We start from the raw sequence: 126,168 nt of genomic DNA, 5'->3' as shown, positions 1-126,168 counted from the left end.
GAGGAAGAAATAAGTTCAATGGGTTTTAGTGCTCACCCAGCCTGACTGCTGTGGTGGAGTTTGTATACCAGACCAGTTTGGCTGCTGGCTGAATTCAGCCATCTTAAATAGCTTGGAGGGTTGACTAAGGGGAAGATGGCTTCTTTGCTCTGTGAAATACCACATTTCCAGTGCCAACCCTGATGAAGGGAACACACAAACTCCCTCCTGGCTGGGTGTCCTTTTCAGTCTTCTTGCCATAGTCTGGTTTACTACCTTTGGGGCTCTCACTTTCTCCCTCAGTGTAGGGCACAGAAAGCCACCACCCCTTTGGCATGGAAGCATCCCTTCTGTTTTTTTGTTTTATTTTTTAGTAATTGGGCAGCTTTTCAGTTCTAATAGGTTGTTTATGACTTTTATTTTAGAATTAAAAACCCAATGCATGTTCTCTTCCCACCGCTCATCCAACTCCCCCAGGCAAGAAGTTTCTTTTCATGGAAACTCCTTTTATATGAATTACTACTTTCAGTTTGCAGGTCTGGAAAGGGACAAGTAAAATCGCATCACTTAGAGCCCGGATCACAGAAAAAGTTTGTGTCTGCATTTCTTTTCAGTATACTTTTTGGGATCCTTTTCTTACCAAGGGCAAAGTGTATTTTTATGTGCTGTATTGGGTTTGGGTAAATCCCGTGCTGCTTCTGCGATGCCATTCTCAATTAAAAACTTTTGACTTTCATTTGTGCTTGCCTCCTTTCACATGGATCAAAGCTGTGTGAGTGTAAGATACATTTCATCTTCAGATGCTATAGTGGGTGGTGGTGGCATAACACAAAGTTAGTCGCCCCTGCCAATCTGTTTATCATGGGTAGTTAGCAAAGTTCTGCTCTTCCGATTGTGGCGATCACACATTAATTTCACTCACACTGATGTTGCTGCTGTCTATCAGAGTGCTTCTCGGGACCAAGAAAAGTTTACAAGGTGGTAACACCAAACTCATTTCACAGAAATCTATTTGAAAGTTGCACCATAGCTTTCTAGAAGGGCTAGAGCAGGGGTAGGCAACCTAAGGCCCGGGGGCCAGATGTGGCCCAATCGCCTTCTCAATCCGGCCCACGGACGGTCCGGGAATCAGCGTGTTTTTACATGAGTAGAATGTGTCCTTTTATTTAAAATGCATCTCTGGGTTATTTGTGGGGCCTGCCTGGTGTTTTTACATGAGTAGAATGTGTGCTTTTATTTAAAATGCATCTCAGGGTTATTTGTGGGGCATAGGAATTCGTTCATATTTTTTTTCCAAAATATAGTCTGGCCCACCACATGGTCTGAGGGATGGTGGATCGGCCCATGGCAGAAAAAGGTTGCTGACCCCTGGGCTAGAGACTTACTATTTCAAAGAAATGAAAGCTCAGAATCTTTGACACCTGCCCAGGGCACCAGTAAGTCTTTGTGGGTGCCATGGGTTGGCAACCCTGGCCTTACATGCTGTTGGTGTGTGAATCTTGCCAGTTTTACGTTTGCTGATTGTTTTGAGCTGTGAACGTTGAGGTTAGTGAGGTAGTGGAATATCTTTCTGGGAGTTTTTTTTTAAGCTGCTTGGGTAAATGAAATTTGTTTAGCATGTGTGTGAAAATGTAGTTTAGGGGTGAATGTTGTTTTATTGTAGAAAAGCACACGTGTGTGTGTGAAAATGTGAGTCTCCTTTCAATGGCTAGATTTGTTATTCTGCTAGTAGTCAATGTGCTATGTAACCTCCAGGAATCATAGCCGGGAATACTGATGGTGTGTAGGTTATCTGGAGGCTTTTGGCTGACCTTGTGGGAAGCAGATTTAGGTGGATCTGGCCAGATTCTTCTTATATTCTTTACCTCAAACCTGTGCCAAGAAAAGCACCTATTAAGTTGCCCATCACATTTTGATGGGGTGGAATCGACACACATATCAAGAACGCTGTGAAAATGCTTTTTTAAAAAAAAACATTTTGAAAAATACATTGAATTTTCCATAGCTCAGTCTCGCCATCTAGTGTCACATTTGTATATTGCACTTTACAACACATGTAAAATGTTTTATTTGCATTTCTGTAGCTGAGCCCAGGATGCCTGTCGGGTGACGAGCTGTAGTACAAAACAAGAATCAGTGTAAGAAAACAGACAACATTTTGTCAAATGGTTAAATGGCGACAATTTCAAAACAAACACTCATCGAAGTTAAAAGTGGCATCATTACAAAATGTTGGTAGTGACCTCATGTTGATTTTCCTAGATGACTGTGCTTTTGAAATGTGTTAGGCAAATACGATCCCATGCAGGTTTACTTAGATTAGAAGCGAGTACCACTAAGTTCTGCAGACTTTACTCCCAAATAAGTGTGGGATTGCAACCTGGATAAATCTTTTCCTGGCACCCGTATAAAGTTCACTTCCTGATTTTCCATTTTTGTTGTTGTTACTTCGATGCTGTCCTGTCCTGTGTTCGTACTAACTAGGTAGCTATTGTCAAGTTTGCATTTTTTTGTAGTCTGATAAAGGCAAACGAAAGTTAAATAGGCATTGCTAGTTAAATGTCTTGGGAGACTTGCAATAAGTGAAACAGCATATTTTCTACACTTGACCCAGTTTACCGAAGTAGGCTCTGTATCTTTTGAGTCTGCAGCATGGATTACAATAAAAATTAATTAGAATATGTCATTTTTGTCTGAGACTGTTTGCTAGCTCAATTTAGGAACCGATGCACATTTATTAAAATGAATAATCCAGGACAAGTTGAAGATTATGAAAGATTTCTTATTCCTTTTTGCCCCAGATCAAAACCCAATGTGTTGCTAAAGAGATTATTCCAAGGACTTATGTTTAAATAACTAGTCAGCATGCTAAAATGATGAATGTGATTACAGATGTTGATGGAAGGAAACATTGCAAGCAGCAGACAATTCCTTGCTTTGTTTTATTTATTTACTTACTTAAAATAACACCCCTTCAACGAAGTTTTGCATAAAGGTGGCTATCTTAGTGTAACATTCTAATGGGGGGCATTTGCGCCATAGTAAGTGATTTTAGGATTGCAACTTCAGTTCACAACCAGGTTGATTTTCCTGGGTCAAATAAGTGGTGCACAAGATCATTATATCCTCATTGATTATCTGAATTGCTCTGTGCCCTAGGATTATGGGGTGGGAGAGAAAATAGAAGGAAAGAGGATTAGGAAATGGGGTTATAGAAGCAGCCATAAGATCAAAATTAACCCTGTGGCACTTACATCCCCAGAGATATTACGAAGAAGAATTATTGGGGCTGCTTATGCTCAGTGCTTGTTTTGGAACAAATAAGGGGGCAGGATGAACTGTCCCAGTGAAAATTGTTTTGCCTTTTAAGGCGGTGCATCTGGAACATAAAAGCCACCTTCTCCTTCGGTGTGTACTTTAAATGCAAATTTGGATTTACTTTCTTTTTGAAGGCAGCTCATTGTCTTCTCTGGTAGCTGCTCAGACTAGAGCAGGGGTAGGCCACCCAAAGCCCACGGGCAGGATACGGCCCAATCGCCTTCTCAATCTGGCCCGCGGACGGTCTGGGAATCAGCGTGTTTTTACATGAGTAGAATGTGTCCTTTTATTTAAAATGCATCTCTGGGTTGTTTGTGGGGCATAGGAGTTTGTTCATATTTCCCCCAAAAAATATAGTCTGGCCCACCACATGGTCTGAGGGACGGTGGACTGGCCTATGGCTGAAAAAGGTTGCTGACCCCTGGACTGGAGTGATCCCTGAGGTAGCAGCAAGCATGCACTTTGTAACAATAAACAGCGACAGCACTGGTTGCCTTTTTTGCAGGTTCAACCCCTGTTGTTTTACTGTACCTCCTGAAAGGTGACTGGAACTGCTAAAGCTGTCAGTGTACGACATCCGTTTAGCAAGCAATCTGAGAATAGTGTGCCATTTAGGAAAAGAGCATACATGGAAAGATCTAGTCTTCCTCTCCTGTTTCTGATCACATGAGCTGATCTATCGACGGCACATCTCTCTCTAGTTATTAAGAGGTATACAGATGTATCCGCACAATGTTCAGAAAATATACTACTGGTGTGTTTTTGCTTTCACTTCTTTTCTTTTGCAGTTGGTGACTAGGCCTTTCAAAATTTGTGCTCTTTTTTAATTAAAACAATATCGTTTAAATTGGATTTTTTTTGTGTTACATAGCAAACAGATAAATGAGGAACAGTACGTCTTGTGTCTCCGCTTTCACTTTATAGTCTATTTTTTAACAGTTTGGTGAGAGACATTTTTGTCATAGACATCTTGCAGTTGGGGAGGGGGATATTGTTATATTGCCTATTCATAGTGTCAGCATCACGGGTTAGATCCTTTGTTTATGTATTTATTTTTATTCATGAGGTTAGGGGTTCCCGAGCTTGGTTGGTTGTGTTTAGTTGACTGTGGTGTGGCTTATTTGTGTGAGGGAGGCGGGCTAGGTTGTTGGGTCAGGTGGGCTATATTGATTCATTTACTGTTGGAGGGGACAGGCCATAGTCCTGTTGTGCTGAGGATGTAATACAGGGGAACCACACTAGGGTGAAGGCATCCTCCATAGCTTGTCCCTGTGCTGCTTTGAGTTTGTTGGTTAACTTTTCTAGTAGGGAGGTTTCCCATACGTTTTGGTACCAGTGGTCTATGTACGCTCCTGATAGGTCCTTCCAGTGTCTAGTTAGTGACATATGCACTCATGTGTGTTGTTGTCCTGGAAGATACTTAATAAGGTGAGTTCTGGAGTTGCTTCTATTAGCTGTTTTGTTATCTTGGAAATTTCCTGCAGCACTGATATCCAGAAGGGTTGGACTTTCGGACATTCCCACCACATGTAGAGGTACGTGCCAATTCTGGTGCAGCCTCTCCAGCATTTAGATGAAGTTCCTGGGTGTATCTGTGCCAGTTTCCATGGTGTTAGAGTAAGTTCTTTTGGCTGAGATGGATTTGAATGGTGGTTTAGACCACTGGGTATGGTTTAATTCATGCTCTGCTCCCATTGGTTTTAATTGTGGTAAGGGGGTCTGCAGTATCTTGTAGTATTTAATATATTTACTGATTTATTTATTTTTACCCTGCCCCACTGAAATCTATTCAGCCCTTGAAAAAAATGAACAGACATGCCCCTGGGAGTGAAACTTGATGCTGCAATATTGGATGTTCAGCACTGATGAGGCAGATCTTGTTTAAAGCATATATATATTTACAGTAGTTGGAATATTGATATTTATTTTTGCAATGCCTTGGATAAAAACACTTTAAACAATGCTGAGTACAGATGTTATTCTCATAGAAACTTCTTATTTCAAAACAAGTATATTTTCAATTTCCCACAAAAGTTAAAACTGCATGCAGAGATATGGTTACTCACTTAGGATGCATGGGATAATATATCAGAAGTTTTTTGTTTGTTTTTTTGTTAAAATTAAAAACAGGTACTGAACTACATCATTTTAACAATGCAATTACACAGAACTAGAAAACTGACTTTGTAGTAAAATATAAAAATCTACAATTATAAATATAAATTTGGTCCATGGAATCCACTCTAGAAATATTTACAGTAAGTATCAGCTATTCTAAATGCCTACCAAAAGTTTTAAAATGTTGAATATTACAGAGAAGAGAATTATATTTACATTCTACCATATTAAAAGTTAGATTTCTAGCAAATGTAAGGAATTCTATAAATAACAGCAAGTAAAGGGATACTGAAACATGACATTTGTTGCTAGGAACTTTAGCATCTATAGTTATGATTTAAAAAATAATTTAAAATAAAACCAAAGAAATTAGAAACTATTACTGTAAAAGAGACCACAGTTTCATTCTTAGAAACACAGTATAGTTCAATCAAATTAGTCCAAACATAACAAAATGCATTACAATGAGTCTTTCAAAAAGGCACACATAGTTAATGATATAAGTTCAGTAATAGAGCCAGTTGTAACAACAGTTTCTTTTGAACAAGGGAAAGAAAAAGATTATCGAATAGCTGGACGTTTCTTCCAACCCCACCTCACCCTCACTGCCCCACACAATTTTTAAAAATTAAAAGCAACAGTAGTGGAATTTCCAGCTCTTGATAACCATTGCCATGTTCCGTTCATAGTCAAACTAAAGATTCCAAGCTTTCCGCTGCATTGCCGTCTGGTAAAGCTGAACCATTACTGTCTATAGATACTGAAGGGTTTTCTTCTTGCCTTGAGCTAACAAGACTGAGAATAGTTTTGTAGAGGAACTGATACTGGTCCTAAAAGGGGGTGGGGTAAAGTAGAAGGTTAGTGTGTTTGGTCCGAACAATAAGAATCACACCCCCACATCCCATTTGCAAGCTCAGATGGTGAGTGGTGGTCGTATTGTAGCCAAAGTAGGGTGAACACAATGAGAACCTGCTGGATCAGGCCAGTATTCTGCTCTCTTATTGGCCAGCCTGTGTGGGAAACCCATAAGCAGGGCCTGAGAGTACAGTCGTACCTTGGATCCTGAACGCCTTGCTAGTCGAACGTTTTGGCTCCCGAACGCCGCAAACCCGGAAGTCAGTGTTCTGGTTTGCGAACGTTCTTTGGAACCTGAATGTCCAACGCAGCTTCCATGGCTTCTGATTGGCTGCAGGAGCTTCCTGCAGCCAATTGGAAGCTGCACCTTGGTTTCCAAAGTCGAACGGACTTCCGGAACAGATTCCGTTTTACTTCCGAGGAACCACTGTACATGACAACACTCCCTCCTGAGGTTTCCAGCAACTGGCATTCAGAAACATATTGTCTGTGAGAGAGAATGGGGTGCTCAGGGAACCCCAAATATTGCAGAAACACACAACCTTTATGCAAAGCCTTTTTAGATGATGCCTCAGTTATGCAATTCCTTCTCATCTGAGATATGACTGGCAGAAACTCCTTACGTACAGTGGTGCCTCGCAAGACGAAATTAATTCGTTCCGCAAGTTTTTTCTTCTTGCGAGTTTTTTGTCTTGCGAAGCACGGTTTCCCATAGGAATGCATTGAAAATCAATTAATGCGTTCCTATGGAAACCGCTTGCCAGGCTGGTGGTGTGGAGAAGGGCTTTTCTCCCCACCGCAAGCCTTCAGGACAGGTACGGGAACAGAGGGGAAGGGGCGCAGCGCTTCTCCTCTGTTCCCGGGGCTTGCGGTGGGAGGAGGGTTTTTCCTCCCCACCGCCAACATTCAGAACAGCATTCTGAATGTTGGCGGTGGGAAGGAAAACCCTCCTCCCACCGCAAGTCTTCAGGACAGCCATCCGAAGGCTGGCGTGGGGAGAAGGGCTTTCCGCCCCACCGCCAGCCTTCGGAGCAGCCTTCCGAAGGCTGGCGCGGGGAGAAGGGCTTTTCTCCCCACCGCCAGCCTTCGGAGGAGCCTTCCGAAGGCTGGCGCGGGGAGAAGGGCTTTCCGCCCCACCGCCAGCCTTCGGAGGAGCCTTCCGAAGGCTGGCGCGGGGAGAAGGGCTTTCCGCCCCACCGCCAGCCTTCGGAGGAGGTCCGAGGACAGTGGGGAAGAAGCGCTGCGCTTCCCCGCTGTCCCGGAGATTTCCCTATGGGCTTTCGTCTTGCGAAGGAAGCCCATAGGGAAATTCGTTTTGCGAAGCGCCTCCAAAACAGAAAACCCTTTCGTCTAGCGGGTTTTCCGTCTTGCGAGGCGTTCGTCTTGCGGGGTACCACTGTATTTTGAACACACCCTTGCTAAATATTAGTCTGTGTGATGCCAGATATTTTATTCCTGCTGCTTTAGTAGACATGTTGTATTTTAACCTCTGTGTAACTGACTCTGGATTGCTATGGCAAGGAAGAGTGGTTTAAGATTGTTTCCCTGAATTAGAATGACATGGGGACCTTAAAACACCTTTCCGAGTCATTAAATGCTATAATGGGAGGCTGGCTAGCAAAGCAAAATAAGATAGTAGCTGCTTAAGTATATATCCAACCTTTATGTAATTCTTCATATTACCTGGGGAATTATGTAACACTCAATTACCATAGTTTTAACCCTATTTTTTTATAGAGCAATTATGTGGTGGTTAGAGTGTTGAACTAGGGCTTAGGAGACCAGGGTTCAAATACTAGCTTAGCTATGAAGCTTGCTGAGTTGAGTCAATCAAAATCTCTCACCCTAACCTACCTCAAGAGTTTTCATGAGGATAAAATATGGAAAAAAGAATTGTGTACCCCACACCCATGGGCTCTTTGAAGAAGAGGTGGGATATAAATGTAATATAGTGGTAAGTAAAAAGAAAAAGCATATAATGTGGTTCTTTCCTTGATGGGAATTTCATAACACATAAGAAAATTGTGCCAGATATTTATTTATTTACTTACAAGGTCTGTGAAGACTCCAGGCCTCATCAGATTTATCATCTTAGCTACGTGATAAACATCCACACAGTTTTCATTTTCCAGCTGATGCATTAGCGTCGTTAATGCACAGAAGGTACCTGCTGTCACTCCTCCATGCCTTTGAGGGCAAAAAATAAATAAATACAAAATACACATGCAGAAATAGTCACTTTCTACACTTAAATCAAGTCTCTCTTTTTCTTGCTTACTTTATCTATTTCCTAAACAATGGTGCAAATCTGACCAATAAAACATGTTAATTTATAAATAAGGGTATTTATATAGTTTCATTCTTACAACCAGTGTTTGCATCTATTTGTCACAATGTATACATTTTGCATGCCTTCCTTTTTTACCTAGAGAGGGAATGTCTTCAAATATTCCCCATAAAAGGTCTTATGACCAGCAGGGATGAAATGTGTCTATTAGAGCCCAGAAGACGTCTGGAACTGAGCCAGGAAGGCATGGTTAACATCATGCTGAGTATATAGTTTTATAAAGAATATAATATTTGGGTGATTGTCACCCAAAAATATAGGTTTGGTAAATCTGCAGTTGCTGTGTGAAACACACCCAGAGATACAGTGGTACCTCAGGTTACAAACTCGGCTAATCCAGAAGTAGTACCTCAGGTTAAGAACAGAAATCACACGGCGGTGGCAGTGGGAGGCCCCATTAGCTAAAGTGGTACCTCAGGTTAAGAACTGTTTCAGGTTAAGACCGGACCTCCAGAACGAATTAAGTTCGTAACCAGAGGTACCACTGTAATAGGATTTCAGCAACTGCAGCAGGTAGGTACTTACTCATCATGCACAATCATGGGTCCATCTCTGTTGGAAGTTTCTTCTTTGATGACATTTATGAGTTCAAATGTTTTACTAATAGGGCTGTCTGGATTTGGCCATTTCGGACACTGAAAATGCCTCACTTCAAGCACATAATCATCCTAAATAGAAAAAAGACACAGATTTTATACCTTCTACTGATTCTTGTTCTGTGTATAAAAAGGCATGTATTGAGCCAGCTGTCACACATTCATCTTTCAGCTCTCATGATCTTATGCTTTCAAAAACGTCAGTCTATGTGTCTGCTCATAAATTCGCCTCTCCCTCACCTGTGGGCCAATGGCCCATAAAAAAGAGGTGGGGGGGTTGTCATGAGCAGAATGGATTATTTTTATTTCTCGGTTTGTTTGGACTGATAATCCAAATCAAGGAATATGTATCTTCATAATAGCATCATCCTGAATAGCAAAGTGACTTAAAGTTGCTAGCAATATAATTGCTTGGGAGGGTTCAAGACTAACTGAGATGGATGGTGTCCATAGTCTTATTGTGCCTTTTGCAATTACAATAATGCAGAGATAAAAGCCAATCTGACAAGTTAGAAATACTAACTTTTTCATCATAGGATTATTTTATTAGCAGAAACCACTATAGCATGCTTTACATACATGCACCTTACTGCAAAATATTGAAGTCCCCTGTGAAAACAAAAAAAAAGGTGTTTGGGAGTGTGTGTTTTTGGTTTGTTTACTTTTTGGGGGAAAATTAACTCTGCAATTTACTCTTGGGTATGTTTTTTAGTTAGCAATTCAGATCACAGTTTTGTTGTTGTTTAGTCGTTTAGTCTCCAGCTATAAGGCATGGTATCAAGAGTACCTGTGTAGCTTCTAAAATGAAATCCTGGATTATAAGCTTCTCTTCATTTGACAAGCATTTGTGTTCTTCAGAAATCAGGCTGACTTTAAAGCTCTCACAATTTATAGGGTCTTCTTTGTTTGGCCAGTATACAAATTCATCTTCAGCCTGCTAAAAGAAAAAGAAACACTTCTAAACAGTGCTATTTTTCTAGAAAAGAGATGCTAGAATTAACGATGAACACCTCCTTGTTGGTGGGCAATGGAGCCCACCTGAGAGGTGCCAGAGCTTAGTTCTGGCTGGGGGAAAAAACATGCTTCTAAACAAACTCCAAATTAGTTATAAACTATAGCTACATCCAGTTGTTTTGTGAAGCAAAAAAATAAAATAAAATACATAGTACTAATGATGTGTATGCCTTACTTAATCTTAACTGAAATTATTAAACATGCAAGTAATGTTAAGGGATGTGGGTGGCGCTGTGGGTTAAACCACAGAGCCTAGGACTTGCCGATCAGAAGGTCGGCAGTTCAAATCCCCACGACAGGGTGAGCTCCCTAGCAGTTCGAAAGCACGTCAAAGTAGATAAATAGGTACCGCTCTGGCGGGAAGGTAAACGGCGTTTCCGTGCGCTGCTCTGGTTCACCAGAAGCGGCTTAGTCATGCTGGCTACATGACCCGGAAGCTGTACGCCGGCTCCGTCGGCCAGTAAAGCGAGATGAGCGCCGCAACCCCAGAGTCGGTCACAACTGGACCTAATGGTCAGGGGTCCCTTTACCTTTTAATGTTATGCTAAAACCATGGTCTTTCCCTTCGCAAAACTCCCCATTCCTCATTTCATATTTTTTTAAAAAATCAAGTCATCCTTACATGCGAAGGAATGACTTTCCAGTCCAAAGCTATTCCTATGGATGCCCAGAACACACACAGTTTAGGTCTAAAGTCTTCAGAATTCCTACATTTTAATACTGGTTCTTTATTAGAATTATCACTGCTTTGAGAATATTCTCACAGCACACAAATTAAATCACTAATCACCAACTACCTCTTTATTTTATTTTCATATTCTTAATGTCAGAATAATTACTTGATGAATGGTAACTATAAGAAAAGATGAAATCTCGTGTTCTATGTTTCTTGCTGTGCTATAAAGTGAAGTATTTAACTCTTTAATATAGTCTTACCATATTCTGACTATCTGGAAGCATGACAATTATCTGAGCATTGTGGTCCCATATCATTCTCCAGAAATCTTTGATAGTATGTAGTAGAGGATGCTGGGTAATAATGTATTCATTACTTTGATAATAACCCTGCAAAACAAATGCATGCAGTGAGGTTACCCTGTTCCTATCAAGAAATAATAACAATAATAACAAATCAGTCTACTTTTCACAAATACAAGATGAGGTTTAAACCCGTGCTATGTTTTTCCACATCACTTCTACACATAGAAAGTTCTGAGTTCTTCTCTTCATGGCATCATCCTAGGACATAGCTAGAATTTTAGCTTAGTTACCAACTTGTTTTTATATATTTATTTGTTTAGCTTCCTAGAAGCCCTTTCAGCTTACAGGTGACATATAAATAAATATTACTCCTCTGCAAATAGAAGGCACTCATTTTATTATGCAAGCTGGCCATAGCCTTCATTTCACTAGCTTAGATTATAAGCTGTTTAGAAGCTGTTTTTCCTATGCTAACAAATATTTTCAGGTTTCAAAATATTTTTATAATACATTTTTATATTATTCTGACTTAGCTGCACTACAGGCAAGTGGAACTGGCTAGCACAACAGAGGCCTTGTTTCTGGATTGAATGTTCCTCCTTACTTTCATTAATTTCTACACTTATAAAACCAAATGCAAAATTGAGGAGTTATAGATTAATGATGTCCCTCATATGCTCAGTCACTTTTTGGAGCGTTGGTGGCATTGATAATGGTTAGCTAGCATAGCAACGCTAAAGAATTACGTCGGAACTAGAAATTAGTGCAATTAGCAGGACATGGGTAGGCATACCGTATTTTTCGCACCATAGGGCGCACCAGACCATAGGGCGCACCTAGTTTTTAGACGGGGAAATCAATAAAAAAATCTTTCCCCCCCCAGCCCCAAAGAGCAGCGTACAGGCTGCGCACAACCTCTCCCTGCCGGAGGGGTTGCGCGCGGTTATGGCACAAGCCAAGGCAGCCAGCGGGATGGATCGTGCTGGCTGTTTTGGCTTCCTCTTTAGCTCCACGCAACCTCTCCCTGCTGGGAGCTAAAAAAGCCATAGCCCCGTGCAGCCTTTCTCTGCCAGAGGGGTTGCGCGCGGCTATGGAACAAGCCAAGGCAGCCAGCGCGATCCATCCCACTCGCTGCTTTGGCTTCCTCTTTAGCCCCACGCAATCTCTCCCTGCCGGGAGAGGCTGCATAGAGCTAAAGAAGCCATAGCCCCGTGCAGCCTCTCTCTGCCAGAGGGGTTGTGCGCGGCTATGGCACAAGCCTGCATTCGCTCCATAGGACGCACACACATTTCCCCTCAATTCTTGGAGGGGAAAAACTGCGTCCAATAGAGTGAAAAATACGGTAGTTATCAAAAACATTTGGGAGCATTTCTATGTTATCTTCTATGCCCACACTCCACACAAAAGCAGTGGCGTCGCAACGGGGGGGGGTACACACCCATCATGACGCCGCAGCTGCCTTTGGAAGATCCTCTGTTCGCAGCTGCAGTCGCGAGCAGAGGATCCCGGTGCCGGCAGCAAACCACTAAGTACAGTGCATGTGTGGTGTGTCACGGTTTGCTCCAGTGCTGTATGGATGGTGCTGGGATCTCTCTGTCGCTGCTACATCCGTGTTCGCGGCTACAGCGCTGACGGAGGGATCCCGGCACTGTCCGTATGGCACTGGAGTGGTGCCAGCGGCAACTGCTCTATGGCACATGTGCGCCGTCGCTATGTGAGGCGCATGCGTCATATGTAGCGACTCCTTCGCCCCTGTACAAAAGCCATGTGCAGAGTGCAATCACCCAAGTGTTCTCCAGGAAGCTGGCAAAAATACGCAGATGCTTTCAAATTACAGTATAATTTAGGAGGAAACTCTCTCACCATAATATAGGAAGCGTTGATGTAGTCTGTGCCTTCACCAGACAACGATGGAATACCAACTCTAGATCTCTCCACTGTAAAACAAATGCGAGAGCCATTTTACTTTCTCTAGCATACATGCAAATTCCTGCTATTTACACAGATTCTGTATTTCTTCAAATCAAGAGATCTGGGAGAACCACTGACTTAATGCCAAGGGAACGACATTACCCATTACCTAGCTGCTCTGCCATTGTGTAGGAAGGGGAAATGCCACAGGTCTTTTCCTCCCTTCTGTCTGGGCAATGATGAAAGTCAAAGGGCCCAGGTTAATTATCTTGCTCTTGTTGTAGGCTTTCACCCTTACAGCAGTGGCACAGGATGAAGCGATGGAAAAACAGCTCTTGCACCACTCCAGAAATTTATGGGACTGTTCTTTTTGGTCCATCAGGATTATGCAAAGTCCCATGCAACGCCATTCATGTGGAACTGTTCCCCAATGCAATTGTGACTATTGGAATCACACTGTCACAAACTGTGAACAAAGAGGCTTTATGATGACTTACATTACATTGTCTGAGCTGTATAGGAAGCCAAAACAACTTGCCACAACTTGCTATACCCATATCATGTCTTTTTCATCATCCACCAACACATTAGGCTGCACGCTGAATCAGGTCTAAGCGAACTTATAAAATGTGGAACCACACCATAATTAATCTGGGTCACCAAGCAGCACATATTTTAATATGTCAATCATTCAGCTACAGACATCAAAAGGTAGAAGCTGCAACAAAGCAGTATTTATTCTCTCTGAAGTTCCCAATGTCATTTATGAATGGTCACTGTGACTTATAGGATATTAGGCTTAAGTGGTTTATTGGTTTAATTTTATAGTCAAACTCAGGGTATTCTCAACAAACCTACCAGGAATTATGGATGAGGTCCTGTTCTTTTCTCTGTTACACTGTTTCAGTGCAGTAGAATAATCACACTGCTGTATATTAGATTGGCTCAGAAGCTGAAGACGAAATGAAGAAAAAGAACAGAGTTTTGGGTTGTGTGAATCACAAAAAATATACATGCAAGTGTGGTTCAGGCCAGGACTACATATATTTATTAGGCTACAGTGGCCAATGACCCCAGCTCTCATACCAGTTTAAAGGATTACTTATATTGCAAATACAGCCACTACATAATTAATTTTAGTTATTATTAGAACTTTTAGAATCACATCTTTGTTTTCAACATGCTGTAACAAAAACAAATAATTAAAATTAGTTATAAAACCCTGCCAAAACAGCGGCAGATTAGAACAACCTAATAGATTTCAATCATCAAATGCCTTGGAAAACGCAGTTACATTTTAATCTGGCATTGGAATCCCATTAAAATTAGAACACGGCATGGCTCCAGGGAAAGAGAATTGCATAGGGATGGATCCATCACTGAGAAGGTACAATCCCACATCACTAACCAGCATGCAACAGCCACTTGTGAAGTGTAATCCTGTGTCTCTAACCAGCAGAGAACAGCCACTACTTAGTGAGACACAGAGAAGGGCCTTTCCCACCAATCTTAAAACCTCAGTCAGATGATATAAGAAATACTTTGACAAATACTTGCATCCCAGGCCATGCAGAGCTCTGAATAATGGGTGTTCTATGGCATGATGCAGATGCTGAATTCTACACTAGCAGCAGTTTCTGGCCAGTCTTTCAGGGAAACACAGCACAAAAGAGCATTGCAGTATTCCAAATAGGAGGTTACCAGAGTATGCAGTACTGTGGCCAGGCTCTTCCAGTCCAGGAATGGCCATAGATGGGACACAAGTCATAGCTGGTCTGCTTGCCAAAGAAACTGCCTGGGGCTCAAGTGGCAGTGCTGAATCTAGAACAAGACTATGAACCAGCTCCTTCAAAGGTGAGTTTTAGCTTCAGGCTGTTGGCCATCGAACTCATTAAAACAGCCCTACGATTCAAATGCCATATAGACATTTTTGTGCAGCATCGGTTGTCCTGAATCCTTGAAATCAAAGGGATCTCACCTTGAATTGTTTCTCTAATCTTGTATTTCCCATTGGTCCAGGTATTAAGAGTGAATTGACATAAGCATGAATGTGGTTTTCAGGTACTTCTGTTTCTTTGCTAAGTATGGCCTCCACAAGTGCATCATGAATAAAGACATACTGTTCCTATTTTTTTTTAAAAAAAGAAAGACATTAGCGAATCATTTCAGTTTTATTATTAGTTGTTATTCCCGCCCAAAAGCCAGCTACCTTTGCCTGTGTATGGTACAGGTTAACCCCCAAAACCAGAATAGATCTTGCTAAGGATGTACAAATATTATCCAAAAGCCAGAATCTTGTCATCCCCATGATAAAAATATTATCATTTTATTTTGTATGCTGCCTTTCCAAAGTTAAAACAATGCCCAAGGTGGCTTACAACATGACAAGATTTAAATAATTACAATCATAGCAAAGTAATCATAAAAATAAATAAAACACATAAAAACTACATACTGTATTTTTCGCTCTATAGGACGCACTTTTCCCCCTTCAAAAATGAAGGGGAAATGTGTGTGCGTCCTATGGAGCAAAGACACCATAGCCCCACGACCCTCTCCCGGCTGGAGAGCCGCACGCCACCTCTCCAGCCGGGAGAGCGCGTGGGGCTAGAGAAGCCCAGCGCGGATGGACTACATGGAACTGGCAGAAATGACCGGCAGAATCCGAGATCAGGGAGAAGAAGTGGTGGAAGAAGACTGGAAGAAATTTAAAGACTATTTGCAGAAATACTGTAAAATTAATGAATGTTAAAGGGATGTTGGATTGAAAATAAGCGGTATTGGTAAAAAGATTAATAAGAATATGTAAATACGGATTGACAATGGCTGGAAATATATAGTTATAAATATAGTTATTAAGTAAAGATAAATGATAGAGGGTAAGGATTTGCTGAATTAAATATTTGAACTGGAATACAAAAAAGGAGGGTGTGAGGAGTTCAGGAAACAAGTAACTGAAATATAAGACATGGAAACATTGATTCCTTTTCCCCCCTAACTTTCTTTTTACTTTTTATGTATTTTGTCTTTGTATCTTTTTTCTCTTTTATTATTGCTATTCTGTTCTATTTTTTATCCTTAATTCTGTAACTTTTTATTGTTTGTAAAATTCTAATAAATATCTTTTTTAAAAAAATAAAGAAGCCCAGCGCGACCCTCTCCCGGCTGGAGAGGTGACACGCAGCTATCGCAGGAGCCCCTTTAGCCGCACGCCACCTCTCCAGCTGGGAAAGCGCATGCGGGACTAAAGAAGCCATAGAAGCTTTCCGCTGCTCCACACCCCTGCTCTTTGGGGCTGGTGGTGGGCTTCCCTCGCCAGCCCCAAAGAGCAGGTCGAAAGGAACCTGAAGCCTGGACAGCAAGAGGGGTCTGTGCGCACCGACCCCTCTCGCTCTCCAGGCTTCCAAGGTAGCCGCCTGAAGAAGGAGGAAAACAAGAGGGGGGAAATTCTCCCCCTCTCTGCGCAGCGCCTCCTGCCACTCCGCTGAAGGGGCGCTGGGCAGAGAGGGGGAGAATTTTTTTTCTTGTTCTCCCCCCTCTAAAACAAGGTGCGTCCTATTGTCTGGTGCGTCCTATGGTGTGAAAAGTAAGGTGACCAAACTGAACAATTTCCACATAAAAATAAAAGTACGAAGAATTAATATCAATAACAGCAGCAAAAACTCCCTGCAGAACTTCCCCCCAAAATACCTCAGTCCTTGTTGGGCTGCAGCAGCAGCATTCTTTAAGAAGCCTGTCAGGCCCCACCCTAGGCCAGGTGGAGAGAGGCAAGGAGCGGGACCCACAGGCTCTCAGCAGTTATACAGATTTCTATACTATTTGTAAAGGGTAAAGGGAACCCTGACAGTTAGGTCCGGTCGCGGATGACTCTGGGGTTGTGGTGCTCATCTCTCTTTAATGGCCGAGGGAGCCAGCGTACAGCTTCCGGGTCATGTGGCCGGCATGACTAAGCCACTTCTGGCGAACCAGAGCAGCGCACGTAAATGCTGTTTACCTTCCTGCCGGAGCAGTACCTATTTATCTACTTGCACTTTGACGTGCTTTCGTATTGCTAGGTTGGCAGGAGCTGGGACTGAGCAATGGGAGCTCACCCCGTCGCGGGGATTCGAACCGCCAACCTTCTGAATGGCAAGTCCTAGGCTCTGTGGTTTAACCCACAGCGCCACCCGCTTTGTACACAAGTATTAATAATGATGCTAATCCCTTCCATTCTATGATTCTGTGTTGAGATTCCTGCATTGCAGGCGGTTGGACTAGATGAGTGTCGGGAGTCTGTTCCAACCCTACAATTCTTTGATTCTATTTGAAAAGCATCAACTCTGAAGGTGCTGCAGTTTGATTTACCACCAGGGTGGATCCGCATGCCAACGTCTCCTATTTCTCATCTCCCAAATTACTATAAAATTCATAAGAAGTTTACCGGAAAAGAAATAATGTATGGAAGCAATACGTTGGCAGTTAGGAAGCACTTTTGCTCGAGCTAGAGAACGGTAAACAACTTTTTTTTAATTGGTCTTTTGGAAGCTGCAGTTTAAATTAGTACCAGAGAGTTCTAGTAAGTTTGTTTCTCGATTTGTTTTAAAATCTTGTAAGACGTTTTGTGAATTAAGAACACACTTTTTCTTACCTCTGTCTGCACCAAATAGTTCCTTTGCGTCCGTATGTGCTTCAGGAATCCAAATATGTTGACAGTCCCTTCGTGCTGAATCTGCTGAAGCATACTATCTAATACTATGTATGTGCCTGTCCTTCCAACACCAGCACTGTTAAACATTGGAAACAAAATGAATAAATCTGAATCTAAGAAAGAGCAAAAGTGCAGCAGCCCAGAGCCATCTGTTCATGGAAACAAAGCAAGACATGGATTAAACAAGTTTGGTATTATGTATAGGTAAAAAAGATAAAGGACCCTTGGATGTTTAAGTCCAGTCAAAGGTGACTATGGCGTTGTGGTGTTCATCTCGCTTTCAGGCCAAGGGAGCTGGTGTTTGTCCACTGACAGCTTTCTGAGTCATGTGGCCAGCATGACTAAACCACTATGGAACACCGTGATGGAAACCAGAATGCACAGAAACACCGTTTACCTTCCCACCACAGTGGTACCTATTTATCTACTTGCACTGGCATACTTTCGAACTGCTAGGTTGGCAGGAGCTGGGACAGAGCAATGGGAGCTCACTCCATCACGGGGATTTGAACCGCCAACCTTTCGATCAGCAAGCCCAAGAGGCTCAGTGGTATGCTTACAAAACTCATATTAGGAAACAATTCTGAACATTATGGTTCAAAGATTGCTTTGTTAAATGTTCTTAACTGAACTAGGAAGCCACCTTCATGGAAGATCTACATGCATCATATTTTCATAGGAAGCTCTTGATTAGAGACATTATGATAGGTCCAGAAAACATTCATTTGGTTTTTATTCTTGCAAATAATGTGAGCAGTAATTGCTTTGGTAAAAACAACAGACCTGCAATGAACCACAACTGGTCCTACAGCGTGACGTTTAGCGTACGATGCCTTTCGGACAAAGGTGAGCACGGGCAAAGTATATTCAGGAACACCCATATCAGGCCACTGAGTATAGTGATACTGAGAAACTACACGACCACAAGGCCTTCCTTTTTGGGAACCCTAAAATGACAATAATTAGCGAGCAATGCATATTTAAAAAAGAAATACAAACATTATTTTCTAATTGCCCAAACTATGAATTTTCAGATTCTATGTTGGGGAAGAGACAGAAAGCCACTGCATCTGATATGAATATATAAAATGATCTATATAGAGAGGATCAGGGCACGGATGATAGAGAGGAAATTTTATTTCTACACCACCCTTCTGCCATCGTAAAAAATACAGTGAATAGTCAAAACATCTAAAAATTAAGAAACTAGCTCATGATATAACAAAGCAGCATAATTAGAGGACTGTAATAATAATAATAATAATTATAAATAGTAATAATGACAACAATGAATTTTTTCATATGCTGCCCATCTGAGTGGGTTGCTCCAGTCAATCTGGATGGCTTCCAACAAATTAAAACACAGTAAGTCATCAAACATTAAAAACTTCCCTATAGAGGTCTGCCTTCAAATGTCTTCTAAGAGTCAGATATTGGTTTATTTCATTGACATTTGATGGGCTTTCCATAGGGCGAACACGACTACCAAGAAGGCCCTCTGCCTGGTTCCCTGTAGCCACACTTCTCACAGTAAGGGAACCGCCAGAAGCCAAATGTGCAGGCAAAGAAATTGGCTTAATATTAACATTGGGGGAACTAAGTTCAGCAACTGAGGTGCTGCCACTAAAAAAGCTCTGTAGTAAGTTGCTAATCAGGTGCGGCCCTAGAAAATAATTTCCTGTGAACATCATTATAATATAATGAACTTCTCTGCTTACTTTAAACCCAGAAGCCAATGAGAATTTTACTGGTAGGTTGACTCCCTTGCAACAATAAAAACAATCGCGTCTCACAATGGTATACAAAACATTTTTTATTTCTTCCTGTATCAAAGTTACAGGAACTATTTAGTACTGCCACCTACCTTTTTCACCTTGGTATTCCTAATAGTAAAATTCCTCACAGTGTAATAGGCAAGTACATGAATGCTCTTTTGAGTGACTAGAAAGTTTCCATATTCTTCACTACCATCAGCAGGCCAGTACTGGTCACACTTTCTCTGACAGCCAAAGGAATATACAGTGTTAAAACAATGTTTTATCATTTCATACATTAAGTGGGGTGTAATAAATAAAAAAGACTGCAATCCTAACTCCATGTACCTGGAAGTAAGCCCCACTGAATTCAGCTGGACTTGCTCCTGAGTGGACATGGTTAGGAATACATTGGAAGTATTTTTTAATCAATAATATGGCAAGGAGAAGGGGGAAACCACATTTTTTTTGCCCCCACCAGCTAATCCCAGGTCCCCAGGCTGCTCAGACTTGCTATTTATATACAAAGAATATGAATATTATTTGCATCCCTTAGTATCATTATTCATAGTATTGAATTGAATCTTGCAGTACAATACTGTGAATATTTGCTCAGAAATAAGTCCCAAATTGTTCAATGAGGATAATTCTTATGAAAGTGTATAGGTTTACAACCTCAGTGCATTAACTAGATTCAGAGAGAAATGTGCTATTTAAAAGGAAAATGTTTATAAAGAATGTTTATACCCTTCCTTTCTCCACCAGGTTAGTTATCATTACAATGACTTCCACATTATGTTCCCAGATCATTCTCCAGAAATCTTCTGCTGTTGATTTTAAAGGCCCTTGAGCTGCAATATATGCTTTTGGTCTGTTGTAGCCCTGTGGAAAAGAAAACTGTCCATTAATATATAGCAGAATAAAAGGGAAAGAACTATCAATTGATTGCAAGGAAGACATGAAACTAGTCCATGGAGACCTAGTGATACATCTCCATGCAGCAGCTCACATAAAGGTAGCTTGTCACTGGAAGAGAATAAGAGGCGTTCGACAGTGGAACAGACTCCTACAAGAGGTTGGGGGGGGCTCCTTCCTTGGAGGTTTTTAAGTAGATGTAGGGGGGCTCTCTGTCCTGTATTAGAGTTTCCTGCATTGCAGGGAGTTGAACTAGATAACCCTCAGTGTCCCTTCAAACTCTATAATTTTTTTATTCTATGGTCCTAACATTCATTTCAAGGCTGATGCCAGTGAAACAATGTTCAGGATGCTACAGGCTGCATTGCAAGGGACTCTTAATGAAATCCAGAGTTCCAGATGCACTGCATAAAGGTGAACAGGTTCAACCTGTTGTCAATCAGATGTTGGTGATTAGATAGCTCTGTTGGTAGAGCATGAGACTCTTAATCCCAGGGTGATAGGTTTGAGCCCCATGTTGGGTGAATGATTCCTGCATCCTAGGGGGTTGGATTATATGACCCTTGTGGCCCCTTCCAACTTTACAATTCTATGATTCTATGGTTGGATTCCAACACCCATAAGCCCTAGGTTGCATGGCCAGTTTCTAGAGCCAGTCTTGATCCATTCTACCTAGCCTATAACTTAACAGAACTCCATCATTCTACCTCCTCCAACCCTCCATTGCCACAATCTGTTCCAATGGTGGAAAACAAAACGTCCCTCTCATCTGCTGCTGCTACACCCAAAGTCCTGCTCTAGTGGCTTGAAAGAACAACCCTAACACAAGCTCACAGTAAAGGAGGACAGTGAAATAGGAAGATGAACTTACATCTACGTAGTTGGCATTAATGTAGTCAGTAACTTTTCCATCCTTGTCTGCAAGTTGTGCAAGTTTAACTCTGCTATGATCATCTAAATTGAGAAAGAATATTGGAATAAACAGCTTTCAGAATAGTGGTTTTCATTCTTTGAAAGTAAACATCCAAAGTTAAAAGTCAACATTGATAGCTGAAGCTACTTCAGTCCCCACATGCTGCCTTCCCACTTACATCCCTCCAGTACAGGAGTGGCACTGCATGTCAGCTTCCTCCTCATTCTCAGTGTTGTAGAACTCAACAGATATTGGGTTGGTTCTGCCTGTCATTGGCTCTGGTGCGACCCTGCCTAGCACCCTACCAGTTCCAACGGGCACCAGCCACCACCTGCAATACAGTTGTACCTTGGAAGTCGAACGGAATCCGTTCCGGAAGTCCATTTGACTTCCGAAACTTTCGACTTCCAAAGCATGGCTTCTGACTGGCTGCAGGAAGCTCCTGCAGCCAATCACAAGCCGTGGAAGCCCCGTCGGAAATTCAGCTTCCAAAAGAACGTTCAAAAACCAGAACACTCACTTCCAGTTTTCGATCGTTCGGGAGCCAAAACGTACGAGTTCTGGGGCGTTCGAGAACCAAGATACGACTGTATTTGGACAGAAATGAAATTCTGAAAGCCCATCTGGTTATGACATGTCTTGGCTGCATTGGGAAAACTGTTTTTCAATATGGTTTTATTCCATTTGTTTTGATTCCATTTTTTCACCCTTACACAGGCAGCATCTGTTATGCGAGGCGCATGTGCATGTCCAACCAGCCCGCTCATCCCAGAGCAACGCATGCAGAAGATCTTGTTTTGAGCGCAAATACTCTGAATGTTTGGCCTTTTGGAAGAGTGGAGCAACTGAATGCATGGGTGAGATTTGCACACAGGCTTTCTATAACAGGCAGGGGTGGACTTGGGTAAACTTTTGTAATATGGCGCCCGATGTGTGGCCAAAATTTGGAGCACCCAAAAAATAGTTCTTTTCAATTACAGAACTTCTCAATTTTGTTTCCCCTCGGCTCAGCACCCTAATGTGGGGGAACTGCCCACCCCAGCATTGGCTTAATCCAGCACTGCAATAGGCACTGGCTGGTTTACCAATGTCCAATCCTGGGATATAGTTCCAAACAGCAAATTTGTATCTTCATGTAAACCCTTGATTTTATTTCCTGACTTCTGGCTCTTAAAGAAGATAAGGCATCATTATGTCAAACTGAAGGGGGATTAACTTGGAAAATGAAGGTACTGTCTCTTCCCCTATCCTTTTGTTAAAAAAAAAGCATTAAAAGGCAGATGTTTCTTTGATATTTCACATTGGCCTTCTTAGGTGAAACTTAGCAATATTTTTTTTAAGCACCAAAATATTCTAGCTCATCACCCTCTGCAGCTTAAAACAACCACTGTATATTTATTTAGTTATACCTATGCCTTATAACTCACTTGTTTCATTCTAGTGATTTACTACAGATATTGAGGCTGTATGGAGGAGTGCCCATGGATCAGAAAAGGATTCTCTATATACTTCACTATAGGGGTCTGTTCTGAACATTCAAAGGGATACATGCTTATTGTCGAAATGGATGGGAAAGCTCTGTAAATGTAGGAGAGCCTTGATTACATTTTCATGGGCCCTCAATAGTATCTGAAAGAACTCAGTATACCTGGAGCACTCAAGGGGCTCTGGAACAGATCAAATATTTAAGCTCTTGACATATATGTACAAATGGAGGAGGAGGAGGAGGAGTATTTATACCCCACACACCTGGCTGGGTTGCCCCAGATGTATGCAGTTACTTACAGGCAACAATATTTATGTATCGATTCTTATTCTTGTTGTCCGGATGATTAGAGCTGTCTGAAGTGATGCCCAGATCAACTGTGCAGCTCTGGATTTCCTGAAAATAGAAAGTGAGAACATTCTGTTGAACACACAAATCTATTTGCGTGCATGCCCCCACCCCACAAAATATACAATGCATGTTGCAACTATGTCTTTTCTAAAAGAAGGTATGTTGAAAGAATTCCTTACCTGGTAAAACTCTTTCAGTGTCTAATGAAGAAATGAATGCAAAAAAAGGTAAAAATAAATTCCACAGCACACAACAAATGAGTAAATGTTTATATAGTACAAATACAATGGAAAGCAATCATGGCTATGAGATAAATATACACATATATACACATTCATAATAGGACACAGCTGAGTAGATCTAATTTACAGCATGCAAGTAAAAGAAATTAAAATAGAAATATAATTTCAGTGACTAGAGAGATAGTTTACCTGCCACTGAGGTAAATAGCAAGCCACCCACTGATTGTAATGAATCAGAATGGCTGATTCAATACACAGGCTGCCAATAATTAACCATAGATCGTCGTAGTATTATAATCCACAAAAAGTGGTTTGTGGACACAACCAACTTATTTGTTTTACAAATAAAACTATTAATAATGATAACTTCCCCCATTAGAAACATGCAAATATTCAATCATGCACAAAAGAGCTAAAATATATGAATTGCAAATGAAGTTAAGTTCGGTTTTAGTGATGCAAGGCACAGAAATTAGGCGTTAAATGAAATTACTTTTAACACTTTCTTATAGCACTATATCCATCATGTATTAATCACAGAGTTATCACATTCAATTATCTTTGGGTCAGTGGCACTGTCAAACAAACAAACAAACAAACTGAAAACATGATTAAAGTCCCACAATCGGCGTTGAACAGTTTTCCCGATATCTTTCTGAATTTGCCAAATTGGTGAAAAACTTAAACATTCCATTTTGATCAAGGGCCTGTTCAGAAGGTGTATTCCATCTATATTTAGAACACGTTCAAATTTTATACACAAGTGTGAAAAGAAAATGGCTTGCATTTTCTGCTTTTGTAATTATTGTATAATGTGTGAAGTGGGAGCTCAGTATCTCCTGACGTGAGATTCATATGTTGAGTTGCAGATTATAGAGCCTTAGAATTTACCAGAAGAGAGCTTTAGGAGTTCACACACCGAACAGAAAATGTAAGCCACACATAATTTCTTGCACTTCTTTGGCTAGTTCTTCTGTTTATTGCTTGATATATGTCCCTGAGTTACTGTACTTCTGAAGCTCTCAAGGTGTAGGGGTTCCCCACTGTCAGCTACACAAATGGTGTTCATGTACATTGAAAGTTTGTGACTCCCCTTTTCATAGCCACACATGAGAAAGCCATGTTCTGAAGAACATATACTCAACAATCCTATCTGTGCGCATGATACACTATGTGGTCATGCATAAAATCTGACAGGGGTGAAAGAAGTATCTTCCAAAAATATTAGTGCATATTTCCTCTACAAATCACATGGAACTTCTACTATCATAGTCACATGAACACCTGTAATTATAACGGAACGTTCAAAACATGTACCAGATTCTCATTTTAATAGGAAAATATTTCATACCTCAAACTCTTCAGCAAACCCATTACTGGTATGCAAGTCTGCAACGTGTTTTGGAAACTGCTTTGTTGGGATTGCTCCAACATCATCTTAAAGATGAATTTTGAGAGAGCAGAGGGGGAGAGAGAGAAATATAATTCAAACCCATGCAGTAGACAACGTTTCTGCATTTCTCCCAACTGTATTATGGCAGAGTAAAACATGCAAAATATTCAAGCATTCTTATTAATTCAGCACATGGTAGTGTCCCACAGTCCTGCTTCACACAACTAAGAATGGAGCTGTAAGTGTGAGATACCAGAAATAGAAATATAGTTGTGGGTGGAATGTTGTACTTTGGTCTACTCACAACGCTGCTGTGAATTGCTATTCTGTTTTTGGATTGCTACCCCTCTTGGCTCAGTGATGTATCATTTTTCATTTTTCATTTGGAGCCATACAGTCATTGCGGAGGGTGAAGGTATTGACTGAAATGATGCAGCAGGTCAAATACTCAAAGAATCCTCCATCTGGAAGCGCTCTTAAGAAGGATTGCTTATATTAGTTGAAAACCTTGTTATGAATGAGGGCTGTTGGGTGCCCTTCATCTCCCCCTTCCAGCTGTGTTAAGTTTCTTCCCCCTTCACATATATGCATAGCCAAGATGCTTCCCTTAAAAGGTGCAAAAAGATAAGGAGGTCATCAACCCCCAAACAAAAACAACAATAACCATGCCTTTATATGCACTACAGTGTGGGGATAAATCCTGATTGTTCTCAAGTTATCCCACAGTCTCACATTGGCTTTGCAAAGTTCCATTTCATTTTGTCTATTCAGCTATTGGAGAACTGACAGGACATTGAGGAAAATTCAAAATGTCCATCACAGGATGCTCCATAACAACTGATATCGAAAGAGAATTTCTAGGAATACCAATGGATTGAATTGAACTTAAGAATAACAACAACAATAATAATAAATTTTATTTATATCCCACCCTCCCCAGCCAAGGCTGGGCTCAGGGCGGCTAACAACCAATAATAAAAACAAGTTGATTTAAATACAACTTAAAAATAAGATTAAAATACAACATTAAAACATCAAAACATTAAAATGCAACCTCATCATGGGAGGAGAGAGGAAAAAAAGAAAGAGGGGGAGGGAATCAAATTGACTCCAAGCCAAAGGCCAGGCGGAACAACTCTTACAGGCCCTGCGGAAAGAGATCAGATTCTGCAGGGCCCTGGTCTCATGAGGCAGAGCGTTCCACCAGGCCGTGGCTAGTGTTGAAAAGGCCCTGGCTCTGGTTGAGGCTAATCTAACTTCCTTAGGGCCCGGGACCTCTAGGGGGTTACTATTTATGGACCTTAAGGTGGTGCCCCATGGTTATATTGGTTTCACTTGCAGGCTGGTTTTCAGATGAAAACTCTACCCAGTGCCATGAGAAGATCACACATTCAAATTATTTTTCATTGTAAGCATGTATATACATATGCATATTTTACTGTAATGAACAGTGTTCTCTTCCCCACAAGTCAGCATGCATAATACCCAAGGAGGGGACAGTTGGTTTGGCACCTGAGACATAAAATCCCACAAGCACCCCTCTCTCCCTGGCACCAAAAGTACAATAACACCAATTTAAAATAACTAACAATTTCCTTTCCTTTCACGACACCTGTACCCAGCTGCTTAAGGCAGCCACCTCACTCTGCCTAATGGTAGGGTTGGAAATGAACAGCATGTGATTGATCCTGAGCATTGTAAAGTATCAGCAGATTTTCAGGAGTAAATCATATAATTCTTAATCAAGGCCTTGTTCCAGAGATAATGATCACTTACTGGTCCAATCAATAGAAAGCCAGGCATTCATAAATACCATTGAAATCAATGGGGACTTCAGGGCTCTTAACTGTGCACTGAAGTTCCCCTGACTGTAATTGAATTTGCAACCTGATTGTAGCATGTTTACTTGGCAACCTCACTGCAGTCATATTTTCACACACTGCAGCCAGAGCTTTCAGGACATCATTTTATATTTTAGAACACAATTCGTTTTACGTATAGAAAACATGCATTAAATATAATCTCAAATAGACACAGCTTCGTACAGAATCTGAAAATGTTCTCCTCAAAACAGGTTAAAGTAGTAAACATATGCATTGATAAACTGGTGAAGGTCACACTGTATCAATCACCTTTGCCTCTGGAACACAATACATTTCCTCAAAAGTATTTTCAAAAGAATTCTACTGATTACTCATGCAGAATTGGGCTCTCTGGGGGCTCCTGGAGGGCCATGGATAGGCACACATGAGCAAGATGAAGCTTCAGTATCATCCAACAGGTATCTTATTATTTCACACTATGAAATTCATGTGATGAGGAAATGTCATGCAAGCTGCATAAGCTTCCATCAGCAGGTGTTTAATCATCTACGACACCTATTATTTCTTAGGCTTCAGTTACCAATAATTCGTTAATTTGTATTGGGATCCATCTGTTCTTTTTACTTGAATGGCTCTGAATGCACAAATTGAATTAGCTATTCAAGCTTACATAAAATTGTGCAAATGGGCAACACTAACTTCAAACTTTGGAGAAGGACACGGTTGTTACAAATGTGCTTTTAAATCAAATTAGGCTGAAATCCTATGCATGTTGTTACACAGAAGCTTGGTTCATCTGGAACTCTGCACATGACTCAGAACTATGCGTTGATTGACTCAGAACTATGTATTTATTCTAGCTTTGTTATTTTGCCATTGCAAAATAATGAGGACAGAAGCATTGGTTTAAGATGAATCACATCTCATAGAGGTCATATCCACACTGTGCACTTAAAGCATTTTTATACCATAGAGAAACCTGGGAGTAGCAGCTTGTTAAGAATGCTGTGAGGTCAGCATCCTGAACTATGGTTCTCATGATTATTTGGGGGATTCCAGTAAACCTATAGTGCTTTAAACTTATAGTGCAGACACAGCATGAGTGAATAGCCATAATGGACAACACAATAGGTGAAAGCCTATTTATTTACTTCTGTATCTGCTGCATTTATATCCAAAGAGCTCAGTGTTGAATATACCATTCACCACCACCATTTTAACTAGTCTCTGAAATATTTGCCATATCCAATGCAGCTGGCACCTTCATTATACAGCTTTCGGCAATGCTGAAGGTATGCCTCTTTACTTTGGCTTTTGACCCTTGTGATGTACCTTGATAAAAGTGCCATAGATGCCAGTACACACACACATGTCCACACACACACACACACACACACACACACACACACACGGCATGTTACTCCTTACTGGTTAAAAGTCTCTCATTTCATCTTCTGTACTGGTCATTTAAAAGTCTCAGCCCATCAGATAACTGCCCATGAAGTCATTATGGCTTCTTTAAAGGTAAAGGGACTCCTGACTGTAAGTCCAGTCGTGGACGACTCTGGGGTTGCGGTGCTCATCTAGCTTTACTGGCCGAGGGAGCCGGTGTTTGTCCGCAGACAGCTTCCGGGTCATGTGGCCAGCATGACTAAGCCACTTCTGGAGAACCAGAGCAGTGCACGGAATTTCCCTTCACGTTCCTACCAGAGCAGTACCTATTTATCTACTTGCACTTGGACGTGCTTTTGAACTGCTAGGTTGGCAGGAGCAGGGACCGAGCAACGGGAGCTCAACCCATCGCGGGGATTCGAACCGCTGACCTTCTGATCGGGAAGCCCTAGGCTCAGTGGTTTAGACCACAGTGCCACCTGCGTCCCTATGACTTCTTTAGATGTCTCATAAAAAGAACAGTAACTGTACACATCTTAGGCTCTACAAATGCCAGAAGTTTATACTTTTCAAAAAAAATAAAATATGAAAGCTGGGGATCTGGGGTTGACTCCCCACCCCCAGATGCCCAAACATAGAACACAACCAAAGACCGATGCCAATATCTCAGCGCACTGGTTGCCCATCTACATGGACCATAGCTTCTGACATATCCTCCTTCTGGTAAGAAAAACAATCATTAATTTACCATTACTAAAAGATTCATACACAATAAACTCATTGGGTGGGGGGAATTAACTACACACTTAACCATATTACCTGACACAGGGAAGACTGGTGCCGGAGGAGTAGATATCACACGAGGGGATGTGTTATCTTCTAAATAAAAGTGTGCTGTTTGGAAACATTTCCTAAAAGAAAGAAAGAAACATTTCAAATGGATACATATTAGCTACCTAAAGCATTCTGAGACGCCTTCTTAGAACTGTTTCCAAAGCTCTCTTTTTTTTAATGTTACAGAAACACTTGAAAAGTATTACCTGCTTACATCTACTAACAGCTAAATAATCATTGTGGACTTTCTTGCATCTCAGGGTAATAGCACTTGGGGAATGCTGCAACCAAGGCAAGCATATGTAGGTCTCCTTGATTTTATTCAGAGGTTATTATTTTTATTTATTTGGAAAACTGTATTTATAAGCCTCCAATTATTACAAATTACCAAAATGGTATATGGTGTATATATAAGAATAAAAATACAAGTAAAAGCAGATAAAACAGTTCTGAAATTAACCAGTTAACTAGACACAGAAAATGATGAGCCCCAAAAGTATGCAGCCTTGGCTGGATCATGCCCTTCAGTTCATTATATGAATAGATGGTACAGTCATTCCTAATTAGAATGGTTTTTACCTGAAGATGATGCAGAAGATATAGCAGGCATCTGTCATAGTGAAGTATTCAAAGGTGCAAATCTGTAGCAGGTATAACTGTTTATGTCATACCAGGTTTCAGTGGTTTCGATTCAAGTGCTAGGCAATTGCTCTCTTTAATATTGTAGCTGCTAGCATACACCTTTTTATACCACTGTGAGAAACCAGCTTCCCCAGAGACATCAAATTTGAATGAAAAAGCAGAAAGTTATGAAGAGGAAAATATAGAAGCTTGTAGTGGGAAAGGATAATTAAGCCCCAGTCCACTCTACTGTGATATATCTCATCCACATAAGTTGCTACATTGCAGAATGTGTAGTATGTAAATGTTAACCAATGAAGGGAATGAGGTTTTGGAATCAAAATATTTACTGAGCATCACAATATTAGTTGAATCCTCTTTCATTCTCCAGATGTGAAGATAATAGGAACATCTGGTAAGAGACTGCTATAAGCAATTCAAAAGACTGTAATAATCATCTTCAGCTTTACACAATGCAGCATTTTCTTAATTAAAAAAAACTATTTTCAGATAATTAAGCTTGCTAATAACACTTTATATGGGTCATTTGCTTTGTTTGAAGTATTATTCACAACTGATTAACTTTAAAATGAGGTAGCTGCATGAGGGGCGGGGGACAGAAGTATAATGTTACATTTATCACTTTCCACTTTATGCCAACTGCACCCAAATTTCCTTTTTTGATTTCTTCGCCATTTTGTGGAACTTTTAGGCTGACCCACAAATCAATTAAATGAAACACTTAGCTTTATAAGCTGCTGTAGTTTGATTTGAATAAATGACTCTTGCTTACTTTAACAACTTAGATTAGACTGAAAGGCATTGTTCCTTTGGCTTTGCTTCAACAGTCTTCATGCCATGGCATAAAGGAAATAACCTGATAAATTACCATCCTGCTATGGTAATAAAAAAGAAAGTAATAAAAGTACACATATAGCAGCTTAAGTGCATTGCAAATATTATTTAAATGATCAAGGAGGTGGTTTCAGAAGTCCAAAATTTTTCTTTTGCTGTAATCAGCTTAAACAGATGTACACAACTGCAACTTTCTCAATCCAATCTCTGCACCCGGCTGTAAATGTTTTTGCCACATTAAACCTTTTTAGCGGACACAGTAATTGTTATGGTACTTGTCAAGGTTGAGAGGACTTTTCAGAATGTTTTCTTTGAACCAAATTTACAAATTCTGTTCACTAGAAAGCCATATACTTAATGCATTTGGAATGAATCTCTCAACAGGATCTGAGCACGACTGGGGAACCTGATTTGGCAAGTGGACTATATCCTAACCCAGGCTTCCTCAAACTTGGCCCTCCAGATGTTTTTGGCCTGCAACTCCCATGATCCCCAGTTAGCAGGACCAGTGGTCAGGGATGGTGGGAATTGGACTACTGCTTGGACTACTGCAATGCGCTCTACGTGGGGCTACCTTTGAAGGTGACCCGGAAACTACAACTAATCCAGAACGCAGCAGCCAGACTGGTGACTGGGAGCGGCCGCCGAGACTATATAACACCGGTCTTGAAAGACCTACATTGGCTCCTAGTATGTTTCCGAGCACAATTCAAAGTGTTGGTGCTGACCTTTAAAGCCCTAAACAGCCTTGGTCCAGTATATCTGAAGGAGTATCTCCACCCCCATCGTTCTACCCGGACACTGAGGTCCAGCACCGAGGGCCTTCTGGCGGTTCCCTCACTGTGAGAAGCCAAGTTACAGGGAACCAGGCAGAAGGCCTTCTCAGTAGTGGCGCCCTCCCTGTGGAACACCCTCCCACCAGATGTCAAAGAGAACAACAACTACCAGACTTTTAGAAGACATCTGAAGGCAGCCCGCTTTAGGGAAGCTTTTAATCTTTGATGTATTATAGTATTTTAATATTTTTTTGGAAGCCGCCCAGAGTGGCTGGGGAAGCCCAGCCAGATGGGCGGGGTATAAATAATAAATTATTATTATTATTATTATTATTATTATTATTATTATTATTATTATTGTCTCATCTGGAGGGCCGAGGCTGAGGAAGCCTGTCCTAACCTTCCCTACCTGCTGAAGTCCCAAGTCTGAATGGTGGGTGGGGACGCTCACCTATCAATCACCTGATGTCAGTGATGTCAGATGATCATTAAAGCACCACACAAGGCTTGCAGAGATCTCTGCACACTGCTTTTGAAGTGCTGCTGATCAGCAGGCTTAATGTCATCACTTATCAGCTGTTGGGCAATACAAGCCTGACTTCAGCTTTGTGATTGAGTTCCCTGTATGGAACTCAGCTGTGTAGCCAATCTATCTTCAACTCTAATTGCACCACATCATCTAATGTCACCTGTGGGGCAGGTGGGCATGGCATAGGACCTGTGCTTGGCCAAATTTGGCTCATGGTTTACTACCCCTTGATTTCAGTATTCCCCCTGAAATGTGGGCCATATAGTTTCTTGGCTGCCATCAATAAGATATTGAATTACATTACAGTATTACTGTAAGGGTTAAAATTTGATAATACGCATGAAGTGCTTTAACCAACTGATATTGATCTACACATATTCAGTATTATTACATCAGGATATGATAAACAGTCAACTTACCATAAGAGAGCCCATTAAAAAAAGGTCACACCACCAAGCAAGACTATATGAATGTTTAAGCCCATGACGTTTTTAAACTGAAAAATGGGGGCATCATTTCAATCCTGACTTTGTATTAAGGCATAAGAATAAAAAGAAAGTGCAAAACATTTTCTTATAAAGCTAATTTTATGTTGCTGACAGTTTGCAAAATGTATTTTTAAAACCAGGTTTATTGTTACAGCACACATGTGTGTTTTGCATGGATCTACGTGTTAATACAAATTTCATTTTCACACATGACATGTGCCAAGGTTAGGTCAACAGGCTCCTTCGTGTTCTATGTAGTATTCTTGAAACCTGACAATTTTTTACCTATAAATTAGTCCCATTGATTTCAATGGAACTTACTCTCAAGTAAGGCTGCAATCTTCTGTACACTGAGCCTTTGCAGTGTCATCCATCACTTATAATTAGTGCATGGAGCAACTGCGAGAGACAGGTAGCAAAACATATTACTGTTGTTGGGGAGATGAGGGAGAATCCAGCACTTATTCTGTAAATGTGATTGTATATGAAACCTGTAGTATGCATTCTTGTGATACTGTGGAAGGCATGTAATGTATGAACCAGCTCAGAGGAAGGCAGAAATAAACTTATACAAATACAAATGTAAACTGCCAAAAAAGAAAATAATTTACCATATGGTTCAATGTATTGCATTTTACATTCTTACAGATTCCTGACCAATAATTCAAAAAGAAATATTTCATCTCCCAGACTTTGAAACTGTGGTAAGAGTGAGTAATCTCCTTAAATTATATTTAGTTGTTATATCACAGAAATTGCAAAAAAAAATGTTAGTGACCTCTTGTGGCCAATGCAATTCCTCTTTTGGATTAACAAAAAAAGAGAGCTACAAATTCTATTTTGTAGTACACTGAAAAGACACGAGGGATTAAATTTAACATCTAAGAGATATTACCATTAATGGGATATCTGTTTTATTTTGAAACATGAAGGTTGCAAAACGGTATATCTTTTTGGGAAAACAGAACAAAATGAACACAATGTCATCTGAAAAGAACAAGGATCAGAACACATGTAGGATTACTGAAACTACAGCATGCAATCCTGGCTTTAAAGTGTATGGCAATATTTTCTTCTTAAACAGGAAAGATTTCAAATACCATTTAGCCCCAAAAGATAAAACCTCTTGGAAGATGAATATGAACAGTCATGTAAAATGCCACAAAGCTTCAGAGAAGCTTGTCAACAAAATGAAGATGGTTAGCTATAAATCTCCATTTAAAACCCAGAACAAATGTACAGGAAATGTAAACTAAAAAAAAAAGGGGGCTGCATTGTAGACCCGTTTAAATAAATGGAAATGACTACCTTAAGTGCACTCTGTGCCTGACTTGGTTGGACACGTATTGAAAATGCTCAGCTATTTGGATATTTCTCTTCAGTGGGCTGGTTTGTGCATGTATGTACACAATCAACAGCTGAATGTGTGAACCGACTCTATTATTAATTTATTAATTGTTAAATGACTATATATTAATATAATAGAATTGTAGAGTTGGAAGGGACCACAAGGCTTATCTAGTCCAACCACCTGCAATGACCGATGGCCATCCAACCTCTGCTTAAAAACCTCCGAGGAAGGAGAGACCACAACCGCCAGAGGGAGACCGTGCTATTAGGTTATATGTAAGCTCAACCTGTGGTATTAAATCTGTGACAGCTCTTTCACGCCTGCAAGTTATTACTTGATGTTTCAACAATAAAGAGATGAAGTTTTATGCATAAACTAGTACTCACCCCATTAGGTAAAGGTAAAGGGACCCCTGACCATTAGGTCCAGTCATGACCGACTCTGGGGTTGCGGCGCTCATCTCGCTTTATTGGCCGAGGGAGCCAGCGTACAGCTTCTGGGTCATGTGGCCAGAATGACTAAGCCGCTTTTGGCGAAACCAGAGCAGCACACGGAAACGCCGTTTACCTTCCCACCGGAGCGGTACCTATTTATCTACTTGCACTTTGACGTGCTTTCAAACTGCTACCCCATTATTCAGAAGTAAAAGATGTTATTTTTAAAATAAAACTGCAAAGGGGGGAAAAAGAGGGGAGATATAGCACTAACATACTTCTCTTGTATGGCACAACTCTGCTTGATTCCAAGGCTGAAAACTATTTCATAAAGCCTAATCCTATAGATTAAGGGGGACAGTTCAGGGACTGTAGGGCAAAACATTATTTCCTTTGGTTCTGCATACCAACCATGGACAGCTTGTGAGTGCCCCCTGTGGCCATAGTCTTACCTGATAGCAGAAATATGTTCTGAGAAGTCAACCACTATGTTAAATTTCCAACATAACATAGCAACTTTGGGTGCTCTCGAATATTACAGTGGTACCTCGGGTTTCATACGCTTCAGGTTACATACGCTTCAGGTAACAGACTCCGCTAACCCAGAAATAATACCTCAATTAAGAACTTTACCTCAGGATGAGAACAGAAATCGCACGGCGGCAGCGGTAGGCCCCATTAGCTAAAGTGGTGCTTCAGGTCAAGAACAGTTTCAGATTAGGAACGGACCTCCAGAACGAATTAAGTACTTAACCTGAGGTACCACTGTATAGGAAATGTAACATGACGCTCAGCTTCTAGAGTCAGAAGCAGCCACCAGGTAAGCCTGCAACTGGAGGAAAGGATGGATAAACTGGAGTTAGCACCAATGGGTGTTGGGCCCTAGGCATCTGCCCAGGGTGCCAGGTTTTGATGCCAACAAAAGACTTTGCCCCAGTATTAAAAGAGTGCATTAGTCCTAATGCACTTCTCTACTGGTAGTCATTACCATAGCTACAAATGGCTTTATGTTACTGTGCAAATGTATCCTGCTCCAGGAAGTTCTTGTGGCCATAGGTCCTATTCATATTCTCTGTGCACACATTGGGCTCTGAAGGTAACCAATGGGATATGGTGGGGAGAGACAGTATTGGGAATGACTTACCTCCTAAAGGGATTTATTTGCTGCTGTTGTGTTATCTATGCTTGTGTCAACATAAACACTCTTGAAGCATGGTGCAAAGAGATGGAAGCATGCACAGGAAAGTGTCAGGCACTTGCCCACTTATCTTATACAACCTGCTGCTTAGCCATGAGAGTGCTAGCCAACATGCACCTCACTGGAGATTGTGGCATTCTAATATTCAGCAATGTTTTATATTATTCTTTGTTTGAAGCAGCTTCTCTGACAGCACCATCTAGTTTTTTAGGCTATTAACCTATGATGCGAAAGCGTGCATGTACATGAAAATGAATTGTATCACAGAATCATCATCCAGGAGAGCACAGTTAAAGTGTAAAACGCAACAGGTTATGAACACAAATGGCAATATAAATGCATTTATAATCTTACCTCCAATATATGAGAATACCAACAAGAATCACCAGACAGATGAAAGTCAGGGCTGATACGACCACAAGAGGTATGACTGTCTTCTGTTCTGGGAGACCAATACGCGACTGAAGGCTACTATTACTTGCCTCTGCAGTCAGAGAAAATTGAAACAACCTATATTTAAACTTTGGCAAAAGGCACAGCATAATTGGCCACGATTTCAGAGACCCAGGTACTGTCACTTACCATTCTAAAATTTTAGCACACACTGCAGAGAACAAATACATTTGCAAACCAGTTTAGGGGAAAGTAAGCAGGTAGATGGCAAAGCAAACCACCACAGCGGAGGCAACCGAAGACCCTAGCACAGCAGAATTTCATTTTGCAGCTACTGCAAAATAGTATTTTTGAGGAAAGAGAATAAAAATGAAGAAGTTCGACTCAATTATATATTAGTAAATAATAGAAAGCTCCAGGATGCTGAAACCAGATATACTGAATTATGTAAAGATTGACCTAAAATAATAGTTTGCTTAGACATTCTGTTATTAGCTAAAAATGGAAAGGAATTATTGTGAGTACATATTTGTTGCTGATAGTTCCTTTCGTAAGATGTGAAAACTTGGTTCCCTATCTGTCTCATTTTTATAAGAAAGCTGATCTATACAAGAAAGATTTTATTATTATTGAATGTCTTGAGCATGCTCTTCATTGATGATAAACACATGTATTATAATGTTGCTCTAATAAGAGGGAGGGATTTGGAGTATTTTATGAAGATCAGAGATTAAGCTGTAATCAGTAGTACTTGGTGGAAATTGCAGAATCTTCTGTACCAAAACATCTGCTTTTCTTCATTAATCTATTTGGAATAAATTTTTAGGAGGTGAAGCCTGAGGCCTTAACAGATGTGTCCCATGATCAGTAACCATGTTGTGTAGTGTCACAAATTGACAACTTACCCTCTAAGCACCCTCATTTTTCTTGGTCTTTCAGGCCAAATCCAGATGGGGAGAATGGGGTGCCTGGGGCCAGCAAAGATTCCCCCACTTTATCCTGGTCCTGTATTGCCTTACAATACATGTAAGCCTTAGTGTATTGCTAGATAAATCCTCCTCAGAGTTGCTCTATGCCTGTTTGTTGCTAGCATTTCTAGTTGGCAGGGTGCATAAGGAGTATTGCATATTGAGTAGACAACAGGCACCATGGAAGGATTTCTGGTCATTTCAGTGAGATGTGTGTGTGCTTGCATGCATACACACAATTTCAATTGAATACTGTGGTTTTATACTGGATAGATGTCAAAGACATGTATAAAACATTTCAGTCTTTAAGCTGTGACTGAGAAGTGGGGCTCCCAACTTGGTTTAAGAGTACCACTATTCTCACACACGGAAATTAAGCAGAAGAAGCTTGTTCTGACGTTGAGAGAAACTACAGAAAAATCTTCACCACCTTCTCTTATAGTGGCAATGGCACCCACCTGAGAGGTACTAGAACCGAGTTCTGGTGAGTTCCTGCTGAAAAAAGTCCTGAGTGGAACCATGGTTGGCCCAGTTCTGCCCCCACCCCATAATTCCCAGTTTGGGGGCCTTCTGCTGGCTGTGGCTGGTGAGGTCTTGCTACTACCCATGCTTTTGGTGAGTGAGGTGAGGGCCTCTGTATTGGCAGATACCCCTCAAATGGTAGAGTGAAACCTACAAACATCCTAATCCCCCTCTAGCAGTGTTGCTCAGGGGGTTGGTATTGCACTCTAGGAAGCAATTCTGGCCTGTAAAGCAGTACATAAAATAAAATAACAACAATTATAATTCTTATTACATATAATCAGTGAATGACAAGAAAAATAATAGTGAATATGAAAATCACACAATGCCAACACAATAAAATATTTATTTTCTACCCTTAGCAAGGAAGGGTTTCTAATTTTATAGATCAACGTTCCGCTGTCATTGCTGTCATTTTAAAAATAGATTTAATAGGCAGCTCTGCTTGATTAGCGAAAGACCTCCTGATAGAAAGCACCTGTGTTTAATTGCTGTTATGATAAAAGCAAAATAAGGCACATGTCGGAAGGGAAATAGTTCTCATGAAAGTGCTCTAATGAGAATGGGAGGCTCAGTCGTTAACAAGTGATGTTGTCCAAGCAATATGATATACAATGCTTTTGAAGTATCCTTTTAGAGACCTTTAGCGTTAATTGCAAATGAAGCATTTTACCTTTAATTACAGCAAATTAGAACTGCTACCATTTATATAATTAACTAGTTTAACATTTTCTTTCAAAACATGGTTCCTTATTTTCCTGTATCTACAATCAGGACACAAAGCACATCATTTAAAATGATGAATGATTTTATGTTGAAGCAGTTCTGCATGACACACCTATATGGCTTTCCTTAGTTTGTTCATATATCAAATTTTTAATTTGATTATCTTTCAAGCTGTGTAGCACATGGGAAGGGAGAGAAAATGGTTTAGTTCACATTTTGATAGGAAACTACCAAATTTGCACACCCCAAACTAATATACAAACTGAAAAACACCATAGTCCTTGCGTACAAAAAATATATGACTACATAGTGAAAACAATGTACAAAAATGCATGGCAGGGGAAATGGCCTAATAAAAAGCATTTATTAGGAGAAATGAGGACAAAAATGCATATGAATTGTCACACACTTTTTTTTAAAAAAGGTAACAGCTGATTTAAAAAAGGAGCAAACTGAATTTAAGATTAGAAAAATGATAAACTGAGATCAACAGGTTTACCCATTCCCGATACTTCAGTTAAGCAAACTATTAGGCATAGCTACAGGATATTCCTTAAATCTTCTGGTTCTATATCTATGACTAAGATTCCTGAAATGCATCTAATTAAGGCCCCTGGAGAAGGCATACTTCCCAGGCACCTGTTATTTCCTGAATTTGAAATATTTGTTTAGTTGGGTAACACTGCCCTCTACAGACAATGGATATGTGTAAACGAAACAAACAAACAAACAAACAAATAAAAAACCCCTCAGTGTCTTTAGATTGCTGACTTAAGTGGCAGTTGTCAATTTAATTTGCAGTTTGATCAGCTCACATCTACTTTTAATTAGAGCATATTTGTGCCACAGACCATCAGCAGCCATGTTCACCTGGCTAATCGGGGGGCAGGTGTGAATATCAAAGGCTTCTCCATCAGGACTGCTGGGACAATAATCATATCATAATCATTACCATCCTCTTTGCCCAGAGAACCCTGGGAACTGTAACTGTGAAAGAGTCTTCTGAGGATGCCTTGGAAGTTAAATTGATATACAACTGATAGTTGCAATCCAGTATAGAAGGTATTTCAATAAGGCTCAGTTTTAATTGCTTTTTCACTCTTAGTACCTGACAGCACAAACAAAACTTGATTTGGCCAGGAAAGATCAGAAAGTTAGGATGGGTGTTCCTGGTGGAAGTTGTCAAATTTGTGATGTTTCGCAAGTTTTTTGCAACTACAGAAGGAAATGTATTACTAATAATTAGGGCAGATTTATTAAGCATATTAAAATTAAAATGAATATTTATGTAGCCAGCTACCTTTCACACCACCCAACATGGAAGAATATAAAAACAAATGTAATTAAAAATCACAATAAGACATAATTAAATCATGCCTTCAGACCACATAGAACTTCTCAGTCTTTCAGTAAGTGGAAACATCCTTAGGTCTTAGGCTAGAGAACTATTGTTTAGTGCATATCTATGCTACTGGTCAAGCCACAGAGCATGTAACTGCAATTAAGAGGGCTAGGATAGGAACATCTAAGACTGGTTAGTACCTTTAGAAGAGAAGAGTTGCAAAGATTATGAGAGTTAAATATGTCTAATTCACAGTACAGACATATCCCTTAGCCATCTCTTAACTGAGAACAACTTGGGACTTTTTTAAAATTAAAAAAACTGGCTTGCAGATTTGAATATGATAATGCATATGCAAGAGACCTACTTCAGTTTCCCCCAATCTTACTATTGCACCATGCCTGTAATTGAAATAGTCATACTAATTCCTACTGGTCACGTATTTGTGTTTTACCATGTGGTTCCCTTTATACACAAGTAGAAGAAGAACGCTACAGATCTGCAAGTTACACAATTGATGGCCATAACTAACCTGCCTCAGAAACGTTGAATACTGATGAGTGACCACTAGGTATGGATGCTACTGGTGATTGCTGCGATCCAGAAGTTAATTCTGTTTCTGAGTTACCTGCTCCAACAACCCTTTCAGGGTCATGGTCATTAACATCAGAAAAACTGAAATCTGCGGAAGTCTCATTATCGTTAGAGCTATCTGAAAGACCTTGGCCAGAACCACTCTCTTCATCATTTGCAAAAACCGTCCATGATTTAGGTTCTGGTGCCTTTTGTAAGGGATTGCTAACAGTCTGAATGTAATTATCCAATACAGCTGGATCACTGTGTTTCTTAGTTTTTGTCTTCCAAGCCAGAGCTGGTGCTGGTGTGTATTTCAGCTGGTTCACCTCATCGGTTATCACATGGTCTGAGAGAGCAATCGTGGTTTTTTCTTCTTCCTCTTCAGCCGCTTCAACATCTGGATTTATAATTAAATTATGTTTCTCATTCACACTGTTTACCTGTGTATCTGGCTCATCTACCTCCTCCTGAGTGTCTCTAGGGGAAATGCATGTGTGACAACTGTTTACAGGCAGGCCACTATCATATTCATAATCATCATCAACAACAGAAGACCACAAATCTGTACCAGAACTGGCCGTGGTAGATAACTCACTGGTTACTTTACTGGGAACTAATAAAGTGTTTAAAGTTTTACCAACTTCAGCGCTGGGAGAACCAGGTGTAACAGAAATATACATATCCAGTATATCTTTAAAAGTATGCTGAACAGAATCGGAAATTATTTCAGGCACAGGAACGGCAATATCAATAATATTGGTAGTTGAGGGAGGAGTGAGAAACTCATCCTTTTCGGAAGCACTTGAAAAGCTATGGCTGTTAGCCGATGTATCTGTCTTTGGTAAAATATCAGCTGGCAAAACAGGGATATTCACTGTGTTCACTGTTTTGAGGGGAAAGGCACTTGTATTTTCAAAACTGGTTGACTGATATGACATGCCATTATTGTACAAGGAAGGAGCAACCTGGTGTGTGTCTTCATCGCTAAGCAACCTGGGTGAAATGTATTCACTGCCTATATGGGCAACAGTTAAATCTTCTGGTGAATCTGTGGGGTGGTTGCTGGTATGTGACGTGTTTGCAGCAGATGATGCTGAAGGGTAACGCAACACTGTTTTATTCACAGCAGAATCTAGTGCCATTTTGTGCAATATTTGGTCAAATATAGAACTACCATTATCAGCCCATGCTATTTTTTCAGTCAGTACTGGATCACTAGGCACAGTTACAGATGCTCTATGCAGTATATCACCGTCAGAAGACTGAAAGGAAGTTTGCAGCAATGCATTATTATTTAGTGCAGCTGAAGCCTCATAAAAATACTGCTGGGTAGAAGGAGACAATATTTCACTAGAAGCAGGGGTGGAGAAAGCTTGCGGTGAGAATGCACTAAGCACAGGCTTAAGCAAAGTATCATCAAAGGCTAGAGCTGTAACATGCAAAGGCTGAATAGGAACATGAGTTTCTGAGAGTTTACTAACATCATAATCAAACACCTTAGTAACAGGAAAAGCAAAAGATACTGGAAGGATTCCCTTTGCACTAGAAACAGCAGTGATTTTTTCTTCTAAGGTTCTATCCTGCTTAGTAATCTCATCATTAGAAACTGCTGGTGGAAGTTCAGTCTTTGCACTTTCAGTAGAAGCCATTTCACTGAAAGAAGAAATTTGCAGTTCTCTGTCATTTTCATTTATTGCACCACTTTTGTGAGGCATGTCAACATCACCATTAAACCCAGGTGTGCCGCATATCAATTCGGGTGAAGAAGCTTTACGCATAGACAAAATATCTGTGTCAGGCAAAAGGGACTCACTACCAGAATTTGCTTCAGACCAATCCATTTCACTAGCAAGAGAACATGTAGGCTGCAGCAAAGTATCAGCTTGCGAGATTGCAGAAGTCTTATGCACCAGCACACTGCTATAGCTGCTAAATAACGGACCCTGATGAAATGCGTCAGCAGACTCATGCACAAATTCTGACGTATAAGCAGCAACATTTTGGAGAGTGCCCACATTACTAGATAAAGCATAGGTAAGTTCAGACATTGTAGACAGGGCATGCATATTTAAATCACTGCTGGATGGTTCAACTTGAGACAACAAGCGAGTTCTATCATGACCAAATATCAATGTCTCTGAAGCAGCACGGGCCATCTGATGCGATACCACATCAGACAATTGAGCGAGGCTTGACTGTATTAATTCGCCACCGTCCGCCAATGTCAAAGAAGCATGCAGGGGCACCTTACCACTCTCAACAACTGGAGTAGTTTGCGGAAATGTTTGAGAAACCATATACAGATGGTGAAACAATTTACTACTGGAGGAAGCAGAGGAAAATGGAAGCAAAGGTACATCATCATAGGAAGACAGGGTGGAGTCAAATGACACATCAACACTGGGAAATATGGGTGTGGCATGCAAGGTCACATCACTACTTGATGCGGTGGGGAAAGTGTTGAGCATCTGAGTGCCAGACAACAAAGGGGTTACTAGAGAAAACACTTCACTACTGTAGGAAGGCTGAAGTGGTATCTCACCATTATACACTGGTTGAGTTGTCTGAGAGAGTACCTCACTGGCAGCAGAAGCTGAGCCATGTTCTTCAGAATTTGAAGAGACAGAGTAAGAGGACAACTCAGTTGGGGAGAGAGCAAAAGTAGAAGGATGTGGCAATTCTACATCCGCAACTGAAGCATCTTGTGACACCAATGGACCACTGGGATGAGGTGCCGTTGTAGGATTTGGGGAACTAATGTGAAAGAGCTGCTTCCTATCCAATGGAAGAGCAGTAATATCTGTACCATTATGATACCACAAATTCCCATCGACTGCAGGCATTTTCTCTGCAGAGTCTTCAGCTCTTGGAAGCACTATATCTTCTGATGGGATTTTAATATAGTCTTGAGAGAGATCATCGTGCATGCTTACTTCTGGGCTTCCTGAACTAAAGATGTTTTCCTGAGAGGTCTCCACAGTGACTAACCATGTAGCAGAAGTGGTGGGAACAGAAACCCAAGAGTCCTCAGTGTCTAGGTCAGGTTTAAAAGCAGACACCTCTATATCATCTTCATTACTATCAGAAGCAGATGCTCTTGTTGTCTCATGGTCAGAAAAATCATGCTCATATTCTTCCCCATTACCTTTGGTGGAGCTGTCTGCTGGAGGGACAACTGCAGTAGCTGACTGAGATTCCATGAAATCATCCTCTTCTTCCTTTGGTACTTCAGTGGCAGATTGAGAAGTTGTATCAAAAATGGATTTGGAATGGTCGTTTCCCTCATACGGGTCTTCCTCTCTTTCCAAGTATCTGTTTGTTCCCGCTTCATTGAATTTTGTCCCCATTCTCTCCTGACTGTAGCTAGGCGTCGTAAACTGGAACTCTTTTTTCCTTATCTGGTTTGCCACACTATCTGTGCCAGCAATCACGGCAGCTTCTTCACCCACCCCTGCCCTTGCCTCTTCGATTTCATCTTCCTCCTCCTCCTTCAAAAACAACACAGAGACACATACAAAACACAAGTCAATGTCTTATCAGAAGATATGCAAATAGAGGGAGATATGTTACAATGAAATCTCAAGTCTTTGTGTTTGCATTTCCATACATTACGGAAGAAAAATGGCATTTAAAATTTAAAATATTTAAAAATTAGCTGCTAGTTCAAAATTATAATTCATTTGATTTTTGCCCCCCAGAAATGGAGAACAGGCTTGTTTGCTTAAATATCATACACAGAATCTAACTTAACTGAAGGGTAGAGAACAACAATCATATGTATTTTTTATTTTAAAAATGGTGAAGTAACTTCCAGTTTAGGCAATCTGGCATTATTTAAAATGAAGATAGTCATCTCAAACTATACTTAACAAGTTTAGAATAAGTAAATTATGACTTAATTTTCGCAACAGCAATTGTTTTGGGCACAAAATATCATTGTTGAATGCATAGTCAAGCAACACAGCATTTGTTCATGGCTGGAGTTGCTTAGAAGGGCCAGATTAAGAGAGATAAAGCATTCTCCTGAGCCATACTTTCCCTAGTCTAGCAAAAAGCACTCATAACACATGGTTTTTCAGGAAGAACCATAAAGCCAACAGTGAAAATGTTTATACAGATTTGGCCTAGATGTAGGTGAATCAACACACAACATACCCAATACCCAAACTCAGTAAATTTGTTCCTAGTTTCTCAAAGGCTATACTAACACTCAGTTGTGTGCACAGGCAGTAGCTGTGATGATTGCTGCTCAACTCAGCATGCCCATTTGACCATCCTCTGTGGTAGGAAGGATGCTATATCTCCTTAAGAGTCTTTTAAAAAAACCCAAAAAAACACCACAACCTTTTTTATTAATTTGATTTTAAAAAAACCAAAAACTACGTGAAGGTGGCCTTGTCAACTTGGACCTGTAAACGCAAAAGTTAATTTCACATTTCAATCCAAGGTTTAAACTTTTAAAATTAGGGTGGGCAGATTCAAAATAGGACAGGTCTCTCACACCTTTCAATAGGTAGAAGAGGGCTTTCAGAAGGTGAAGGTTACACAAAACACCTGCTGAAAATTTCTCCTCTAGCTAGTGTCCTGTCCTCTTTTGAATCTGGCCACCCTAGACCACAGTGGCTATTCCGCTAAACTCTAGGAGTGTAAGTATGGCAGTAAATGGGCAAGTGAAGTACGTGACAATACAATACCTCATAATCTTCAGTTTCAGTCAAGTCGGGAAATTCAATTTCTATAAAACAAAAATATGCACTATATAACGTAACATTTGAGCCTCAAACAAACATCACTCATATATTCAAGGGTGAAATAACAACTGATGGACTGGAAAGAGACATTTTCTTTACAAGAAACCCCTATGATCAGCATTCTCAAACCCCTCCCCCAACTTCTGCAAACCTTGTTGTGACAGGGGATGGGTGTAGGGAGCAGATATAACAACAATTTGTAAGGTAAAAAAGGTAAAGGACCCCTGGATGGTTAAGTCCAGTCAAAGGTGACTATGGGGTTGCGGAGCTTATCTCGCTTTCAGGCCGAGGGAGCCAACGTTTGTCCACAGACAGCTTTCTGGGTCATGTGGCCAGCATGACTAAACTACTTCTGGCAGAATGGAACACCGTGACGGAAACCAGAGTGCACAGAAACTCCGTTGACCTTCCTGCCGCAGCAGTACCTATTTATCTACTTGCGCTGACGTGCTTTTAAACTGCTAGGTTGGCAGGAGCTGGGACAGAGCAATAGGAGCTCACCCTGTCGCAAGGATTCGAACTGCCCACCTTCTGATCTGCAAGCCCAAGAGGCTCAGTGGTTTAGACCACAGCGCCACCCACGTCCCTTCTAAAAAACAAAAAAACAATTTGTGGTTCAATGTTGGAGCACAAATACTGTAAATTTTTCAGTTGTCTATGCTACTACACTATAAGAGTCATATTAGATAATGTTGGATGTTGTTTTTCTTTGTTTAAAAGCAGCTATGTGAGTGCATGTGTTTTATTAGCTGTGTGTGCATGGCTACAGCACTAACAGAAGGTGGGTTGAATCATATTTCCCATGTTGCTTCCTTGATTAAATCTCCTGCCACTTCCAGCCATGGAAGGTGGGGAGGGGGGAGACAGCTACAATATGGAAACCTCCATCCCTTGTGGTTAATTGCTGATCTCTGTGTGTGCATGCATCTCTTAAACCCAGGAAATGGACATGCTTTGCACCTCTGGTGTCCTTCATCATATTACAAATACATTTTATGGCAGGCAACCCACCTGCCAAATTCAGCTTATTTTTATCCATAGTGAATTTTTAAGTTCTTTTACTAAAAAAATCTTTGCTGCTCCGGTCTCTAAATTTCTTTCATTCTTTGTTTGTTGCTTTCCATATTTTATTTAAAGATGATTGCAAGATTTTTTAAAAAAACAAAGCAAAAACAAAACAGAAGATACTTTTATTCCACCCTCAACACAAGAATCTCTGCAGAGAGGCTACTTGAATTGATAATACATAAACAAGTGTATTGCTTGTGTACTACTTAAGCGGCCTATGAAATTTAATAAGAATGTACCACTGGACAAGTTACTGTAGTTATATGCTGTTCTTGTATTTAAATGAACAACAATTAAAAAAAATACTGGTGGAGGGGGAAATGGAAAGGTGGGGTTTCTTATTAATAAACAGTTAACAACAAATGATGGTGATGATGGAGAAAATGTTGCAGCCCAACCCACACTTTATCACTACCACGGCCCTAATCAAAATTGACCCAAATGATTGACATGTAAAGAAGTAACATAGAAGCAGAAGCAGCTATAGATTGAGACTCATCAAATATTTAAAAATGGTCTTACCTGTTAGCTTTCTGGAGATTAGGAGGCTAGGGATAAAATAATGATGACATTCCCTGGCTTCTCAATTGTTTGTAATGAATTTTTATTTTGGATATCCATTTAGAATATTTTATACTGCAGGTCCAAAATATATTATATAGCATTTCAGTATACCTTTTGAACAATGTTCATTTCCATTGCAGAAAAGCACAATTGTTATAACAGTTAAAGTGAATTTGGGCTTGGATTTCCACCTTCCCCCGTTTCAATTTCCAATTCTTTTTCCCCTTTTTGTGCAGTGCTTGAACTTATGTCTTATACTTCAGGGAGTTTTAACTGTATGAATGGATGATTAAAAACCATACTGGTAAATGAAATCCTAGGACAACAATAACAAATCAACAAAACTTCAGTTTACATTTTAGAGGCAGATTTCAACAAAATGTGTGTCAGGAGTGTGTGCAGGAGCCAGGCCCTGTGACCGATAGGGCTTCTCAGGTCTAGGGCCTTCCTAAGTTTGTTCTGGAGAGGCAAGGTGCGGCTACACAGTGGGGTGTTTTGGTAACTCACTGCACCTGGTGGCAAGAGCCAGGAAGGGATATAAGGTCAGCATTTCCCTTCGGCTCCTTGCCACAGCAACACGTTTCCTGCCTTGCTGCGTTTGGCTTCTTGCTTCCTGATCCTTGGATCTCGGCTTCGTGACTCCTTGTTTTTCGACCCTCGGACCCCTGGTTTCTGGACTCTTGTTCCTGCTCCCACCCTGCCATTTTGCCCCAGTCCCGACGTCCTCAGCCGGGACTTTGATCACCTGTAAACCGGACCGTGACAATGTGTTCACTTCAGGAAAAATGGCATGTATTGCTACTCTACAGCAAGCACAGTAACTAAGCAGCATGCAGCTTTCTGTAGCTTTTAAAGTATCTATCAAATCGGCACCAATGGAATCTCCTTTCCTCCATCTGTTTCATCCCCTGAACCAAAAAGGGAGCTTCCTAATCTCTTTGTGCTGCATCATCTCCAGAACCTCCTGTGAACAACCTGGCACCACAACCATCAATTCTTAGAAGCCACTGATGTTCCTAGCCCTCTGTACCCCAAGCTGGGAATCATGACTCTACTTCTTATGTAGATAAGTTCTTTTGAGTCGGGATGACAAAGCTTTCCCACATCCTTTTAGCACCCTTTCCCCAATTCTTTTATTGTGTTTTGATAGATTCCGGAAGCTATACAAAAATAGAGTTCCTCTCCAGGTTGATCAAAGCAGCCGGGATTACACCTAAAAACAAATGTGTGAAGCAACAAGCAAGAGTACAAAAGGAAGTAAGACCACTGATTCTTCTGAGGCTCCTGCTGGTGCATTTGCACTGTGTTGACCTTGCCACAACCTCAACCTCTCTGTTATTGTATTCAATAGCAACTTGGTTGGAGAGGGACCAAGTTAGCAGCACAGCCCTACCATGCCATCCTCTATACCAGGCATGTTCAAGCGGTCGATTGTGATCAACTGATTGATCACAGGGCATCCCTAGTCAAGCCTGGTTGATTGCATGATCCTGACCGATCACCCACAAAATATTATTATTATTATTATTATTATTATTATTATTATTATTATTATTATTATTATTAATAAAATAAAAATAAAGCTCAACTACTTAGGTTCTTCCTCTGCAAAAAAAGAAAAAGAAAAAAAAAGCTCAGCAACTTTAGGTCTTCCTTCCCCCAAAACGCTCAACAACTATGATGAAGGCTCCCCCCAAAAAGGTCAACAACTTTGGTCAATGCAATGGAGTAGATCTCGGTCTCTTTGGAGTTGGACATGCCTGCGCTATACAACTGAAGAACTCAAGAAGTCATAAATTTTCCACTGCAATCAGAGAAAAATCAGTCTGGAGACAGAAGTCCAGCACAGTGTTGCTATGTGGATTTGTGTCTTGCATGTTCTGAAGATTTGGGGAGATGAACAGGGACAATTCAGCATGAGGGGTTGAAAAGGAAAGGAACCATCTGCTTCACTGTCTGCCCAGGGTTCAAAAAGAGACTTGCACTGTCTTGAGGGTGTGATTGGCTGCCAATTCCAGAGAGAAACGCCCATGAATCTATGTTTGGAATATTCAACATGGCATGTAGAAAAGGTGGAACTGGAGACAACAAATGAAATCATGCAGGGAATTAAGAATGGGAGTAATCAAGAGGAGACAGCTAATTTAACAAATAATCCAACTCTCTTTTTTGGATTAGATCAAAACCTGGAGCAATTTCAATCATCTGAACATATTCCAAGAAAACATCTGCAAGTTGTGATCATGCTATAAAATGGTATTCTAACAAGTTGGTGGGAAAGAGTCTGCTAGATCAGGCCGCTTGACCATCTAGATCAGCAACCATCTAGATCACAGTGGCCAACAAGATGCCTGTGGGAAACTGGTAAGCAGGACCTGAGCACAAGAGATGTCCTGGGGCTTTCAGGAACTGGTATTCAGAAGCATTTCTCCCTCAGGCTGTGGAGACAAAGCATAGACATCATGGATCTTTGCTACATATAGCCTTAAGCTCCATGAATTTGCCTAGTCGTCTTTGTTGGTGGCCAACAACAAGATCTCCCTATGGATTCTCCAGGCATCTGATAAGATCCAATTCAGTGGGTAAGATCAGGGTTTTGCAAGGTGTGGCGGCAGACCAGTAAGAAAAGATATTGCACTTGGGGAAACTAATTGGTACACAATATGATAAAAATAGGGTTTAAGTAAAAGTGAGGATGAGCCCTTAGTCATTACTAGTATTAACTTAACTTCCAGTCTGTAATCTGGGAATGTGTGTATGCTCAACAGTTCTTGATTTCACAGAGGAATCATTGAAGGGAATCCTCAATGATGTAAGAATACAAATGGAGCTATTTTTGAGGACCAAATGAAGACTGCTCTTCTGTGAAAGTTTGATTAAGTTGTCTTTCTCCATTTTCTTCATACGTATTGTTTGTATTGTACTCCCAAGATAAACAAAACTGTAATCCTATACCCTTGGTGTGGGACACTTTCGGCCTTTTAGATGTTGGTGAACTACAACTCCCATCATCCCTGGCCATCGGTCATACTTGGTAGGGCTGATCTGAGTTGTAGTTCAGAACCATCTGGAAGGCCAAAGGTTCCCCACTCCTGCTATACCCACAAAACTGGGAGTAAGCACCTAATACTCTTAATGAGATTTACATTCTGAGCAGAAGTGTTCAGGATTTAATAGTATATTCCACAAGTTCTCACACTTTGTCATAGCAACTCTACCTAGGCCAATAAAACACTTGGGCTGCTAAATGGTGATAAAAGAAAGGCAAATTACTGAGAAACTCTTGCTTTCCACCTCAGATCAAACACAGAATTTAAATTCACTTATGGCATTTGATGCTTTGAAACTGCTCAGAAGTATCCTAGGAGAGCAAAAATCATATGGAAAATGAAAGCCTGTACAAGCATCCTCAAACAACCCAAGATATCAGACTCATGAGAAATGGTAGGATGTGCATGTATCCTTTGGTCCAAAGACTCTTGTAGAAGATGGTTTAGGAATTAGCTTATACCCCTCCTGATAATTCTCTGTGCCATTCTGGGTAGGTTATCGTGCATTGTTCAATTTGCACTATTCATGCAAGGATGAGGGTGAAAATCTGTAGGTTTATATAGTTTTAAAATGCAATTTTCTTAAGCTGCAGTAACTATTCAACTATTCTGAATTCAGAGAATAAAGTTAGGATGAGTAGTTCAACAGAAATAAACCAAACCACTAATATAGTGTATTCCACATAAAGGAGTGAAAATAGAGTGTTGAAGTAAACAAAACGTAATAGTTAGTTCTTTTGAATTTTGCTGTCCAACATTAAGAAGCAAGGGAATTCCATCACCACATTTGCACTGAAGTAGAATTTCAAAGCAGCAACATGCAATAAGATTTCAAAATCAATGGAATCACATTCAGCAATTTCTTTTTACTAGTACATGGGCTATTATTTAATATACAAGCAATTTAGCAACTGACAGTTTATTTGACCATGTGAAATAGATGGTTCAGCTATGTCATGGTTAAGTAGGCATTTGAACCTAGGTTTTATAAAACTACATTGAAATAACTTAGGCAGCAGCAGGCAGAAACCATAATCAAAGTGGCTGTGGAACATTACCATTATTATGGTTCATAATCTGAAATAACAGAACACCCAGTGTTTACACTTAAGGAAATGTCAGGAAACAGAGAAGCTCAGAAATGTCAAATGAAAACCATTGATACTGAAATTCCATAGCACTGCATTTTCAGCTGGTTTGCAAATAAGACTCTTGTGGGTTTTCATAGAGAGAGAAAAAGTGCACTTACCTGGATCATCCAAAGGCATGTCAACAATCACTTGATCACTGTGTTTTCCATAGAGACCATTAGCACAAATGGCAACTATTTGAAGAACATAACTTGTATTAGGCTGCAGATTATTCAGAATGGCCCCCTGGAAGGAAAGAAGCCAATTAACTATATTATGCACATTCAACACACCTGCTTCTTTTCTTGCCCCAGGCTTCTGCATGTTAACTACATTCCCAACTCTTAATAACCCCTATAATAAGGAAATTCCTTCCAGTAGCACCTTAAAGACCAACTAAGTTAGTTCTTGGTATGAGCTTTCGTGTGCATGCACACTTCTTCAGATACACTTCTTCAGATGTATCTGAAGAAGTGTGCATGCACACGAAAGCTCATACCAAGAACTAATTTAGTTGGTCTTTAAGGTGCTACTGGAAGGAATTTTTTTATTTTGACTATGGCAGACCAACACGGCTACCTATCTGTAACTGGAACCCTATAATAAGGAATACTCTTCAGGTGCAGCATTCTCTTTCAAGTAATACACATGCATGTTATGGTCAGAACTGATATCCATCTGATAAAACTGACAATGGGCAAAGCTGTTGCCCAAAGTTACACAGAATAAAAAAATTCACACAGCTTAGCCTCAAAATCTTGGGTGCCCTGCTCGGCAGAGTTCAAAGCTTCTCTGAGTTATTCAAGCCCCTTCGCCAAGGCAAGGCATTGATCCATGAAGGGGCATGGAAGTGAGAGCTGGACCATAAAGAAGGCTGATCGCCAAAGAATGGATGCTTTTGAATTATGGTGCTGGAGGAGACTCTTGAGAGTCCCATGGACTGCAAGAAGATCAAACCTCTCCATTCTTAAGGAAATCAGCCCCGAGTGTTCACTGGAAGGACAGATCCTGAAGCTGAGACTCCAATACTTTGGCCACCTCATGAGAAGAGAAGACTCCCTGGAAAAGACCCTGATGTTGGGAAAGATGGAGGGCACAAGGAGAAGGGGACAACATAGGATGAGATGGTTGGATAGTGTTCCAGCATGAGTTTGACGATACTGCGGAAGGCAGTGGAAAACAGAAGTGCCTGGCGTGCTCTGGTCCATGGGGTCACAAAGAGTCGGACACGACTAAACGACTAAACAACAACGGCCTCAAAATCAGACTCAGTGGTGATGGATGCTTGTTTCTTTTGATGTGCCTGCCCCACTCATGTAGAAAGTAGGGAGAGGATTGGTCTTCCTTTAACAGTAAAAGGAATGTGTAAGGGAGACGAGTCAAATCCTAAATCATGCAAACCTTACTCCCCGCCCTGCCCTCCACACTTGTTGTTCTGGCTGATTTTCTCAATTCATTAGTTTGCTTCTAGTCTCAGAGCTGAGATAAAGTTGCCTGGAGCAGAGCAAACATGGAGAGGTTAGAGGGACAAGGAGAGTTCAGTGCCCCACTACCAGCTGTTCTTTTCATAGTTAAAGCATCATCTAATTTTATATGTGAATAGGGCAGACATGTGAATGATGGCTCTGTCATTGGCCCAAAGCTTACCCTCTGTAAGAAGTGCATTGTACCAGTTATATAAATATCACCATGGGTAATTAAAGTTATCATTGAGAGAGGGCAACCAGCATGTTGAGTTCTCATTAGTGCTAGCAAAACAGTCTCTCGCAATAAGGATTTGTAAGTGAATCACTATCTTTGTTTTTGTACCAAATAAATAAATAAATAAAAGTGGTCGGTTACCAAGTCCTGATACCCATCTGTTAGAAATTCATGCTTTGTCTGGTCTTCTCCTTCCAACTCCTGATAAAAAACAGCAAATCTCTCGATCATTGTGTCGTATACAACTCGTGGCCTCTCCCAGGTAACCAGAAGGCTGGTGTAGTTCTTTGGATCAGCTTGAACATTTTCTGGCTCTAAGCTGCAAACTTAGAAGAAAACGACAGAAACATGTTATTACATGTTAAAGAAAGTCATGATACGTATACAACATAAATAAAAACGATGCCTTATGAGGAACGGCTAAGGGAGCTAGGCATGTTTAGCCTGGAGAAGAGGAGGTTAAGGGGTGATATGATAGCCATGTTCAAATATATAAAAGGATGTCACATAGAGGAGGGAGAAAGGTTGTTTTCTGCTGCTCCAGAGAAGCGGACACGGAGCAATGGATCCAAACTACAAGAAAGAAGATTCCACCTAAACATTAGGAAGAACTTCCTGACAGTAAGAGCTGTTCGACAGTGGAATTTGCTGCCAAGGAGTGTGGTGGAGTCTCCTTCTTTGGAGGTCTTTAAGCAGAGGCTTGACAACCATATGTCAGGAGTGCTCTGATGGTGTTTCCTGCTTGGCAGGGGGTTGGACTCGATGGCCCTTGTGGTCTCTTCCAACTCTATGATTTTATGATTCTATGATTCTATGAAAAGGAAACCCACAACATGTTAATCAGCTATAGGGTGAGCCCAGCATCCTCCTGGCTTCACAAATGAAAGAACAGGCTATAGGCCCCTCAATCAGATGCTGTCTCAGGAGTGGTTGTAGCAATAAATTCTAAAGAGCAGGCATACTTCATTACAACCCTATAGCCACACTCTCATAGCCTTGCCCCTGCAAAGACAATGCAACAAAAATGCATTTTGAAGAATGCAGACTACGGCTTCAATATCATGGCAGCTTTTTTCTCATTCACTTTTCCTCTTTTGCTGACATTGAATTTGATGAACAGGTATTTTTTGGGGGGGAGGGGCAGAGATTGCTTCTGTTTCAATGACTAGCTAGAACCTTATCTTCTCCAGAGGAAATCTAAGGAGGAAAGTGGCCCCATATCTCTAAAAAACAGAATAGATGTTAAGTCTGTCTTCACCTTAAAAGCCAACTCATGAGAGTTAAGAAAGGGATGGCTCATATTATCAAGCAGCCACGTTGTAGAGATTATGGATCCATCTGTATAGAGGTTAGTATGCATGTTGAAACTGTTGGTATCTAACTGATTACTTTGCAGAGTGTATTGCTTTCATCACTTCAAAGCAGAACCACAGGTCTGTGGAGGTATTAGTGCACGGCCATTTGGAACAACTTCTGTGTGGCTGGATTTAAAGTGGCTAAAATGCAGCCACACAGATATAGGCATTGGCCTAGAGGCTGACGGTAATTTAATCCATCACCTAATAAGCCACTAGAGTGGTCAGTTTTCATTAAAATGATTTCAGTTAATGGAAGACGTTATATATATATATATATATATATATATATATATATATATATATATGTGTGTGTGTGTGTGTGTGTGTGTGTGTGTGTGTGTGTGTGTGTAAATAAAATCGTCTAAGAATTTGGCTCTTGAACACAAGAGGGCACTCAAGGCTCAATATTCATTTCCAGTATTAAACCTGTATGATACAAAAAGGTAAAGGACCCCTGGATGGTTAAGTCCAGTCAAAGGTGACTATGGGGTTGCAGCACTCATCTCGCTTTCAGGCTGAGGGAGCTGCCGTTTGTCCACAGACAGCTTTCCAGATCATGTGGCCAGCATGACTAAACTACTTATGGTGCAATGGAACACCATGACGGAAACCAGAACACACGGAAACTCCGTTGACCTTCCCGCCGCAGCAGTACCTATTTATCTACTTGCACTGGTGTGCTTTTGAACTGCTAGCTTGGCATAAACTGGGACAGAGCAAAGGGAGCTCACCACTGCCGTGCAGATTTGGGCTGCAAGAAAATAGTGCTCAATAGATTACAAGAGGTGTGGAGAGTAGAGTGTGAGACTACTTAACTAACTGACCAATTGCATTGCAGATATCTCAGTTGTGCCCCCCAACACAAAGCCAGCCCCCCCCCCCCAAAATAAATCCTGGCTATGCCCATGGTACCAAACTCTAATATTTAATTATCACCTCTCTCTTTCACATAGAAATGGATTATAGGGAGATTTTAAATTATGGATCAACACATAAAAGAAGAGTTTGGATTTGATATCCCGCTTTATCACTACCTGAAGGAGTCTCAAGCGGCTAACATTCTCCTTTCCCTTCCTCCCCCACAACAAACACTCTGTGAGGTGAGTGGGGCTGAGAGACTTCAAAGAAGTGTAACTAGCACAAGGTCACCCAGCAGCTGCATGGGGAGGAGCAGAGACACAGATTACGAGTCCACCGCTCTTAACCACTACACCACACTGGCTCTCACATAGTTGGCAAATCTCAAAATTCAGGATTGACCATGAATGCAATTTTAGGCATGTGTTCTCAGATGTAAATCTCACAAGAGGACAACAGAGATTATTCCCTAACAAGTGTGTTTAGGATTGCATATTGGATTTTGAGCCCTATACTATCAACCCAAAGTGTTCAGTCTGCACATGGAGCTCCATGCAAGCTTCTTGGGGATACAGAGAGAAGTCTGCACATATGCACGATCAATGAAGAGTGTTGTATGTTGCTATATTTATATTCATAAGATTTATAAGCCAATTAAAGAGCTACTTAAGCAGTGCAAAATAAAAATTGCAGATAAAATGAAGCTAAAAACAAACAAAACAAACAAGGAACAAACAAACTGAGGGTGACTCATGCTTCCTATACCTATGGTTCTTTGAAATGTCTGAAGCAATTCAGAGATGCTCTGCTGAAGACAGATGCACAAGCACCAAAACTGCATGAATCTTGCCACGCATGGAGGTGCAAGGATTTCTCTTTATAAAGAAGGCTGGGAATGAAAAGTATGACACACATATAGCCTGAAGTTGCTGTTTGACATGTAAAAAATGGCTTCTATGGAGCTCTGTTTCCACTCCATGTAAGCACTGGAACTCCTGCAAGCAGAAGGAGTGCCAATAAAATGAAATTCATTTTCGTTTGGACCCATGAACCTGATGTATGTGAGTGCTTGGCCCCATAAGACTCTATGCAAGGAGGTTACTGTGAAAAGGCAAGTTGTGATGAGATGTAACTTTGTATGTACTTAGACTTAAACCAGATGGATATGCCTCCTCAGTTCCTCAAGATTCTTATGCATCTCAGTCATCTTCCTATTTTCTAGCTTAATGCATGCCACCTGGCCAAGGAGAATAATCCAAACAGCTGCTGGAGATAAAAGGCAACGAACAAAATAGGGGATAACAGCAACCCCCAAAGGATGTTCAGCCATGGGACAAAAGTAAGGAGGGAAGTGAAACAGCTGCAGCCCCTGTTCTAGCAGTTAGAACAGGGTCAAAAAAGAAAAGAAAAAAAGCATAGTATCAGGACCTACAGCACAAAAGGAACAGACACAACTGGTGTTCTGATGCAAAATAAATAATAATTAAAATTTAAGTATTCATTTAACAAATAAAAGCAGTGTTTTTCAATGCCTACTAATTCTATATGGAGCTATAATATGTAGAACTCAAAGAACTTAACACATTTTTATTTTATGTACAACCTCATCCTTATCCTAGCTACTTATAACCACTACTGCTCACTTTATTCCTGGTAATTTATCTCATTGAAAACACCAGCTTATTGTTGAACTGATTAAACTATTAAAGAGAAGAGATGCCCCTCAATATTTTGTGACTTTCGGGCGGACTCATTTAGCTAGGTTTCTGAAATGGGAAAGGGAATCACAAGGGCTCAACAGCGATGATTTATAAGCTGTTTTTTTACCCTGCCATTCTGAGGCTTATGCCCCACTCGATAGGTTACATAAATTAAAAACACAACCACAATAAAACATTTTTTAAAAAATACAGTTAGGAAAAAATATAGGCATGACAGATAAGAAACAAGACTTCACTTATACCAAAACCTGCAAAAGCCTGCAGGTTTATTACTGACCAATGGAAAATAACAGAAATGGAAATTACACATGCCATTCAATGCACATTAGCGACGAACAGTAAAATCTTCTTTGATTTAACAGGAAAGGTGCTTTTCTCAGGGCAAAGAACACAATTGGCAACTTGTAGAGTTTTTATTACACACTGTCGTCTCTGAAGCTATATGACTATTCCATTGTTGTACTGAATTTTAAAAGTAAGGCTTTAAAAATAAATAAATAATAATAATCCCAATTGTTGCTTGATACCAAATTCAACTGGGGGGAATATGTGCGTACTGAAAAAATGCATAAAATTTTTTCACTGTGCATGCAGGCCCTGCCCCCCACAGCCAATATAGCTGCCAGGACCGCATGTATACAGTCCCACTCTGAAAGCAAACAATCACAAAGAACAGGTGTTCAGGTGGGTCTGGATTTAATTTAAAGCACACTCAACTCTTTCCCCCCTGCCAAACAGCTAATTGGCATGATGGCCGATTTCCTGACTGTTTGTGCATGTGTGGATTTGAATCAGAGCCCATATATTTCTTATAGAAGCAATTTGTTGTGGTTAAGATGATGGTCATATCTGTCAAGTAAGCAAGTTAGCGAGTTAGCAAGACATACCTGCTTCATGAATTACTTCCTCTCCAGTATATGAGGAAAACACCTGGCCGGAAAATTTATGCTGTTGCTCTCTAAAATTGTTTTGCAGGTAGTCCATCAGCATCACGTAACCAGACTGTTGCATGGTAAGGACATCGCAAAATACTGACAGCTGCAAAAATGCAATAAATGCAGTCACACGGGGAGTTTTCTTTAGAAACAGCTCTGCATAAACTATACTAACAAAATGCACTTTTAGGGTGATGGAAAAATCAGTATTTGCATTGTACACATTGTTGTGATTGGGTCATAACTCTCATGCAACATATATTGAAAAGGCAGCATTTACATTCTCATAGTTCTTTCCCCCTCCTTTATGTTTTAGTTTAGCGTATAATGAGGTTTGTGTACTAATTCTTTGTGTTCGGATAAGTGAAATTTTGCTTTGTGGTTGTTCATAAAGTGGGACATGTGTGTATACATACTTCAGCACTCAGTGCTACCACTACGGTGAAAATGTTGTGTATATATTTTGTTGTGCAATTAAAATAATTATTTCTTTGATATGTATTATGTAAATTACCTGGTTTTCTGAAATGTTAACAGTGTCTTTGAATATAATCCATTCAACTGTCTCTGAGCAGGGCGGAGTCGACAAAGATCCATTATACGTGTAATATTTGTCTGTTGCATTTGGCAATAGGTTCAACAAGATGAAAGGCTCCAATTCAGTTTTCTTCCCTGCAAAATATAATTTGCAAGTAAACAGTGATGATATGCATAAATCCAGGATGCATAAAATAAAATCAGAGCCCAAACAATATTTTTTAAACAGTAACAAAGGAATCATCCCACTGTGAGGTTAGTTACTGTGAGGGTTGCGGGGAAACAAAAACTAAACGTTATTTATATACAAACACAATTCAGTAAATTATTTGGGGGGTGGGGGGAGGGTTGCACTACATATTTTGACTGAGTAGAAAGGTGCCTCACACACCTGCTGCCCTGATCCTTGCCTGTTTTGAAAACTGAAAGGTTGATTAGACTCCTTTCACTTTGAGTTCTCTTTGTTTAACCTTTCTTGCATTGCTGGCTGCCTACTTTGTATTCATAGCCAAGCATGACAGTAATTATGCATGTGTGAAAAATGCCCTTTAGATACTGTTCCCAGTCCCTGGGTTCTGCTGTCAATTCTTATATTTTACACAGTTGCCAGCAGCCCATCTAGGAGAAGGAAGACTCTGAACCTAAAGCTCTCTGCTGCCCTGCAGGATATCTTTGGAAGAAGAAAAGGCTAAGGAGTATACACTACACAAATCCAAAGTGGAGTCCCTAAGACGTTTGAATGATGCCTTGTGTGCCTCCTTCCGGCCACTCCTGCAGCCCAGCTGGTGCCAGATGCATTGCTCTGCTTTCTTTGGGCCACATTACCAAGGCTGAGTGGGGAGGGGGTCTTGTTGAATGAGCAGCCCAGGACCTCCATACAAATTGTCCAGGTTTGTGCCCTAGGTTTGTGTCACTTTGGTGCTGTTAACATAGCAGTTTGACTTCACCCATGGAGGCGCACGGCATTGTCTCTCGAGACATTGACGGATGTCAACAACAATGACCAGCAACCCAAGTAATTTACTAACATCAGTTCTAAGGCCTGTAGTGGAAATGTCACAACTTTGTTCAGCTGGTTTTGTAGCTGGAATGTTCTTCTGAACATTAAACCCAAATCTGTGCTGCCTGCAGTATTTAGTTTTAAATTCAGAGGCTTCGAATAATAGCTACCTTCCTTCTTCCATCATAGCTGTCTTTCTGATATCTTAAGATTGCTTTCATAAGCTCCATACTTTAAATATTATCATAAGAACTTACAGTTAATAATAATAATAATAATAATTTTTTATTTATACCCCGCCCTCCCCAGCCAAGGCCGGGCTCAGAGCGGCTTACAAGCAATAATAAAAACAAGATGAGTGATTACAACTTAAAAACAAAATAAAATACAACATTAAAATAATGGAACATTAAAATATTAAAATGGAGCCTCATTGCAGGAGAAGGAAAAGAAAAAAGAAAAAGGGGGCGGAGGGAATCAAATTGGCTCCAATCCAAAGGCCAGGCGGAACAACTCTGTCTTACAGGCCCTGCGGAAAGAGATCAGATCCTGCAGGGCCCTGGTCTCATGAGACAGAGCGTTCCACCAAGTTGGGGCCAGTGCTGAAAAGGCCCTGGCTCTGGTTGAAGCCAATCTAACTTCCTTAGGGCCTGGGACCACTAGGGTGTTGTTATTTATGGACCTTGAGGCTCTCCGTGGGGCATACCAGGCGAGGCGGTCCCGTAGGTACGAGGGTCCTAGGCCGTGAAGGGCTTTAAAGGTCAAAGGCAGCACCTTAAATCTGACCCTGTACTCCACCGGGAGCCAGTGCAGCTTGAAAAGCACTGGATGAATATGCTCCCATGGCAGAGACCCTGTGAGGAGCCTCGCTGCAGCATTCTGTACCCGCTGGAGTTTCTGGGACAGCTTCAAGGGCAGCCCCGCGTAGAGCGAGTTACAGTAGTCAAGCCTGGAGATGACTGTCGCATGGATCACTGTGGCCAGGTCGGGGCGGGAAAGGTAAGGGACCAACTGCTTGATGCGGCGAAGGTGGAAAAATGTCGCCTTGGCTGTTGCTGTGACTTGCGCCTCCATGGAAAGGGAGGCGTCAAGGATTACACCCAAACTCTTAACGGAAGGTAATGGCACTAATTGGGCCCCCGCAAGAGAAGGGAGTTGGTCCCTCATCCCCATGCTATCCCGACCTAGCCATAGGACCTCTGTCTTTGAAGGATTTAGTTTCAATCGGCTCCCACGAAACCATCCAGCCACAGCTTCCAAGCATCTGGTCAGTGTGTAGGGGGCCGAGTTGGTGTGGCCATCCATCAGTAGATAGAGCTGAGTGTCATCAGCATATTGATGACAGCCCAGCCCAAAGCTCCGGATAATCTGAGCAAGGGGGCGCATAAAGATGTTAAAAAGCATTGGGGAGAGAATTGCGCCCTGCGGCACTCCACAGTTGTGACAGCTTCATCAAATTAAGTCAATGTCAAGTGAGTATAAAGTTATGCACAATAACTTTCAACCCTATGGCAATAAAATAAACCAGCTGATGGCAGAGAGCAAGGAAAAAAGATGGGAGAGCAGTCTCATCTCTTCCCAGGAAATGCTAGGAAGCACTGCTGCAAGAAAAGTATGCAGCAGCAGCTGCAGAGAGTCTTTCTTTCCTAGGATATTAGCTAGGGCAGGACTAGGGCTTAAAAGCAGGCTTCCTCAAACTCGGCCCTCCAGATGTTTTGAGGCTACAATTCCCATCATCCCTGACCACTGAGCCTGCTAGCTCGGGATCATGGGAGTTGTAGGCCAAAAACATCTGGAGGGCCAAGTTTGAGGAAGCCTGGCTTAAAGGGTATTCCTCAGCTAGGCTGCCTTTATTGGTAGTTCGAACTGGAGGCTACTGGATGCAGAAAGAGAATTCATTTGTGGGCCCCTGCACAGTGGAGTCATGGGGAAGGGGTGCCCAATACTGGAATCAAATAAGGCCACAACTTTCATTGATTATAGATATGAGGAGGTTTTGGCATAGACATTGGGTGTGTATCCGAAAATCAACCAACCTCCCTGCTGGCTGATGGACAGTAAGGGTTGACCATTGCCAGGCATCACCATATGACATGCACAAAATCTGAGCAACTCTCTCTGATCACTGGCAGGAGGTGCCAAGGTTCCTTTAAAGGGGATACCCCATTATAGTGGGGCAGCAGTGGGGGCACCCCCTGCCTGCCTGGACTAAGGATTCAACTCAGTGCCTTATTTGCCCAAAAGTTGGGAAGATTGCTATGAGGTAGGCCCAATTAGTCTTCAAGGAAAACTTGTCCCTGGCCCTGAACATGGGGACCGATTATCTCCATAGCTTATTTATCACGAGGCCACTTATTCTGCCACTAGAACAAAGGGTGGATGGGTGGGAATCCAGTGGAGATCGAGGTGCTTCTTTCTCAGTGTGCCTGGTCCATATAGGTAGGGAGCAGACCAGAGGGATGAAGTCTTCACTCAGGTCCGCTCTAAGGTTGCACCCCTCTGCTTGCATCCGATTGGCTCCTGGAGCCTCCTGAACATTTACCTGGCAGGGAACAGCCTCTCCCATCAAACTGAAGCTAGATGGAAGGAGCAGGCAGCTGCCCCCTTTATCACAGCTTTGCTTGGTGGCAACTGCTGCCCTGCTGCAATTCCACAGGGAATGGGAATTAAAGAGAATTCCTTCTTTAAGAACAAGAAATCTGACTACACCCCTTCCCAACGATTCATGTTGCCAAAGACATTCTTTTAATATTCTTATTATTATAATCTTCTTGAATGAATCTCTTTGTAAAATGTATTAATATTTTGTTATTGGCTGCTTGGATCTTTCCCAAACACGGGAATCACAGGAACTTTCCTGAAGTAAGATTTCAATAGTACCTTCTTTGTTCTTATATAATGGCACTGAACTCTGTCAGCAGAGCTGAGCAAAAATGCTTCCACTAAGTTGCAGTGTTTTGTCATCATGTTAGACACTTCCATACATGTATCAAACTAAAATGTGTGTTCTGATAGATAATGTTCACTTCGCAAAAGATTGATAGAAATCCTCTCCAGAGTTTGTCCAGTTTGCCACCATCGCAAGACTGACAAAATGACTCGTATTTATTAAAAGAAGTTTACGGCTCAGAAAAACAGTATCCGGTTTCACTTTCTGGACTGTGAAACTGAATGTATCAATGGCACAAAGAAATCAGTCTTACACAGCTCTGAGCCACTTTTGTTTTCAGTCCATAAAAGGAGGGCAAAGTGCTTGAATCTTTGTTTTCTGAACTGAACAAGAGCACACAATAGTTATATTTTTATTGATTTGGTTAATTTGCAGACTGCTTAATATATAAAAGACTAAGTGTTTCACAAAATAAGAAAACATAATGCCACAAAGCCAAAATACAAATAAAACAAAATGCATACTGATAGAATCATAGAATTATCACAATAAAAATCCTGAATTAAAATACAGAACAGTGCAGTCTTAACACCTAATGGTCAGGAAATGCCAAAACAAAAACAAAAAAGGAATGACAACATGTCACTGTTGATGCTTCTTGGGTGTACCAAAGGCATTGGAGCCAATGCAGGAAAGGCTCACTCCATGTTGTAACTAGAAGGCAATCCATCAGCAATGGCACTCCTCCTCTTTAGATGCTGACTATAGGGATACACTACTACAGTGTAAAGGGACCCCTGACAATTAGGTCCAGTAGTGGCCGACTCTGGGGTTGAGGCGCTCATCTTGCTTTATTGGCCAAGGGAGCCGGCGTACAGCTTCCGGGTCATGACTAAACTGCTTCTGGCGAACCAGAGCAGCGCACGGAAACGCCGTTTACCTTCCTGCCGGAGTGGTACCTATTTATCTACTTGCACTTTGACATGCTTTCAAACTGCCAGGTTTGCAGGAGCAGGGATTGAGCAACGGGAGCTCACCCCGTTGCGGGGATTCGAACCGCCAACCTTCTGATCAGCAAGTCCTAGGCTCTGTGGTTTAACCCACAGCGCCACCCACAGCCCATTACACTGTAGTAGAGCAGTCCAAAATTTATAAACTTCCCTAAAAAGGGCTTAGTTCAGAAATCCTAAAACAAGTAAAATTAATGGCTGCCTTATCATTAATTTAAACACAGTACACATAGCACCCAGCTATTAAAAGATTTGGATCTCATAAGTATGTGGGCATCTCCATTTACTTCAAGTTCAGAAGCTCATCTGGAAATGCAATGGAATGCATGTGCAGACAAATTCACTTCCTCAGCTGAAGTGAATGAGACTGTTCATTTCAGTTGGTGGCAGCAGAGAGGCTCTGCACCTATGCCTGGTAAATCAGCTCCCAATGCCCCTTCCCGGCCCTTACAGGTCTATTTATGAAAGGCTATAAGAATCAGTACGCATATTGATTCAGTTTCAAATGTGGTATATCTAGACTTCATAAATTCACATCACCTCTAGGGCAACCCTGTACCCACTTAACATTAATTCAATGGACCTTACTCCTGAGTAGACATGTGTAGGATTGCACTGTCAGTGTATTCAAATGAATAATTGTGCATATGTTACACCACTAACTCACCAAAGCGACTAACACTGGCCACTCCATCGATAATTGAATTGTAATCCGTATTATCTTCCAGACCAACCTGTTGAAGAAATATTGCATGATTTATTCTTAAGTCAAGTCTACACCTTTATTAATTTGTTATATCTTGAATTATAAAGTAGTATATTTATATTAGTATTGATGCATATGTGCACACACACACACACAAAACCGAATGCTAAAATATTTCAGTGGATAAGGCTTGCTTTTCCTCATGGAAGATTAATTAGCAATAAGACATGCACAAAATACAATGCTTACCTTTAAGATGGAAATGATTACATTTCTGAGTTAAGATGAACAATATGCAAAATGATGATTACCTCAAATAAAATAGATAAAGCTCTTAATTTCCCATTTCCTTCAATTGCCTTATCTAAATCCACAAACTGATTTGAATCATAACAGTATATTTGCATCTGTAAAAAGAATAATAACAACAATTTAGGTGTTTTCTCCCTCTCAAACATCAATAATATCAGATATGTGTATTAAACTTCAGATAAAAGCTTTTGAGACTCAGCCCTGTTCAAAGATAGCTAAACACTGCTTGGAAACCTATCTTATACCTAATAAAATATTATCAAACTCTGCAAAACAGGATGGGAAGTCAATGGGATCTGTCTCAGCCAACAGAGGAGGCAATCAGAAATAGATGTGATGTGGCAAATAAACATGAGCTAACTCAAGGCCTCAGGTGAACTAGATTGTACCAGTACACAGGGGCGGAGGAAGGGGGCTGCGGTAGGTGCGGGCCACCCCGGGTGTCACCACTGGGGTGTGTGTGACAAAATGCCAGGCAGCACTCGCTACGGGGCCTGCAGTGTGCCCGAGCCATGTGTCTCTCCTGGGAGAGACACAGTGGCTTGGGTGTACGCAGGCTCTGTGCTGCCCAAACAGTCCGCCTGCTGCCTCCCCCTCCCCCCCCCAGCTGTAGGGCGGCTGAATGGGAGGAGGCAGGCAGACTCCGAAGGCCCCGTGGTGTGCCCCATCCCAATGGGCGGCTCGCCCTGCCCCTGGGCACGCCACCCCAGGTGCCCGAGCAGCTTCCTCCGCTACTGCCAGTATACACATTAAACTCAAATACAAAATGCATGCAAGTTAAAATGGAAAAATACTCATAAAGCATTCTTAATTATGAAAACAGCAAATGCATGTCTCTGTGGCTGAGTTTGCCTACAGTGGTCCACAAATCAATTTGCCAGTTGCATTGCTTTCCAAAGGTCTCCCATCTTCTTTCCCAGCTAAGGAGAAGACAGCTGGGGTCATTGCTACAATTGTGTTGGGATCTGGAGGTGCTTCAAGTGGAGCATAATTTCAAATGCACTATTAGGAGATGGGGAATGCTGATGGCAAAAACAGATTTGTGGACCTTGTGTCCATTCATTAAACACTGAAACACTGAAAACAGTGAATGGGAAAGCATCACATGCCTGCTTCCATATTTATTGCACAGAAACCTGGCAATTTAAATGTGGGTATTTTACATTCCAGTCGGGGGGAAACTGAAGTACATGCCAAGTTTTAATTGACCCCTAAATAATGTAAAGGCCATCTGAAACATTTCTGGTAGAAACTGTCTGGTTTCTGCCTTTGCCATATCAACTATGCAGCCAGCAAACCTGTCACTGTTCAAGAAAGTACTCTATGGCATAACATTAAAAGAGCTGCCAATTACAAATACTCTGGGGGAGAAATGGAATACCATAGGAAAGAAAAAACAGGGCAAGGAAAGATACGGTAGTCATGAAGACTAGCTTCAGAAATACACTACTGCTAGGGGATCAAAGTTATAGGTGATTAACTTTTCTTGTTCCTCATTAAGTGAAGAGACGAAGGTTTTTCCTGTCCTCAAGGGAGGACTGTCCATTCAAGGGAGGAAGCAATTTATGTAAACCTCTGTGGAAGCAAAATGCTTCCTCCTTGACTGAAACGAAAGCTAGTGTGTATTATCCTTACACCAATGTATTGGCTACATTGAGTATACGACGTATTTTAGAAGACCAAGACAGGCTTTGAGGAGATTCCTGCTCCACTTCCAAAACATCTACAAGAGGGATAAATTCCACAGTGTTGCAGGACATCCGGCAACTAAAGAGTCACCTTGCTGGTGCATCTCTATCTCTGTTGGCAGAGCAGTACTGGCACACTACTTCCTAAGGCCCCCCCCCAGCCAGCTTTATGGTGGGGCTAGGGTGGGTCCTTATAACCGATATTGTGAATTCTGAAAGCATAAACCACCATGGGAAATGATCTTTCAGTATGGCAAAGGAGAAAGAAAGTAACAGATGACAGTTTTATGGAACTCCCATCCTGTTCAGGTCAGACAGGCTCCATCTGTACTGAACTTCAAGTGCCTACTGAATACTTTTTTAAAAAAATTCCAGCAGGCATTTAAATAGAAGTCTGGTTTTTTTGTAGTATTAGCTGATTTTTACCTTTTCTATATTGTATTTCCTGTACACAACTTGTAAACAATTGTACTTAAGCGGTATATAAGTTGTTTAGATAAATACATACATGTGCACAAAGAACTTCAATGATCACTGCTGCATGTTTAATAGCCAGCCCTATATGTGGCTATTGCACTTTTTAATGCCTTCTGTACACATGAAAGTGCCACAAATATCCTGGTATTTCTTAACAGCTTACTGTACAAAATTTCAATGTGTTCATTACCTCAAGAGGATACTTTTGTCCATCTATGCTATGTTCAGATCCATCATGAGATATATTGCATTTTCCCCAGTGAAACATTATTTTGCTTGCTTTAAATACAGCTTCTAAGCCTCCTCCAATTACATAGTAATCATTTGCCAGATTAATTTCCACTAAAAAGAGAAAAGGAGTTGTTATTATGCATATTAAAGAGGAAAACGCAACAGCTTTTCAATTCAAACATATCAGTGTTAGAATAATAATAATAATAATAATAATAATAATAATAATAATAATAATACCCCAACATTTTAAAGTTCTCATTATAACCAGCCTGCATCAACTTGGTGCACTTCAGATGTTTGGGACTGCAAGTTTCATCAGCATGTGCTGTCTGGGGCTGTTGGGACTTGTAGTTCAAAACACATGGAGGACACCAGGTTGGTGAAGCCTGGTATAAACAGGGCCAGCCCAACCATGAAGCAAGGTGAGGTGACTGCTTCGGGCAGCAGGATTCACAGGACGACAGATCCTGATTCAGATCTTTATTCCATCCTTGTTTCTAATGTAGATGCAAACTCACACTTTTTTCCCTGGCAGGGAGCGGGTGGTGCCAATTTGTGCTTTGCCTTAGGTGCTAAAATGTCTTGGGCCAGCCCTGGGTATAAATGAAAGCTCAGTGCTGTGAGTTGGTTCCTAAGTTAATGCGACTTAAGCCCCATTGACTTCAGCAGGAACTAAGGAAACAATCCAACCTCCCATTGCACCAGGCTGGACTGAGCATTATTGTCCTTCCCCTGAACTAGACTCTGCCTGAGAATTCCTGATGATGTCATTCCATCATCATGGAACGTTCTCTTGCAATCCACAGGATGCCTGGTGGTGGCAGATAAAAGAGAGCCCTGAAACAGAACATTACAGGGCAGGGAGGGTTTGAGCTGGCTTGTGATCTGTTGGATCCTGAGCCAGCCTCACTACCATCATGTGACAACTTCAGGCCAATTCCAAGTGCAATAGCTGCACCAGCTCCAAGCCAGTGAAGCTATTTCCTGCTTCCCAACTTTCTGCCCCAGTAGACGTGTGGTGGGAACGTTGTGGTAGTCCTGCTGCTCTCTCAGTTCCTGCCAGACAGTAGCCAAGAATTGGATTGCGCTTAAAGTCATTTTCAATATATTCCATGGATGCAATGAGAGCTAAGTTCAACTAACTTAGGCTGCAAACCCCACTTTACCTGGGAGTAAGCTCCATTGAATTCAATATGATTTAATTATAAGTCAACATTGTTAGGACCACCTTGCTTGCCTTGATCGAACCTAATAAATGTTGATTCTATTGCGGACTGTGAATATTCTAGCATCTCCAGGAGGCAGAATGAGAAAATTCATTGCTGTAATTACAGAATTCTAGTGCTAACAGCTTGATGATGGACCAAGAGTCTTAAGATGAAGCTCAAGGTAGAGCAATAATTTTACTTTCATCCTTTCCATCACCAAAGAAATGCCTGTGTGATCATGCACCACATACAGACTTTCCCTGTGTGCTGAAACAGGAATGCTGGTATCTACATGAGTGCAATCCTTTGCTTTACTGGTTCTGGTTCTTTTACGGTTCTTTCTAACTATTTTGAGCTCTCAAATGGAAAACTAAAGGAGATCTCAAGAATATTTCACCCACCAGCAAATATAAATATGAGCAACAGCACAAATTTATTGTTTCTTTTTTCAAAAGTTGTTTGGAAATCCCTCTAAGAGGAAAAACAATCCAAATGCCACTGTTTCATAGTTATATAGTTTCACATAGTATTCTTGTAGGATGGAAGAGAAAACAATTTAGCACTGTAAAATGCAGACAGATCACCAACATACTCTCGTACCTTGGAAGTCAAACAGAATCCGTTCTGGAAGTCCGTTCGACTTCCAAAACGTTTGGAAACTAAAATGCGGCTTCTGATTGGCTACAGGAAGCTCCTGCTGCCATTCGGAACCTGCAGAACCTGCAACGGACGTTCGGGTTCCAAGAGAACGTTTGAAAACCATTTGAAAACACTCACTTCCAGGTTTCGATTGTTAGGGAGCCGATTTGTTCGGGAACCAAGGCATTTGAGATCCAAGGTATGACTATACATTCAAAGCGCATCCAAAGCACATGACTTCCCCCAAAGAATATGAGGAACTCACTGAGCTAGACTTTCTAGTCAACCTTAACAAATTGCAGGAAGCTTTGGGGAAAGTCATGTCCTTTAAATGTGTGGTGGATGTGCCTTAAATACATTGAGTCAATCTATCAAAAGTTTAACTATTAAAAGCAGTATTAACATAAATGTAAGGAATTCTGTTTCTGGGATCAAGAGATATTTTTTGGTGCACCCAATAGCTGAAGCATGCCCAGGAGGACTTTCGATTTTTGTCCTTCAATCAACAGAACCCCAATGGCATTCTACAAATTGTTTTGGAAATACCTTTCAGTTTCCAATGTGATGTGTTATCAGGTAATGCAGCATGGAAATTGCTGCCTGAGAAACAGTTCAAAGCCCCCTTTATATAGCATGCAGGGAAATTTATTTATATCCAAGACTGTGCAAGATATCACAACTCTCCTGGAAAATCTAGAGGAATGATACACTGCACATTCAGACAGACAGCAAACTGCAGTAGACAGCCTCCTCCAGATCTCGATTCAGGTGGTTCACTAGCGCTTTTCCATAGTAAACCTATGTGTAAACCTTTGTAGCTGGCAGCAGCTGCTCAATTAGTAATGGCTTCTCTTTGAAATTCCAGTCCTACACATAAGTGAGGGGTTCTTATAAAATGATTGCTCAAACATAATAGCTTTTATAAATTGCTCTTTGAAAACACTAGCTGTGTAGTTGTGAAAACATTAGCATAGCAGCATATCAAGTGTAGGTATTAACAGTCAATAATTATTATGTGGAAAATACTTAAATCTTTATTTTCAGTAAGCACGCATTAATGGATTACAGTAATTATGCTATTTCTAGGGCTATTTTTGTCAATGCATATAATTTCCCTTTGAGTCCTCTTGACTTGATGCTTGAATCTTACTGCCAGCTGTCTTCCTCGTAATTGCAAAAACCCAAACTTGAAGATGATTAGAAGAAAGAAAACGAAACAAGAGGTTTTAAAATACTTAAGTGCAAAAGGTTAAATCAAAACATTAAATAAATCAAAAAAAGGAGATGTGAAATTTGTACCTGTTTTGCCTGTATTGTAGATTAAAGTTTCTTCTGCGGATTCTTTTTCCCAGCCTTGGAATTTCAGCTCCTTAAGATTCACATTTACTCGAGTTAGATCCTCATCAATATTAATAGGCGATTGCTTGGCACCATTGCAAGCTGGATGTTTCTTCCCCCAGTTTGTTTGATTTAATGCTCCTAAACATCAAAACAATACAGGTAAGCAATCTAAATAAACTTGTATGAAAGCACTGGGTTTTATATGAAAGCAACAACAAATCACTGTTTACAATACATTGTGCATCAATGCCCATTCAGGAAAACCTAGTTACATTATAGACCAATTTTATCCCCTATTCAGTGCATAAGAGCCTTACAAGGCTCAATCATCTCAAAGCATCTGTGGTAGAATAGCACATATGAATGCTCTACCGCATCAAAAACGTGCTTCATGTGTGAAGCTAACACGAAGAGCTTCTAGCCTAGAATGCTTGAACTCCTTGTTTCTGCCTTTAATTCTGCAGGTTGACTTGTGGTTCAAGACAAGCATGCAAATGAACATCTGGAATGGTAACAGCTAATTAGCAGTTCTGTGGGATTTCTTTCGGATTTACTTGCTGAGAGTACAGGGCTTGGGCCCCAGGTTTCCAAGAGGAATATTTTAATTTTGAAACACCTCTGAACACCATCATCATCATTATCATCATCATTCTGCCGTTCATCCGAGGATTGCAGGGAGTTTTACAATATAAAAACACAAAAATGACAAGAGTTTTGTGAATGTTGCATATGGTGTTACACCGTGTGTCTTTTTCAAATGTCTTAAATGGCAAAAAATGAAAAGGGGGGGAGGAATGTTTGCTGTGGGGTAACATGGCTTAACATGGCTTTCTGCAGTCACTGCATCCATGGCAATAGCATTGATGCAGGGATAAGAGCTGTTATTTGGCTAAATGTATCAGTCCGAATGTTTATAATAGCTTCAAGAAAATATCCACAACTCCTGCAAATAACTGCTCACACATCTTCTCCATGTGAAAATGGTAATCTGTCAGCAACCAATTTAAGGAAACACATTCCTTCTCTTTTGTGAAATGAAAAATTGCACTTTATGGAAGGGAATGGTCAATTTCACATGGGTTGATTGCCTAAAATTTACATTGCTCATTAGAACCAATTATCTCTATATTGCTGAAAAAGACTCTGATGTTGCAGATATTAGCCTTGTAATAAGGCAGGAGCCTTTCTGTACTGTTACCGATATCTGGTTTGAATGATTCATACAAGTGCCCCCAGCTGTCCTTCTGGTCCAGACACGGCCAAACTTCACCCTCCAGATGTTTGCTGACTACAATTTCCATCATCCCTGACAGCTAGGGATGATGGGAATTGTAGTCCCAAAACATCTGGAGGGCCAAGTTAGGCCATGCCTGTTCTAGTCAGTACCTTTCCTATTGTAGCTGGTTATCATTCACCCTCCAACAAGCCAGAGCTTTTCCTTGCCAGACACAATATTTCTCCTTTCCAGCTAAATCCAAGAAAGCTGTCTCAGTTCTAAACAAGTGCCTGTCATCTGCATGAGGGTGAACAAATGTGATGGCCTAGGACTCGGGCTCAGACTTGGAACCAGAGGAGTCTCAGTCTGCACCAGATCCTTTGCCCCAGGCATCATCTGAACTAAGTCTGGGGCCTGATTCTGAAAAGTCCTAGTTTGCACAGGTTCCCCTGCAACAAGCAGCAGCTGGGCCGAGTCAGGGGCCTGAGCCTGCCCTGGCTCCAGATGCGGGGATTACCTCGTTGTCTTCTGGGCAATCACTTACAGCTGCTCCACTACCAGTTGGGTTAGGAGAGGCTGAGGCGGCCTCTGGGTCTAGTAACCCACCGACGTCTCCCGAGATGCAGAGACTAAGGTCTGAGAGAAGGAGAGACCTGAGTACTCGCAGGAGGAGTGCTTGCCTTCGGGTGAAACAGGGAGGTGAGTCGCCAGGGGAAGGTAAAGGACCCTCAGTGGTCTGAGAGTGAGGGACAAGGGACAGGATGGAGGGGAAGGGAATGCTGCTATCCACAGACTGTGGGTAACTGACCCAAAACCCCAGCAAAGTTGTTACTATTAAAACAAAAATGGTAAAAAAAATGAAGTCAAATTACTGTGGAACAAATAACACAAGAAACAGTTACTATTTAGGAAATAATAAAATATTCTAGATTGCCAAATCCCATTCATTTTTATGGGCTTAAACTATGATTTATTACATTCCAGATTATTACATTCCAGATTGTGTCCTTAGGTTATAAGTGCACTGAAGTACCACTGCAGTTCAAAACTATTATATCAGTAGCCATATTCCATCTTTAAAATTAAAACAGAAAATTTTAAGTTGGATATAGCATTTCAGCATCTCTTACCTTTAACCTCAACTGAGAAATAAATCCAGCTGTCACTAATTAAAGATTCCAGATCATTGTGAACAGTCAATTGGTCAGAAAAAATCATGCTGCTCTTTGGAAGAGTGACATAAATATAACATTGGTCAAAGCTAAGATTCAGCCATAAGTTCTGAATGATGAGCTATTAGATTGGAGAGGTGATAATTATTGCTTGCTGTTTTAATGTTTTTTCGAAGTGAGTTGACTATACTGTAGATCTGGATTTTTAAAATAGCGCTTTTTACTGTGCAATAAATATATATTGATTAAATAAGCAATTAAGTTTATTTCAGCAATGTTAAAAGGGGTCTACGGCCATACTACCCTGAACACGCCCAACCTAGTCTGATTTCAGAAGCTAAGTAGGGTCAGACCTGGTTAGTATTTGGAAGTGAAACCATGTTAAAAGTGTCATTAAAAATGTCATTGAGGTATGTTAATAAGTTATAGAAAGACTGAAAACAGCTACTTGTTGCCAACATGCCAAACTTCTATGTCAAACATCAACCCCACTTTATGCTCTACATCATTGGCAACTAAGATTGTGCCAGGGACAATTCTGAACTAAGTTTGCTCATTTCACTGCCTGAACTGATCACCCTCCCAGCAAGGGCCAACACTTTAAAAAGTCTTGTTGCACCATTCATTTAGGGACTAATTTTTCTCTTCACTATTTTGTCTTCAGATTGCTGTTGGCTACAAGGCAGGGCCCCAGACCTTTCCAACAAAATGTAATGTTCACTCCTCTTTTCTGTGGCAATTGTTCCATGCCTCATAGTTCCAGGAAAAGAGGCACAGGGAAGAATTAGTGTTACCTGGAATGAAGACAACAGAGGTTTGGGGTGTGTGCTTGTGATAGGAGACTAGTGGCTGCCTGCCTTGCCTGCCCCAGAGGTGTAGTGGTCTGGGGTTACAGGAGGCAAAATGCCTGCTACTATTTCTCCAAGGTGCCTGTCTCCTGCATCCTGGAGGAGCCCAAACAGCACAAAGGGTCAGCTTTTTAGCTATTGAGAAAGGAGTCTTCTCACCCTTTCTGCTGATTTGAGCTATTCAGAGTGAAAGGAGGTAAGTCAGCCGCTGAGGATTGGCTCCTAAGGTCAGTCTGAAGAAGGTGCTCAGGAAGAAAACCGAGAAGTTGTTTTGGTGGCTCCAAAGGAAAGCATTTAGGAACACTGAAAACACAATGTTTCAGATTAATGGTGTGCAAGTTCTGTTGAGTACAATGGAACTTCAAGGAAAGCGCAGTTTAAACCACTCCAAAAGAAGATATCTGAGCACTCCAAATCATTTGCTCATGTACATGCACAGAAAATAGTAGACCTAACTGAAAGGCAACACATGGAGAGCTGCATTGATTCAGCTGGAAAAAGAGATGAGAAGCAATTCATTTGCAAAAAAAAAACCCCAACAAAACTATGAACAGAAAGGATGAAAAGGTGGCCAGGCGCATCAATATGCAATTTTGTATCTAACAGAGAAGCTAGCACAATTTCAGAATATTCAGATTTCAAAGAGGGCAAGACTAATGACTAATGGAAAAGCACAAAGTCTTTCTGTTGCCCTGCAGCATATGACAGAACTGCTGATCTTTGCATACTGTCACCAAATTCCAGGAAGGATGAAAGAAAAGTGTTTCAAAAGGTGCTACTCATGAAAGAGCTAAGACTTCCAGCTATGATGAATTAATCAAGTGGTGCATGTGCCAGGAAGCATGGACAGCAGTTGAAATACTTAAAAAAATTAAATAAATCCCTACTTCTGACTGTCACAGCAGCTGGCAGAACTGAGCATCTAGATAAACAAAGTATAGTATTTTCCTATACATCATTTGCACAACCATAACAAATAGCTAAAACTATCACAATCATATGCATTAAAGCAGAAATAGACTGATCTAACTATTTTTATTGCCATTAATGCAGCATACAAATCATAGCAACATGTTACGTCTAAAATGCAAATTTGAATGATAAATTGAATAATTAAAATGTTGCTTGGTTTAAACAAATAAGGAGTATCCAACTCCTCTTCACAACCTTTTCTTTGGCTCCACTGCCCTGAATCTAAGTTGTGAATTTACAAAGCTCACTTGGCTATACTCATGGGTTGGGATAATGAAAAGTACTTCACTTGTTCATTGCACACAACCCGAAACCTGATTTATCTAATATGGTTGTAAGAAAACCTCTGAACAGCTTCAAAAATATAAAATAACCAATAAAAAGAGACACTTTGAAACATTCAAGAAGAGTAAAAGCAACAGTAGTTATATCTTTCTAACTTTGAATTTCTTTTTAAACTTCTGACTGCTGTAAGTTCTACATGCCTGGATAGGCTTGAATAAGCAAAAATGTTTTAAGCAGGCATAAAAAAGAATACAGTGAAGGCACCTGCCTGATGTCAGTAGGCAGGGAGAACCAAAGTGTAGTTGCTGCCACACTAAAAAGATTGATTTCTTAGAAGCGTGGAACAAGTTATATGTGGCACCTGTACTTGTGTCAGTTCCATAGGTTGAAGTGGTTGAGGGGATGCATATGGGCTAGGAAAATCCTGCAGGTAAACTGGTCCCAATACATTGAGGGTGTTTCTTTTAATACTAACTGTAACATCTTGAACCTGCCCAGGTAGTAAATGGGCAATCTAAGTGCAGAAATCTATCCAGATGTGTTATATGCTGACAGGGTGTGACTTCTGTCAGAAACCAGGATGCAGCATTTTGCAATAACTGCTGCTTCCAAATCAAGCATAAGGGGATGCATTGCAGCAATCCAATCTTGAAGACACCAATCCCTGAACCTCTGTGGCCATGCTCTCCTCATCCATGGAATGACCTTTGCATCACTTTTGCACCAGTTGCAGCCGGGAAAAGGCACTTCCAGTCACTGAGGCTACCTGTGCCTCCAGAACCACTTATCCATTTCACCAGGATTTGAGCTCAGCTTATTCTGAGATTAACCTGGTTTCCTTTTTTTTTATAATAGTTTTTTTTATTTGCTTTTTTCCAGGGTAAAAATACAACATCAGTAACACAACAAAAGCGGTTTTACAGAAAAGAAAAGAAATTATAGAGAAAAAGAAGAAATTCACTTTTTCAGATCAATTTTCATAATCAACCAGACTTCCCCACGTCCTCCATCCCCTGCTTTCTTTACAATAAAAAATAAACAGCAAATTAATACCTTATTTCAGTTGTTTTTGTGTTTTCATTTAGTTATATAATCCATAATTTATACGTTTCAAAATCTTAAAACTTAGTTTCAATCATTTACCAATTTCAATACTGAGGCGTGTTTTTCCAAAGCACTTAGCAAACTCTCAACATTCATATAACTTATAATGTTTTTGTAAATAGTCCTTAAATTTTTTCCAGTCCTCTTCCACTGCATCTTCTCCCAGGTCTCGGATTCTGCCTGTCATTTCGGCTAATTCCATATAGTCAATCAGCTGCGAATGCCATTCTTCCAGCGTGGGTAGTTCCTGTGCTTTCCAGTATTTAGCTATAAGAATCCTTGCTGCTGTGGTTGCATATAAGAAGAAAGTTCTATCTTTTTTTAACACTCTCTGGCCCACAATGCCCAGGAGGAAGGCCTCTGGTTTCTTGCAAAAGGTGTATTTAAACACCTTTTTCAACTCGTTATAAATCATTTCCCAAAAAGCCTTCACCCTCGGGCATGTCCACCAGAGGTGAAAAAAAGTTCCTTCAGCCTCCTTGCATTTCCAACATTTATTATCAGACAAATGATAAATCTTTGCAAGTTTGACTGGGGTCATGTACCACCTGTATACCATTTTCATAATGTTTTCCTTTAAGGCACTACATGCCGTAAATTTCATACCGGTGGTCCACAACCTTTCCCAGTCTTCAGACATAATGTTGTACCCAATGTCTTGTGCCCATTTTATCATTGCTGATTTAACTATCTCGTCTTGGGTATTCCATTCAAGCAACAAGTTATACATTCTTGAAAGCACTTTCGTCTTAGGTTCAAGTAGTTCTGTCTCTAATTTTGATTTCTCCACCTGGAAACCAATTTTTTTGTCCTTTTTAAAAATCTCTAGAATTTGGGCATAATGAAACCAGTCTCGCACCTTTCCTTTCAATTTTTCAAAACTCTGCAACCTCCAAGTATCACCATCTCTCTCAATTATATCACAATATCTCAACCAGCCACTCCCCATATTACGTAGTTTTATGGCCTTGGCCTCCGTCGGTGATAACCACCTCGGGGTCTTGCTTTCAAGTAAGTCCTTGTATTTAGTCCAGACAATAAGTAAGGCTTTCCTGACAATATGGCTTTTAAACAATTTGTGAGACTTTGCCTTGTCGTACCACAGATATGCATGCCACCCATACACATTACTGTGCCCTTCTAGATCTAGGACATCAGTGTTTTCCAACAGAAACCAGTCTTTCATCCAGCAGAGAGATGCAGCTTCATAATACAATCTTAAGTCCGGCAGGGCAAACCCCCCTCTTTCCTTTGCGTCTGTTAATATCTTAAATTTTATTCGGGGCTTTTTGCCCTGCCAGACAAATTTCGTAATATCTCTCTGCCACTTTCCAAAACATTCCACTCTGTCCACGATCTGAAGGGTTTGAAACAAGAACAACATTCTTGGCAATACATTCATCTTTACCGCAGCAATTCTTCCCGACAAGGTAAGTTTCAATCTTGACCAAGTTTCCAAGTCCTTTTTAATTTCTGACCAGCATTTTTCATAGTTATCCTTAAATAAATTCAAATTTCTCCCAGTCAAATTAACCCCCAGGTATTTCACTTTTGTAACCACATTTAATTCTGTTTCCTTCTGAAACCCATCTATTTCTGCAGATGTCAAGTTTTTTGCCAGAACCTTAGTTTTTTGTTTGTTCAACTTGAATCCCGCCACCCGACCAAACTCAGAAATTAGTTCAAGAGCTCTTTTTGTACTGGTTTCTGGCTCCTGTAGTGTCAAAACCAAATCGTCTGCAAAGGCCTTAAGTTTGTATTGCTTTTCTCCGACCTGTATTCCCTCCACCAGCTGATCCCTCCTAATCCAGTTCAGTAAAACCTCCAGGACAGAAATAAATAACAAGGGTGATAGGGGGCACCCCTGTCGTGTCCCTTTTTCAATTTTAAACTCCTCCGTCACCACACTGTTTACTATCAATTTAGCCTTTTGTTCTGAATAGATTGCTTCAATACTATTTTGAAACGCCCTTCCCACTCCCATCCCTTCCAAATTTTTCTTCATAAATTTCCAAGATATATTGTCGAAGGCCTTCTCCGCATCTATAAAAATCAAGACTGCTTTTGTGTTCATATTTGTCTGAAGTAACTCCAAAACATCAATAATATTCCTAGTATTATCAGACAAATGCCTACCAGGGAGAAAGCCTGCTTGGTCCTTATGAATTACTTCATTCAAAACTTTTTTCAGTCTGTTTGCTAAAATATCAGCAAAGATTTTGTAATCCACGTTTAGGAGTGAGATGGGACGATAATTTCTGAGTTGAGTCTTTTCAGATTCCAATTTTGGTATCAGAGTGATGAATGCTTCTTTCCACGATTCTGGTGCCCCCTTCCCTTCCATGATCTGGTTGCATACCTCCATTAATGGTTGTGTCAAATATTCCATCAGAGTCTTGTAGTATTTGGAGGTAAGCCCATCTGGGCCCGGGGATTTGCCTATTTGCAGATTCTGAATGGCTCTTTCAATTTCCTGTTGTGTTATTCTACAGTTCAGGGTTGTTTGTTTGTCTTGTGTTAGCTTTTGCAGGCCATGACTTTTTAAGAAATTATTTATTTCAATCTCTGCTTGTGGTCCTTGGGTGTACAGCTTTTTAAAGTATCTCTGGAAACACTTTCTAATTTCTTCTGGTTTCTGAATACATTCTCCTTCAACCTCCAGATTGGTGACAAAGTTCAATTTTTGTCTCTTCTTCAGCTGCCATGCCAGCAGCTTCCCACATTTATTCGCCGACTCAAAAGATCTTTGTTTCATCTGTTTAATTTTCCATTCGATTTCTTGGTTTATCAATTTTGTATATTGTGCTTGATAAAATTTTATTTCTCTTAAGACCTCTTTTGATTTTGGATTTAATCTCAATTTTCTTTCTCCCTCTCTTATTCTTTCCAAAATCTTGTCCTTTTTACCATTCCAGAGCTTCTTTTTGATAGTGTTCTGTTGTATCAGGAACCCTCTCATAACGGCTTTACTTGCGTCCCAGATTGTCTTCTTTTCCACCGAAGTATTCAAGTTTATTTCAAAATAGTCTTTCAGCGTTTTTTGGGCCTTCTTCACAATCTCCTGGTCTCTAAACAAGTAGTCATTCATTCTCCATCTGAAGGATCCAGCTGGTGTAAGTCTCAAGTCCATTTTCAAAGCATTATGGTCGGAGCAGGTTTTAGGACAGGTCTCTATTTTTTTTGTCTTAGGTGCCAGTCCTCTTGATATCCAGATTTGGTCGATTCTTGTCCATGATAGATGGGCCTCAGAGAAGAAAGTTCCCTCCATGCCTAGAGGGTTCTTTGTCCTCCAAATGTCAATCAGATCCATATTGTCTGTAAGTTCAAAGAAGGTCTTTGGAAGTCTGCCATCCTTGTTCAGGTTTTGGTTTTGTGACTTATCCATGTAGGTAGAGACTACCCCATTCATATCTCCCATCAAAATGATGTTGGTGTAGTCAATATGATCCAGCATTGTCTCGTGCAGTCTCTTGTAAAATTCCGATTTCCCATCATTTGGTGCATATATTCCAACTATCAAAAATTTTTCTCCTTGTGATTGTATTTCAATCGCCAAAATTCTTCCTTGTTCATCTTTAAATACCAATTTTGGTGCCAGGTTCTCCTTTGCATAAATCACTATTCCTCTTTTTTTAACCTTGTCTGATGAAATAAACTCTTGGCCTAGTTTCTTGTTAATTAACACTCTCCTGTGGAGCCTGGTCACATGCGTTTCTTGAAGACAGATGACGTCCAATTGCTCTTTTCTTAAAATGTGAAAAATCTTCTTCCTTTTTTCGGGAGAATTCGCGCCATTTATGTTCCAACTGAGTAACTGCAGAGACATCCTGGATCAATTTATTTGTCAGTAGGGGTGTCTCCTTTGTCTTCTTCACCTGGAGGTGGAACCGGGTTGAAACCAAACGGAGGAGGTGGCCAGGCTCCTGCTACTCCTTTCCGAAGGTCCTCCCCGTGATCGTTTAGGAACTTTTCTTGCTCCTCCGCTGTTCTAATTCTTACCTTCCTCTCTTTCAAGGTAAAAGATAGTCCTTGAGGGAATTCCCACCTATAAGGGATTTTATTGTTTCTCAGTAGGCTTGCTAGGTCTTTATACGTGGTTCTTAAATCCAAAAGCTGTTTTGGTATATCTCTGAAGATTTCTGCCGTCTTTCCCTGTATCACCAAAGAATTTTTAAAATGTAGGCCGAGTATGTTGTCTTTTTCTTGCTTTGATCTCAAAATGATCAAGCAATCTCTTGGTTTATCCTTCTTGACCACTCTTCCTAGTCTAAAAGCGGTGACTATTTTAAAGTCCTTCTCTTCTGTCAATCCCCAAAATTTGGAGATTTCTGTTGTCAAAAAGCCAATCAAGTCCTCTTTTTCTGATTCTGGAATATTTCTCAATCTGAGATTATTTTCCCTGTTTTTCAATTCTGCCAGGGACAGGTACGCTTGCTGTTCAGTTACCTGTCTACTCAGTGGCCTCACCTCCCCTCTTAATTCCTCTATCCTCTTTTTGTTTTCGTCTGTTTTTGTATTTACTTCTTCAACTAATTTTCGGTTTTCTGTTGTGGCCTTTTCAATATTGCTTATTGCCTGTGTATTTTTAGTGACCTGGTCTGTCAATTTATTAATGGAAGCTGTCACCTGGTCGAATTTAGCAGATTGTTCATCAAATCTAGCTGCCTGTTCGTCAGCTTTCTTATTCAATGCTGCCAGTTGTTCCAATATTTCTTTAGAGACAGGATCTATCCCTCCAGCAGCCATCTCCCCTAAGGGTGGTTGTATAATTTGTCCTTCTTGCAGACCTGTCACAATTGGAACAGACGATCTGCGTAGCTGTCCAGGCAAAGTTGTTTGCACAAGTTCAGATTGTTTTGCTTTCTTTGCAGCCCTTGTTTTTGGTGCGCCACTCATTCCACAGCTGTCCCAGGATCAAGGTCAAATTGTAAATCCCATGGGAAACAATCCAGAGAGAGTAAACATCCAGAAAAAAAAAAACCGGCAGTTCTCAGAGACTATTAATTCTATAATCCAGTAGGGGGAGCTCCCAAAAACAAATTCAGGAGAGAAGGATAAAGAGTTTCCACCATTAAATTCCCACAAAGAAGGAGAAAGAAAAAATAAAAGTTAGATAACATCCAAAACAGGGGGATCTTCCATTCAATTTTAACTGCAGAGAATAATAGTTCTTAACAAAGGTGCATGCAACAGTTCCCTTTTTTTTCCCAAATACAAAGTAGCCCGATTTAGTTTTGTGTTTTATATACAGTTACCGCAGTCCGATACAACTTATATCCAAGCAGATCGGGAGCCGGGTTTCGAAACTTTGTAATCCACAGGTGGGGAAGAAGAGAGACCACAGTTTTAATCCACTTACGAAGCTGTTATAACTTTTTTTTAAGATTTGAGCAGTCTAGATCGAGTTTGCAAAGTAAATTCCAACTTCTTTTAAGCTCCTTTCGATGCTTCCGCTTTAGAAAAGTCTTTGCTTGGCACTTTAAGCAGAGCCGGAAGACTGACTTCCTTTTTAGCGTCTCCCGCTTTCAGCCGAATTTCGCCAAATTATTTCCAAGTAAACTTTAGATTTCTTACTCACGAGTAAGTTGTTTCAATTCGGTTGTTGAAGGAAGAAAGGTCAGCGCTAATCAGCAGCAGCCGCGCGGCTTCGCTTCCGCGGAAAGAGCGATGGATTCACAGCACCGCTACCCCCTCCACGTTCCGATACCCCTTACGGGGTCTCTTCTGCGTATCCGAGGTCGCTTCTGGTGCCCGCCGAACCCCACGGCCACGAGCTCACTCTACCCGTGGTTTGTCTGGATGGGTCGTCGCTGTGCCGCAGCGCACGACCCTTTTCCGCGGAGCCCCTCTTCAGCAACTGAAGAGGACCGCCATTGCTGAGCGCGCCGCCTCCGGAAGTCCGAGATTAACCTGGTTTCCAAATCATTTGAGCGATTCCTTAGACACACACCCTTTACAGCACCAAGTCTAACACCCATTTTGTTAGCACTCAACATTTCATTTCAATTGCTCTGTAATTTGGAGAATGTGCTAGTCTACAACATAATCATAAAAATAATTTATTTAGGAACAGGCAGATGGTAGCTAAAAAAAAAAAGAAATGGATGCTCCCCGATTAAATGTGCAGCACTTTAGTTTCCTGCCAGGGGTTCTGGGACACAGAGAGATGTGAAGATGTAAGGTGCTTAGGGTCTAGGGAAGTAGGGCAAGAAGATTCGAACACCATCAAACTGAGGGAGCCTATGCCTGTCTCAGGTCCATTCACCAGAACACAAACCAGAATTCATGCCCATCATTGCAACAACCTTAAAGCACAGGCATCCTTTCAAACCAAAGATAAATTTTCAAGCCCTAAAAGAATATCCTTGGTGTGAAAGGCATTTAATCACCCTCAAAATAGGTCCCCTTCAAGGGATCATTTTGTTCTCCCTCTCTCATAGCTCTGGAACTCACGGACACCAATTGAAGCTGAATGTAGGAAGGTTCAGGACAGAGAAAAGAAAGTACATGTTCACACAGCACGTAGTTCATCCACACCCACAAGAAACAGCGATGGGCACCAATTTGGGATGCTTTAAAAGAAGATCAAGACAAATTCGTGGAGGATAGGGTTGCCAATGGCTACTTAGTCATGATGGCTGCATTCTACTTCCACTCCAATTGTTGGGAATCACAAGTGGGGAGAGTGCTGTTGTACTCAGCTCCTTCTTGGGCTATTGACATGACCCAGCAAGCCATTCTCATGTTCTTGCCTATTATATTCTTCCAACATGAGACTCTCATTTTCTATCACAGCAGAGGAGTTATCCATATGGTAGTAGAGCAGCTCCTCCACACCCCTGAAAGTCTTATCTATGTGCCTTCCTGCCTGTTCTCCAAGTCAGCCATGTAAGTCTCATGGGAATTAACCCTAAGAGCCAGGAGAACATTGCATTTCTTCCCAGCCGGCAGAGAGTCATTCATGTGGTGCCGAGTGAGGGGGAAAAACACTGGACAGCCACCACACACCTATTAGCTCTCTATCTTCATTACCTGCTTTATATGAAAGGCTTTTTAATTAAAAAAGATAAGCGCTTTCCAATTAAAAAAATACAATGCAATTATGACATACTGCACACAAATGTGCATGTAACCGCTGTTTTAACCTTATGCAAATGCTTAAGAATCTGTGCATCTAGCCACCAATTATTTCCCTGATGGAAAGCCGATCAGATAAGATCAGATCAGTGCCAGATTTAGGGTGGTGCTGGCATCTCCCCCACCCCACAGGGTGCCAAGGCAAAGGGGTGCAAAATTGAAAAGCTCCGTAATTGATAACATCCACTTGGGAGCACCAAATTTTGGGCTCACTCAGAGTGCCATACAGTGGTACCTTGATTTAAATGCCTCAGGTTACAAATGCTTCAGGTTACAAACTCTGCTAACCTGTAAGAGTTACCTCGTGTTGAGAACTTTGCCCCAGGATGAGAATGGAAATTGTGTGCCAGCGGTGCAGCGGCAGCAAGAGGCCCCATTAGCGAAAGCACACCTCTAGTTAACAGCATTTGGAAGTTAATAACGGACGTCCAGAACAAATTAAGTTCATAATTAGAGGTACCACTGTGTTACCAAAGTCCACCCCCGATCAGATACAGTGGTACTTTGGGTTGCAAACACTTCAGGTTACAAACATTTGGTTACAGACTCTGCTAACTTGGAAGTAGTACCTTGGGTTAAGAACCTTACCTCAGGATGAGAACAGAAATCTAATGAATAGAGAAGATAGACGAGAGAAAAGATGAAATTATTACAAAGATAAACAAAATAAGCAATATGAAATGTGCATAGATTTAATGAGTGACAAAATTACACAATGAGACTGGTTGGAAGTCAATAATCACAGTATGTTTGTGTCTTGGTTGGTTGGTTGGTTGGTAGGTAGGGGTGGTGAAGGTGAGATATGTGTTGTATGTTTTGTATGTAATATATGTAATGTAATGTTAAGTGTATATTGTTTTGTAAAGTATTGGTATTTATAATAGAATGTTTTTTGAAAAAAGGAAAATGTTCAGACTCCCGAAGATGGTGGCAGTCTCTAGTTCAGAATAAAACATTTGCCTTAATTGATTGCTAGTTTAAGAATTAAAGTCATATTTCTATTTATAAATTTTAACATTACTCAGTGTGAAAACTCAGTTGTGTTATTTCATATTACTATTATTACTTCTGGGATTTCAGACCTGGCCCACTGCTAGAGACTGGAATAAGATAGTCACTTGTACATTTTTAGGAACAACTGCAAGTGAGCTGGGATTTTATTAGCCCAAGTAGAACAGGTCTCTAGCGGTGATTTGAACTCCTTCTCTTTCTCCGATAAATCAGAACACAAGGCAAGGGAGGTTATAATGATGCTCGAATGCCGGGTTAGACATATGTCTAGTAAATGATAGCTGCTGATCTCCCTGGGAGTTTCCATAATGACACACATCTTCTGAAAACATGGAATTCACTATAAAACAGATTGACATAAATAGTCAGAAGTGCAGTCGCAAGAGAAGTCTGCTGACATTTTAATTCCCCCCACCCTCTACATTGCTATACTTCTGTTTAAATCAGCCTGACAACTATCATCCAAAATTTATATACACAAACCTTTGGCTATTGAGCCAAAGAGGCACATGTTTTGTGAACATTTCCACAAGAATTTTTTAAACACACACTCCTTTTGAAAGAATGGAAAAATAAAAATGCTTGCAGGTCTTAGGAGGAGGGAGAGATGTGTCACCATTGTCAAGGCAATTAATCCATCTTTCCTTTGCCTCAACCCAATTGTGCATAGTTGTTGTTTTTTAATACATTTTTTTGGTTTGTAAGCATAAATATTAAGTGGAAAATACACTAGTGCCATTGGCCTGCAGCTGTTTTTATTTTTATTATTATTTTTATTAAAGATTTCTTAGTGTACAAAAACATGTGCGTTGTCTCTTTTTTCAAGTTGCGTTTTCTACAATTCAGTTTCATTTTTGTGAGACATTAGTGTTATATACAATGTTAGGTTAGTAAGGGAAAAAAGGGAGGGGAAAGTTGAGTGGGGTGGGGTGGTTATGTTTCTATTCTTCTACTTAGTGTATGTGTGGGGTTTTGTGTCAACATTACTTGTATGGGTTCTCTTACTATTTGCTTGTTGTGTTTCCTTGGTGGTGAGAGAGGTTGGGGGTGGCCTAGGTTGTGGTTGGCTGTCTTTGGTTGGCTGCAGTGAGGGGTGTGTGGGTGTATTTTTGAATCAGCTTAGCCAGATTGATTTGTATGCTTCTGGTGGATTCTTGTTGTCTTGTTGAGCTGTGTATGTGATAAAGGGGAGCCATACCGGGGTGAAGGTGTCCTCTTCTATTTGTCTTTGTGTCAGTTTCAGTTTATTGGTTAGCTTTTCTAGTAAGGCCGTTTTCCATACAATTTGGTACCATTGGTCCATGCTTACTCCCGACAGGTCTCTCCAGTGTCTGGTTATGAAGTTTCTGGATGCTGAGAGTAGGTGGGTTATGAGCTCTTTATGATGCGAGTGGTTAATTATTATCTTGGAATATGTTTAGTAGGGCCAGTTCTGGGATGACTTCCAAGTCCAATGTCGCTGGAGATATGAATCAGGATGCCATCGACCTGCACACTTATCTGCATACATTTAGAGGGATGCAAATCAGAATGCAATCTGAATGTACATCTCCACTCACTCAGCTAGTCAAGTCAGTATCACAGAGAAAATCTTGCCATGTAGCAGTGGCCTGCAACAAAAGCACTAGCATGGTGTGACACAACAGGGGTGGTTTGCTCATTGCTTCAGCACTGGGATGCTTGCTTTCTCTCCATTGCAAAATGAGGATAATTGGAAGGCTTGGTTTACTCACAGTGGCACAATCATGATAAATCAAACAATGATGCAATCACATTACATGGCAATGTAATACTATGATGCCCTCTCACATTAAAAAATAAAATAAAAATGGTGCCGACGGTGCAACACAGGCTGGTAACATGTAGCAAGGTGGGTGAGGCGGGAAAGAGTATAAGTTTGTGTCCCCCCCTCCGCAATCATTGTTGTGCCTGCTGAAATGGCAACTTCTGTAGTGAAAACTAAACCTGTTGAAAAACTAGCATATCACCACCGACAGAGAGATGTACCTACATACTGCAATAGCATTTGCTAATCTGTTTGCTTTGTTGCTCTTCTCTTGTAACACATTTAAAAAAAAAATTATCCCCCCCAAAATTGGAGAACTTTTTTGCCCTACCTTCTTTCTAAAAAAAGAAATATGCTTCATTCTGCCTTGCTTAATCTTTTAAAATTGCTAAGTAATTCACATTACTCAATTCTATGATGGATGTACCAGATGAAAACTCCCTCTTAAAACACATTTGTTTGTAAGTAAGCCCTCGTGGTTTCAGTGGAACTAACTTGCAAGTATGGGTGCTTACAATAAACTCTTAACTTGAATTGTTATTTTTACACGGCTTACCCATCTGCAAATCTGTTAAGTCTAATATTAGTCAGTCCTTTCCTTTCCTGTCCAGTCCTTTCCAAATTGATGCCAATGGCTATTGTTGAGTTCTTCGGTCATTAGTACAGTTACATAATGCATTTAATATAATATTACAATAAACAATGCATGTTCCAAATACTTGCAAATGTAGCAAAAATAAATTGAACAAAAATATTTTAATTGAGTTATTTCCTCTGAAAAGACTTGTAAAAAAGGTCAACTTCAAAACACATAAAAGTTAAAAAAAATAGGAAAAAGGCTGTTTTACTGCAGGAAGGATGGAGATTTTGCAATACTCTAATGGAAATTTGTTAATTAAATAGCTTGAGGCAACTGAGCAAGCAACAGTGGTAAAGAACCAAGCCAGTTAATCAAATCGATTCCCTGCTTGTCAGAATTGTAAAAGCAGATAGCACTGGAATGTGTTTTTTCATGTTGTGCAATTTCCACATTAACCTACAAATTTCCATTTTCTCCATCATAGCATTTGTTATGATGGTTCCACAGAATAAGAGATAAAGCAGACAGAGATGTTATTCTTATTGAACATCTTTCTCAGACAGCGCAAGTAATCAGCATTATCTTAGTATCTACAGAGCATGAAATTAATGTAATTTCTCTGCTTCCTTTTGCTACATAATGAAATTTCACATTTTAAGACAAATACATGGTTCCAGAATGTGGTGTCACTACTAGCAGCATAACTTTCATCAATATTCCATACATGCATGCACAAAATGTCTTTAAATTAAGTAGAAATTCTAATACTCCACAGCTGCTAGTACAGGAAAATGGAGCGTCTCCACCCCCATCGTTCAGCCCGAACACTGAGATCCAGCACCAAAGGCCTTCTGGCAGTTCCCTCATTGCGAGAAGTCAGGTTACAGGGAACTAGACAGAGGGCCTTCTCGGGAGTGGCTCCCGCCCTGTGGAACGCCCTCCCATCAGATGTCAAGGAAATAAACAACTATCCTATTTTTAGAAGACATCTGAAGGCAGCCCTGTTTACGGAAGTTTTTAATATTTAATGCTGTATTGTTTTTAACACTCGATTGGGAGCCGCCTAGAGTGGCTGGGGAAACTCAGCCCGGTGGGCGGGGTATAAATAATAATTTATTACTATTACTATTTTTATTATTATTATTATTATTATTATTATTATTATTATTATTATTATTATTATTATCACCATCATCTTACATATAAGAACACCTTATAAATGCAGGTAGATATTTTTCTGTCAAGAAAAAGTGTAGTCTTTCCCTATTCTAGAGAAAGAGGAAAGTTTTGGAACACACAAGTGGATATTTTAAAGGTCTAACAGCCTATATTTCCATGCTTTACTTTGCTGCATATTTTTTGTTTTTAATTCTCTGCTGAGGTTCTCACCAAAGAGTACTTGCCCCAATCTTGGCTCTTAGCACCCAGGAATTCTCCTTTTATACTTACTTTCCTTGCCTCCTCAACTCTTGTACCAACACTAAGTGTACATTTTCTTTCTGCTTCAAGCTATTTTGGTTTCTATTATATCTCCTCTTACATATTTTTGTTAAAATAGCTCCTTCAGAATTATGACTAAATTGTCAAGAGCAGAAACATAAGATTCATTTTACCAAAACTGTGTCCTATCATACTTTTGTAGCACTATTACAAGATCATTTTTCTGGAATATGGAAGCAAGCTGCTGAACTCTCTACTGAGAACATAAATGTTTTATAACAAAGGGAAACACTGAAAACAAATTATTGTCTAAGATAATCTAATAAACACTTCTGGTACACTTTGTGAGACAGAAGGAAAGATTAAAGTTGCATTCAAGAATGTAATTAGTACTGTGGATTGCTGTACAGAATTAAATTGAAAGACGATGAAAAGTTATCAGGGTTCCCCTACCACCATTGTTCTGCTAGCTAGGGGTATTTTAAAGATGATCATTGGTTTGGAAGTATAGAATCCACTTACATTACTTAGAATTCTTACATAGTTTTCATTAGATTAATGGACAGTGACATCTACTTCCTAATTTGCTTCATGATTTAACAACTGTGGACAACTGAAAACATATTTTAACTACTATTTCAGGGATGTTTGGCAGACGGGCGAATTAAATGCTTCACTGATCTGAAATGAAATCTGTGAGGTACAGCACAACCCTATGCATGGGGTTTTTTTTTAAGCAGAAGCAAGTCTCAATGGAGCTTACTCTCAAGTAGAGTGCATAGAATTGCTCCTTTGTCCTGCATGATGACTGTAATAAAATTATAGTTTTGCATAAATGTCTGTTGTTGTTGTCTAGTCGTTTAGTCGTGTCCGGCTCTTCGTGACCCCATGGACCAGAACACGCCAGGCATTCCTGTCTTCCACTGCCTCGCACAGTTTGGTCAAACTCATGCTGGTAGCTTCGAGAACACTATCCAACCATCTCGTCCTCTGTCGTCCCCTTCTCCTTGTGCCCTCCATCTTTCCCAACATCAGGGTCTTTTCCAGGGAGTCTTCTCTTCTCATGAGGTGGCCAAAGTATTGGAGCCTCAGCTTCACAATCTGTCCTTCCAGTGAGTACTCAGGGCTGATTTCCTTCAGAATGGAGAGTTTTGATCTTCTTGCAGTCCATGGGACTCTCAAGAGTCTCCTCCAGCACCATAATTCAAAAGCATCAATGTAATTCAAAAGCATCAATGCATAAATGTCTATAACTGGCCTATTTGGTAAGTCAAGTCGCTTACTGAGAGCAGTTTTAAAGAGTTATGCGGGGCAAACTAGATGTGTCATCAATCATATCATTAGCCTTGTGTGATCATTGTTGTTTTTATGTAACAGCCATGGGGGTACGATGGATGACCTAGATCAGGTTCATGGTGTGCATGTGAGAGTGTGAGAGGTGGCATGCCATCCAACTTTTGGAAACCCAAAACCAGGATGCACGTGTTCCAGAACATGCTCCTGGGCAAGTCCCCTCACTTTGCCTCATGGGTGGGCCGGTCCTGATTTGATATGTCCCTAGGCTCTTGACTTCCATTTGCAAGAAATGAAACTCTTCAGTTTCACCAAGTGGAACTTAGTGACTGACTTTCAGCTTTTGGAGTTGAAGGTTAGCTTTTCTTCTAACACATTCATGGTTGAGAACACCATTCACGGTTGTAAGAGGTTGTAAGAAGTTCACCACAATCCAATAAACATGTGGTTTGGCTAGCAGCCATATAGTAATATGGAATTAAAAGGGTTGGCTTCCTTTTGTGGTATTTCCTGCACTTCCCTAAAAAGTTCAGTTGTTGACACTTGGTAGAATTTCACAGAATTTATCAAACCACTGGTTATAATTGCATCTACAAGTTGTAAAGCACCAATTCTATGAACATCAGCTGTGTATTCAGTTGAATTAAAACAAGGCAAGAAAGTCAATGTTTTTGTTTCAATAGCAAAAACCTAAGCATGACCTCCTGTTGTATCTAAGCAAGAAAGACAAATTAAATGCTATTTGCATAAGAAAGCAGGAAGCTTCTGGTGAAAGCTACACTGCCTCAGTAATCATGGGAAAGCACAACTTTTTATAACAGTCGCAGAAGCCTTAGTTTCTCTTATGTCCCTTGGTTTTTGGCTGAGACTGAGGTTAACTTCCACTCCGCCACAACTTTTCTATAATAGGATAATAATTTATTAGATTTCTATACCTCCCTCCGTCCATGGGTTCCAGATTGGTTTACAATATAAAAACACAAACATACATAACATAGTAACAAACAAAAACAATATACCCTTCTCCAGTTTAAAAGGCCACAGCTTGTTCCATTAGCCAATGGCCTGGGAGAAGAGGAATGTTTTTGCATGGTGCCTAAAGATATGTAATGAAGGCACCGGCCAGCCAAACAGGGAGCCACCCAAACAGGGAGCCACTGCAGAAAAGGCTCGTTTTCATGTTGCGACCCTCTGGAACTCTCATGGAGAAGGAACATGAAGAAGAGCCTCCGATTATGACTGCAGTGGCTGGGTCAGTTCATATGGGGGGCAGCCCTTGTTGGTAGGCTTTTAGCATGCTTATGGACTGCACCTTCAAGATACATAGAACCCTGCTTCAAGTAGCAAAACACCACACCAGATTACGATGCCCCTGTTCTGTGCAATAGCTTTCCTGATTATATATGGCAGGCATCCATAACCTGCACTTTTCAGGTGGAAGGATTCATAAGGTAAAACAAAACAGGTGTAGTTTGATGAGGTCACTCGCATACTGAACATAGCTGTCAATGTTTCCCTTTTTTTAAAGGGAAATTACCTTATTCTGAATAGGAATCCTTGCAAGAAAAGGGAAAAGTTGACAGCTATGATACTGAAGGGGCTATATTAGCTATCAGTGATTTGCATTTCCAGCAAAGGTAATATATTATTAGGCCAATGTTGTGTATTTCACTGGAGTAATATGTGGAGACATGGCTTAAAATGCCACTCATCTATGAAGTGATGACCATATCTGGTGCAAAGTATAAGTGTTGTTGAACCAACTTGAAATAGTGCTGCTAGTGCTATCAACTTCAATTCTTATGTAAACAGACAATTACCAGAGTCAGGAAGCTATTTAGAAAATGTCTGGGTTTTTTGAGGAGATAGCAAGAAGGAACAACAAAAATTGGCAAAATAAAAATAAGAAGAGATGCAGAAAGGAAGTATCAGGTCTTAGAGATTGTATAGGCAATATAATAACCTCTTAGCCTTATTTCTTGATTATGTAAAGATCCTATGTTTTACACAAAGTCTCTTCAATCACATTGTAAGATACTATATCCACATTTACATGCTATAAATATAAGAACAAAAGGACTTCTTCCACAAATAAAACTCCAAAGGCATACTCAGTCCAAAAGAATAGTTTAATTGGGCTAGGCGTAGAAACCTTTGTCTCCTAAGAGGAAATGGCTATGCCCAAGAGGTGGCTTTGTATCTGAACACCTCAGCTGAGGTGTCTCGAGATTTTAATCATTTAGGAACTGTAGACAATGAGTTAATCCACTTGCATATTATCCAGTTGCAGGTCTGAACACCAAGGAAAGGAAAAGATCTGCAGGTGTGCAGTAGAAGTCCTTAGGCTATAAAAACAGCTGTAACGCAGATCTGCCAATGCTTCGCGACCTGAGGGGAAATTTTGTCCTCTCTTGAATGCATGCTGAAATCCTGTGCAAAGCCTACCTATAATAATTCTTTAGCAGGGTTTTTATCTCCCATGTTTGTATGCAGAACAAAGATTAGGAAGGAAGACCTAGGTCACAGACAGTTTGAGCATGACTGCACCCCAACAATATATTGGGCCTCCAAACTTTGCTGCTCTCCAAGCTGTCTGCTTCACACATCCAGACTTCCTGTTTCCTCTACACTTTTACCTGTTTATCCTTATTTGTTTCCACAAAGTTTGCAGGGAGGTTATACAGCTTCAGCAGTTTGTGGAGAATTAATTTATTTACGGTTTTGTAAATAGCGACTATGAGGATCAGCTAGATTTGGAGAGAATTTTGACCCACTCCAGCCCATATCCCCCCCCCCCCGATACCCTCTGTCCCATCAAACCAGTTGTCAGGATGGAATGTAGACCTGCAGTTTAGTCCACAGTCGGCTGGCTGGTTCAATTATATTTTGGGGTTTTACCTCCATCTGGAAGCATGCTATGTTACCTGCATGGCAAAGCCCTACAAAAGTCTTAGGGTGCTCATATGACTGCTTTAGCATGCAGCTGTCCTTTTCCTTGTGCATTTCACAGCTCCCCACCACCACCACCAAGCTGTTCACATCAGTAGACCTTTATTAGGAATGGCTTAAGGACTGCAATCGCCGTGAAGATGGTTTGAGAAACCACACCATCAAAGGGTAACGTTTTATAACAAAGCAAAGGATGCATATGTATTTTGGATAACATCCTGTGAACACAGATTAAAAACCCAACGCAGGAAATAGGAGTGTGGGGACCCAGCCTCAGTCTTTGCAAGCAAGCTCAAGTTCACTTTCTTCTTCTTGAGGCAGCATGCTGGGAATATAATGCCAGAAACATTGATGAACAGCCAGAATGTCAGTCAAGTAGGAATGAAACTGGTCTTATGAGACATGCTTGTGTTTTTACTTTATGTCAATTGGATGCAAATGGAAAATTGGATGTTTATCTGACCCTCTTATTCTCCACCAACTTTTCAGTACATTTCTCAAATCAATTATCTCATTCAGCCTGACAGCAAAAATAAAAGTGGGTGGGGGGTTGAAAAACCCCTATTTAACTATTTGTGCTGGTGAAATATTGTGCAGATCATAATGCAGAGAGAGGAGATCCAGGAGTCAAAATGGAGAATCTATTTAAGCAATGCAATACACATTTTATAATGTGGCCACAGATCTGGTTAAAAAACAACAACCACTGCCACTTCTGAAATAGAAATCTTTTACTCTTCACTGCTCTGATTAACTTGGCTATATGAATGCAAAGCAGGTCTTGACAGCTTTCCATGAAAACAGCCAACCCTTTTCATGGGTTAACACCATTGTAACTTCCCTTTATACTTTGAACAGATTGCCATGGACACAGATTCAGAACCCAACCATTCACACCAGGTCTCTGAAAGTTTACACAAGTCTACAGAGTGAACAAAGCCAATAGTTTACTAGCACAATCTTTCGGATATATCTTCTGCAACATCTCCCGCTGTCTCTGAAGACAAAGTTAGTTAAATTATTAATATTAACCAACATGAAAGGTTTGTAATTTTCTCTGAAGTTCATAACACCTAGTTGTATGGAAGCGATAATATATTTCTCAAATTATACCATATTTTGATAAATAAAAATTGTGGTATTTGATGTGTTCTGCTTAATAAATAATGCTTTTTGTCATATATGTGAGGAGACAAAGCTCTATAGTTGCTGTTTTAGTGGGATATTCACTGCTGGGAAACAGAAAAACCTGCAAATTTTTGAGGAAAATAATGACGGTGACCACTTGAAGGTGGGGTGAAAGGTGAGACATAGGTGAGACAATATTGCTTCTGGACACTATATGTGTGTTAATACAGGAGTAATGTCTGAAGAAAGAGCTTGTTCTGCAGCAGAAAAACATGTGTTGAGATGCACCTATACAAGCCCAAGATTTGGTATTTGCATTCAGGTTTCATATTGCTCCTTTTACTTTTCATATTCAGAATTCACCTCTATGTACTTCATCAACAAACAAGCAATTTGTGGTTTTTTTAATTCCCACACCATTTGGAAGGCACACAGAAATATTCTGCTTATAGCAAAGCCTCAAAATGTGGAAACGGTGCCAATATATTGGGCCTCCAAACTGAGTTTAATCTAATTTAGTCACTACTTTTGCACCTTTTTTGTGAATGGCTCCAGAAAAAGTTGAAATGGAGCATCAGCCTAACTGTTTTCTGATTTATAGGATGGTGACTTGGACCACTACTGAAGCACTTAAAGTCCCAGTCCACCCATCACACTAAGCCAAACTATGGCAGTAAATGCACAATCATGTAGGTAAAGAGGTAAAGGACCCCTGACAATTAAGTCCAGTCACAGACGACTCTGGAGTTGCGGTGCTCATCTCACTTTACTGGCCAAGGGAGCCGACGTTTGTCCGCAGACAGTTTTTCCGGGTCATGTGGCCAGCATGACTAAGCTGCTTCTGGTGAAACCAGAGCAGTGCATGGAAATGCCATTTACCTTCCCGCTGGAGCAGTACCTATTGATCTACTCACACTTTGATGTGCTTTCGAACTGCTAGGTTGGCAGGAGCTGGGACCGAGCAACAGGAGCTCACCCCATCACAGGGATTTGAACTGCCGACCTTCTGATCGGCAAGTCCAGAGGCTCAGGCTCAGTGGTTTAGACCAGTGTTTCCCAACCTTTTTTGGGCAACGGCACACCTGTTTAATGAAAAAAATCTCGCGGCACACCACCATTACAGCCCCGTGACGTCAGCGTGCAGCGTCACGCCGGGAGGGACGCACGAAAGTGAAAGTTTTTAATTTTTTTCCCTCCCCCTTGCCGGGGAACCTCCAAGCTTTGGGGGTGGGGAGGAGGCAGCAGAGCGAGGGACTGAGGGACGGCAGCAGCTGAGGCAGCGGCGGCTGTTGTGGTGGTGGCGGCGATAGCGGGCGGAGGAGGGGGCGGCGGGGGGAGTTGCTGCTGCTGTTGTTGCTGCTGCTGCCCGGACATGCCGTCCTCCTCCTCCTCCGCTGTCTCGTGCTCCTCCCTTTTGCACGCGCTGCCCCGCCGCTCGGCACCACCACCGCGGAGCCGCCCCCGGCTCGACGCGGATCCTCGCCGCCGCCGCCTCTCACCGCCCGACTCGCCCGCCTCGCCCGCCTCCCTCCCACGGCACACCAGCCGACGTCTCACGGCACACTAGTGTGCCGCGGAACACCGGTTGGGAAACACTGGTTTAGACCACAGCGCCACCTGCGTCCCTATCATGCAGGTACTCACAATAAAAAACACACTTGTTTCACACTTCCCCTGTTCCTCCTGACTCAACTTTAGAAAATTATTCATTCATTTTCAATAAGGAATCCAACAGAAGAGATGAGAAAGTTCCTCTCTAGTTTCACATTCAGGGACTGAACTTCAGGTTTTGTTTTTAGGAAGGGGAAATCTAAGTACAAGACCAAATACAGAACACTCCCTGATCTCTTCATGCTTTTAGTAGCTAAGATTTAATCTATGTGGGAGCACATTTTTACCCAGTTGATTCAGTTTGCATTATAAAGACAGTTTGCTTATTTATAATAACAAACAGTCATAAAATATCAAATAGTACACTTACCTGAATAGGACCAGTCAACCTCTTCAATAATTTTGCGTTGCTGTCTAATGTATCCAGAAACAAATTCTAAAATAAACAAGCAATAATAAAACATGTCAGCATCAAGTAGTACAGAGACAAAATAGAAAAGAAACAGCAACAGTGTCAATGTGCTACCTTTGTTCTATATTCACAAAATATCGAAACGTAATTAACATAAGTTGTGCAGTGGTAAATTCTGAAGTGCAGGCAGTCTTCATGACAAACCACACACTCATAGCCAAGCTTCTAAGGCTATGCAGCAAAAATGAATTTTTGACATACAGTATCTGTTTATTTTATTTAAATCTTTTTATGCACCATTTAATAATTCAAAAATCCCCAAGCAGTGTGCAGTCTAAAAAACAATATATTTTAAAAATACACAATGCTGTATATTTTTAAAATACGCAACCTAGAACCAGTAAGACAGCAATATAAAAGAGCATAAAAACATATGAAAGTGAATAAAACAGAAATTCGGAAGATTCAAACACATAAAACAGGGGCCAATTTCATGGGTCAGGGAAAGCCTGGGCTTAAAGAGAAGCTTTCGCAAGAAACCTGATGCACCTGATTGGTTCAGCAAAGGGCATTCCACGATACAGGGGCAACAGCAGAAAATGCCCATTTATGGATTTCTGCACTATGAGATTCTGCATGGGGCAGTGCCATAAAAAGAATTTCCCAAGATGCCCAAACTGATCTTACAGGTCTACGCAGGGGCAAGCAATATTTGTTCACTCCTTTCTCTTTGCTTATCTAGGCTGATGAATAGTTCCGGTATACTCAAAAGCTTGCTCATTGTTTTGTGACTGTTTAATTGATCATCATAAAGGGGTGTTTGATTCCCCCCCCCAAAAAAAATTGCTGATCATAAGCCAGCAATTTCAGGTTGTACAATTATTATTATTTATTTTTCATTTTTGTGCCACTTTATTTTTTTTAAGAGAGAGAAAATCTCAAAGTGGTTTGCAACACATTAAAACATCAAGTAAAAGGAACCCAGAACAAAACATTACTGAAGAAAGTCAAATATAAAATATACATTCAGAGCAACATAAATAAGTAATAGGAAACAAAAATATCATCTTAAAGATTTAAAAACAAAACATTACAAAGGAGGTCAAAGTTGATTTGGTACTCGTAAACAACAAACCTGCTTCCCCTCAACTCATCCCCCAATGTCATATAATGTCTCCACAAATAAATTAATTCTCCACAAACTGCTGAAGCTGTATAACCTCCCTGCAAACTTTGTGGAAACAAATAAGGATAAACAGGTAAAAGTGTAGAGGAAACAGGAAGTCTGGATGTGTGAAGCAGACAGCTTGGAGAGCAGCAAAGAAGCTGTTTTTGCTAGAAAATTTACAAAATGTTCTGAAGGAAATTTCCCCCCCAATAGCTCACCTATAGCGACAGTGAAATAAATAAAAAACAGTGAAATTTAAGGGTACCCAGGTCACCTTCTGTTGGGTTGTTATCATTAGGGGAAAATATAACAGGATTTTGCTTGGCAGAGCGTCTCAACAGAGAGAAGAGCTATGGAGAGGCAAAGACTGCTTAGTTTAGCACAAACCTTTCCAAACATTCCTTGTAGGCCTTCCCTTGTGTGTAATGAACATGTTTCAACAATTAATATATTTAGCTATAATTGGCATAATAGCTGTGGTTTGTGTTGGCATAGTTACAATGGCACTCTCTTATTTGGCAAGTGAGGCAAACTCATACTGCTAAATGCCTGTCAGTTATAATTTCTTTAGGATCCATAAATTAGGTTGTTAATTTAATTAATAACTAGATTAAGCTAAATATTTAATTTGGGCTAAATATTAATTTAATTAAAACTAGGAAGTTTTTCCATGATAAAGCTCAGAAACTGAATGGAGCACATTAATCTAGCTGCTCTTGGAGGAAGCTGATTTTCTAGAAAGTTTAGGCCCTGTTTTGTCGCAGAAACTGATTTGGTGGCCGTGGATGACCTCTGTCGGGAGAGAGACAGGAGACACGTGTCCCTGTTAATTTTCCTCGACTTCACAGCAGCTTTTGATACCATCAACCATGGTATCCTTCTGGAGCAGCTGTCCAAATTGGGGTGAGTGGCACTGGGTTGAGTATATAGTACCACTACTGACCCAACTACACAGGCTGCCAGGCCAATTCAAAGTGCTGGTTCTGAACTATAAAGCCTTAAAGGGCTCAGGACTACAATACAGTGGTACCTTGGGTTACAAACGCTTCGGGTTACAGACTCCAGTAACCCGGAAGTCGTACCTCAGGTTAAGAACTTTACCTCAGGATGAGAACAGAAATTGCCCGGTGGTTGTGCGGTGGCAGCAGGAGGCCCCATTAGCTAAAGTGGTACCTCAGGTTAAGAACGGATCTCCAGAACAAATTAAGTTCTTAACCAGAGGTACCACTGTACCTCAAGGACTGGCACTCCTCATATGAAGCAACCCAGACCCTTTGATCATCTTCTGAAGCCCTTCTTCATGTTAGTTCCAAAGAGTGGCAAGACAAAAACAAATCTTTTCTGCAGTGGCTCCCTGTTTGTGGAATCCTCTCCCCAGGGAGACTCGCCTGGCACTTTATTACATATCTTTAGGTACCAGGTGAAAACGTTTCTCTACAATCAGGCCCTTGTCTTATTAACATTCTATGTTCTTTTAAAATGCGTTTTTGGGAGGGCGGTTATTGGTTATTGTTTGGGTTTGGTTTTATCATGTATTTTGTGTTATCATTTTGTATGTTTATGTTGTGATCTTCAGATAAACGGTGGTACAGTGGTACCTCGGGTTAAGTATTTAATTCGTTTCGGAGGTCCGTTCTTAACCTGAAGCACCACTTTAGCTAATGGGGCCTCCTGCTGCCGCTGCGCTGCCGGAGCACGATTTCTGTTCTCATCCTGAAGCAAAGTTCTTAACCCGAGGTACTATTTCTGGGTTAGCGGAGTCTGTAACCTGAAGCGTATGTAACCTGAAGTGTATGTAACCCGAGGTACCACTGTATAGAAATTTAATTAATAATATAAGATAGTTTATGAAGAGTGCTGCTGCTATGCACTTTAGTCCAAAGTAATTCCATTAATATAATGACATGGGGAACATAAACTGAAATTTCGTTTGATATTATAGGTATATTTTAAGTCAGCAGAAATATGGCAATGCAGGTGATGCACTTGTGGTAACAGGAACATACTCTATCAGTGTGTTTTGTTTTAAAACAAACTTTTAGTCAATTAATTTTTATTGTATTTTAAAACAAACTTAAATGGTGTGCATTTAGGCTACTAAATGGGAGTGGCTAGAGGGAGAATGTCTCACCAGTGGTTAAACAACTACTCTGTATTCCAGCCCTTAGCCAGACAAAATTCAATGTGAAAGCGGTTCAAATTCAAAAATGCACTTTTAAAATAAAACTGATTAAACAAATTTAATTGCCTAAGTTCATTGGTTACCCATTTGTTTTCAAGCTCAATGTAAAGTTCTTATCCTAACTTTTAAAGTCCTGAATGGTCTAGGATCAGAGTTTTTGCAAGACCAACTGTACCCATATGAACCTTACCAGGGCCCTAATATTAACCTCAGAGATCCTGCTGTCTGGCTCTCCACTGAAGTCAACTAGGCTAGGAGATACTGCGGAAAAGGACTTTTCAGTGGTTTTTCTACTCTTGTAGACTTCTCTCCACCAAGAGCTCCACTTTGCCCCGCTTCCTAAATTCATACCGCCAAACTTTTTATTGATCTTATTGCTGCCCCCATGTGTGCTTTTAATCTGATGTTGTGTTTATTATGTTTCTTTACTGCAAGCTAACTTGGGAGGGCTTGTCCTAAAGGTGGGTAGAAATATATTTTTAAATTGACAAAGGATGATTTTGGAGCAGGTATGATGCACACATATATTCCAGAACTTTGCTTCATGAAAGCTCAAATGTGCACCCAATGAGGCAGTTGCAACAAGACAGAGGCCCCACCAGAAACCTCAGCTTATGTATCTTCCCCACCTGAGCTGCCCACTAGCAGGTGAAGAGTCCAACTGCGTGGAATCTGTTTCTGTACCTCTGACTTCAATCCTCTCCTGGTCCTGGAAGACAGTGGAGCAGGAGAGCTGTGGGCAGGAAGAGGAGGTGTGTAAGACCCTGACTCTACACCAGGCTTACTTATTTCTCCCTCCTTCTGCATGGGTGCTTCACTCTTTTGTCCTGCAGCTTCTCCCAGGCTCCCCCAGATCACTGATATCTTCGTCCAAGTCAGTCTCCAGTCTTGCTTCTCCTAGTGCCCACTTATTGGTATCCAGCCACAACTCCTCAGTTTCCAGCGAGTCCCAGACACATGCCTTTGGTGGCTTCAGTCCCACCAAATATGGAGAGACAAAGTAACAACTATACACTGTTACTGTTTCAACACTGCTCACCCACAGGCAACTGCTAGGCTTATAAATACAGTGGTACGTCGGGTTACATACGCTTCAGGTTACAGACGCTTCAGGTTACAGACTCCGCTAACCCAGAAATAATACCTTGGGTTAAGAACTTTGCTTCAGGATGAGAACAGAAATTGCACGGTGGCAGCGGGAGGCCCCATTAGCTAAAGTGGTGCTTCAGGTTAAGAACAGTTTCAGGTTAAGAACAGACCTCCGGAACGAATTAAGTTCTTAACCCGAGGTACCACTGTACACATTGAGTCTGAGCACAGACCACAGCAAGTTAATATTACAGAATCAAAACAGAGGTAAATGAAGCAATCCAAATTTATCCGTAAACCTTCAGAAAGTGAGATAAATATGCTACCTTGAGGGTCCTTGGTCTATCCAGGGCCCTACTAAAGCCATACAAAATATAACCAAAATCTAAAAGATTATAGGGACCCCACAGTGCTATCAAAACTCAGGTAATTTTTCTCTACAAAGGTACAGTATTTGAAACAACCAACATAGACATAATCCTTGTTTTTCAGTACTATGCCACCCTTTTACTAACACAACAGCAAAAACATTTACAACATCTCATGGTACTGACATAACAAGAAAAGTCTCATTTTGGTTTGTTGAACCAAATAATGGAAGCCATGACCTTTCCTCAATTGTCATCTTGTACTCTATTTATCCCTCTATTTAAACAGGAAGCTCTTCGGTGTAGAGACACTCTCTTACAGGCTTCAGATTAGCTAACTGTAAACAGAAAGGTCATAGCAGTGTTGCACTAAGCTATCAATGTTCTACAGCCAGATAGAAATAGACTTGGAAAGACCCAAGAACTTTCTGCAACTAGAAAATGGAACCTTTATTGAGAAAGTGTGGGGACATACCATTACGGTTTTGTAAATAGCAACTATGAGGATCAGCTAGATTTGGAGAGAATTTTGACCCACTCCAGCCCATATCCCCCCCCCCCGATACCCTCTGTCCCATCAAACCAGTTGTCAGGATGGAATGTAGACCTGCAGTTTAGTCCACAGTCGGCTGGCTGGTTCAATTATATTTTGGGGTTTTACCTCCATCTGGAAGCATGCTATGTTACCTGCATGGCAAAGCCCTACAAAAGTCTTAGGGTGCTCATATGACTGCTTTAGCATGCAGCTGTCCTTTTCCTTGTGCATTTCACAGCTCCCCACCACCACCACCAAGCTGTTCACATCAGTAGACCTTTATTAGGAATGGCTTAAGGACTGCAATCGCCGTGAAGATGGTTTGAGAAACCACACCATCAAAGGGTAACGTTTTATAACAAAGCAAAGGATGCATATGTATTTTGGATAACATCCTGTGAACACAGATTAAAAACCCAACGCAGGAAATAGGAGTGTGGGGACCCAGCCTCAGTCTTTGCAAGCAAGCTCAAGTTCACTTTCTTCTTCTTGAGGCAGCATGCTGGGAATATAATGCCAGAAACATTGATGAACAGCCAGAATGTCAGTCAAGTAGGAATGAAACTGGTCTTATGAGACATGCTTGTGTTTTTACTTTATGTCAATTGGATGCAAATGGAAAATTGGATGTTTATCTGACCCTCTTATTCTCCACCAACTTTTCAGTACATTTCTCAAATCAATTATCTCATTCAGCCTGACAGCAAAAATAAAAGTGGGTGGGGGGTTGAAAAACCCCTATTTAACTATTTGTGCTGGTGAAATATTGTGCAGATCATAATGCAGAGAGAGGAGATCCAGGAGTCAAAATGGAGAATCTATTTAAGCAATGCAATACACATTTTATAATGTGGCCACAGATCTGGTTAAAAAACAACAACCACTGCCACTTCTGAAATAGAAATCTTTTACTCTTCACTGCTCTGATTAACTTGGCTATATGAATGCAAAGCAGGTCTTGACAGCTTTCCATGAAAACAGCCAACCCTTTTCATGGGTTAACACCATTGTAACTTCCCTTTATACTTTGAACAGATTGCCATGGACACAGATTCAGAACCCAACCATTCACACCAGGTCTCTGAAAGTTTACACAAGTCTACAGAGTGAACAAAGCCAATAGTTTACTAGCACAATCTTTCGGATATATCTTCTGCAACATCTCCCGCTGTCTCTGAAGACAAAGTTAGTTAAATTATTAATATTAACCAACATGAAAGGTTTGTAATTTTCTCTGAAGTTCATAACACCTAGTTGTATGGAAGCGATAATATATTTCTCAAATTATACCATATTTTGATAAATAAAAATTGTGGTATTTGATGTGTTCTGCTTAATAAATAATGCTTTTTGTCATATATGTGAGGAGACAAAGCTCTATAGTTGCTGTTTTAGTGGGATATTCACTGCTGGGAAACAGAAAAACCTGCAAATTTTTGAGGAAAATAATGACGGTGACCACTTGAAGGTGGGGTGAAAGGTGAGACATAGGTGAGACAATATTGCTTCTGGACACTATATGTGTGTTAATACAGGAGTAATGTCTGAAGAAAGAGCTTGTTCTGCAGCAGAAAAACATGTGTTGAGATGCACCTATACAAGCCCAAGATTTGGTATTTGCATTCAGGTTTCATATTGCTCCTTTTACTTTTCATATTCAGAATTCACCTCTATGTACTTCATCAACAAACAAGCAATTTGTGGTTTTTTTAATTCCCACACCATTTGGAAGGCACACAGAAATATTCTGCTTATAGCAAAGCCTCAAAATGTGGAAACGGTGCCAATATTTGCATTATCATAAAAGAGGCATCTTGTTTATTCCTTAACCAAAGCAATCTGGGGCTCTTATTCTACTGAAGTCATTTTCCCTTTTACAAAGCTCATGGGTTTTAATAAAGGCTCCTTTTTTTTCATCTGGAATCTAATTTTGTAGCATACAAAGCTAATTATGGAGCTAGTGTATTTGCCTTTGATCTCAAAGGCTGGAAATTTACTAGGCTCGGGGTTAATTACTACTTTCTATCACAAGCCTTTTTTTAAAAAAAAAACCTTCATAAGTCAAGGGTAGATGTAACTATTCTAATCATATACCCTCATAGGAACAGAATCCACAGTATACAAAAAAGCCACTAATTAACACGAAGAGCTAAAAAAACACGGAACACAAACAAGCAGCATTTACACCTTCAGAATAGTTCTCTTCTTGATATTAATTGCTAGATCGTGACTTTTAGTAGAGAGAATGCTTGAACTGATGCATTTAACAAAATTTGCATTTATTAACTTCTTGCTTTTCCTATCCAGAGTAGTATCTGGCTTTCTTCCACCTTTGCGTAGGCGTAATATGTCTTCATTTAAATTTGTTTGAGCAGTTATTATAATCTGAATATGGCTCTTAAAATGGCATAAACACCCTGCCTTGGACAGCTGCAGTAAAATTGTACACACGGTTCTGAAGAGCTACTGACTTTGTGTCATAGGCTCCTCCCAACCACAGTCTGCCTGGCTTTCCCCCCACTTTCCCCCATTTCACATCCATTTTCAGCACTGAAAGCTTCCTTTCCCTGGTCCTCTTTCCATTCCTTCTTTCCTCTCATTTATACCCCGAGGGAGTAAATCCAGAGGTTTCTGCCTGTGAAATTACCTTTCTCACTTGATTCTTTATAGCTGTGAGTTAAGCTTTCCCATACAGAGGAAATGTGGATGCCAAAGCAATGCTATAGCCTCAGCAAATATTAATAAAAAGTGGTACAGAGGCTAAATGTTTAGGAGTAAAGAGGGGTGAAGAGCTAATCTCTCAGTTTGCACATCTTGTGTAAGACTTGCCGTATTTTTCGCCCTATAGGACGCACTTTTTCCCCTCCAAAAATGAAGGGGAAATCTGTGTGCGTCCTATGGGGCGAATACAGGCTTTCGCTGAAGCTTGGAGAGCGAGAGGGGTCGGTGCGCACCGACCCCTCTCGCTCTCCAGGCTTCAGGAAGCTATCAGCAAGCCTGGGGAGCTCACGGGAGTTTCCGCAGGGCTCCCCACACTGCGGACAGCAGCCTGCTGCACGGAGCGCGGGGCGCGCTGAAGCAGAGCGCCCCGCGCTTCGGGCAGACATCGGCCAGCCCCACAAGCTCGGGGGACAGCGGGGAGGCGCAGCACCGCTATCGCGCTGTTTCCCGACCTGGTTTTTTTTTGGGGGGGGGAAATGTTTTCCTTTATTGCCCCCCCCAAAAAAACTAGGTGCGTCTTTCTAACTAACTGCTTCTTTCAGGTATCCTGACCCTCACTTCTCTTTTGCACCATACTCAGAAAATATGTAGTTACGGGTGGTTTTTTCTTTTTACATTTTAATAATAAAAATGCATATATATTTCCCCCTGAAACTAGTAAGGAACACAAGTTTATTTTTAAAAAACCAGATATGACCTGCAACAGCATGTGTATTTAGGGACAGCCAGTGCTATCTGGACCCAAAGTATTCGCTTAAGGCCCCAAGAGAGACTGGAAGGAAATCTCAAACCCTTGTAAAAAAAAAATTATTTTTATATGTGTTGGAAGCCGCCCAGAGTGCCTGGGGCAACCCAACTTAATTCATTCTGGAGGTCTGTTCTTAACCTGAAACCGTTCTTAGCCTGAGATACCACTTTAGCTAATGGGGCCTCCCGCTGCCGCAGCGCAGCTGCCATGCGATTTCTGTTCTCATCCTGAGGTAAGGTTCTTAACCCGAGGTACTACTTCCAGGTTAGCGGAATCTGTAACCCAAAGTGTTTGTAACCCGAGGTGTTTGTAACCCGAGGTACCGCTGCAATTTTTAACGTATGTTTTGGCATTGTCACCCACAGCTGCAAAGTCATCTAGCTTACGTATAGATGTTCACAAAAGTGTTTCTACCCTCAGTGATATTTGTTCCATAAATAAGTGCTAGCAATCAACAACAAGCACTCAGTTCACTCAGATCGTTAGGACCAGCTAAGCAACTGCATTAATTCCCTGAATGAGGCATATTGGCAATATACACAGTGATGCAATAGCACAAAACACTGAGTTACATAGTGACCGAAACAATATTGCAGGTGAAAAATATATGGGCAAATGTTTAGATTTGTTTTCAGTCTTGGCAATGCAAAGCCTATTCTTACCATGTCTGCAGAAAACAAAGGTGCTACTAAATTCATAATAAAAGATGGATCAAGATAGAATTAGATTTGCATGCCTGATATTATGCAGCTGACTTCATTAAGTCATTGGTTTAGTTTTATGAAGCAATGCAATGTTTTGAACAATGTACCTTTCATTCAAAGTAATTTCCAACAAGAAAAGAAAGGGGGTGGCAGTTCCTATGGTAGAGCAGGAAATGACTATAAGGTTATTGACATCTAATGGGGAGCTTATAATAATGTAATGGAAAAAAATCAGGCATGCAAGCTGAATTTTTAAGATTATTGTTTCATTATTAAGTGTCATCATACAGTGCAACCTAATGACTTCTTTGGAGGAGAAAAATATAAATAAATATTAATAAATCTAAATTAAAAGATGTCTTATAGTCCTTTTAGGCTTTAAAAAAGTGAGTGAAACAGGATCCCGAGGCCAAAGAAAATATAAAATTAACCAGCTTATATACACTGGGCTTCCACTTATAAGATTCTATCAAGATGTGACTCTTAGATGGCTCTATAATTTTTTTAGTTTTTTTTTTTAGTTATTTACAAAATATTTTCCCCACTTTTAAGTCCCAGATGCTCAAAAAGCAGCTAACAAGGGTCATTGTTATATAATCACACTGTTCTTTAAAAGTTTTATTTGCATCTTCTTCATGTTAGAAAAGCTTGTTTCATCCCTGAAGTGTGTGTGTGTGTGTGTGTGTGTGTGTGTGTGTATCTCAATATTTTTTATAAGGAAAAAGTCTCTGTGTGGTGGACTTCCCATGTCATTCTTTGTATTTAAAGGTTTCTGTTGCAATTATCACAAGCTTGCATTTCACCACATTCTAGTCACCATTCTAGCCACATTCTAGGCTTTAAAGTTCCTAGTATAATATTTTGTTATAAAAAAAAGATTTAGCAGACATTTGGGATACAGTGACCAAGTTGGCATGTAAAAACCACTCACTGTAATTCAGACACTGGCGGAGCTTGCGAGGAAATGAGGGAGAAGTAATCAACTTGTGTCAATAATATCTGTTGGCAGGGTGCAATGAACCCTCAATGTGGAGGGGGCACAGGAGGCTGAATGTGGGCACTGGGGGATCCTTCTGAGTATGAGAGAGGAACCACCGGCCACTGAGGCCGCTCTGCGCATGGTCTCCTCCCGATGATGTGATAGAACATATGTGCCATGCATCGCACATATGACATCACACGTGTGACATACACCAGGCACATGACAACACACACAAGCAATGCATGCTGGGCCTCCTCAATCTTGGGCATGAGACGGCACCGCACACCTGTGTGGTTGGTCATCAGCATTGGCCTCAGCTGGCTGCAGGGACTGACAAGATTGCCTGACAAAATGTAAAACTTTATTGAGCCAGTTGGGGTCTGGTGGGTGGGTGATGGTTGGGTGGTGGACGTGGTAGGGCTGGGCTTCTGTGGGATCCACCCACACAGTTGTCCTGCCTGCCCCTTCTCTGTGTTGTGGCTGCCCAGAGGTAGGCAGGCAGCTCATATGTATGGCCTTGCTGTGGAATTATTCATTTGCTATATTCATAGCCAGGAAGGAATTTGCCTGCAGATGCATTGGGCCTGTCTTCCTTGTTGCAATTGCCAGAACTTTTGGCAGAAAAAGGCATTGGATTGAATCCTTAGTCTAAAGCTGGGGTGTTGGGTAGCTAGGTAGTTGCCCCACCCCCAAAATCCAGGATAGAACTCAGGGTACTCCAGTAAAGGGGTCCAAGGCAGGGGTCTGTCCAAAAGCCTAGAGGGGGCTAGTGGGCCATAGAACACTGTGCAAAGTCTTGCGATTTCCCTACAATATGTTCTGAAAAGTTGACCTTAGCTGCAACAATCATTGCATATAACAGTGTGCAGTACTAAGACCATAAATATTGCAGTTTATGATGTGGCTGTTGACTTTTAAATAGAATCGTAAAATCATGGAGCTCGAAGGGACCATGATAGTCAATTGTTTTGTATGACAGGAACTACAGGCAAGTGCTTCCTTGTCATGTCACAGTGCTGTGGGCATCAGAAAAGTTGCACCTCCCAAAATCCTCCTTTCTACTCGGCTATTAAATATACAGCACGTACTGCATCTGCAGATCCTCCAAGTGTCCCTATTTTTCAGGGAAAGTTCCGGGTTTAAAGAAGTCATCCCGGTTCCTGATTTGATCCCAGAATGACCCGCTTTTCCTTAGGATGTCCCTGTTTTCATTTGAGAGGGTGCAGAGGGTTGGAGGGTGTGGAGTTATGCAACCCCCCGAGCCAAGGAGATAAGCAACTATATAACCTTTAGAAGACATCTGAAGACAGCCCTGGATAGGGAAGTTTAATGTTTTAATATTTTTTATACATGTTGGACTTCTGCCAACCTAGCAGTTTGAAAGCACTTCAAAGTGCAAGTAGATAAATAGGTACCACTCTGGCGGGAAGGTAAACGGGGTTTCCGTGCACTGCTCTGGTTCGCCAGAAGCAGCTTAGTCATGCTGGCCACATGACCCGGAAGCTGTACGCCGGCTCCCTTGGCCAATAAAGCCAATAAAAGGTCCCTTTACCTTTGATACATGTTGGAAGCTTTCTAGAGTGGCTGGGGCAACCCAGTTAGATGGGTGGGGTATAAATATTATTATTATTATTATTATTATTATTATTATTATTATTATTATTATTAAATAGGAAGTCCCTATTTTAATCAGAGAAATGTTGGAGGATGTGCATCTGGACACCCAAATACGGTATGTGATAGCATCCCATCTCACACAGCAAAGTGGAGGTGGATTGACATATAGAGAACTGAACTTTTTTACTTGCTCGTGTTCACGTGCTGCAGCTGCTGCATCATGTGAACATTAAGATTCATTGTTCTGGCCTGCAGCACAGTCAATGCCTCATGGAAGTCCAGCTGGGACACAATAGCTATAAACATCAGCCAATAAAAAAGCAGTGAATTAGTGTCATAGTTACATAAGTAAGACTTTTAAGAGGGCAACATATGCTTATTCCTTTGGATGATTAGCCCTGTTTCTGACACATAACAACACACTCTGTTCCTCATGCTATCTCCTGAGGCTTTCCCTGAGAGCTGAACAGTTTTCCAGAAAGCCATGTATCTTGAATGAACAGAAAATCAGCTTATTTAGAAATCATATATGCATGATACAGAGTGTAAAATTATAACAAGTCATGCCAAAAACTAATGAAAGCAGAGCATTTCAGGAAGAAGGAAGCTTGCAGAACTTTGAAGAACATTTCAGGTTCTTAGGATTAATCCTAACAGCTGGCTCTCAAATCTAGCTCTATACATAATTCTAGGACTAGATTAAGCTAGGATTTTAAAATAGCTGTTAAACCCCCTTACACCAAGTTGAAGATAGCTTTTATATATTATTTTGCAGGAACAGAAACTTGAATTGACCAAAGTATAAAATCAAGCATGCTTCATTTCCTCAGGGCTTGCATCTGTCATATTGAACAAATATGTACGTGACAGAATTACACATGGAATACACTTGCCCATGTGTGACATAATACCCATAGCTAATGATTTACTGAATCCATCAATGCAGTAGGCAATAAATCACATATATTCCCCAGCCCATGTGCAAAGAATTTGGTACATTGCTTATACTAGCCTAGCCGAATTTGTTTTATGAGCAATTTGAAGATTGTGTTGAAAACACATCCTTAAAGAGAATGTCAGTTGAGCTTTATAAGCAATACTTGGCACTTGAAAGTATCTTTCCCCCTTCTTTTCTGTGAGTTCTTCTTCTTCCACTTCAACAAACCTCATTCCAAGCATCTACTTCCAGATCAAACAGAAAGACTGTAAGTACATCAAGGCATTGAAGACCTTGTTCCTTTCCTTTCTCAACACTACAATAAGCATGACCCCCTGCCAATGTCTGTAATAAAAGTACAGGTCAAACGTTACAAACTCCCAACTGTTTTTCCCCATCCACCTAGATTCTCTGTGCCACATCCTGTCCAGTTCTTAATAGTGCTTCATCACTAGTAAGAGGTAATTTGAATCACAGCAATAAAGGGCTTACTCCTTTTCATTGTTACCATATAATCGCAGGCAGCGGTGCGGTGCCAACTTGAATAAAATATTGGCGGGGGGCAGGTAAGCCCCCCCCCCCGAATCTATCACATGATGCAGTGCACGCACACCATTTGAATGACAATGCCCATCAACTTTTGCGGGGCAGCCCCCTCAAATAGTTTGTTGGGGGGCAAAGACTCTAGAAGTTGGCTCCTATGATCACAGGAGATATACTAGGTGGCATTGATTCCCAAAAAGCAAAATAAGGCCCAGATTTTGGTAATCATCAAGTAGGTCACCTCAGCCTAAATTGATAAATAACAGAAGGAACCCAGTTCCACATCTAAGTCATGATTACACAAGAATCTATTTTTTTCATTACTGAATCATGCCAGACAGCCCTACCTTACTAAACCAGTGCTTGAAGGGTGGGTGGGGTGGGTGTGGATGGCTTCATTTCAAATTAGCACAGACTTCGTTTGGTCTGTTATCAATTCACACCAGAGCCAGTGTGGTGTAGTGGTTAAGAGCGGTAGTCACGTAATCTGGGTAACCGGGTTCGCGTCTCCGCTCCTCCACATGCAGCTGCTGGGTGACCTTGGGCCAGTCACACTTCTTTGAAGTCTCTCAGCCCCACTCACCTCACAGAGTGTTTGTTGTGGGGGAGGAAGGGAAAGGAGATTGTTAGCCGCTTTGAGACTCCTGAAGGGGAGTGAAAGGCGGGATATCAAATCCAAACTCCTCTTCTTCTTCTTTATAGCTGTGTAAAATTCGGTATTTGCTAACAAGCTTGAATTAGTGCATCCACAATGAAAAGAACCATGCTACCATGGGGCTTATTTCTATTCCCTAGCCTTGCCCAAGCCAGAGTTGCTTGTAGAGCTGGCAGAGACAGCAGGTTGTGGTTTATAAAGCCATATACAACTTGGGAGCAGGATACTGGGAAGATCACCCACCCCTTATAAACCCAGTCGATGGCTATGCTCTGCAGGCGAGGAAGGCCTCCTACAGATATCATCTTATCAGGACGTCTGTTCCACACAATATAGGAGTCAGGTCTTTAGTGTCATGACATCCACCTTTTGGATTTCCCTCTCCTTAAATATTAAACCCTTCTGAAGGTATTCCTCTTCCAACCAGCCTTTTAAGTTGAGATGCAGTCTGCATCTATATTGGAATTATTAAAATAAGCTTTTACTGTTTTATTGCTTGTTATTTGCTGCCCTGGGCTCCTTTGGGAGGAATAGCAGGGTGTATATGCAATCAATCAATCCCAAGAGGGTTTTACAATAACTTGGGGAAAAATGGGATAGTTTTAGATCTACCTGAAAAGAAGTGGGATAGTATTCTACACCACACCATCCCACTTTGAGAACTACAACAGGTACAAAATCGACCTACTGCATTTGTATAGCTATTGTAAACATTTGAATATTTGGGGGACATTTAGCACATTTGCACACACATTCACATGGGTACATATGGATGTATAAATTTATCTTTCCCATCCCCACGTTTCCTCTGAGGCTTGCGCTCTAGGAGATGACACCGTGAGTCAGAAAAACCTCCAGCAGATTGTTCACTGCAGTCACGTTGCCATGAAGGGGAAAGCTGGAGCTCCCTCTGTGCAGATAATAAAGACTACTGGCTCATGGTAGGAACATTTCTCTGCAAGATTCCTACAAAACAAATCCCACAGCAGACAGCATGATTCAGAAAAGGCACAGAAGCGCTGAGAATTAAATAGCAGCAGCAGCACCCCGAATCTTTTTGTATAGACCTACTGGCCGTGAATGAAGAAAGAGAATAATTCCTAAGCTAAACTTATTTGTATGAACACTTGAATGACAACTGTTGAGTCCATTTTGTATTCAGTTGCTGACTACTGAAGTTTGATCTCTTGCCTTAACCAACAGATGCCAAATGCTGAAAACTCTCACGGAAAATGGTGACGCAGTGGTGCAGTAAACAACAATTTTACAGAACAATTGACAACTTAATGTGAAAATTATTGTTTCCCTCAGTTGCTGTTGTTGTTGCAGTATCAGTACAATATGACAATATGTGCTTGCAGCTCTTAAAAGTTTCAGGAGCCACGTGCTTCTTTGAAACAGGTTACAGATGTTCATGGTTTATGAATTATATATTACATTTTTATTCCAGATTACTCCAATAGACTTCAGTGAGGCTGCCTGAAGTGCCCAGATTAATCTTTTTCACCTGAAAACGCTTGAAAATATTCCTTCTTACATAACCCCCACAGTGATAAAACAGACATTTAACAGGGGATGCTAAAGCCCCTACAGAAATAAATGAAGTTGTTCGTGACAAACTGGGAGGGAAATGTCAACAGCCGCTTCAGTCCCAATATGGTGGCATAACAAACTCTAGGAAAGGCTATGAATAGATATTTATATATTTGTTATATTTTATCCCACTCTTTCTCCCGGGAACTCTGGGTGGCTAAATGCCTCTCATTCTTTCGCCCTTTATTCTCACAGCAACCTTGTGAGATGTGGTAGGCTGAGATATAGTGTCTAGCTCAAGGTCAGCCAGTGAACTTAATCTTAACCTAGTCTCCCTGGTCCTTCTGAGAGGAAAAAAGATGGCCTGTTTGGGACAGGGCTTTACTATCCTGGAAGGAGCAAGTTTACTGCTTGGAGGCACTCTTGGATCCAAGGAGCTTAAAGCTCAGGTGGCCTCGGTGGCTAATGGGGAGCCTAGTTCCTGCTCAAGAACCTGAAGTATGTGTTTTCAGGACCTACCCTATTAATGTAACTGTTTTTTCTTTTTTAAAATTTACTTTTAGTAAAGATTTTCTTGGTTTACACCAAAGTACATGCCTTGTCTCTCTTTTTCAGGTTGTACAAATCAGTTACATTTGTTGTGAGGCATTAGTGTTTGAGTAAAGGTTTCATAGACTTTGAAGACACTCGAACTCAGAACGCAAGGGAGAAACATGCTAAGAGGAAGGTACGCTTGGCAAATCCACACCACGACCAATTCCTGCCCAGGAACCAATGTCCCCACTGTGGAAGGACGTGTGGGTCCAGAATTGGCCTCCACAGTCACTTACAGACTCATTGTTAAAACCGTGTTTATGGAAGACAATCTTACCTGGCTACGAGTGATCGCCGAAGAACAAGAAGAAGTGTTGAGTACAGTATAAAGTTGGGGAAGAAGAGGGGGGAGAGGAGGGGTGGTGAGGCTTATATTATTTTGTATAGTGTACATGTGGGCAGGGTGTGGTTGGTTGTCTGCAGTGGGGTTTGTTTGCATTTGTGATGGGGGGAGGGCTTGTTGGGTCAGGTAAGCCACACTGATTCATATGCTGTTGGTGGATTCTTGTTGTTGTCTTGTTGGGCTGTGTATGTGATAAAGGGGAGCCATACCGGAATGAAGGCGTCCTCTTCTATTTGTCCCCGTCTCAGTTTCAGTTTATAGCTTTTCTAGTAAGACTGTTTCCCATACAATTTGATACCATTGGTCCATATTTACTCCTGACAGGTGCCTCCAGTGTCTGGCTATGAGGCTTCTGGCTGCTGAGAGTGGGTGGGTTATAAGCTTTGTATAATGTGAGTGGTCATTATGATCTGGGCAGAAAGAACTCAATCATAATCTTCAGAATTTTTGTTTTACTGCATAGCCTCCCTTGCAGCAACTCACAGAGCAGTACTGCTAGGTACCTTTGGCCACAGTTAAAAGGGAATAAGAGTTAAAGAAGATATGGTGAGGATTGTTATCCTAGCCAATCCTCAGTTTTGGAGGCTTCTCCCTAGGCAGCATGAGGAGTGTGGCAGAATATGACTTATTCCTTCCACCATTTTTAGTAGTCCCTTCAGTTCTATTATGTGTGCAGTATATAATAATGATGGTTCTTCCCCATTCACACCTATGGCTACCTTCACAAAGCCACAAAAAGGCATGTCCTAACTTAGTCATGCTCATTAATTTCAGGGGTCTTCTCTGGGTAAAACTTAGATGGATACCACCCATGGTATGGAAGCTATTATTACTCGCCTTGAGTAAATAGCTACCTATAGGACTGAGTTAAGCCAAAACAGTGCTGCACTGTGCTTCCAGGTCTAGTCAATATCCACTGGAAGAGAAGTAGGGAAGAAGAGGCTGAACCTGGCAAAGATGACCAGAGACCTTCCTTGCATTGGTATTTAACATGAGCTTTCAATATTTTTAATTTTCAGTGTTCCAGAGGTTCAGTGGATAGTCTGTGCTAAACAATGTCCCTCTTAAGACTTAAATTGCTTGAAGGAAGCCATTCCTATTAAATTCAAATTAAAGCTTTTCCACTGACTGCTGGAATACTGAAATTAGCTAATATACAACATTCAAGGCAACAGAAAGGAAACGCCTAAAGTCTTGCCAAGAAAATTTACATACACTAATGACTGTGTGTGAAATTCTATCACTGTGTGCACAGAAACAGGTCTTTATTCATCAAGATACATCTGGGTGCATTTATTTGTATACAATGTTTAGTACACAAAGCAATTGAAAGAAGAAAACTAGAGCTGCATGTTGATATTTGCGGGACACTATTTTTTTCATTTTCCAAAAACTTTCTAGTGATTTTTTTCTCTCTTCATTCTGCATTACCAGAGATAAAATATTTAAAGTTGTTACTTTTTCTGCAACAACTTTTCAGAGCTATCTAGACATCACTTAACGGAAGTGTTAGGCTCTAAGTCAATTTAGTTCCATTGATATCCTTAGGACAGAGCTGACTTAATTGGGTGGACGATTGAAGTTTTATTAATTCTCTAACCAAGCCAGAATTCTTCACATGCACAAAATATGTGACTTTAATTTTGCTAATAACATCTGAGATCAGTAACCCCTAATTTTCAAAGTGGGTCACATGAATGGGTGCTGGGATTAAAAACCTGTGAGAACAAAGACCAACAAAATGATCAGTGCAAAACTGCACTGCTCTGGTTGTTCCAGGATAAAAAGGAGCTACTGTCACAGCAACACCTGTAGCCATAAATATCTACAGCAGCAGCACTCTGCAGATTACTCTGCCACCCACTTTTACATTTTTACCAAATAAAAAGAGCTTCACTGCTATATCCACCATGGCAACACATTCTTGTCACTGAGAGCCAGATTCAGCTATCCATTTCTGTTAGAAGAAGCCAGTGCAAGAACTCCTGCTGGTGCAGTGGGGCTTTCCCCTCCCCCTACGTCTTCCCACCCCAAGTAGCAAGCAGGGGGAGGAAAGGGGAGATCATTTCATTGGGCAAGCAATTCCACTCTCAGTGTTTTCTTTGTAGCCTACTCTCCTTTAGCTTTCTTTTAAAACCTGTGCGCTATCTCTGTAGTCTCTCTTCTCTCAGTTCATCTGTTTTATTCCCTGTCCCTTATTGTTCTGTCTCTGTATCTCCATCTGTTATCTCCTCCCCTTTGCTTTTCATGCTCTATTTTTGCCCATGCCTTCCTATCAATGCTCCTCGTTGCTAAACAGCAACAGCACTAAAGGTGTCTACCTCCCAGTAATTCACATACTAATAGCTTCTGTAGTTATTACATACCTAGGTTTGCAACTATGTTGGGAATTGTATCTTCTCTCTACTGTTCTGTTTCAGCCTTTTCAAGTACCTCTCCTGTCCCAATTTTTTAGGAAACAAGTACAGTCCACCTTCTGTACCATAGATGCTTATAGCATTGCAAACAAAACCCGTGTACTGAAGTTGTATACATAAAGCTGGCATTTGGACACCCTTTAGTTATGCTGATGCAAAACCCTATAATTTTTTTATCACAACACACAGTGCTATTTTTCTAGAAAAAGAGATGCTGGAACTCAACACAAAAGCCTCCCTTGTTCTCTTATAATGGCAATGGCACCCACCTGAGAGGTGCCAGAACTGACTTCTGGCTGGAAAAAAGCCTTGACAATAGAGATGCTCATACAGCATCCCTCATAGGAGAGTGGGGTCATCCCTGGTGGCTATGCCCCTCTGCCACCTAGCATTCTGGCAATTCCCCATGCCAGTCATGCATTTAGCCAGTGTGTGAAGCAGTCCTATATGCATAGAATGCCTGCATTGCCATGGGGGAAGACTGGGCCTACCAGGACCTTATCTTACATGGAAACACTCTGCATGAGTAGACCGCATGCACATTAGGGTATTTAACACGTTGGCCAAACACCCAGCTTGAAGTGGGAGGTGTAGCATGGGTGCTTTTAGGGTCCCTGAGAGAAGGAGAAGCCAGGGTTGAGGATACTCTAGGCAAAGCCCAGGTGAGAGATGGGATGCATGGCCACTGTTGATATGTGTGAATTCTTATGCCATGGACTATGTGGGTGGTTGGAGGTACTGAAGATATAAGCGCTTTTTTGTGCTGCTCTTAACTGGATTGAGATTAATACCTACCTGCATTTGCTGTTGCCTTATTGTAGTAAAGGGGAACATATAGCCCTCTTGATGCTATTGGACTACAGAAGGCATAGGCAAACTCGGCCCTCCAGATGTTTTGGGACTACAACTCCCATCATCCCTGACCACTGGTCCTGTTAGCTAGGGATCATGGGTGTTGTAGTCCCAAAACATCTAGAGGGTTGAGTTTGCCTATGCCTGGACTACATCTTCCATCATTCCTAACCATTTGCCACTGCTCTTGTCATATCCTCCTGATCACTCCCTGACGTTAGAACATGAAGAAGTGCTAGGGGGATCAATTATAATGACTGTGTGAAAATACATTGATGAAAAGAAGGCAGACTCCAGAATAATACACTGTAGACACATGGAATTTCCTGTGAAATTGAACAGCAATTCTTCCTTCGTGAGGAAGCAGGAAAAAACTCAAATGAACTTAGTGAATACTGTTTGGAAATGTCTACTTTATGGGTAATTACTGGGTAATTATACTGGAATAGCCACTTACATGCAGCAGTAAGTGTTGAGCTCTAAAAAAAATATGTGAGGATGTGATAAAGCACAGAGTGGTACATGCCAATATAACATATTTTTCAACTTCCAAAAACGACTCCAGCACAAAACCACCGAATTACAACTAATGAAGTTCAGTTCTATCACCTGTGGCCTGAACCAAGATGATTTTAAAATTCCATTACAGATATTAATTAATATAAAAATCATGTCGTTGATAAGTCATTTTCAACACTGGTGTATGAATGTTTACTGTCCTTACTTCAAATGCATTTAAGCTTTAACATAATGTCAATCTGGTTTGTTTGCATTGTACTGCATTGCAGTCCCTGCCCACCTCACCTGTTTACATTTTTCCCGTCTACAGCTGCCAACATAGGGTAACACTTCATGCATCTGATGGACTCTAGTCTATGAAAACTTGTGCTATAATAGATGAATTAGTCATTAAAGCATCACAATACTTTTGCTAAGATAGTTGTCATTTTGGAAAATATTCCAGACTCTATGATACTCAATCTCTCCCCCCCACTGTATTATTAACGTGGTGTGATCTTGCTATGGCTACTTTAACAGTAATACCAGATAATCTTGCTGCACAACCTAATTTATTACATTGGGTTCAACACTGCCACTGTTCCACAGGTTCCAGAAAGCCTAGAAAGAATTCTGAATTTCAGATATACTATGAAAAAAACTGAGCCAGTGGCGACCATTGCCACCAGTTTGTTTGTTTTGTGATAAAAGTTTCAAAGCCCTGAAGTCGCATTTTATCTATAGTGAGGGTCAAGTAAACTGCTAGAAAGTAAGTAGTGTGGGACTGGGGTTGTTTTATAGTACGGTGGTACCTCGGGTTACATACGCTTTAGGTTACAGACTCCACCAACCCAGAAATAGTGCTTCAGGTTAAGAACTTTGCTTCAGGATGAGAACAGAAATTGTGCTCCGGCAGCGCGGCAGCAGCAGGAGGCCCCATTAGCTAAAGTGGTGCTTCAGGTTAAGAACAGTTTCAGGTTAAGTACAGACCTCCAGAACGAATTAAGTACTTAACCCGAGGTACCGCTGTAGTGTGTTCCTTAAGAAGCACATATGGGTTAAGAGAAACTGCCATGGAAATGAGAATTACATCTCTGTTAGCTGTGTATATTATTGGCCTGAACACAGAAGCATTAGGAATAGCCTCCATGGCAGCTCCACAAGGAGGTTATTACATCTGCAGTGGTTTATCTGATGGATCACTGATGTTATGTGGATTGCTTTCATGATCTTGAAGTGGAACTTCCATCAACCAGCCAAGGGAAAGGTATCTCAGACATCAGGTCAGTTTTTTCAAAAACTATAAAAGTATAGTGATTAAGAGAACGAGGTAAGAACTATAGGTGACTGTAGGTAAGCTGCAATATCTCAACCTAACAGCCTTCATTTGTAATATGGGAATAACAGTACCAGAAAAGGCCAATTCATTTCAATGGACTTGTTCTAAGCATGACAAAGTCTGGATCAGGCATAATATACACAAAGTGCTTTGAGCACTTAGAAAACATGCTGCATAAATAATTGTATTAACATTATTACCACTGCCAGAAGACCATGAATAACGCTCCCCATGCTGCAGAGACCCTCCACACGATAAGCTTAAAGTGCTGATTACAGCCACCACGTTAAGTAGATGCACTTGGGAAGACAACTGTTCCTAATCAGGGGAGGACTGGATGTAAATCAGTCTAAAACCCAACTATGGCATCCTACTTTATTCCCCCAGATTTAGTCTGATTGCTTCATTATTTAAGGATGTGTTGATGTGATGGGCAGAACAACTTGGATGTGCATAAATGTTACTTCCATACACTTCCTTGTGCATAGATGTTGCTCTATATAGATTTCACCATGGGATATGTTTTTTTAAAAAAACTTATTTAAGTTGCCTTTAGGATTATTATGACATCAGAAACAAAGAGGTGCAATATCAGAAACTAAACAAGAGATTAGGGTGCAATATTCCCATGTCTGGAGTAACCTCATTAGCCTCACTGAATTATTTTCTGAAGGTGACTTGTAAACTCACCCTTTCATACTCCTTGCCCACATTTTCTGCAGAGCAAGTTCATTTCTATCTGAAATCTTTGTTAAAACAGGGGCAGTGTGCCTTCGCAAAAATACTTCAGAAGTTTTGGGGGCTAAAAAGACCTGTATATATTACTAGTTAAGTTTCTTTGAAAGAGCTACCTGTACAGTGATGAGTACATTATTATTTTTTTACTTTGCTTACTTTTAGCTTATAGCTTTAAAGACTTTCCGTTTTAAAGATTTTCTTCCTGTTGATTTATGTTTCCTTATGCAGAACCCTCTGGTGTGTTCAAACAGAACTTGTCTTAATGAGATGAGTTTATAAGCACAGTGACAAGAGAGGTGCAATACTGGGAAAGCTCACAAATGGTGCGTGAAGTTTTAAGAATAAGGCTTTCAGCTGTGATACTCGATTTCTGGAACCGACTCAGTCGTCCAACCCTCGAAGGAAGACTTGAAGAACACTGTTTCAAGATAAATTGAAATTGTCAGCAAAAGAGCTGAACCTTCTCGCCCTTAAATTCCTAATTAGAGCAGCCACAGTGGGAACTGACCATTTAAATGACAAGTGCAAGAAAGAAGGAAAACAAGACTTGCTAAGATGACAGTTCTCAAACTAATTACTTTGCAGTAATCCCACAGTATTCAATGGAAACTACGTCAGATGCAAAGACAATGAAGGGAACCAAAGTAAGATTTAAGCCCTTTTCAGGCCTTTTTTTTTGGGGGGGGGGAACCAGTTCTTAAATAGGCTGAAATTCAATACTGTACTTTAGCACAACTAGGTTGCCAATTGGGGTGTAAGTGACTCAAGCACTTTGAAGAATGCTGTGAGGGGAAACAGGGGGCATTGTATCAGTTCATGATTACAACTTTGTCCCTTCCAGATGTTGCTGGACTCCCATCAGCTCCAGCCAGCATGGCCAGGGTGATGGGGATTGTAGTACAGCAACATAAGGATAGCTCAGCTGGTTAGAGCGTGGTACTACTAACACCAAGGTTACAGGTTCAATCCCTGTATGGGACAGCTGCATATTTAGGTTGAACTAGTAGATGATCCTCAGAGTCCACCTCTGATTCTATGATTTCGCAACATTTGGAGGAGAGCTCCAGGTTGGGAGAGGCTGCATTATAGTACAGTGGTACCTGGGGTTAAGTACTTAATTCGTTCCGAAGGTCCGTTCTTAACCTGAAAATGTTCTTAACCTGAAGCACCACTTTAGCTAATGGGGCCCCCTGCTGCTGCCGCGCTGCTGGAGCCCAATTTCTGTTCTCATCCTGAAGCAAAGTTCTTAACCCAAGGTACTATTTCTGGGTTAGCGGAGTCTGTAACCTGAAGCATATATAACCTGAAGCGTATGTAACCCGAGGTACCACTGTATCCACTCACCACTGTTTCTAAAATGAACTATTTATATGACGTGGCAAATGTATCCAAATACTGTAAGAGTAAATAACATTGCTCTATGGAAATTATTGCAACATACTAACAATTGCAAACTTTATGCTGTCTCATTTCTTATACATAGTGTCCACATACTGTTTTCGTTTGTTCAGCTTTTCAAATGTCTTGCAACAATCTAATGTAAAATTGTTAGTAATTTTCTTTGTACTCCAGCAAACAGTGTGGATTTGGAGAGACTTGTCATTTGGGGTGGGGTGGGGTAGATATAAACCCTCTGAATCTGATCTCAGCAGTATTTGCGGGTGAAACTTAACATATCATTTGTATCATTCTTGACCTTTTGCTCACCCTCTGGTTTAATCTGTGCACTGCCATTTATTTTCATATGGTCAAGATTCACTAAATAGGCCCCAACCAGTCTCAATGGAGAGAAATAAACAAAGACAGTACAAAAGATCATTCAGTTGAGGAGTTACCGCTGGCCATTAATGTGCAACCGGGCAATACTTTCCAGAGATTTAAGACTGGGGAGAGGCAAAAGACTAGTAAGGATGCCAAACACCCACACATTCATTTACACAGCACAGCTGAAGATATGAATAATGGTGTTCCCAAGAGGAGGATATTTCATACAAGTATATTATAAGCAACACAACACAAAACGAAGAAAAAAAGTTGCACTGAAATGAAGCAAATGAAATTGCAACAATGTACCATGAACTAAGTCTACATATCATGATCAATCAAATCACCACAGTCTTCAGCATCGTCATGGCAAACATTTTTCATGCTAGTATTACCAAATAGTTAAAGGTAAAGGGACCCTGACCATTAAGTCCAGTCGCAGACAACTCTGGGGTTGCGGCGCTCATCTCCCTTTATTTGCCAAGGAAGCCGGCGAACAGCTTCCGGGTCATGTGGCCAGCCTTGACTAAGCCGCTTCTGGTGAACCAGAGCAGCGCACAGAAACGCTGTTTACCTTCCCGCCAGAGCGGTACCTATTTATCTACTTGCACTTTGATGTGCTTTCGAACTGCTAGGTGGGCAGGAGCAGGGACCGAGCAACGGTAGCTCACCCCGTCACAGGGATTCGAACCGCTGACCTTCCGATCGGCAAGTCCTAAGCTCAGTAGTTTAGACCACAGCGCCACCCACGTCCCCACCAAGTAGTTACTATATATTTATTTATATCACACCTTTTCCCCAGATGGGACTCAAGGAGGTTATATGTATGCCCCATGTGCACAAACACAAAGATTTCCTCAATAATATTGGAACTAGACTTTTTTAAAAAAATGATTTTAAAAAATACAAAACCAAATGTTAGGCAAAGTGCAAATATTGCATAGATTAGAAAACAGTAACAGGTAATGAGCATCCGAATTTACTATGATACTCCAGTACTTGGTACAGTATATTCATTCAGGGGAACAATCCCATAGTTCAGTATAGAAGTCATTCTCACTCAAGAGGATCAACAACAGACTAACACTGAGATGAAACAAACTGCTATAGTCCCTTGAGTCATATTTGAAAAATAATCAGGGGCCTTCAGATGTATATAGCTAATGTTACACCTGATGTATGAATAAAACTCTTGATCTTATTGGCGCTGTACGTTTTAGTATGTCCAAGTTTCATATTCACATATCACAAATTAGCATTCTATTTTTCAATGTAAGCTTTGAGGATCTTCAGTAAGGAAATGTTTCATCAAGTCTGCAAAACTCAAGGTTCTGTTTTACGCCTTTTAACTAAGATGATTTATAATATAAAGCTACAGAAAAAGCAGGCTTTTTAAAAATAAGGCTAAATAAATATTCCTGTAATATTAAGGTTGCAAGCAACAGATGCAGACAAAAACTATCATTTCCTCATTATGAGGAAATAAATAAATTTCAAATACTGTTGAGTTTGCCACTGACTTCAGTTGGTGGATTTCTGCTACTATTTTGACCTACAATTGTGGACATACTAATTTCATTAAAATGACCTCTTTGTAAAGAATCAACCCCAAGCACTTAATAGTAACAATAAGAATGGCATTAAATTACTCAAGTCATTTTAATGTAACCTCTGTTGAACCAGTCACAGTTAGCTACAAATTAAGCCCTTCCAGCAGTCTTCAAAATGGGAACTCAGATTACTTTTATATGTGCAATAAATCATACATTTAATATAATGGCATCTCTTGCATAGCTGGTATATGACACTGATCCCTTACAGTTTACAAAGGTTTAATGAACCAAAAGCAGCAGCACCTATTGGACAAAAATGTAGGTTAATATCTACTTTAACTGTTGTAAAACTGGACATGGGTATAAATGACTGCAGGAAATATTTACTTTCACTCACAGCACAGGAAGCAATATGCTCCAGTCCTCTGTTTGGCAAACGCTAATAATGTAACCACAGACATCATTATATGTTCCATGCAAATAACAACCCGGCCGCGTATTTCATTTCATTTTACATTTATTGGACAAAATAAAAAAAAATCCTTCCATTAGCACTTTAGAGACCAACTAAGTTTGTTATTGGTATGAGCTTTCGTGTACATGATAGGACAGTTAGTTGTTTTGCTCGCACGCCTAGCTCATCTATTTGACACGATTCCTTCGAGAAATTCCCACCCTCGCCTGCTCTCACTGCATCCCACTTATGACACCCCCACCCCCAACCTCATTGGACACAAGTGTCATTCATGTCAATGGCAACAGCTCTCACATTCGTGGCTTGCGGTTGCTACTCAATGACAACTGCCCGAACACGCAGTGCAATCCAACACAGAGCACATTGCACAGGCAGGTCGATGCCTGTTTCCAACGCGTTGTTTGGACTGTAGGCAATTTCTCATTCAGTGACTCTCTTCCTTCCCTCTCTCTCTCTCTTCCTTATGTCATGTGCAGATGCCAACAGGAGCGCTTCCTCCTGCCTGGCTAGGCAGAGAACAAATGGCTGAAGCAGCAGCATCTCCCCGCCCCCTGCCCCCCATGTCCCTGCTTCCTTGTGCACAGCTTATGCCTTGGGGGCATCCTTCCTTCCTGCTCTGCAACGCAACCAAGCGAGGCTTTCCCTTGTGGTTTCACAGTTAAGGCAAAAGGAAGGGGGAAGGAGCCCCCTCCCCCAGCTTCCTCCCAATCGATGTGTCTGCTGGCAATTCTGGAGAGAAACAGGGGCACCCCGCCTGGAGCAGGAGGTCAGGAGGGTGCACAGGTGCCAACTTGAATAAAATACTTGGGGAGCACAGATACACCCCGCCCCTCATAGTTGATCACATTACGTGGTGCATGCACACCATTTGAATGGCAATGCCCATCAATTTTGGGAGCCCCAGTCTCCTCAAATATTTTATTGGGGGGGTGAAGACCCCTCAGCCTCTAGACATTGGCTCTTATGGGAGGGTGCCAACTTGAATGAAACAATGGCGGTAAGCCCATGGACATAGCCAGGATTTTTGTTAGGAGGGGCAGGCCTTTTGTTGGGGCGGGGGCAGAACCTCAGTTTGCTAATGCATTCTTATTGATTTTTATTTATTATTGGTGGGGGCCAGCTGCCCCTCCCTGCCCCCATTGGTTATGCCCATGGGCAAGCCCTGCCCCACATAATCAAATCGGCATTTGAATTGCCCCCCTCAAATATTTATTGGGGGGGGCAAAGATCCCTTAGCCCCTAGAAGTTGGCTTCTACGGGGGGGGGGTGCCAACCTGAATAAAATATTGGGGGGTAAGCCCATGGACATAGCCAGGATTTTTGATACGGGAGGCAGAACCTCAGTTTGCTATGCATTTTTATTATCGGGGGGGGGCAACTGCCCCTCTCTGCCCCCCCAGGCTATGCCCATGGGTAAGCCCCGTCCCACACAATCGATCCGGTGCACGCACACCATTCAATAGCAATGCCCATCAACTGGGGGGGGGGAGCGGCCCCCTCAAATATTTTATTGGAGGGGGGGGGGAAATCCCTCAGCCCCTAGAACTTGGAATCTTAGGGGAGGGTGCCAACCTGAATAAAATAAGAGGGGTGAAGCCCCGCCCCACATAATCGATCGCAAGAATCGGAGCATGCACCTCATTCGAATGGCGATGCCCATCAATTTGGGGGAGCTCAAATATTTTATGGGGGGTTCTGAAGGGACCTCGGTCCCTCGGAGTTGGTTCAGGCTGGCCCGAGCTTCCTTCATGAGAGACCCTGGGGAAACAGCAGGTGCTTCTTATTCTTCCTTCCTCTTCTTGTTCCCTCAGGGGCTCTCCCTCCCTTCCACTCACACGCGACGGAATGGCTGCCCTGCACCTCAGGCTCCGCGCACATCCCGAGAAGTCTTGCTCAAGTTTGGGAGCGAGGGGAATGGCAGACCCCCCGGTTCGAGAGAGGGGACCTCCCGCCCCGGGGCCCGTGAGGCTGGAGGCGAGGCGACGCCGGGCGAAGTTGCCTCCCTCACGCGCCACAAACACTCACCGAGTCGGCAGAGGCAGAAGAAGAAGAGCGGCAGGGACGCGAGCAGCCAGCGCCGGAGGATTCGCATTTCCACACCGTCTCGGCTGCTGCTTTCCTCCCCTCGAAATGGAAAAGAAAAACACCGCCCTCTATTCGCTCGGTTCTCTCCGGGCTAAGGAGGGCGTTACGCCCGATGGGGAAGGAAGCGAGCGAGAGAGAGAACGAAATAATCCCCGCCGAAGACTCTCTCTCTCTCTCCGCGAGGGACTTCGCAGCCTCCTCGGACCAAATGCGCTCCGAGAGAGCGCTGTTGCAGCTCGCGCGGCCGGTGTTTGCGCGTGCGCGTCTGCGCGTAGCTGCGAGGAAGGAGGAGGGGGGACGCATCTAGCTCGCGCGCGCGCTACGCTGGAAGAAAAGAGCTGCGCGCGAGACGCAGGCGGAGTTGGCGCGCGAGCGCGACTTAGAAGGAGCAAAGCGCGGGGAGGGGGAAGGTTTGGCGGGAAGGCGCGAGGCGGGGGGCGAGACGAGAAGCGCCCCGCGTGAGGTGAAAGAGAGCGCCTGAAAACCAGGCGGGAGGCAGGGACCCCGAGCATCCTTCCTTGGGGCTCTTGCTCCTCGCCGCCGCCGCCGTTGCTGCTGCAGCTGCTTCTTCAAGTCTCTCACGCTCCTCTCCCCTCAAGAAAGCAGGAGACGAAGAGAGGCGCTACCTCAGAGCTTGCGGAAAAGATGAGGTGGAGATTTTTCGCCCTGCCATGTGTCCGGAATTTCCCGGACACACGAGAGTACCGCGCTCCTCTGCCTCTCATGCTCCATTCAGAATCATAGTTTGTGCCCCCACCCAAGCTCGGCGCCCACTGTGACCTAACTGGTCCTGCTCCCCTAAATCCACCTCTGGGAACGGCTCCCCGGGATCAGCTGCCTAAAGGCTTCCTCACTCTTTCTAATGGTAGAGCCAGCCCCACATTCTGTCCATAGCTGTCAACTTTTCCCTTTTCTTGCGAGGAATCCTATCCGGAATAATAATAATAAGAGTTTGGATTTGATATCCTGCTTTATCATGACCCAAAGGAGTCTCAAAGTGGCTAACATTCTCCTTTCCCTTCCTCCCCCACAACAAACACTCTGTGAGGTGAGTGGGGCTGAGAGACTTCAGAGAAGTGTGACTAGCCCAAGGTCACCCAGCAGCTGCATGTGGAGGAGCAGAGACCCGAACCCGGTTCACCAGATTACGAGTCTACTGCTCTTAACCACTACTACACCACACTGGCTCTCAGTTTTAAGGGAATTTCCCTTAAAAAAGAGAAAAGTTGACAGCTATGATTCTGTCCCATGGGGTCATTTCCCCACAGACCTATGAGAGGTACTTCAGTAGGGTTGCCATATTTCATAAACCAGTACGCCCCAAAAGTTTTTGATCATTTTTTAGGAAGACCCCAAAATTGATGAAATTTTTAAAGGAAAACCCCAAAGTTCTTGAAGGTTTTTTTAAGACCCAAAGTTTTTTAATCCCAAAGTTGTTGAGCTTTTTTTTTTTTTCAACACACACACAAATTTCCAATTGACTTGCCTAAGATCCAAGAAAAAGCACCACCTTTGAAATCCTTGTAATGTCGGGACGTATGGCAGCCTTATATTTCAGCCTCTATTAGTGATGAGCAAAGGCTATGGTAGCCCATAGAGCTGGCTTCACTCTGTGAGTGTGGATCTTCTTACTATCCTTTTTACAGCAATTGGACACATGGGATTCTGCCCTTAGGGTGCTTCCTGAATTATCGCAACTGTTAGCAGCCCTCGGACATCAAGATAAGGAGGAGTTTGACATAAACTCTGGCACCACTCATTTTAAAAATGAAGCTGCCAAATTAAGTTTGCACCATTCTCTTGAATCCCAACAAGTGTGAGAAAGCTTCACATTCTGGTTTAGCCATTCTCCATTCAAGAAACATCTGCCCTTCCCCTGTCCCCCAGAAACAATACTTCTGTCTTGTCCAGATTCAACCTCAATCCGTTAGCCGTCATCCGTCCTCCAGATGCCTCCAGACACTCACACAGGACATTCACCACCTTCACTGGTTCTGATTTAAATGAGAGGGAGAGCTGGGTATCATCTTCTAATCAAGAGCGTAAAAGAGGCAATGAGAGGGGCTGTGATCAACTCTCAGCTGCCAACTCAAAGGCGATTCCATGTGGGGTTCTCCAGCCCCTGCTTGGGCTGCCTTGTCTACATTAATCATAGCCAAGACAAAATGGAGCACCAGTACTTTACTGGAGCAGTAACGTTATCAAGGCAACAAAGCTTTATTGAAAGTGCACATATATATTTGGCTGCTCAGAGACCAGGGGTGGAGGAGAATTATTTCAACAACCTTGCAGACCAGCTGATTTATTTTGGCTTCATGACTTGGATGCTCATCCCTCAGTAACTTAGTTCTTATCATGACTTTCTTACTTATTTCTTCTAGAATTGCCATATTTCAAAAAGCAAAAATCCAGTGGCCAGAAGGGGGAGCTATGCAAGATGTCACTATGACGGCAGTAGCCCAAGATCTCTGATCAGCGTGAGCTCCCTTTGCCATAAGACAGCAAAGTGGGTTTTCATACCCTGAAACATCTTAAAGGCTCTCCTATTTGATGAGAAGGGCTGAGCGTCCAGAGAGACAGAACAAGCTCATCGGGAAAACTCCGCTTCAGATGACAAGCTGTTCTTATCTATGACTTAATTTTCTATGCAAGTCCATACAAGAGATAAAAGATTGCTTGGTTCACCTAATGGAACTGTAGGGGAAGCAGTTTAATTCAGCTTTGCTATGATTCCCTTGACTATGTCTGTCTTACGGTATCTGCAAATGGTCTAACCACTGAATCTCTCCATGGCAAGCGTTCAGTAACCATCTGAATCCCCACTCTTGGTAAGTAAAAATCATCATCGATCCTACCACATCCTGCATTATACCTTATTTAACTGTACATGGAAAATCCACTTTATAGTCTCTTTTATCTCCATCACACAGATTAACCTCCCCAGCTGTCCAGTGTGGGCCCTGGACAGAAGTCTCTGTTCAGTTCCCCCTAGACAGCGACACTGACTTGGGTCCCACACTGTGGGTACCCAGCATATGCCCGCCGCAATGTCATGACATCACGTTGCTGTAACATCATGACATCGCAGCATGGTGTGTGCACATGTGCTCCGGTGCCACTGTGGCACCTAGACCAGGGCCAGCACTTCTGCTGCAGGTTCTCTGTCTGCTGTGTGGCCTCCATCCACTGCCCCAGTGGGCCCCAACAGAGGCTCTGGAGGCACAGGTCCTATCCTAGCCACTGTGGTGGCATCTGAGTGCCAAAGGTAAGGCGGCAGGGTGACGGTGGCAGCACACAGTGATGGGAGGGTGGCGGTGGAGACTGGGCACCCCCAACAAAAATTGTTGGTGCCAGTGCCCCTATGGCTGACTCTGTCCATAAGAAATGATGCTCCCATTACTTCCCTGGTCTAATGAGGCCCAACAGCAAGGATTTTCTGCTGCAGCCACATTCTCCAACTACCCGGTAAGCCTAGAAGGGAATGACTGTTTTGGAGAGGGCTGGCAGTTGGCTGAGCCTGTTCAAGCCAGTCCCAATCTTTGGAAAGCTGTTTGGCTTGCCTTGCAGTGGGCTCAGAGTTTCTGAACCTCACCTATTCTGATTCTCATTAACGATGCCCAAACAAAAAGGATGATAAAGCTTTGGTATTTCAAACGTCAGCGGTGCCCTGTGCAAGCCCAAAATTCGGCACCCCCTGCCTCTCACCTTCTGTTCAGTACATCATAGTTGTGATGCCCTGCGGCAACCCCTAGGCTTGGCACCGAGTGTGGTGGAACCCATCGCACTGTCCTAAATCCACCTCTGGCCAGTCCTGCAGTTATATAAAAATACGTCATCTGCTGTGCAAAATTTCACTGTTCAGAATTCGTGCAACACATAAATCCTGCTCCGTAGCAAATTTGTGTGTGCTTCCAGAGT

General features: G+C 41.3%; 1 protein-coding gene across 6 annotated transcripts; it reads right to left on the bottom strand.

Annotated features, from left to right (window-relative positions):
- Positions 1–5,204: 5,204 nt before the first annotated feature.
- On the bottom strand, positions 5,205–122,520 carry PTPRZ1 (protein tyrosine phosphatase receptor type Z1). Of its 6 annotated transcripts, none has more exons than XM_081211355.1 (30): positions 122,191–122,519; positions 93,769–93,834; positions 68,825–69,004; positions 65,635–65,786; positions 63,279–63,374; positions 62,929–62,995; positions 57,339–57,496; positions 56,777–56,927; positions 52,094–52,278; positions 50,371–50,497; positions 44,383–44,423; positions 39,645–43,176; positions 35,516–35,645; positions 28,895–28,986; positions 24,819–24,904; positions 23,405–23,425; positions 23,174–23,270; positions 21,347–21,429; positions 20,308–20,442; positions 19,671–19,805; positions 18,590–18,753; positions 17,747–17,882; positions 15,098–15,244; positions 13,978–14,071; positions 13,072–13,145; positions 11,164–11,292; positions 10,001–10,150; positions 9,143–9,285; positions 8,322–8,457; positions 5,205–6,245 (listed from the first exon to the last, which is right to left on the bottom strand). In XM_081211355.1, exons 1-30 carry the CDS (start codon positions 122,255–122,257, stop codon positions 6,105–6,107), a joined length of 6,915 nt encoding a protein of 2,304 aa, XP_081067481.1. In that variant the 5' UTR covers positions 122,258–122,519; the 3' UTR covers positions 5,205–6,104. The 6 variants fall into 6 exon arrangements, with proteins under 6 accessions (XP_081067481.1, XP_081067482.1, XP_081067485.1 ...); XM_081211356.1 differs by having other exon boundaries at positions 10,001–10,147; XM_081211359.1 differs by having other exon boundaries at positions 10,001–10,147; positions 42,231–43,176; positions 122,191–122,513.
- Between the last annotated feature and the right edge of the window lie 3,648 nt (positions 122,521–126,168).

The sequence above is a fragment of the Podarcis bocagei genome (genome assembly GCF_964188305.1).
Source record: "Podarcis bocagei genome assembly, chromosome: 10".
NCBI classification, from domain to species: Eukaryota; Metazoa; Chordata; class Lepidosauria; order Squamata; family Lacertidae; genus Podarcis; species Podarcis bocagei.
The sequence above is the reverse complement of the archived record's forward strand: the minus strand, read 5'-3'. Positions and strand labels throughout refer to the sequence as shown.

Coding starts and splice junctions, on each gene's coding strand:
- PTPRZ1 (XM_081211355.1), bottom strand. CDS start 122,257: ATGCGAATCCTCCGGCGCTGGCTGCTCGCGTCCCTGCCGCTCTTCTTC. Junction 62,996..63,278: donor CTTTATCTATTTTATTTGAG/GTAATCATCATT, acceptor TTTCTTCAACAG/GTTGGTCTGGAAGATAATAC. Junction 20,443..21,346: donor TTAATGCCAACTACGTAGAT/GTAAGTTCATCT, acceptor TCTTTTCCACAG/GGCTACAACAGACCAAAAGC.